Source organism: Pelecanus crispus, chromosome 19 (assembly GCF_030463565.1).
Source record: "Pelecanus crispus isolate bPelCri1 chromosome 19, bPelCri1.pri, whole genome shotgun sequence".
NCBI lineage: Eukaryota > Metazoa > Chordata > Aves > Pelecaniformes > Pelecanidae > Pelecanus > Pelecanus crispus.
Window position 1 is genome coordinate 5,346,132 of NC_134661.1, and position 116,746 is coordinate 5,462,877.

The 116,746-nt window shown below is 50.1% G+C and overlaps 4 protein-coding genes across 8 annotated transcripts in view; all 4 read right to left on the reverse strand.

The window, feature by feature from the left end:
* Positions 1 to 5,529, reverse strand: part of TLCD5 (TLC domain containing 5) — an 8,247-nt gene extending 2,718 nt beyond the window's left edge. Inside the window, exons 1-3 of one of the 4 annotated variants that reach the window (XM_075723324.1) lie at positions 5,068 to 5,529; positions 4,573 to 4,645; positions 1,323 to 4,215 (exon numbers count right to left, since the gene is read on the reverse strand). In XM_075723324.1, coding sequence (XP_075579439.1) covers positions 4,107 to 4,215; positions 4,573 to 4,645; positions 5,068 to 5,266 — 381 coding nt within the window. In that variant the 5' untranslated portion in view covers positions 5,267 to 5,529 and the 3' untranslated portion in view covers positions 1,323 to 4,106. Of the gene's footprint in view, positions 1 to 1,322; positions 4,646 to 5,067 lie in introns of those variants that run through there. The other 3 variants (XR_012831760.1, XM_009492455.2, XM_075723323.1) reach the window with 3 other exon arrangements.
* A 5,532-nt stretch (positions 5,530 to 11,061) lies between these two features.
* On the reverse strand, positions 11,062 to 15,134 carry LOC104038121 (TLC domain-containing protein 5). 2 transcript variants are annotated; one of them, XM_075723233.1, is made up of 3 exons: positions 15,114 to 15,134; positions 13,895 to 14,094; positions 11,062 to 13,257 (listed from the first exon to the last, which is right to left on the reverse strand). In XM_075723233.1, exons 2-3 carry the CDS (start codon positions 14,088 to 14,090, stop codon positions 12,731 to 12,733), a joined length of 723 nt encoding a protein of 240 aa, XP_075579348.1. In that variant the 5' UTR covers positions 14,091 to 14,094; positions 15,114 to 15,134; the 3' UTR covers positions 11,062 to 12,730. The 2 variants fall into 2 exon arrangements, with proteins under 2 accessions (XP_075579348.1, XP_075579349.1); XM_075723234.1 differs by having other exon boundaries at positions 13,895 to 14,091; positions 15,114 to 15,120.
* Positions 15,135 to 23,029: 7,895 nt separating this feature from the next.
* Positions 23,030 to 65,316, reverse strand: POU2F3 (POU class 2 homeobox 3). Its single transcript, XM_075723312.1, has 14 exons — positions 65,031 to 65,316; positions 60,613 to 60,666; positions 59,766 to 59,834; positions 48,611 to 48,645; positions 34,823 to 34,927; positions 33,135 to 33,237; positions 29,783 to 29,865; positions 29,440 to 29,622; positions 28,915 to 29,056; positions 27,884 to 28,020; positions 26,433 to 26,594; positions 24,760 to 24,826; positions 24,042 to 24,174; positions 23,030 to 23,069 (listed from the first exon to the last, which is right to left on the reverse strand). The coding sequence occupies exons 1-14, from the start codon at positions 65,314 to 65,316 to the stop codon at positions 23,030 to 23,032; spliced, it is 1,599 nt and encodes a 532-aa protein (XP_075579427.1).
* Positions 65,317 to 72,654: 7,338 nt separating this feature from the next.
* Positions 72,655 to 83,023, reverse strand: OAF (out at first homolog). Its single transcript, XM_075723371.1, has 4 exons — positions 82,793 to 83,023; positions 74,190 to 74,324; positions 73,445 to 73,625; positions 72,655 to 72,929 (listed from the first exon to the last, which is right to left on the reverse strand). Exons 1-4 carry the CDS (start codon positions 83,021 to 83,023, stop codon positions 72,655 to 72,657), a joined length of 822 nt encoding a protein of 273 aa, XP_075579486.1.
* Between the last annotated feature and the right edge of the window lie 33,723 nt (positions 83,024 to 116,746).

A 116,746-nucleotide genomic window follows, 5' to 3' on the forward strand; every position in this document is an offset into this window, starting at 1 on the left:
CACAGCTCCCAGCAGCTGCGGAGCCCTGCGGTTTTCTCTGGCTCTGAATGAAGACTGCTCCCCAGTACATAAGCAGTAACACCACAGCAGGCACGCGGAGAGATAGTCTAGCAGCACTCAGACCCCAGATTAAATCTGCACCTTTGCACAGTGCTGGCTTTGGCTCATCCCCACAGCTGCCAGTACCCCCCCACAAGGCAACATCACATAATGCTAAAACACACTCTCTTCCTCTCAGACTTTGCAATGAAGCAATTCCTAGGCAACAGCGTGTAGTTTATGAATGAGAAGAACTCATGGTGCATGGTGCGGAAACACAGGAGAACCTTCTCCTTTAGCATACAGGGCACGGAAAACAAAGGAGACATTTTTGCTCCATTTGTTGCCCGAGGATAGGCGCGTGAAAGGCCTGGGAACAAACGCTACGGAAGAAGAAATGTGCCCTGTTCAGCCAGTCAATAACCTGAAAGCACCTATTAGGATGCACCAAACTACTAAGTACTCCTCACGACAACCTTGCAAAGAGTGGTTTCTCTGCCTGTTAACGTGTCTAAGAAGCAATAACAGTGAAAGCTGTACAAGTTGTTGGCTCAGTCCCTAAAAAGCACCCACCGATCATCACTTTGTTCATTTACACTGGCAATGCAGACTCATCCAGCAATACACAATACAACCTGAGAACGGCATCCAAAGACAGAAAACAAATTCCTCATACAATTAAATAATCTTTATTTTATAAAACATAATACAAAGCATCTACACCATTCACTGGTGGAACATTAGTTGCTATTACACAGTAATTCAAACACAAGTTATTATTTCACACTAGTTGTGCAGTTTCCTTTTCCAGTTTGCTCTAGCCACTATGGACTAGCCTGAGGACAGGTCCCACCATGTGCTCCTCAGCTTAAAAATAATAATTCTTCTGGGTCTGTGATTCTACACTGGAGCCCACTAGACAGACTACGAGGCCTTGCTCAGAGACATCGCTGCTAGCTCTATCTCATAAAGCCACTCCTAATTGCTCTTTTGTTTCCTGGTGCCCTTGTTTAAGTTCTAAAGCCTCGACATTGATCACAGTGCTCTACTTCTTCCAAGCAGGTTTCCCCCCAGTTCAAAGAAGGGGACCACCCAGCCATTAAGTGCATTATCTTTCAAAACATCTTCACACAAGGTGTTTCATAGATACCTGCAGTCACTGACATCCTTATGCACTTGGGCAGCTATGGACTGTACAGCCCCCACAGAAGGGCTGTAACCATGCATTAAGCTGCACATACGACTGACCTCAGCCCAGGTCAGAGTCCAAAGCATCAGGACTGCTCAGGAAACTCTTCTTAGTGGGCAAGTCAACAGCTGCACTGCGAAATGAACAGGTTGTGTTCACCTCCGTTTCTTCAGGACTCGCTGCTGAAAGCCCTTATTCCCTGGTCAGGCTGGCTGCTGAAACTCTTTTGGCTCCAGATCTACTGCAGTCCTTACTAGGGAAAACCCACCAGACATCCTTTCTTCAACTAGGGAGTCCACCTAAACAAGAATCATCACAGCTGATCTTTACGTGCATGTCTAGCTTACTCCTTTTGACTCCTACCCATAAGCACCACTGCAAAACACCTTGGACTCCTGCTTTTGTGAGGCAAGCCAGATCCTGGGAAGTGCCATGTTCAGGTGACAAAGTACCGATGATGGGTCATAGTGAGAAGTGCTTCACTCAAAGCAACAGCATTTTGCCTTTATACAGCACAGCTTGACACAGACCACCAAGCATTCATCAAAGGTGGCTAACCTAGTGTTAACAAATGAAAACACCCCATGAGGTAGGTAATACTGTACCCACTTAATAAAGCGGGTAAGCTGAGGCAAAAAGGCTCCTTGACATGCCTGACAGCAGCAGCAGAGCTGGGAAAGAACCAGCAAGCCCCAAATAGCCCTTCTTGTCTCCCTTCAAGGCTCAACAGCCCTGTCACTGCGCTGTGCTAAATCAGTAAAGTTTCCTTTTCAGGACCAGCTCACCCATCACTTGTCCCTGCTAATCTGAAGTGCTTTGGGCTCTTCAGGTCTTTGGCTGCAACAGGCAAGGCTCACAGCAGAACCGGCACCTGAGCTGCACTGGATGCCTGGTGCTGAGGCTCAGAATAAATGATCATAATAATGACAGCAATAACAAAGGAACAGCACTTGAGAACATACAGTGAAATAAACACCAGAAGCTGCCAAGTGGGGGACAGTTTTTCCCTGCAAATGGGACCAGATAAGTAACACTTATTTTTTCTCCCAGTCAGGTTCACTTTTTTTGCTTAAAAAAGGCCAGATTCTGTGCCTCTCACTGCTTTAATCATTAGGCTATAAAATAAGTCTCTCTTACCCTAGAAATGCTCACTTTGATAAAGCGAGCCAGATCCAGTCAGGGAGACAGAAGTGAATTCAAAGCCCAGGGGTCAAGGCATCAGTTCAGATGAAGAGCCAAGGTCAGGTCTCCAGCTTGAACAGGGCAGAGGACAGGTTTGAAGCTGGGTCGCTCTTCCACCTTAGCCACCGATTTTTTAAGATGCACATTGGCCACCCTTCAACCAGAAATCCTAATTTGGATCCGAGGAAACGCTCTTGTCAAAACTGGTATCTTTGGTCCTGGGGAAAAACATCAATGCTAGTTTCAAGTGTTTTTCAAGCACTTTTCCACAGAGCTTCGACATTCACCTACAGTACCCCACTGTCCCCAAACACTGCGGCAGACTCTGGGTTCAGATACACTGATCCAAATCTGGGATGATACTTTCAAGGGCAACAGAAATACACGGCCTTCACTACAAATCAGGTTCTAGCCCCTGTTCCCTTTAGATTGCCAAAAACAGCAAGTCCAGATTGTTTGCAGATTGCTGCAGTAAGACGCTCTGCATTTACTGTTCTTACTTTTAGAAGTTATTTACAGCTTGGAGAAGGTATTTGTCTGACAATATCAAGGCATGCCGTTTGGTCTCAGGCTGGCTCCACACTATGCCTGTATTTGGGTCAATAAGCACAGCAGAGGGAATTTTGGCAGTCTGCAGACAAATCAGGGTTTAGTTCATCAGCCAGAAAAACCACATACTGGCAAGTCCTGATGGGGCTTTTCGTAACAGAGAGCGTTGGTCACTCAAGGAGCTAAAAGCAGTACTTGGAGGGGGTGGGAGGAGTTGTAACAGTCAGGGATGAAGAAGAGGGAAACAGTCAGAAAAGCATTTCACATCGGGGGCTGTGTCTTTTTGGGTGTATTCACAGAGCACCTAGTCCTGCAAGGCGCCAGTGCTGATTAGAGTTTCTGGACACTACTGAAAAATAAGTTATCAATATGTTATTAAATAAGTTATTAAAAGGAATTAGAAAGGGTAGGAAACAACAACCTACCTAAAACACTGTTCTTTCTAGAGTCACGCTCTAGCTCAACCACCAAAATCGTTTCTCCCAAAGGAAACAGAGGGATAATGAACAAAGTGCAGATAACAACCATCATTTTGCATTTATATAGCACCTCTCAAGTAAAGATCTGAAAGTGCGTAACACAGATGGATCAGCTCCATCACCCCCAATTCACAGATGGGGAAATTAGGCACAGAGTTAGTTACATGACTTGCCCAAGGTCACATAACGAGTTGGTGGAAGAGCCAGGAATCCCAACTCTGACGAAACACTAGAACATGCTTCTTCCTAACAGTATTAAGAGTCACTCTAGCTGTCTAGACTGTACAGGACACTGAACATGAACATCTAGCATTATTTTCTCCTCTCTCCCAAGATTCTACCAGTGCTGAAGGAGTTAGCTATTACCATTACTATTTACACCTGCACTGCTGGACTAGTTATGTTTAGTCTGTAAAATTAGCCCTTCTTTCACTCGTATCATTTAGTGTATGCTTACGTACACGCTGAGCCAGCCTCTGCCAGGCCAAACACTGCAGATCCAATGAATCCATGGCAAAGCTCCATGGATTTCAATGGAGTTATGCCAGGGATAAATTTGGCTCCAGAATTGCTAACGTGTGTTGGCTCCTCTCCCGACAGTGGCATTTCAGGCACGATCCCCTTCTTGCCAGACTTTGAACTCGAGGAAGTCTTTACTCAGCATCCAGTCAGTGGTTTTTCAGATGTCCATTAGTTTTCAAGTATAACTCATCGCTCCTCCGACTCCTCCAAGCGTGGTACTTCTTCATGCTCTTCCTTCTAGCGAAGCGACAGATGCTGACCATGAAAACCCAGGAGACAGCATACATGATGACGCCCCCCAGCTTAATGTACCATCTGGGTTTGGGAGAAGCAAGCTCACAGTACATCAGCCAGGCCCCCACTCCAATCCGCACCCCAGTGAAGAGGACCACGAAGAAGAAATCTACCACATCACCTGTGAAACTGTGGTAACACCCCATCTCCTTCAGGAACCAGCGGGCCTGCAGCAGTGGGTTAGTGATCTCACTACCAAAGATGACAGCATTGACCTCCGCAGCGGACTCCCCGAGTGCCAATGACGCTGTGATGCCCAAGATGCTCACCAGATGGTGGGCCAGCATCAGGGCACCCTCTGTCTGGAAGTACACACACCAACAAAGGTCAAAGAGGAAGTAGCCCAAGCTAAGGCACAGCACATGTACCTGAAGAGTTGTGTTTGGTGATCCTGAAACACAAAGACACCAGACAGAGCTTTAAAGCATGGAGGCAACAAGCAGGCAGGATACAAGACAAGGAAGGGGTATTCACCTTCAGTGCTGGCAGGCTGGTATTAGCTTGTACTGATCACAGCTCAGCTGGAGAAGTCAGACACATCACAATACTACAGTTGTTAGTCCAACAGCTGCACACACGTAATGGCCGCACAACGCGATCACGCACTCTGCCAGACTGCAGCTGGGGAGGGCCATTACACTAGCAAAATACAGTACCAGCCTCTCCACTTCTCTAATACTTTCCATCACAAAGCAGCTCAGATATCATTACAATCATCATTCCTCAAGTGGGCTGGATACTGAGGTGGTAGGAGAACCCCACTTTGTGCCATCACCCATTGGGGGACTCGGGACCACAACTTTGATTACTTACCGGGGTGACTCAAAGGCCAGGGACCATCAATAAAGCCAATGTAAGCAGAGAGACAAGTAGCAAGGATGCCATGGGTCAGCGTGACCAGCCTGCAGCTCCATTCATAACTCCGGTGCTTGTAGCGATGGCAGAACCAAGCGTAGAGAGAGAGCCAGGCAAGCAGACTGCAGGCTACCCGCAGAGGCAGGGAGAACAGCATCCTGTCACAGGAGCGGAAAGACAAAACGCATCAGAAGGTCTAGCCTTCGGCAGTGTTAGCACAACCCAGCGCAGCACTTCACCCGTAGCCATCCCAGCACTGAGTGTACGGTGCTGTTTTCTGATGGCGTTGCTTGCTCCCGACAAATATTTTCTGCAGAGGAACTGCAGTTCCTCTGGGGAAAGGCCTACATCAAAGAAGCGTATCCTTGAGAATTAGGGCAGATTCACCAGGTGGCTGCCAGCACACAGACCCCCACCAGCGTTACCTCAGCTGTGGGAAGACGCACTGAAAGCAATGACCTTGTAAGGCAGCGAGTTCCTAGCCTGGCTGAACAGAAAACATACCAAGACTTGGTAACGCACCTCGGAAGACTTCCCCAACCAGCCTACAATGCAGGATCTGCTGGGATATGTTAGTGCTCATCTGCACTGCCTAAGGGACAGGCTGAGGAGCACCACATCCAGCAATAAGGCTTTGATCCAGAGCTACGCCTGCCCCTTCATTTTAGTTCCCTGCCCATGTACCTGCATTTGACTGGTCTGCTTGCATTGCCCCACCTGACCTACTCATCCTGTCATGCTGTTTGCTAGCTTGCTTCCTCTTCTCCTGAAACAAAAAAAAAACCAAGAAAACCCAGAAAACACACAGTCTCTTGCTAGGTCCACTGATAATCTTCTCAGTGCAGTGACAGCAACTGCAAATGGATCAAGAGAAACACAAAAGCATTGCCATCTCCTCCTGCTACTGAATTTTAACTTTCTAGCACTAACTCATTTCCAGGACAGTTTAGGAAAAAACGGCTGTAAAATCCCCTTGTCCTCCCCAGGAAAACTTCCAGTGGAACAACATAGAGTTCAAGCTTCTTCATAAGGACGTGAGGACAAAGCTCAGATTAGAACAAAGCATCCCCCAGCAAACGGTGATCAGCTAAAGCGGCCCACCACCTTCGGGAGCAGCCAAGCACTCGCTCAGCCAGCCCCTTCCCTACCCCTGGCTGCACTCCACGAGTGCCCCCAACCCTGCCCCACGCCTCCCCTGGGCAAGGCGCTGGACGCTCCCTCCTCTGCAGTTTGAGAGGAGTGAGACAAGGTGAAAACCTCTTAGCTCTCCTAACTGCAGGCTTCATTTCATCTTTTCTGGCACCAAGACCTCCAAATCTTTTTGATACACAAGGATTAGAAGCTATGCCCATAAGGACTTTTTTCAACTGTATTTCTTTTAGACAGCTTCCCTCACTCACTGTGCAATACAGAATCTCTCAAACAAGCAAAAGACATACTGCCAGAACAAAATTACAGTGCATAAACATCTCTGAAGGACACTGCTCTTGTTGCTAAAAGCCCCCCAAATACATAACACTCCAATATCTACATCTCTTTCATATTTATAATACCTTTCTATGAAATACAAGATGCGTCTCGTTACTCCTAAGCATCCAGAGAAGCGCATCAAAAGAAGTTGAGTCACGCTCTGGGATACCTGGATTCACACCCAGGGCTGGGAAACACCGAAAGGACTACGCGTGATGAGGAGTCAGAGTTGCAGTGCCCAACCTTCCTGTTTGGCCTGTTGCAAGAATTACCAAGAATGACTTAGGAGGCTGGGTAAACAAAACCATTATGGTATAATGGGCCTTCAGAACATGGGGAAATGCAGTAAGGATGTGATTAACTGCTCTGACCAGGTGTTTCCATTGACATCCCTCGTACTTGAGGTCTGGATGCATTTAGAGTCGGGGCAGATAAGGCAGGAAGAATTCCGATGGGACAAAAGGGACTGGCCAGCTGGAGAAGCCTGGTAGAAGGAAGAGGAATGACCTTTTAAACATTTTGAGGTGTTTTCCACACCTACTCAGGAAGATGATGTTTCTCCATTCCCCGGAAGGAAAGATAGGGGCTACCTCCCAATTGCATGTCAAAGTTCAACATCTGTCATTAACATATACATATATATTGCACCTGTGAATTACACCTGACCCCAGGCACTGGCAAGGGAAATATCCTTTAAAAGAAAATCAGTAATTATAACCGTTTGTACCAGCAGTAGCAATGGGGCCACGAACAAAAGCAGAGTCTACAATAATTGCATGCGCCCAAAATCCCAGCCCAGAACAGCCCTGCCCTCCCTGAACGAGCTTCAGAGCCAGGCGGGCACCCCCGGCAGAGCACCGTTATTTCTTGCCGTCCCGTTCTGTGCAAATGGCAAGAGGGAGGAGCCCAGCGAGCCGCAACCCCGCGCCCCGAGGCACGGACACAGCCCCCCGCGGCCGGCAGCCTGCCTTCCCCTCCGGCACGCAGCCGCCCCCTCCCCGGCTCCCCCCGGCCCCGCTCCGCTCCCCGCCCGCCGCCGCCCCCGGGGGAAGGCGCCGCAGCCCGCAAGGCGCAGGGGCAGGCGCAGGGCCCGGCCCTTCCCCTCGGCGCTTCCTTCCCTTCCCCTCGGCCCTTCCCTTCCCCTCGGCCCGGCCCCGCGCACCCACCTGCAGGGACGCGGCTGCTGGGGCCGGCCCGGCGCCGCGGCTCCGCCGCCCGGGAAGAGGAAGCGGCGGCGGCGGCCGAGGGGCACCTGCTGGCGGGGAGGAGGGACGGCAGGGGCGGTGGGGGAGGGAAGGGAAGGGAAGGGAAGGGAAGGGAAGGGAAGGGAAGGGAAGGGAAGGGAAGGGCGGAAGGAGCGGGACAGCGGAGCGGGCGCCGCCGCCGCCGCCTGGGCCGCGGGAGGGAAGGGAAGGGGCCCGGGCAGCCCCGCACCGCAGCCCCGGGCAGCCCCGCACCGCCCGGCCCCGCAGCCCCGGGCAGCCCCGCACCGCCCGGCCCCGGGCAGCCCCGGGCAGCCCCGCACCGCCCCGCACCGCCCCGTCCCGCAGCCCCGGGCAGCCCCGCACCGCCCGGCCCCGCAGCCCCGCACCGCCCGGCCCCGCAGCCCCGGGCAGCCCCGCACCGCCCGGCCCTGCAGCCCCGGGCAGCCCCGCACCGCCCGGCCCCGCAGCCCCGGGCAGCCCCGCACCGCCCCGTCCCGCAGCCCCGGGCAGCCCCGCACCGCCGGCCCCGCCGCGCATCCCTCCCAAAGCCCGCCCGGAGGCCGGTGCCCCTCGGGCTGGCCCCAAGCGCTCCAGCGCGCAGGTGTGCGGGGCTCTCGGTCTGCGGGGGGCCCTGGGCTCGGTGCCCAGCACGGCGGTGCTCGCCGGGCAAGAGGCAGGTCCCGCTCCCGCCGGGCACGCACACCGCAGCGCTTCAGCCCGTGGGCACAGCAAAGCCATCCCGCGCACCCACAGCCAGCCTCGACCGTCTCGGGCGCCCAGGGCCGAAAGGCATGGCCGCCCGGCTGCGGGCAGAGGTGGGCTCGGGCACGCACACCGCACCGCTTCAGCCCGTGGGCACAGCAAAGCCATCCCGCGCGCCCACGGCCTCTTCGACCGTCTCGGGCGCCCAGGGCCGAAAGGCATGGCCGCTGTGAACCGGCTCTGCCGCAGAACCTGCAAAGCTCTGCCGGTGTGGCACCGGCTTCAAGGTACCGTACCCCGCGGGGTTCATCGCCCCGGCACGGCACAGAGCGCGCAGCTTCGGCAGGGGAAAGCACACAGCCCTGCCCGAAACGTACCCTCTCATCCAGCGCTTAACGCAGCACCTACAAAACCTAGCAATTTCTTCTCACTACAAGCATTCGGGGCTAAACCGCATCTTCCCTCTCTCCTCCCTTCATTTAATCCACAGAGTGGCAAAAACCAGGGCTTATGCAGGACTCCTGAAGGAGCTTACAAAAACATTCCTCCAACGCACGCACTTACTTCTTTTATGAGTTGCAATCAAAACAGTCTCTCACACCCAGAAATAGGTGGGTTGGGTTTTTTTTTTTTCCTTCATCCCGTCAGGTTTTACCTTTTGACATATATATGTCAGGAGTGGCTTGCCCTGCCTCTTAAAGCACTTGTTACAAGCCTGTTTTCAACTGGGTATCTATCTTACTTTTCCAGTTCAGGCCAGGCACAGGTTCCTATTGCTACAAGATGCTCATCCTTCAGCTATTTCTCACTAGCATTAATAGTGCATTTGCTTCTCTGACAAATCTTAGGTCTCGTGTCGCTTTTTTCCACCTTGGCTGGACCAGGCACCAGGCCTCCTCCCATAGCCTCAATAACAACTGAGATGGAGCTGTTCTAACATTTAGCTCAGGACCCAGAACAGTTTTGACAGACAGAAAGCTATAGGGCTGATGTTGACACGTAGCACAGAATCTGAGTCGCCAGGAAGAACAACGGAGATGATCACAGAAGAGCACTCCAAAAGGCAAGGCCCTAGCAAGGCAGGGACCATTTAATGCCCGAGGTAGCATATAGAGGAGGAGTTGTGGGATTTTTTGTTCTAGATCATGCAGCGTGCAAAATTTGCATCTGGTGAGATGCAAGGTGGCAAGTGAAATCATCTCCCAGTGGACTGTACCAGAAGTTAGGTGCAGCTTATACACTAATTTTCTTGATTGCTTTGTGCAGAGTCAGCCATTTAAATAGGCAGGCTGAGTTGCGCTGGCTCATTTTGCCTGCAGACGAATAGCATTCAGCAAAACAGCTCAGGACTGGAACCTCTGCTAACAGTCATTTGCACACTGCTACCCCTTTTAGTAGAGCTACACCCTCCCTCAGCAGTACATTCTTTCTTCTTGTCGTCTTTCTGTACCTGTTTTAACAAGAGCTTACAACACTGAAGGGTCACAGAACATATTAGCTTGCCAACACCGGGAAACTTCTTGTCCAGAAATAAACTGGAAATACCCAAGTGCTGGAACCACAGAGTCCAACAGCCTTCCTCAGTGATAGGCCAAGACTGATGCTCACTTTTTGTGACAGTAAAAGCCCTCAAGGATATTTGAGAGATAAAAATCAGGCACATGCATTAAAAATTACATTATTTGAAATGTTAGCAAATATGAAATCCAATGGGATACCGAGGGTGCAGCCAGATGCTTCGCTAGCATCTCATTAGAGGGTTTAACACTAAAACTATCCTTAGATGAGACACGGTGCATGACCACCTGAGGGCACGCACTTTGCTTCAAATTCACAGGGTAACTACCATCAGTTCTGTTTTGCATGCAAGCAAGCTAGGTGCACTGGGTTACTGTCCCTCAGCTGAAGGAAGAGTTTTCTTGTTGGAAACCAAGCCCAGGCCCACCTCCGCTCCAGACAGCAGTCCCGGCCCAGCAGTAACAGGTTCTCAGCTGGAAACAGCCACTCAGCAGTGGCTTACGACATCTCATAACACCAGCAGCGTTCTCATGCTTTCAATTGCTTCTCCAAAGAGAGCGTAGACAAACCACCTTGCAACCCAAGCCTTCCAAATTGGTCATTCCGAGGATGAAATGCAGCAACAGAGAGGCATTGATTGGTGCTGCAGAGAAAAAAGGCAACCTTGGATGTAGGCCACGACCGGAACTTAAGTTACCCTGTGACCTTGCGTCCATCAAGAGCAAACACCTCAGTTTAATGGCCCGTTCTTAAGCTCCTGCGATACTGAGGGTGACTCATTGGCAAGGCTCATTGGTTACGGGTACATTAGTCACAGATCTGAGCTTCAGCTGACCCTCATCTATCCTTCACACCTCAAGCCTGAGCTCCAGAGCACATGGCTTGGTCTGTGCTTGTTTCCCCACCAGCTCACTCCTTCCTGAACTGCACAAGCCAGAGCTTTGCCAGTGACTACTAGCCTTAGCATGCTTAGGATACCCTCAAGCCTGTTTTCCTCAGCATTAACTTCAGTTGCTTCCTTATGACCCGGAACAAAAGAACATTACAGCAATTGTTTCTTTAAAAAGAGAACATAACTTTATTAGAAGTCTCATCACTCATAGGTGTTTTCAGAAGAGCACAGTGACTCTGGCAAGAGTTCATATCTCATGAGGCCAGGCACCCAGAGCCTTGCTGGCAAGGTATCAGGAGTGCAGTGCTCCTGTTTTTCTAAACATATTAGCCTGCTAACTTGCCTGGATTCACAGCTGCAATGCATTCAGAGGGCGTGTCAAAAGTTAGGTTATTTCACAGCATTTTTTAATCTCTTCATACACCTTATTCTAACCCCCAGCCAAGGCAGATATCTGCACTGAACGGCGCCGAACTTAGTGAGGTAAGAGGCACGGAGGAGCTAGTAAGGCTGCATCCCCACAGCAGCCCTATTCCCACTGCTCCCCTCCTTCACCTCTGCAGCCAGGGTGACACCTCACTTGAGCAAGAGCCACACAGGCTGTGCCAGGGGCTCTTTAGCTCCATGAAGAAGCTCTTCTAAACAAGGCCTTGAAAGCACGAAGGAAAGGCAACCAGCCTTGCTAAGCCTAAGGGCAACAAAAGGCCATTTGTTACTCGGCTGTAAGCAAGGCTTTTCTGGGAGAGTAAATCTGAACTGCAGCCTTAAACAGAAGGAAATTCACATTAAAACCCCAGGGGAAAAGTCAGAACACAATTCTGAGAGGTAAAGAAAACAAGAGAACTGGTCCACACTCAAGAGACCTGCTGGTACGGTGTGGATGTTACACTGAGATCTACCTAAACATTACTGCCACCCCAGAAAATATAGTCACTTATTAGACTCGTTAGCCATGCATTCGGCTTAAAGTGGCTTGTAAATGAGCCAACCCCAGAAGAAAGAGCATCCAGAGAAGGCTCTTCTCTATCATCCCTCACCCACAAAATGCCTGATTTTTTAAAGCAATCCAAGGCTAAGGGAACACCTGCTTATGGAGTTTATTGGCACAAGTCTAATTCTTGACTCTTGTTTGCAAGGGCCTGACTCAATCCCAGTGAAGTCACACCGCTGTAAGATCAGTATCTGCTTGAATGCAAGCATTTTAAAAAAAAAAAAAAAAAAAAAAGAGAGAAATATGTCATTAAAAACAATGAGGTAAAAACATTGCCTCACCTCAAGTACCATCACTTCACACACTCAAAGGACAACTCCACTGTACCCCTGTGAGCACTTGAATGTTGTTCAGAGGCTTTCATCCAAGTACTTAGTCAAGCATGTTGTCCATCTCCAGGATTAAAGGAGAGTGAGGCTCAGTAAATCTTTGCTAGGTCACACCTCTACCCGGTCCCACTGGCAGAAAGATAGGGGTTTTCAGATTTGATTTTCTGACTCTACACCGTAAAATAATTCTACCTCCAAAATGGCTACAGAACATACAGACTGTGCCATTACTGGTTGCAGACTGCATAGGTCTGGCATTGCCACCCTCCTTGAGACTGTACCACTGCTGGAGAAGTTAGGGAATCAGAGTTCAGTAGACATGCCAGGTTCCTCAGATTTCCACTCAAACCCCTCTTCTGCCAGCTTTCCCATGTTCCTAGCACCAATTCATCTCCTCCAGCCATAGCAGACCAGCGCCAGAAAGTCAATTCCACATCACTTTTAGGAGTTCTTTTCACAGGAATAGGCTTCAGTAGCCAGGAGCCTAGCCCAAGGGACTGTCATCCACAACCCGTCAATGCCCATTAGTTTTCACAGATGCATTCGTACTCCTCTGGCTTGTCCAGGAATGATACTTTTTCAATATTTTCCTCCTGACAAAGTGGCAGATTTCAACCATGAACCCCAAAGATACAATGTACATAGCCAGGCCTCCAGCCTTGAGGAGCCAGTTGGGATCAGGGGATGTCAGCATGGTGTACATGATCAAAGCTCCTCCCCCGATTCGCAGCACCAGGAAGAGGAACACAAACAAGAAATCCACCACCTCTCCCAGGAAAGTGTGGTAACACCCCATTTCCCGCAGAAACCAGCGGGTCTGAAGCAGTGGGTTGGTGATCTCGCTAACAAATACAACAGCGTTGACTTCTGTAGCAGACTTCCCGAGCCCCAGCACCATGATCATGCCACAGACGCTCAGCATGTGATGGAACAGCATCAGGTTCCCCTCTGTCTGGAAATATAGGCACCAGCCCAGGTCAAAGATAAAGTAACCCAAGGTCAGGGACAGCACGTGGATCTGAAGAGATGTGTTTGGTGAACCTGAAATGAAAGATGTACATAAGCCTAGGGTCTTATTTAAGATGTTGTTCTACAACACAGAGCAACACAGGTTGTGAGTATGCCTCTTTCCTCCTTAGTTTCCAGCCTTACCCTACGGGCCAAATGCCAGGCTGGAAGCTCGGATGTTCTGCAGACCCAGGCAGGCCATCCCATCCTGCCACACTTCTGTTTCTCTTTTTCACTCCACCCTTTTAGAAAGCAGGGATGGAAAGCCTGGCCCCCATTGGCAGAGCTATTTGAGATTTAATGATAGAAAACAGCAAACAAAACCCCACAGCCAAATGCCAGGAGCTGTTACACCCTTGAAGATGCAAACAGCACTTAGTCTATTCTCAACGCATTGCTACACCTAATGCTGCAATAAACTCAAGCTGCCGACCTGAAAACTTTCAATACATACATGGATAAAACAACAACAACAAAAAAAAAGAGATTAACAGTAAGAAGTGGTAAGGGCTGGAGAAGAAGCAAGGAAGTTAACAAAAGCCCACCCCAAACATGCCTCAAAAACATATATACGTAAGAGAAGAGGCAGCGAAAGCAATCAGCCCCCCACTCCACCTGTACGCAGAGGTGCACGACAAGGACATACGTCAGGGTAAGACCCCAAACACACCTGCATGGGTCAGCGTCCAGGGGCCATCCAAGAGCGCGACGTAGCCCGAGAGGCAGGTGACAAGCACCCCATGCAGCAGGGTGACCCAGCGACAGCTCCACTCGTAGGAACGGCGCTTGTTCCAGGAGCAGAAGCAGGCGTAGAGAAACAGCCAGGCAACAAGGCTGCAGGTCACCTCCAGAACGATGGAAACCATCCTGCTGAACGCAGAGCGAGGACGTGTTGAGCACAGCAGCCCCGCCAGCACGGGGTGCTCATCCAGAGCATCTGCCCCAGCGCAGCCCCAGCCCATTCGCGGAAACGCCGGGAAGGAAAATAAACCAAAACCAAAACAAAAAACCCCCCAACACACCAACCAAACCCAAAACACAGGCGAGCAAACCGAACCACACAAACAAAACAACCCCACCGAAAGATGCCTTGTGCCCGCCCCGTGAGCATGGTGCCCTCCCGAGCGCCTCTTCACACCATTTCCCCGCAAGCCCCCCCCTCCACTGCCAAGGCCCCACCGCGTGGGGGGGGAAACAAGCCCCCACAGCCCCCCCCAGGCACAGCGGCTCGGCCCTCCCCGACGCCTCCCGCCCCGCTCGCCCGCGGGGCCGCTGCAGGGGGGGGGGGGGGGGAGCAGAACCGGCGCCCCCCGGGGAGGGGGGGGTGGGTGGGGGGGCAGAACCGGCGCCACCCCGGGGAGGGAGGGGATGGGGGGGGGCAGAACCGGCGCCCCCCCGGGGAGGGAGGGGATGGGGGGGGGGGGCAGAACCGGCGCCCCCCCGGGGAGGGAGGGGGTGGGTGGGGGGGGGCAGAACCGGCGCCCCCCCGGGGAGGGAGGGGGTGGGTGGGGGGGGCAGAACCGGCGCCCCCCCGGGGAGGGAGGGGGTGGGTGGGGGGGGCAGAACCGGCGCCCCCCCGGGGAAGGGGGGGGGAGGCAGAACCGGCGCCCCCCCCGGGGAAGGGGGGGGGGGGGCAGAACCGGCGCCCCCCCGGGGAAGGGGGGGGGGGGGGGGCAGAACCGGCGCCCCCCCGGGGAAGGGGTGGGGGGGGGCAGAACCGGCGCCCCCCCGGGAAGGGGGGGGGGGGGCAGAACCGGCGCCCCCCCGGGAAGGGGGGGGGGAGGGGGGGGCAGAACCGGCGCCCCCCCGGGGAAGGGGGGAGGGAGGGGGGGGCAGAACCGGCGGCCCCGGGGTCGCCCCGCAGCCCGGCGCCCCCCGCCGCTCCTTACCCCGGGCTCGCCGCTGCCGCCGGCCCCTCCCCGCCGCTGCCGCCCGGCTGCGGGCTCCGGGACTGCCCGCCGAGGGAGGCGGCGCCGGCGCGCCCCGAGAGGCTTTTATCGTCCCCTCCCCGCCGCTCCGCTCCCCGCCGGGCAGCTCCGGCCGCGCAGGGTCTCCCCCCGCCCCCGCAGGGCGCTGCCCCGGCCCCGCGGGCGGAGCGGCAGCCGAGCGGCGCGGCGGCCCCGGGCGGGAGGGGCCCTGCTGCCGGGGCACGGCCGGGGAGCGGGGAGCGGGGAGCGGGGTGGGAGAAGCGAGGGCCCGCGTTTGGAGCGTGTCCGCCGCGCTGGTACCGCCAGCCAGCGCCGGCCCTGCCCGCTGCCGGAGCCCCGGGGGTCCCCGGGCTCAGCCTGGCTTCATCTCCCGACGGAGGAGAATACAGCGGAGAGCAAAGCTGGGTCAGGCGAGAGGGGAGATGCTTTCGTCCTTCTTCTTGTTCTTTTAAAAAAGTGTCCTGGGGTCCTCTTCCAAGTTTTGTACCCGGTTTTGAAAGCAGCGCCCAGGTGGGTGGGCTTACGGTGACCACCCTTGTGCCGTCCTGCAAGGAGGGGAGGCTGAGCAGGGGGCCGTGAGTTTGGGAGGGGAGGCTGAGCAGGGGGCCGTGATTTTGGGAGGGGAGGCTGAGCGGGGGGCCATGAGTTTGGGAGGGGAGGCTGAGGCGGGGGGCCATGAGTTTGGGAGGGGAGGCTGAGGCAGGGGGCCATGAGTTTGGGAGGGGAGGCTGAGGCGGGGGGCCATGAGTTTGGGAGGGGAGGCTGAGGCGGGGGGCCGTGAGTTTGGGAGGGGAGGCTGAGGCGGGGGGCCGTGAGTTTGGGAGGGGAGGCTGAGGCGGGGGGCCATGTGTTTGGGAGGGGAGGCTGAGGCGGGGGGCCATGAGTTTGGGAGGGGAGGCTGAGGCGGGGGGCCATGAGTTTGGGAGGGGAGGCTGAGCAGGGCGCCGTGAGTTTGGGAGGGGAGGCTGAGGCGGGGGGCCATGAGTTTGGGAGGGGAGGCTGAGGCGGGGGGCCATGAGTTTGGGAGGGGAGGCTGAGGCGGGGGGCCATGAGTTTGGGAGGGGAGGCTGAGGCGGGGGGCCATGAGTTTGGGAGGGGAGGCTGAGCAGGGGGCCGTGAGTTTGGGAGGGGAGGCTGAGCGGGGGGCCGTGAGTTTGGGAGGGGAGGCTGAGGCAGGGGGCCGTGAGTTTGGGAGGGGAGGCTGAGCAGGGGGCCGTGAGTTTGGGAGGGGAGGCTGAGGCAGGGGGCCGTGAGTTCGGGAGGGGAGGCTGAGGCAGGGGGCCGTGAGTTCGGGAGGGGAGGCTGAGGCAGGGGGCCATGAGTTCGGGAGGGGAGGCTGAGCAGGGGGCCATGAGTTTGGGCCTGCTTGGGTCCAGAGCCGGGGAGTGGCGCGGGATGCGCCGGGAGATGTGACCCAGCACACGCAGGACAGGGTGAGCGAGCGAGGAGCTGAGCTGGGGCTGAGCACCAGGGCCGGGCAGAGGCAGGTGTGAGTAACCAGGAAAGGGCTGCAATTCCTCCAAGGCCTGCCAGCGGATTCAGCGGTGGTACCATGTAATTTCTGTTTATTCAATTTGCTTTAAAAACTGTCTGAAGGAGGCTGTGCATCCCAAACCTTCCCTACAGCCAGAGCTCTGGGCTGGGTGTGAAACCAGTCACTCAGAGCATGAGAGCCCCCATCCATGGTCGCTTAGGTCTGTTGCGTGTGCTGCACTCCATAGGATGTTTCCCTGTGTTGTAAAAGCTCAGGTAACACATTAAAACATGCTTCTAGTTGGATTGTAGATTATAGGTTGCTCTTATATTTGAGCTAAACCTTGCTGATTTTTCTCTCTTTCGCCAGCATTTTGGCCCCCACTCTGAAGCAAGCCCACAGGCTGTGCAGGCGGGGACCCCCGCGCGGAGAAAGGGGTCCCACCGCAGCTCGGGCACGGGCCCTGCTGCGAGCTGTGAAGGGCAGCCTGAATTTGAGCTCAGCCAGAGGGCATGGTATTGGAGTGTTAGGATCTATGCTAATTCTACCCGGACTGTAAGTCCCAAGGCTGTGAGCATCAGGAATGATGAGGGCACTTGATGGGATCATTTGGACACTTAGAAATGCTCCAAGTCTCCCTTCAGGCCACAGGGAAAACCGGGAAGGGCGAGGAACAGAGCCCTGTTCTCCCAGCTTGCACTCACTCTCCTCACAGGTGGAAAGCAGAGGAAAGAAAAGGGAATGAACAATAAAAGAAATTAAATACCAACAGCAAATTGTTCATTTTCCCGCCCTCCCCAGTCTTGCTTGAACTTGGGCACTGCTAAACGTCATGGATGTGTCTGGTAGCCCACCTCCGACCTGGTCTGCACGCTCACTTAGAGCCCTGCAGTTGCTACAGCAGTGAAGTGGAAGTCACCCTTGATGTCAGTCATGAACAGGAGTGCATCTCCTTTATGCACTCCAGCATCTGGCAACGGAGAGGAAGGTCAGGAGTATTTGTCTGGTTTTATATTCTGAGGATGTCGGTTCAGGTGTCTCTGGCTGAGAAGAGCAGGAACTAGAGAGGTCTACCTACAGACAGACCGTAACTTCCAAAGGCATACCATGTCCTCCATTTGATTGTGGAGCCGAGTGGGATCTAGCTCATTCTCCAGAGAGCTTGTGAATGACCAGACCACAGATAAAAATCAAAGATGAATGGGGTTGCACCCCTTCTACTCACAAGTGATAGGGATGGGACCCGCAGAGGTGTTTTTAGACAGGGACTCAGCTGACAGCTGGCTGTCACTCACACCTGCGGTTCGCGTCACTGGCGCTTGTGTCCTAGCACCGGAGGAGCTCTTCTCAAGGGAAGGGGAGGGACAGAGAGCGTGGAGACTGTTCAGCACAAGGGCTGCTTTGCGTGCAGATAGGCTGTTCAGGGGGTTACCTGAGTTCTCATAGCTGCTGTGAGACACATCTGCTTGTGAGCAATTGTTCCCTGCTTTGTTTGTCTATGGCTGTGGGAGGTGACTCTTAGTCTTGGAAAGCTGGAATTTCCTGCTCTGTCAATTTTTAATCCCTTAGATGCTCCTGTGACACTGGAAGTTTTTCTAGAAGACAGGGGAATCATAGAATCATTTATCATAGAATCGTTTAGGTTGGAAAAGACCTTTAAGATCATTCAGTCCAACCATTGAATGAAGAATGAAGACCTTTCCCTTCCAACTAGCTTTTTGTGAAACAAACAAGCTGCTAGTGTTTGTTTTCCTATTCAGGACCAGTTTATCAATAAATCTGAGAGACTTGTTAGTGTGTTTATAAACTTTTCAGTGGAGATCAACTCTCATGATGTGTTTGCACAACACCTGGCACAGCTTGCCTTTGATCTCAGCTGCAATACTAATGTGCAGGTTCCGTTATTCAGCATTCAATACATTTGTAATTTCCCTCCCAGCTTTCAGAAATAATATTCCAAAATTTATATAGTGCTGCTTTTGCGGGAGCAAATTGCTTAGCGGAATTTCTGAAAATTAAATGGAATAGTCCTTGTCAGTTCAGAGCCAGATCTTGATGTATCTTCTCTATACTGTAAGAGTGTATACATGTACAGTAACTCATAAATATATTATTGTAAATAGTAAGCTGCCTTTCACAACTTCATTTTTGGTCTCTTTTGACAAAGAGGCTCGCAAACCTCTGGGAGCCTTTACCAAGTGTTGAAGTAGGCTGTCAACTGACTGAAATCAGTAGCCAAGTTACAGCTCAGCTACCAGGTGTAGGATTAATACAGGAATTACTGGGTAAAATTTGCAGGCTAAGGTTATAAAGGTGATCAGAGCGGTCACTTCTGAGCTTGTAAATAATTGCTTCTAACTTATGAAATAACTTGAGATTTTTCACAATAGAAACAAACTGGAATCTAGAGCTTTGCCGAGGGTCAGTGTAATAAATGTCTTCTATGATGGCTGGCAGCAGAATCAGCTGTAATTCACGAACTATGCTATTTAGCACAAGTTGTGGACTGGGAGAAGGGAAGGATTATCATCACCACGGCCTAATGGGGATTAAGTCATTTGTCCAAGGTCATGCAGGAAGTGAAATAAGATAGGGTGTCCCAAAGGCACAGACTGGTGGTTTAAATACATTCTTCCTATCTGATAATCTTTAAATATTCATAATAGCCAAAATTTAAAAAAAAAAAAAGAAAAAAGTAAAAGAGAGTGAGTGTCATTGTCTTAGCAGCATGCCATCCTGTGATGCACTTGTTTCCATTATGTAGAGTATTAATTTTAAGAAGGTCTGTATCTTAGGAGGGAGAGGCTGGAGCAAGATCCCTTCACCCTTCATGGCACTAGAACATCTTTTTCATACAGAACTGGCTTTGAATAAGGATTGTAAGATTACCGCTTAAAAAGCTGGAAGCTTCTTAAGGGGTCTTTATAATTACAGAGCAACAGCCAGCCACCCCTCTCTTTCATCCCTGGCCAAGGCTGTTGTTTGGTCAAAATCCAAATCCCGATGACTTTATTCATAGGGTGCAGCACACTCAGTGAACATGCAAATCACCTCTCAGGCTGGCATGAATAAAGATTATTTCATCCTTCATCCTCCTCTCATAGCATTGGCCAGCCCTCACAGGAGCTGGAGTGAGGTGTGCCAATGAAAGGCCTGAGAGGAAAGGCAGCTCCTTGAGGCAGGGGTTATGAGTTTGCCAGTTATCACCAACACCGCTCCCTTAGGGCTCACGGCATCTCTCCTCCCAGGGCACAAGCCCATAGCAACGCACCTGGCAGGGTTCAGCCGTGGCAGGTATGACTGAGTCGTCAACGCGCATTGGCTCATCTTAGTACGCCGTGGGGTTTATCCCTTCCCATCCCAGCCAGAGACAGGAGAGGAAAATGCTTCTCCCACACACTTCATCTGCACACAAGTGCAGGTCAATGATTGGTTTTCCGATTTTTTTTTTTTTTTTAAACTATGACAGACTTGAAATTTTCGTGTAAAAGTATACTTTTTTCCTAATCTTTTAGACCAGATAAGAGAGAAACACAACTCTGGAAAGGTTTTGTTCCAGCAAAACCAACAAAACACTGGCATGTTTTAGTTAAAAAGCAACCCAAATTTCTGCTGATTTGTTAATTCCTGTTTTTCCTACCCTCCACCATTTTAGTACAGATCCCTTATGCTCATCCACACCAGCCTCCCAGCCAGTTTAACTCAGCTGCTTACGTGAAATTAATGGAAATGAATCAGGCAAAATACTTAAATATAGTATCAACCCCAATTCTCTATCCAGTAACAAAGCTCTTGCATGCAAATAAAAACTGTTACCAGTCGCTGGCTGTGTATATGTGAGTGCATTCATTTCTAGAGATCTTCCGCTACTAGCGTTTGGCAGCGATCACGCAGGCTTTTCCAGCAGGACAGAGCCAGCGCGGGCCGGGAGCTGAGCAGGTATTGCTCGGCGTCTGCAGAGCTTGCCTTGGCTCGTTTTGAGCGCCCACCATTGCAAGCGATCGTGGAGGCAAATGGCCGGGGTGAGTTGGCGCAGGGAGGGCACGTTGGCACGATCCCTCCCTGCAGCTGACCCAGCGAACAGCTAGCTGAGTTTAAACACGGTTGTCGTAGCACAGTTGTTTTAAAATACTGTTGTAGTATCATTCTCTTGGCTGGAGGAAAATTTGTTTTTTCCTTAAGAACCCCGTGATTAAGGCACACCACAGAAAAAGTGATCATGTTTAATTCCCGTCACTCTAGCTGGAGAAGACCGTTCTCTTAGGGAAGTCCCTGTTCGAGCCAGTAATGGGAACCTTCAGAAATCTGCCAAGAAACGCCCCCCCATGCAGCTGTGCCAAACCTGTCAGAGCTTAGCTTTAGAATGATTATATTCAAATAATTCGTTTCACATCTCCAAATATAGTTGGAAAGCAATGGAGAGCAAGGCTTGAAATCAACCCTCCAAGCATGTAAGAAAATTTAATTAAGGGCAGAAAGAAGGGCCATAGCAATCAGGAGAGTTAGATTAATACTTCCCATCTACATTTCTTGCTTTCCCAGCATAAAATGTTTTTTAAATCACAACAGATTTTGTTGAAAAAAACCCGTTTCATTTAATTTTAATGTTTCCACTGAAAAACAGAGATGATGAAAGTGTTTTAGTTAGAGGTAAATGAGTGGTGGTGGGGAATCCAGGAAACAGAAATACAATTTCTCCCTTTTTTGTGCTAGAACATTTTGAAAAAACTTACTTTAGTATTTAAAAAAAAAGAAATAGTTTTCTTAATTTCCATTTTTCAAGAAACATTACGTTATATTTTCCAGTCCCCTTTCATTATTATCAGTGTCTGCTTCAATAACAAAACCTCACTCAAAGCAACAAATGCGGTTCTATATACAATGTGCATGTAGGGCTCAATACTTTGTGTGAAGGTAGCAGATAAACTCTTAAGGTCCACAGACTCCCTATAGCAATAATTCATCACACAGGACTGGAGGAGTAGGTTAAGAAACAACGGATTCTTTTTTTTTTTTTTTTTCCCCCAGAAGTGACAAAGGATAATTTTTACTTTAAAAAAAAAAAAAGCTCACATTTACCTAAAAAAAAAAAAAAGCCATCAGAATAAAAGACTACTACTCAAAAATGTCTATTTACAACCTGTGAACCAGATACTCTAGTTCCACTGAATTAATTACTTGTACCCATAGACAACCTGACCAGGAATTTGTATTACTCAAGTCTACTTTAACAAAATTAAATATCTACCTCTTTTCAAGTGGAGAGTTGCAATGTAACAGCAATTTCCCTGGTGATATGCTGTGAAAGTTGACATTTCCTGCACTTTGGCATCTCATGAAATTAAGAAACACTTGCACACACAAACCTCAAGGTTCACACCTGAGCAATACAACTTGTCCTCCCAAGAACAGAAGAGCACGCTGCAGAGAACAGGCAAGCTACATTACTTACAATTCAGGAAAGACCAGAACACATGCACGCCTCTACTCCAGAGAGGCTGTTTTCGTTTGGTATCACATAAAACCCAAAGGATGAATAAAAGAAAGAAGAGGAGGTCAAGACTAATCCTTGTCCCATCAAATCAACACAAACTGCTTTTGTGTTCAATAGAGTCGGAAGTTCACCCAAGGTTTTTGAACAGTGACGTCCTCCAGTGGGGCAGTGAGGCCAGCTGTGAACAATAACAAGACCTGGACACAAATTTTGCAAAAGACAACAATTTTTTTAAAAGGAAAAAATGAGAAGGCTCTAAAATACTTAATTAAAAAAAAAAAAAAAGAAAGAAAAAAGAAACAAAAAAAAGACACCTTTAGAAAGAGAGCAGAATGGCTCAAAGCAAAGCAAGTTTTGTAGTGGATAAAGCACAGTGCCATTGACCTTGGAAGTCTATTGAAAACCAAGGCTCACATCTAGACACAGGTCTCCGGTGAAATGAACTGGGTAACCTCGGCTCAGTTTGGGGGTTTATAGTATGTGTGCGTGATAGTAACAGCATGATAGACCCTTCTTATGGGAAGGTCTGAAATGAGTGAGGGGAAAAGAGGGTCCTGACATAGAAATCCTTCCAGATAGAGATTGCCAGGCAATCCAGTGTGAATGCAGAGATTTGCAAGCAGAGGGCAGTGTTTCATGCTAAGAGTGCTAAGCAAGGGCTCATTCTTGAAGTGAATGCCTGGAAGAGTATTACAATGTCACTGTTGGCATTGGGAATCCTTGGGGAAGGTCAGCTGCAGTTTGAGTCCCTGGAGAGTTCTGCTGCTATGGGTTCCCTTAAGCAAGACCTTCATTTGGCAGCATTTTGAAGGCACTGGAACACCAGATGTTGCCCCAAGCATTGTTCCTAGAGAAGTTGGTCCATAGCTAGAAGTCAGAGCTCCTTTTACACATGATGGAGGAGTCATCTCAGTGGAGGTAGGTAGGTTGATTCCATCGGTACCAAGATCTGTTTGCAACACAGGGAATAAGAGCTACAGTTGCCATGTTGTTAACAGTTTCCCCTTGAAATAAAAAGCGTTGTTATTCCCTTTGTAACCTTACTTTGACTTGGCAGCCAGCAAATGATCCTTTGCTCCTATAGGAAGCTCATAGCAAACCTCCTGTCTTTCCAAGCAACGTCTTCCATTGCGCTCGTGATTTCACATACTACCTGGCTGTTGGACTTCCTCCATGTAAGAGGAGGTCTGATTCACGGCACAGGATGATCCATGACTCAGAAAGCCCAGCAGCTATGGGTAACGCCCTCTGCTCTCCGCTGCCTTCCTACTAACACAGCATCCGCGATGTGATGCAGCAGAAACTACAAGTGCAGAAAGGCCTGAGCAGCACAGACTGTGGCAGAGGCATGTTCAGTGAAATAACCAGAAGGGCTCTGAGCCCATATGTGTGGCTTAATGCTTGTGTAGCATTTAAAGGCAAGGCAGAGGAAAATCTTTGTTCTTGTTTCATCTGCCACTGTGGGATAGTTACCTGCAGCAGAGCTCTCTGGGTGGCACTGCAGGAGAGAAAACTGGCTGTGGAGGGGGTTATCCAAGCAGAAACAGCAAAATAAGCCTTCCTCTGCTCTCTTCACACAAGGAATTAGTTTAGGACAGTCCTTATGGCCAGTGTTTCTATTCCGGTTTTTGGTTGGTTGTTTTTAGTTTCCACCCCCCACCCACCCCCGCCCTTTTTTTTAAGCAGCACAGTTTTTCAGGCAAAAATTGGTTTACTATTTGCCTTCAAGCAGAAAAAAACCACCATATCCCAAGAAGCTTCAGGTTAGATGTGAAGCTTCATGTAAGAACGTGCCACCACGTAGCTCCATGTTGCTGGAGTCTAAGGGCTTGCACATTCTTCTCTAAGGTTCTGTCGCTTTTGTCCCAAGCCCTCTGACGCCCTTGCCAAGGAGCAAGCTGTGGGCCCCCCGCTGCCTTACCCTGAAGAGTTGAAACCGGATGAGTTCATTGCAGCTTTGGAGTTGCTCTGGGCTGTGCCGGGGCTGCTGGCATGGAGTGCACTGCCAGGGGACGAGGGCCTGCTGGAGTTCCCTGGGGAACACGATGATGTTACTGTGTAGCAGAGAAAGCAGAATAAGGCTGGGATCTCCTTTTCCTGCCAAGGACAGCCCAAGCCCAAACACTTCCACCATATCTTGTACCCACCCTGTTTTCATCTGATTCACTCTCTGCCCTGCAGCAGCAAGGCAGAATCTGTGCCCCAGCCACAGAGAAGGTGGGGGGCTCTCCAGAACTGCTCTCTCCATAGCGCTTGGTTTCTATTACTGTGAATCACGCTTCTCAAAGGAGTTCTGACAACATTCTGCCAAAGAAATGCAGTAACCTACCCCCCCAAGCACTCCTCTTGTTTGGCTTCTAGGTGTGCCTGGCTCCCAAACCTCAACACCCCAGGAAAATTTGCCTAGGATTATCCTGGGAGTGTTATCATGCCCAGGAAGATTTCCATGTTTTTGTTCCAGCCAAGAGAAAGACTCTGCTGTTCTTATGTACACTAGTTACGGGGGGGGGATACTTTCCCTGGCCAAACCCAAGGGTCTTATTAAGTGGCCTGCGAGTGCAACCCAGAAACCAAGTAGTCAGAGAGCAAGGGCAGAGGAAGGAGGGAAGGAATGGCGAGGCAGGTTTCTCCAGGCTTACCAGTCCCAGGCATAGTGCTATGCACTGGATTGACAGAGAGGGGCCCCAAGGACCCTGAGGTAGAGACCTAGAGAGAAACAGAAGCAAACAGTAAGCAGTTGGCACTATGAGGGTACAGATCACAAAGTGCCACTCCTTTCACATTCCCTTTAGAGTGTGCTGGCTCCCAGGCAGGCTTCTTATCTACATCTGAGGCTCCCACAGATATTTCTGTTCCTACTGTAGGGTAGAAGCACCATTCCCATAACCAGGGCCATGGAGAGAAACCAGAATGAGTATTACATGTGCGTGACACTCTCTACACAGGTCTAAATTTATGGATCAGTTATGGAGAAGCCTGAAATTATCAAACACAAGCCAAACTTTCTGGATGTCCCAAGATCCAGTTGATAGGAGCCACTGCCCTTTGGATGTTTCAGACTGGATGCTCCTAGTCTGAAACTTCCCAGCTTGCTCTGGTCTTGGGCACAAATAATCCCTTTTCCTTTAGGGAGTTACTGATGGGTGAGAATTCTCAGGTGACAATTAGTCATTTGGTGGCTGCAATCAAAGCAAGCCTGGGGCATTTGTTGTTCAACCATGATACTTTAACTACAGGCGACATGCTGGTCAGAATGACTGATGAGCAAAGGCATACTTTGTACAATGCATTCAGAAGAAAACTATTCACCAAAGCTACGGCTTTAAAAATTCATGGCTTGCAAGCAGCATTTTGTGTTTGTGACTGTAGACCAAATGTGTTGTGCAACAAGTGACCAAACTTCTTGTGATGTTTTCCTGCCTTCTGATGGATAATTCCAAAACCCAGAAGATTTCAAGATAAAATACTGCTTGTGAATGTGTACTCTCCCTCCCACTCATGTGTGCTCCAGCACTAATAATGCCATAGGGAGGTTCCTGCCACTTTTATACGTGGAAGCAACTAAGCAATTATTAACTAGCAGAAATGCAATAGTAGCTTGTTATCCACAGTAGCCACTGACAGTAGATTACAAGGACATGCTTTCACCAACTTCTCACAACAGTTTCTCTTTTCCTCATCCTTCCTGGGAATAAAAATATACTTGCCAAAATGTGAATGTGCAACATGAGAGAAGGACAGTTAGCACTACTGCATTGCATTCTGCATTTCTGCACAGATGTAAAACAACAAACTGATATGTAAATGGTTACCATTAGGTTTCAGGGTTAACAACTAAATTTACATGAGTGGCTGTAATTCTTGTTCCATGGAATGCTGATTCCTTCTGTATTAACTTTGGAAAGCTTTTATTTACTAATCTCAGGGTGAAAAGTTTTGAGATAGCACCCCTATTTGGATAAATTATCCTACAATTAAACTGACCTGTACCTTCTAGGAAACTTGTATTTCTATTGTTTCCATTAATACAATGAAAATAAATGTTCTGTAAGTGCAGGCACGAGATTCCATTCAAGTTGGGGTGTTGAGTATATGCCCAATCCATGACTACCCCAGCTGCCTCTCTGCACACTCCTGCAGGTGTAATCCCGCACTGGACTGTGGAGCGGGCTTGCCAGCAACTCAGGGACTTGTGTGCACAAGGAAGTGTCCTGGCTTGTTTCCTTTTCCAGCAAACCCTGCTGCGACCCCCCAGCCTTTTCCCTTCTCGTCTGGGATGGCATGTAGAACTCCTTAATCCAAAGTCTCTCACCAGTCTGGAATTGTAGATAGGTGATTTGATGGGGGATGGCATCGGGCAGCTGATCCGTTTTTCCTTCTGGCGCCGGTTGCAGAACCAGACCCGAACCACCTCTTTTTCCATGGAGAGCTGCTCTGCTATCAAGGATATCTCCTCTGAACTGGGCTTGGGGTTCTGCTGAGAAAGGGCAGGAGGTTAAAGAAAGCCTCAAAAGAGCTGTAACTTACAGCATCAAGGATGATTCTGCTGCTGGAAAGGCAGAGGACGAGGGTACTGGTGTTGGCTGTAAACTGGGGAGGGGAGAAAATTTGCTTCTAAGACAAAAGGTAAATATTTGGGTGAGAGATTATGTTCTGTGAACCCGAAAGTGCCTCTGATTCAACATCAAGTCTCATGGAATCAGTGGGGGATGAGTCACAGTACCTGGCCCTGTTATTGCATGAAGCACCACGCTCTTTGATCTTAACAGCACCCTAAATCATTGCTTGGGGGGAAGCTAATGACTGGTGGTCTTCTTATCGCTACACAGGACACACAAGCTGTGAGTGCTGTTTGTACGCCTACCTGCGCCATCTCAGAAGAGCCATTGCTTCTCTTTCTTCCGCCATCCCTCATTTATAAAGGGAAATAATAGGGCCTAACCTTTCTTCTGAGTCACTTATTTTTCGGTGCACTTGACAGCATTTAGCTCTATGGGTTTTGATCTGAGTTGGAGACTTGAGAGTCAAAAACACCTAGCACAGAGATGCCAAGACAGTTTTCCCATTACAAAGAATGCCTCACACTAGCTAAAAAGGAGGTGCCCATAATGATCTGACAATGATTGTCTTTTTTTCTCATTAACAGTCGCAGGAGGAAATTTTTATATGATCAGATATGAGGGAGAAACCAAGAAAAAATGAGAGCTGGTCAAAAACAGTTTTGATGAAAAATTTTCAATTGACAAGTTAGTCCTACTGATTTAAAGCTCTGTTCGCTCTCTGTAGTGATTTTTCTTGAAAATCTTGGTGCTTAAAAATCAAAAGGCTCCACTTCTGAAATGATTCGGCAGCAATATCTGGAGCGACTATTTCTGTGGTCTCAGAAGCCCCTGCTTAAGGGGGCATCCATTTCTGTGCTGCACCGTGGCCACACAGTTCCCGTGACACATGCCCGCAGCTCGCAAAGAGAAGAGGTGGGTGCAGATCAGCTCTGGCTAGGGCACTGCTTAGTGGAAGATAATGGGAGGTGTGGTGATGAAATTGCAATTCCTTTAAAACAACATTTACCAAGGAAATCATTGGGTCCTATTTCTTTGGTTTTGACACTTTTCCTGTTAACCCCTTCAAGCATTTTCAAACCTACTATCAAAACAAACAAACAAACAAAGAGAACTCTTTTTTTGCGGATTCAGTGTTACTATAACCTAGCAAATGCCGAACTCAGAGAGAGTTCACAACACATTGGAAGATTTTTCCCCTCACATCTTGAAATCTTTTCTCCAGCGTGGAGCGAATGTTGGTCTCAATGCTGGTTCGCTTCTTTCTTTTCCGTCCAAACATCTCATTCACTGAGGGGTAGGAATTGGGAGTGCTCATGGACGAATCCAAAGGTGCAGATTCTGTGGAAAGAGGGAGGAGAAGAGAGATATTCAAGAAGATAATGAGTTCTTTTCATTCCTAGATCCTTTCTGGGAACTATGGCACCTCCTAAAATAAGTAAAACGTTCCTACATTGTGGATCCTTCTGATGATGATGATTAAAATTGCTCCAACAGTCCCAAATCCATCAGTGATCTTGTCCAAATCAGGAAAGAAATACGATGCTAAAATTCAGTCAACACACTCTTGATTTCCAGCCTCCTCTGATGGGCACCATGCATTTTCCAATTATTTAATTTCACACAGTTAAAGATGTTGACTTACACCACTGGGATCAGGCCTCACGTAGCTGAGACACCTCCTGACATAAATTGGTCAAACATGCAACTCCTGAAGGGCTGGGTGAAGCAGCACGCGGGACTAACGCCGCTCCTGCAGTGGTTTGCAGCCAGCAGAGGACACCAGCCCGATACTGCTGCTACCGGGGATTCCCCTTGCAGTGATCTCTTCCTTTTCTAATTACTGCTCACGGGATGATCTCTGAGCACTTTAGGAGGAGTCATTTCCTACTCTTTCCAGTTTACATGGGGAGGGACTGAACAGACTAGCCCAGCAATTTGCCCCAGACCATGCAATAGAGCAAGAGGTGATGCAGGAAGGGACTGCCCCAGACACCAGTTGCAATGTGAATCCCGTATTGCCAGAGTGAAAGGACAGATGTGGTTTGATACCTAGGCTGCTGCGCATCCCACTGTGTGATCCGCAGAGAAAAGCAGTCTGTTACCAGCCCAGCCACGGATCTGAGAGGTCTTAGCTCCAGCTCCGATTTTCCTGGCTTTTACTGGAGGTTCCTGGATGGATCCTCTCATGTGCTGGCCAAGACTGGTGGCATTTCTGCACGCAATGTCACCTACCTGCGTCACTCAGCCACTTCTCCAGCAGGGGTTTGAGCTTGCACATATTCTTAAAGCTCAGGTTGAGAGCCTCGAAGCGGGAAATGGTGGTCTGGCTGAAATCATTGCCATAGAGCTTCCCCATGGCAAGTCCAACATCACCCTGCCAGGGAAGATCCAAATCACAACATGAGCTCAGAAAAAACCCTCACAGCTTCCTGCTGTCAGAGCACCTCTCAGGCTGCTTCCAGAATAGGTGCAGCCTAGTTTCCATGACCTGGCTTCCAGAGAAAGTGACTTCCCACCGGAGTCTGTTCCACACCCCTGAGCCTTTGTGTATTGACAAAGGTGCAGATAATGAAGTCATGGTAATGAAGTATTAGGCAGAGTTTGTCTCTTCATGTGTTTGGAAGGAGATGCTCCAAAGAAAGCCAAACGGTATCTAACCCAGGCCTTCCTCCATCCACACCTCTGCCACAAACTCCCCTAGCCCAACATGTCCACATGACAAGTGACACCAACCTTCCCATTGACGGGGCTGCTCACCTGTGTGAACCCCAATTTGATTCGCCTTTGTTTGAAAGTCTTAGCAAACTTTTCTAGCTCCTCCAGGTCACTGGGTTCCTCAGATGCTCCTGATGGAGTTAGGTGCTTTGCCACTTGCAAATGCTGGGGTACGTCCAGGTGGGGTTCAACCGATGAGCCAGGGAGTCCAGAACGGCCCACAGCCTGTTAAAACAGCAAAAAAGATGCATAGCATCACAACAGAAAAGCACACAATTTTCTCTGCCATTTGTCCTTAATGAAGGAGCATTTTTTGTAGATGGGTGTTTCTCAGGGTGGGACTGTATGTTGGACTGAACGTTGAGGCAATTTTGAGCAAAGTTACCTGTGATGCCAGACTGGGTCCCGGTTGGGAGAGGAGAAGGCTGCCCTGTTGCTGAGGGAAGGAGAGGATGTTTGGCTGCAAAGCTGAGAAGAGAAAAAGAGATGCATCTGATCAGACCAGCTCCTTCATCAGCACCAAGGCAGCTGAACATCACTCTGCACAGGAAAGACTCATGAAGCTCTGAATGGAAAATGTCAGCTAGCTCTTGTTCAAAATATGAGAATTTCAGCCATTACAAATGTGGATGGCTTTAGGTTGGATTATGAGAAAGGAAAGGTTCTTTTCATGGCTTTTTAGCCTGAAAGGGATTATTACAATAATGATACAGGTAAAATATCTCACCCACTGATCCCTACGTGTAGCTTGTTAACCTAAGGCTGAACTAGGGCATAGACATTTTACATAGACATCTAACTTTGATTTTGGATGCCAAGCAGCAGAGAATTTGCTACATCCTTAGTGGTGATCTCTCCCCATGCTTAATCATTGCAGCTGTCAAAAAAATGTCCATCTTATTTCCAGTAGAAGCTTTTCTCACTCCAACTTTCAGCCACTTGATCTTGTTAAAAAAATCCCGATCCTACAGTTAATCTCATGAGCCTACCCACTCTGCTTTCTACTATACATTCCATTTGGAAGTGTCATTTTGAAGACATCTGACCCTTTCTTTTCTACCCTACTGTATTTCAAATAAATTGAATTTCTTTTGGAATATATAAACTGACACAAAATGATGAAAGGAAAAAAGAAGAGAAATCTATAAAACTAACAAAAACTAGTATTTATGGAGACTGTGTAATTGTTTAGTTGACAAACTGCCAAGTACAAGCCTATATCTCTTACAGGGAACATCCTAAAGGATTAAGTAGCGACCGAGGCAATGTAGTTCCCTAGAAATTTAGTTAGGTTCTTCAAGTCTGTTGTGGGTGAAGCCTATGGAATTTAGTGAGGATTTATAACCTTTCCTGAAACAGTCAATATATTCTATTGATTGTAACTGACAATTATAGGGAAAACTATAGAAATTTATGGACTTCTGCTAAAAAAAAAAAAAAAAAAAAAGGAAAAAAGATCATCTCCAGAATCAATCACTCCCCCCCTCTCTCTTTCCATCTTTCCTTTTTTAATTTAGATCTGAATGTGCAGGATCCCATTTATTTATTTAGATTGGTGTTTCAATAAGCCTTCTCTAATGCTGGAACAACTTTGAATTTCAAATGCAGGCTGGTAATGAGGTGCACATTTTTAACAGTGAAGGTAATTAATCACCGGAATGGCTTGCCTAGGGACATGGCGGATGCTCTGTCATTTGGAGTCTTTAAAATCATGATTGAACACCTTTGCAAAAGCTAAGCCCTAGCTCAAATGAAAATTATGGACTGGATTCAGGAATCACCGGTTTGACAGCTGATGAGACAGAGGCTGTGTTTTCATAAGATGAAGACTTCAGCAGCAATATTTTGGCTGACAGTATTCCCAGCATCTACCTGGCTGCTTGTTTCCACCTTTACAGCACAGAGCGCTCGCCCCCTTATTCAAGTGTGCCAGCATTAGCTGTTTGAAGAGCTGCACAATGAATCACGTTGGGGCATAATGAATCTGACCTGGGAATTTATCTGGCTTAAAACCAGCTTTAAAACACTAAATCCAAACCAAAATGCATGTCCTCTTGGAAAGGTTAAGCCCACAGTCACCTCCTTTTGGCCATGAAATCCATGAACTGAGGTACCCATCAGTCAGAACCCAGGAAACATTGAGGGTGTTCCCATGATGGCCCGAGGGACTTCAGGAATATTTCGCGCATGTCTTTGGTATGAAGAATGCTCCACCTGTACCTGTACCTAACAACTAATTCCACAAAACCAATCCGTGCCTTCACTTTCACTCCCCAGTGGCTGTGCAAGCACACAGCAAAGGACCATTAAAACTTGGCAATCATCTATTCAAATGGAAGTGTTCTTGTACAAAAAGCCGGCTATTGGCCAGAATATCCAGTCTTTATCAAGTCTGGAACCAAAAGGGGTCATGGCCAAACAAGTGGCCATCTGTTGGAGAGGTTATAGCTGCCAAGGGAAGTCACTTAACAGAAGAAACTCTAACTCTATAAAAGGAAGCAAGTTCTGTTTTCCAGTATAATGTGTTTCCTATTATACATTAATAAAAGCAGATGGTAAGCAATAGATTATCCTGATCCTGCCATTTCAAACAAACTAAATTCTAGATTATTGTTAAATACACATAAAGTAGTTCCTTTATACATCGCTCAGCATCATTTGGCAGAGAGAAGAACTTATATACTGTCTATGAGAAGCAGGTTTCCCACTTGCCTGCAATATAATAGCTTTCTTTAGGAGCATATGTACCATTGCATTCAAGCTGCAGAGATTTTAAGGTTTTAGTTCTGAATTTTCATTCATAAGGAAGGACCTCTGTGCTGGAATAAATCACGAATGCGAGCAAAGGACCCCAGTCCCTTTGCATCTGTCAGGTTATGGATCAAAGCCTATGTTTGTCTATCCACAAGCAGCATAAGACTTCATCAATGGCATGCCTGTATCCCCGTTGTTGGAGCAATGCCATAAAAAATGTCAGTGGTAAAAACAGCAACACAGGGTCTTTCTCAAGCACTGGGTTCAGTCCTCAGTCCTTTCATCCCTTTCACCAAGCTGATTACACTCTGTTTCACTAGTTAGACCTCCTGTCCTCTCCTGCCCCATGGCTTGGAGCGAGTTTTGGGAACAACCACTAGCAACTCCAAACCTCTCAGCTCTCATCCCCGGATTGCTCCTGGCTAGGTTAGATCTGTTTGTTCTAGTGCCAGCATCGTCCTTCCACCAGAGCAGCTCAACTCCTTCCCTGGATTTACTCTCCCTCTAAAGGTACCTCGAGAGATCAGCTCAACCTCTCATCAGTTTTCTGGAAGAAATTAAGAGTGCTAACCCAGTGAGGCTGGAAGCCCAGGCAGGCTACAACTGCTCCCCAAGGAGCAGGCTCCTTGCTGTTTTGCTGAAAGCCAACCAGATGCTGCCCTGAATTTCAGGGGTGGGATCCCTACCAGGTCTGCAAAGTCTGGCCCCAAGGTGGCACTCTTGGCGCACACAAGCCACAGATGCCAGGAGCACCTCCTGAACTGGACCTTTCCCGGAGCAGCTGCTGGGATCATCCCAGGGGTGGGAGCAAGCACGGGAAGAGTAGGGGAAAATGCATCTGGTAACACAGCAGGGCAACAGGCACCATCATGCTGGGAAAACGTAACAGACCAGATTAGAAGCAATAGCCATGAGGAAGGAGGCTTTTCCCTAGATATGTATCTGCTTATAACAATGACCCTTTCAGCTTTTATTGCTCTTACCTTGTTGCCCGGCCTGAGACTGAGACAGAAGAAACTGGGGAACTGACTGCATATGACCAGGAAGCAATACAAGTTGCTGCAGGGTGTGAAGAGAGCTCATGTCCTATGGGAAAAAGCAAAGGGAACAACAAAACTCAGAGATGTCTGCTTTTCACACAGCATCACCTCTCCTATAAAGCTTCCCTGCTCTTTTATACTGTCCTTGACCCCATTCACGCTTTCCACTTAACTGCCAACACACCGCATTTGTGTAATTCATGCACTGGAGAGCTACAGATACAGAGGTACTCCAGGATCTGAAGTTTCCAGCTGTATAAGAAGAATTCTGCGCACACACATGCAGAATTGTCCACTTCTATCTGAAAAAGTCAGTTCCTGAAAAATGACATTTTTGAGGCACTGGCAATCAAAACCTGGTTGTTAGAAGCAACAGTGAAACCTCTTGGATTTCAGTTTCTTCCAGATAGTGTATTTTCAGAGAGTGAACTTCCTAAAATTACACAGGAAAGTGCAGCTGACTGTCCCACCTCACGAACACCGAGAGCCTGCTTTCCACAGAAGGCTGATTTCCCAGCCAGCCGTGTGCCAACATGGGAAAGAAGCAACGCCCAACAGCACCTGATTCTCTGCACCAACAGCAAACGCATTGCAATGGACACAGTGACCAGATCCAAAAATGTTTCCTGTTCTTTGCTACGTAGCTGCCAGGAATTCCCCACCATGCATCCAGCAGAGCCGGCAATAGTACTGAGATATGAGGATTACATCCTAGCGCTCTTTCACATTACAGGTGTCCCAGTCCCAGGTCCTTTGTCGGTATTATGGGATAAGAGTTTCCATTTGCTTGGGATAGACACCAAAAAAAAAAAAAAAAAAAAAAAGCCCCAATAAGACCAACTCTCTTTAGAGGTACATTTTTAAAGGAACCCATTACTCAATAAGATGAGCTCTTTGAGCTTCTCAAGAACTGTTTTGAAGCTTTGGGGAAATTGAACAGTCCCTGAATTGTGTAAGGGATCTGAATACCTCACAAAAGAATGAGGGAAGAGATTACTGAGCAGCTGTGTGGCCTTCTGGCATCTAAATCCCACTCAAATTTAACAAGAGTTAAGTGCTAAACTCCAATTTTTTATACCTTAGGCAAAAAAAAAAAATCCCCTCAAGGAATTAATTTCTTCTCTGGTGTAAATCAATTTGAGGCAACATATTCAAGGATGGCTATACTGGTTAAGATCAAGAGTTAATCTAGCCTAGAATCCTATCTCCAACAATGGCATTAACCAGACGCTCATGAAAGAGGAAGACCAGGGCAAGCATATGTAATACTTCCCCTTGGTGTTGTCTCAGTCTCCAATTATTTTCAATTCAAGGGATTTCCTGAGCATCATGTGGTTTGCCTGCTTAGTAAACCCTCAAAGGATATCTCTTCCAAGTATGTGTCCAGTCTACCTTTGAACCCATGTAAAACTTTCTGCAGAAAAGAAAGAGGCTGAGGAGGAAGCTGAATTTTGCCAACACATACTCACTTTTCCAATTTTGTGTCCATCATACTCCCAAGTCTCCTTTTGCCATGGTCAAAAAAGGCATACATAATTTGGCAAGTGTCAAAAAACCAGCCTCTTCTCCAGAGGTTCTCTAATCAGTGCCATTTCAGACTTCTGGATTCCTGAAGCAGCAAAGTCACTTACCCCCGCGATTTGGCTTCCAGGCATCATTGATGATCCCTGCACAAGGTGACCTGACCTAGGGGGGATTGTAGATTGCAAGGAGTCACTGAGGTCTTCGGTTTTAATCTGAAAAAGAGCAAAGTAATCGTGGCATTAGGGAGCAGAGACAAGGGGATGCAGGAGGTCTGGGGCAGCTAGGAGTCTGAGAGGCTGGAAGGGGTCGGGAAGGGTCTCAGTTAGAAGTCAGAGCAAAGTTAGAAGTCAGGACTCACTGCTTCCATCCCTGTCTTTGCAGAAAGGCATGGTCGTTCCCCACTTCTGCTCTCCGGTTTCTAGCATGGACATAGTTTTCCTGCTCTGCCAAGCCAAGGGGAGGCTTGCAGTTTGCTCAATTAAAATGCATTAATTAAAACATTTTAGGAAGTAACCAAGTTCCAGTGACTTTGCAAGGTTTAAAGCATGTGAGTGCTTTCCTCGGACAAAACACTGAGGCGTTCTGTGGAGTTATAAGGAAGACACGAAGCAATTCTCCTTTATAGATCACGGCTCACAACCTGATGGCAGGGTTGGCTATAGACAGCTTCTCATTTTGTTCTGCAGGTAGCAAAGAATGGTACAAGGGGATGGGAAAAGAAAGGTCATGAAGTAAAAGACCTCAAAAAGCAGTGAAATCTTCCAGACTTGAAAATGCAGCACCCCAGGCACCAAACATATTTGCTCAGCTTCTACCAGAAAACAACAAGAAATTGTACTGGTCTGGCAAGGAAAAATCTACTTCCTTAGCTAGAACACGCTGTGGAAAAAGACCTGGAAAACTTCAGAGGTGTCAGCCCTTTGTCCAGTGGTCATTTTGACCTATTTTAATGTTCAAGAAAGATTCCCATCTACAAAAAAAGTCATGATTTCCAAGTCCACATTCTTAAGAGAAGAATTTACCCAGGGACCAGAACTGAATACTTGCATCTGGTTTATTCCATAGTCTCCATGCTAATTTCTAACATTGCTACTACATTAAAAAAAAGAGAAAAAGCCCTGTTACATCACTTTGTACGAGATGAAACCCTTTGGTAAGGCTGACTGGGACAGGAGAGAGGGGAACCTGGTTTGGGAGATTTTAGAAGTTTTTAGGTTAATTCCTGAAATCTGAGGAGCGTCTATGCGCAGATGCCACGCACAGGAGACAGAAAAATCATACAGAGCTCTTACAACACATTTGCTCTAAGAAAAGATCGAAGCAAACAATTTCCAAACCTAGGCTCAAGTTTTTTCTAAGAGTGAGAATGCCTGGAACAAGGCTCACATCATCAGTCCCATTCCTCATCTAACCCCTTCCAGTGCAAGAGGAGGCTCTGGTTTTCACAAACTGGAAAAACCAGGAGGACACCAGAAAGGACAGGTCTTGGAAACCTCATCCACGGGCTCAGCATTGCAGATTCACTTTTACTACTAGGGCTGAACCTCACTATCTCCCATGAAATTACAACTCAGCCCAACATCCCCCAGAAGACAAGTGGGGTCGCGTTTGCCGGGGTTTTGCAGTGCTGATGTGGACTTTAGGTCATACAACCTCCTACCAGCAGAGGGGGACAAGAAATTCAGCTTTTAAAAACAATGGCCCAAGCAAATATTTTTGGTTGAGGAAGGCTTTATTTCACTTTGACTAAAGCAAACAAATACACAAATCTCCACAGAAGCAAAGGAGAAAATGCGATCACAAGAGGCTCCCAGCTGCAGTGCAGGGAGCTGGCCCTGTAACATTAACCTCTGCATTTTGGAAGGTGCTATGCAGAGGGAACAGAATTACAACATCTCCTTTCATTACAGCTATAGCTCTGGACACTGCCGAAACTAGTTTTGCAATAGTACTAGCTCCTTGCAACAAGAGTTATACATGCTATGAATTCCAGTTCTTTCCTACCTTTCAGGTTGGCATGATCATCCCTCTTAGCCTGGCGAAAAAAATCAGATGGAAAGATCTTCTTGATCACTATCAATGCGGATAGTGTCTAAGTTACTAAATGTTAGACAAAAGGCTCAGAAGAATACACCGTTACCCCTGAGCCATCCAGCCACTGCAGGCAAATGGTTTCACGCACGTTTTTCTTTCTGAGGGCGCATTAAAAAAAGTCATCCGAGCCAAAAAGCAAAAATAAATTAAAAAAATAAATAAAGTCCCCCTGCTTGCAATTCATGTGTGTCTGCCTCACACAACGCAGTCATTCAAGTCTGAACAGTCCCAAAAAGAAAAGTTATCCGCGTCTTAGAGAACAAGGCACTTGATCCCGCCTAAGTTATGATCCCAATAGGAGTGGAGTGTTGAAGAAGCACAAGCCATTTCCAAACTGAAATCAATTTTTACAGCTGCCAAGCGGAATGATTTGGAAGCATTCCAGGGTGAAAGGGGTGTGTAGCTGCATCCCGGCATCGCACAATATGAGAACGGGAGGTGGGTTTGGCAAAGGACTGGTTCCCGATTTAAAAACAACAACATCTCCCACTGCTCCTTCCCCCGTCCCTGGAATTCTCTGGCTCCCTCCTGCGCAGTGGGCGGGAACCTGGGTGTTCTTGACAAATCCTTCTCCCCTGCACCTATTTTCATTGGGTTTAGACTTAAATTTACCTCTCCCTCCTCTTCCTCTCCCCAACAGGCCTGCAGCTGGCTAATTGTTCATTAGTGAGAGTTCGGGGTATATCCAAAACTTTTGGGATGGTTTATGCAAATCCTGCACCTTCATTTTTTCCCTGGCTAAACCGGCAGTATTGCCAACTGTACATTAAAAAAACCAAAACCCAAAACCCCAAAAAACCACACACATTGTGGGCGAGGCCACTCAATATCATGAGACTCCCTTAAAATAATGTAAATTTCAAATTAATAAAACAAGGGGAGGAGTTGCCTTCTCCTTTCCCAGTGCATCTGACTTGTATTTGCAGGCGTTTTCTACAAATATGAGAAAAGTTTTCATTAAGGAACCAAAAAATGATGAAATTATCACAGAATCACCTCATGTAGGTATTTGATGAGAACCCTGCTGAAACATCGCAAGTGAGCGACAGTGATTTACTTAAAACCAGGACCAGATCCCACTGTGGTTCCTCAGGACCTTGGTTTTACACGACAGTCAGGCCAGATGGGGAATGGGGAACAAGAAGTCATTGGGAGCAAACCTAAGTTTCTTCCCGTTGAATTTGATTGGGGGATGTAACACCATCTAAGGAAAAACAAACTCGTAAAACAGCGGGACCAAGTAATGCACTGCAAACACATTCTGCTCGCTGACAGTTAGGGAGGGGTGCAGAGCCTGGGCTGCCAGCTGCGAATCTACGGGCACCTTCTTCCCCCTGGGCTGGAGGGGAGTCTCCAGGCAGGGCTGGGAGCCGCTCTGAGCTCCTCCCGAGCAGGTAACGGCAGGTGGCGGCACCCGTACGGCATGTAGAGCTACCTAGGGCTTCTCCGGGATAGGAAAGGAATCACCCTTGCAAATCTCAAGTGGATGTTTTCACAGCCTTAAAATAGGGTCAGCTGCCCCCAAGCAATCAGAGTGAAAAACACAGGAAGGGTGACTGGATGGAAAGAGAGTCCTTTCCTTAGTTGGCTGGCACATCTGCTGGGCCTGGCCAAGGATGGATTGTTTCTTACCTATCTCTGGCCTAAAAACAAAAACAAAAAGCAAAACAAACTAAGAAACATATTGAGGGCGATGGAAAATGATCAAAGCTCTTCAGCTTGCTTGCGTAACCGATTTGTGGAAGGTGTTTCATAAACATTTCATAAGAAGGAGAATTATGAAGAAAACATCTCCCAACCTGCCTGCAATTACTGCACAAACTCTTCCTTACCAGTAGGAAGCAGGGGAGGAAAAAAAAAAAGTACATCTGTTTTGTAACTGATCTGTGAACTTTTGGCAAACATTCGGCTCATGAAAACATCCTGCAGACATATTGCAAAGCTGTAAAAAGCCAGCCTTACATGAGGAAGTTGGAAAGATTCACCTTAGCAGCTCTCATTTCTCTGCGTGGAAGGCCATACCCTTCCGACAGACCGACTGACCCACGCTTGATTCAATGGACTGACGGTCAGATGCCATTGGTCGGGCAGGACTCTGGCTGCAGCCTTCCTCGCCTAAGCCCAGCTTAGCGTCACTGCTCGCTGGTAATTGGCATTGGTCTTCCTCATCTATTACAGGCCAAAGCAGGCAGCCCGAACGCAGCCCCAAGACACCTCCTTTTGATGAGCGCTTCTGATGTAACGTAAGCACCGCTCCATCATCCCCTTTGCAAAGGTGGGACCCACCGACTGATTCAGCACCCAGAGCCTCGGATGCTTTCCCCAAATCTAGATAAGACATCCTCATACCCCTGCGAGAGCAAGGCCATTAAAGCCGTGTCAGCCTTCTCCAGTACCAGTTAGTAGGCAGGAACTGCGGTCGTTATTGTAAGATAGAAGACAATCATATTTGTTGTGTACTTTCTATTTAGACGGTAACCTCTTTGAAACAGATATTTATCTGCCTTCATATCTGGCTTATCTCGCAGTCAGCAACTCATAACTGTTTAAGCGTCTGACTTACTCATATCCCTCGCCCCACTGCAGAGTGGTAAGGCTATTGCACTGGCTAGAAAAGGGTCAGGTGCACACAGACTTTAGAGGGTCTGAACCAATTGCCCCTCACTGAAAACGAACAGCACGGTTCTTCCAGGGCTGAATCACTCCCAAAGCGCTATTCAATACAACAGGGGTGTCTGAAGCTGCCCCAAAGTGATTTGCCTGAAGTCAAGGGAGGAAGTTTTATGGTAGACACAGTTATCAAAACTGGATCCAAGGCTACTGCAGTTAACTAAGCCTTCCCACCTTCCAATGGCGTAAGTGTACGCTGTGAATTACCTGCGCACGTGGGCACCATAAAATAAAAAACACACTAATAATAAATTATAGCAATAATAATAATGGGCTTGCAATTACTATTTCCACATGTACTATCCTGCACGTACGGCAAGGCTTAACAGACACCCAGGAAGAAAGCAGAAAACCCTTATGTCAATGCAACGATATTCGCCCTATAACATTTGATATCCTTTCACACTGAAGGGAGGGATTTTTCAGAAGCTGTCAGCGTGACAAAAGGGGAGTTAATCCCACGCTGAATGCCTAACAGACTATATCCTAAAACTCAGTGATGACAGCACACTGAAAAATTAAAATGTAATCCCTAACCTCAACACACCTGCATCACAGCTATATGAGGCCTTTGAGTTTATTAATTGAGGCCTGATCTGATATGCTTTATCCTCTGAGCTTCAGCTCTGGATGTTAATAGTTATGCCTTAGCTGTAGTGAAAGTGGGGGTGGGAAATCAAAACTTTAAGAACCGAGCTACATGCTTCACAAAAGAAAACAAACAGAACCACGCTCAGTTTTGCATTCACGGGCTTTCTGATGCAGCATTTCCCTAGCAGTTTTGCTTTAAAACAGAGAACAGAAAAAAAAGAAAGAAGTCACCCCTCTCCTCTGTGCTGAATGATAAACCTCAAAATGATCACGTGTAGCACAGCAGGCTTCAAAAGCAGGCTCTGGGCAAGGGAGTGGAGAATCAAAACCAGAGGTGGGAAGAGCACCTGCCCTGGATGGCCACGCTCATATCGGTGCCTGCTCGGGTAGGCGCGTCCTGACGAAGGGCTGCTCTCCACATTAGAGACTGTGGCCTCTGCAAGAGCCTCAGGAGCACAGAAGCTAGCTAGTGCTTTTGTATGGTGATCTGCTTTCAGGGAGCACAGAACTGGCAAAAAGATACTGAAAAGCAACAGTTTACAGCATCTTGGGTCTTACTGTTGGTACTCAGGCATGTCGTACCTTCTCTGCCAAGGCCTGTGGACATGCCAAATTGGAGGTATTTAAAAAAAGGGGAGGGGAAGATGCCATTTTCTTGGTCAGAATGGCGAGAACCTCCAAACAAAACACGGAAAACAATTTTGCCACCATTAAGGCTGTGATTTCTCTCATGTCTCCATTCCAGGATTCTCCCTGCCCGTTCCTCCCTAGCCATCCTCAGCCCAGAGGTCCTGCTCTTCTGCCCCAACCTTCTCATACACTGCAGCACTGCTCCCTGCATCTCTCTCAACTTCACTTGCCCAACTTCCAAAGCTCTCCAGGACTCCACCTCAGCCTACACCTTTGTGCTTATCTTCTCTGCTCCCACCCTGGGCTGCATCCCTGCCCCTTTCCTTATCAATCCGATTTCATACACACCAGCCTTCACAACTTCTCCCATGCTCTCTTGCATGCTCACACAGGTTCCCTGGAGCCTAATCATGTTCCTGTTGAAGTCAGCAGCAAAGTTGCCTTATTGGGCTTTTCTGGGGCCAGAACTAGACCCTTAGCTGTTCTCCAGATTCTCTGTATGAAAAATTTCCCCTTTCCATGGACGTCTTGTCTAGGGGGAGCAGACTGTGACTGTTCTGTATTCTCTGTGCCCTCTGGCTGCTAACCAGTCACAAACCATCTAAATACCTGGCACTGTCCCTCTGCTGTACAGCACCGATGTCCCCGGATCAGTCACCCATGAGGAGGGCCGAGCAGTGTCCACCTAGCAAGTCGTGGCACAGGTAACCCTCAGTAGCAAAGCACTTTCCACCACATGCCGCATTTGAAAGGAATTAACTTGGGATCAGACGGCTCCCGTGACTGGGCCTGGCTCCATCCCAGCTCTGCAGGTTTCTCTGATTGGTTCACAGTAGTTTTGGCACCAGTTGCCGCGCCCCAGGGAACTGGGACACAAGAAGAGCAGCTAGAGGGATTGCATTAAATACGCACAAGTAATATAATTAAAAAAGAAAGGGAGAGTGAGAAAGAACAACTTCACTGGAGAGTATCAAATAGTTTTTCATTTCAGGTGGAGGGGATGAAGTCTAGTGACTGAGGGGGAGAGGGAGCTCAGAGCCAGTTCTCTGCTCCCAGCTCAGTGGCTCTGGGTAACTTCTATGTGTTGGGGAAGCAGAGCAAGAGGGTTTCCTGCTAGCATAAGCCCAACACCTGACTCCTGAGGGGCTGAGCAGCCCCGGTTCAGCCCACTGATTTCACATGGAGTGCCAGCAGATCAGCACCTCTGGGAAGAGAGAAAGTGCACTCTGATGTCAGGCTTCCAAAATTAGAGGCCTCGCTTGAAACCCCATCACCTTCACCTTTTTTATGCTATGACTTGCCCTTCTGCAAAATGGGTGTAGGGCCCCACCCTTGCTGGGTGGTGCAGGCTTTTGATTGAATTCTTGGAGCTCACCAGATGAAAGGCCTTCAAGAATTCAGAGTCCTTTCCTTATTACCAGTGAGCCATTCTCTAGTAGGCAGAAGAGTCATATCCATGCACAGTAGTTCGTGCAACTCACCGCTTAAAAAGGTGCCGGGCAACCTAAATAGTGGTTTGACAGTGACAACCATGCCTTGAGCTTAGTTTCTATTGTGGAAACAATTGTTATGTCCCTTTAGACAGGTCCATGAAACTAGGGCTTGTCCTCTGCGAGCCTAGAAAATATTTCCCAGAGGATGATAGGAACCCAGCTGGAGCGGAGAATTTGCATGAAGAGAAGACCTATCTGTCTCTCCCTCATCTCTAAGACAGCTTTGAAACAGCTGTAGAAGATATATTGCCAGTGGACCAAGGCAACAAGCGTAGGAAATACTTTATAAATACAGGCTACTCTTCAGAAGCCTGGAGCAGGAAAGCAAGAGTTTGTGAACGGACTACAGCTGGATCTTAAGGAACAGATACAATCCAGCCAACTCTGAAGTGATGCTGGGTTGTTGTCAACTGTTATTGACTAACATAAAACTAATTCAGTGGTTTCAGTCCACCACTTGAGAAAAAATTTTAAAAGGCCAAATCCTTCCTCCTACTTCCATCTCCCTTTCCCTCATAATCTTCCCCAGAGACTCACTGGCCTGTTTCAGAGTTCATTCCCAGCAATCTCATCTGAGGGCCTCTACAAGGCGCCAGAACAAAACTAGCTTGAAGAAGGGGTTCCTCTACATATCTGTCCTAAGCAAAACAGGGCCATATATAGAAACAGAGGACTTTCCCTCAAGCCAGGGCTTTCTCTGATGCTTTCTCAAAGGTCTGCATTTCAATTAAGGAACAGCACACATACAAATTTATGCAATCAGTCTATCCTTAGGACAGAGCAAGGAAACTTCAAAAGGGAAAGGCCAAGGTAGTGTTCAGCTTAGATCCAGTGTCAGTCAAGGCAGATACGGACAGCCAGGCTGATTTCCAGTTAGTGAAAGCTCAAGAGATGAAAAGCAGATGCAAGACTTAGGCTGATACCCTGGGGCAATGTGGAGAAGGAGAGTGAAATCTGAATTAATCCCCAGAGGGGAGAAGGAAGCAGGATGTGAAGCCCTTGAGAGGAGGGCAAAACAGGACTGGGATGGAAATCTGGAGGGCAGACTGAAACCTGAACTACCCACAGGGAAAAGCCAAGCAGGAACAGAAATGACATATAGGGAACACATGAGATTAGGGGGAGGTGGGAACACAAAGTGGAATGAAAAACTAGGAGAGAGATCCCTGGGGGGAGGGAAGCCTTGATTGAGCAAAATTAAATCTGCAGGGAGTTTTGCATCCCAGATATTAATAACAAACTACCTAGCAAGTTAGGCCCTTCTTTCCACCTTCAAAAGGATGGAGGGGAGGAAGAACTTGTCTGTGGTTGAGCACAAGACTATGAATCAGAGAATCAGAGTCCGTATCCCAGCTCTGCCAGGGAGCAGGTCCCTGGATTACAATACACCTCAATGTCCACAGGCAACTGTCCTATAAAGCATCCACTGATTTCAACTGCAATCACGGTGCTCAGCATCTTTGGGAAAAGCCAGGTAGTCAGTCTGTGTCTGCCTCATCTGTAAGACAGGGTTAAACACCTCCCTACCTTCCAGAGGCACTGGGATGCTAAATTCATTAGCAAAGTACCTTCAGACGTGTGGGTGGAAAGTACCAAACAAGGTCAGAGTGTTATTCATGGCACTGAAAAAGAGCCACTAGTCATTTTAGATCTCAGATGCAGTTTGACCACTTTAACTTCTCGTATCATGTGTTTACAGGACATCAGTTGTGAAGACCTGAGACAACTCACTCTATTACCTCAAAACAACTGTTGAAAACCCCACATAAACTTCAAAAATTAAAATTCCCTTGGACAATGATTCTGTCAGATATGAACACGGCAGGGAGATGAGTTAGATAACGAGGTCCTGAGAGAGGGGAACCTCTTTGGCACCTCTTGCAGAGAACAGGGCAGTAACACACAGGATCCTTCACTTGGTTTTCGAAGAGAGGAATTTTTCAACAGACCCAGTCCCTCACTGCTCTTTTGTGATATACTAGCAGACACACTCAATTGGCCAAAAAAGTCTACTCAGGTCCTACTGACTGGGAATCTTAAGCAGCTCCATTATTTAATGCTGACTGACCACTGGAGGAAAGGGATTTTGAAATATGCCCCTTACAGTCATGTGCAACAGTCACAATGGCAATGTGGATGACCCGATGTGCAAATGTAAGTGTTGAGCTAATGTGCATATGAAATACAAGGCCACTTCAACTGCATATCTTATTTCCTTATTTTGTTCTGGATGCTTCCCTTTGTACTCTGAAGATCTCTCCTGCCCCAGCAATACATCTCCAAGCTACATCCTTTTCCCAGGTAAATCCATCCCAAGATCCTATTTCTAGGAAGCTTGTTGGAAAGAGATACATATCCTTATTATATCCCCTGATTGGTGTAAACCAAAGAAAATAAAGTAAGAGAAGTAAAGAACCAACAGGAAAATTCAAGCTGGGTTGAGCCCTGGGCTGCTCGAGCACACTAGTGCCTGCTTGTCTGTCTTAAATATTGTAAAGTCTGATGGCAGGATCACCTTTTCATTGATACAAATATCAAACCTGTCATTATCATTGCACAAATGACAGCCTGTCTACAAGGGTTAGCCTTTTGCTGGAATGAAACTGCATGACGTATTTGGATACAGAGCACACGTAGATCCTGCTAAGCCTTTCCTGCACTGGTAACACATAACCTTTCTGCTTCATTTCAAGAGAGACATATTCTCTCCCAGCACTGGAGCGGCAGCTCAGTGCTTGAGACCATGAAAGGGTTTGGAGAGGACCTCTCATTCCCTCCTCTGGAAGGAGAGGAGATCGGAGCCTTCGTTCCTCCCTGGCACTCAGAGACTGCATTGTTGGAAGGACCAACAGATGACACGGTCCTACACATCACTTTCCTGATGGAAAAGAAATCAGTGATTCAGCATCTGTGTATTTTCCTCCTCCAGCTGCATATCAGCGCACAGCAACTACAACACTCACACCATGCACACAAGCCCTGTTGTCTCCCCAGACCTTCAGCCCTGGCTCTGTGTGTGTATTCCAGAAGGCAATATTATCTCAGGGATTAACTCCAGACACAGCGTGAATTACCTGGCTCTCTAGAACAGCTCTCTTCAGAGCCATCTACAAAAACAAACAAGGCACTATTTCCTTAAAGGCTGAGCGCTGTGTATACCAGCGGGGAAATAAACCAAACAAGACCTGGTAAGACCGCAGCAACATCACCCGGTGAGGATCACCACATTACAGTGAGGAAAAGCTCCGATTTCCACACTTTCAGTCAGATCTTTTGCTGGTCCAACTCAATGCCCTTTCGTGGCAAGACTCTGAAGCCACATTTGCAGAGTTACTCAGTTCTGTCCCTGACACGCTCTGGACACGATCCCAAACCATCAAGAAGCAGATGTCCTTATCCAGGTTGCCAGCACTGAAGGTGAAAGTTTATTACCATCTCTGTGCATTTGCCTTGATATAAACAGGAAACAACCAGCATTAGACTCACTAAATAAAAAGCCAAACCAGATAGGCAAGGCAGAAGGTGCTTCTTTTTCCATACACACCCTTTCCCCTCTCATTCACATACAAATTACTGTTGCATCCAGGTGGGAGGAGAGTTTGAAGAGGGGAGGGGGGAAGAAATGTTTGCCAAATAGGTTGAGGGATCAGAAGGCAGCTTTCTCATAAAGCGCAGGGCTGACCCACAAACTGCAAGAAAACCTCAAACTCCACAAGAGTTTCCCTCCTCCCCATTTTCAGGGTGAGAGCAGCCACAGCAGGGAATCGGTAGGCAAGTAAGGGGTCTAACCAGGTCACTCCACCCTTCTCTTCCCGCCTGGAGCATAACATGGGAGGGAAACAGACCTGAAATGTAGGCCATCTACAAAGACTGGGGGAGAGGCTTAAATGATGTGAGATTTATGATCTTCAAAGTGATTAGCGCCCAGCACTCCAAATAAAGTCAAAGAGAGCTCAGTAGCTCTTGCATTCAGTTTGGAGTTGGGTTTCAAACCATACTTCTCTGGCTTCAGTTTGAAAACTTGAATTGCAAGGTAACAAAAAAAAAAAAAAAAAAAAAAAAGCCACCCAAAACCAACCTCAAACCCCAAACCAAAATTAAAAAACCCACCAACCTCCACCCCTAATGAAAGAGCTCAGCACCTGATTTTACATTAAAACACTTTGATATTTCCATATCTCCCTTCTTCCTTTTTCTCGTCATTTGAAATCTATTTGCTGAATTGAAGATGAATTCACCAATAGCTGAGGTCAACCCGAAATGTGAATGTATAACCCATGTGCATTTGGGCTCACGCTCATTTAAAATAACAACAATAACAATAATGGCTCAGGTCTACACCAGGCCTTGAGAGGGCCAAGAGAGGGAGACAAAGAGCAGTTTGCAGGCGCTGATGTCCACTCACATGGACTGCCCACAACCTCATCCCTGACACCACTGCAAACCCCCTTCTGCAGACACTACCTACGTTCTGGGGAATCACACCAGATTAAAAAAAAACCAAACCAACATTAACATTATCTTGTTCACAGGCTTTTGCTTTTTAAACCTTTTAAACTTTTTAAGTCCCCAGTCAGGTTTGCTACTCAGTTACACAAACATGTGCTGGCACAAATGAAAGGGATTTTGCGGTACCCCTTTGGTGGAAGGAGAAAAACAAAAGTGGGAAGCGAATGCTACAAAAGACTGTCATAAAACCACAATCTCTTTTTGGGAGGGGAATGTTTCTATGAAGACGACTCTGGCCCAAATCCTACTGACTGCGAGCCTGTCGGCCCCTACAACTTTACCAGCATCTGCTCATTCAGTGGCATGCAGCGGACTAGGACCTTAAAGATAATGGGTCAAATCAGCAGTGGCTGTAAATCAGCACTGCTTCACCACAGTCAATAACGTTTCCTTGATTAACCTCAGCCCAGCTTCCAGTTCTAACATCTTTGTGGTGTTGCCATAGGAAAAGTTTGCAACATGTAACGATCTTGTACTTTCATAGCTTATTTCTATCTTGAGGGAATTTTCTTTTATCACTAGTTATAAGCAGATTGGATTCTTCTCTTGGCATGTAGAAAGCCTGTGCTTTGGGCTCTGCAATCCACAGAGCTGGAGACACAAGACTTTTTGTTTTCAGCTGGGTATTCCAAAAACCTGGAAGATGGCTGAACATGTTAAGACACCTTTGATAGGAAGTTACGACCCACCCAAAACCAGAGCAGCCAAACCAAACAAACAAACAGCAGCTCGCTGACATCTGTCAGACAAGAGCCACCAAGGCAAGCTTGAAGGACAGAAAAGTCACATCAGGAAGCTTCAGCTGCCCACCTGCTGCTAGGAGGAAGCCTTTGCAGAGGATCACAACCCTTGAGCTCAGGGAATGCACAGTTGGAAGGAGGGAGGTTGCTGTACTGTTAAGAGTGCCAACATCTGCTTCAAATGCTAGTGACTGCCCGTGGAGTTACAGCCCCTTTTGCTTTCCTCGCTCCAGCTCCCTGGTCAACCCTGGAGTCCTGCAGCAGATCAGTGGGTTAGCTCTCTAGACCTCCTCTTTTTCTTTACAAGGTCTGAGTCCAGCTCCACTGATGGCCACGGGAGTCCTTAGCTCTGGACTCAGAGAGCATTTTCTCACGTGTCTGCACAGAGTCAAGATCTGTACTCTCCAGAGGGCTGTAATCTTCCTGCCCTTGCAATTCTGATGTGAGATTCAGGGATTTCTTAGAGCCACATATGAAAATCTCCAGGCACTCAGTGAGACAGGGGTTGCTTTTAGCTGCATGAAGCAGGAGGATAACAGCAAACACAACGGTCCCTCACATGTTCATTCGCAATTAAGGCGTGCTTGCCCTGCAAGAAGCACTTGCTTTTATCTGCTGTCCCTTTCACCACTGTCTTGCAAAGAGGAATCTGCAGTTGTAGGCAGGCCTGGTCTTGACCTACACACTCCAAGACCTCAAACCACCTCATCTTCAGTCCTTGCTGATATTCCTGTGAGTCAGCCCCGTGCTTTTAGACTTGCATACCACAGTGCTTTCAGTGCCAGTGTCACAAGCAGTAGAAATGCATGGGGCTTTGGGGCGGGATTTGCACATTTGCCAGTGTAAATAAGGTCCCTTTTGTTTCTAAATGACAACGGAAAAAAATTAAAAAGCCAGAAAAAGCCTCAAGCAAATGGTGATTTAAAGAAACTCTGTAATTAACTAAACTTCTATGAAATAGGAAGGCCTGGAAACCAGAAGTTTAATCTGTCATTCTATCCCACAAGGAGAATGGGGAAGAACTTATGTGGTCTGTTTAATGGTAGCCTTCTGACCTAACAGTTTTTATCTCTTAGCAGTAGGTACCTGGGACTCAGCAAGATGAGCAATTAAAAAACAGTAATTCAAGAAAGCAGGAGAATACCTGGCAACCCAGGGAGCATCTTACCTGCCTGTTAAAGTCCAGCCCATTCTGTTCACTTCCTACAATGAAACAAACGGAAAAATATCTCAGTATTAATGACAGTCAGCATTGATGTAAACTTTCCAAAACTTAGAACACACATAACCAAAGTCACACTGCTAGCCCAGCTCAGTTTACTGTAAGAGCAAAGAGAGGAGGAGGAAGGCGGGCTCAACGCAACTGCAGCAATGGCAGCACGAAGGCAGCTTTTGCAACATTTGGTGGTATCAGCCTTTGCTGAGGAAAGACAGAAGTGCTTCTGTCTGGGAGCTACCTGGCCAAACAGCAAGGGTGGGGGAAAGCTCACTGACTGCAAGGGAGATTCCAGCAGAGGTGAGCTGGAGGATGTTACAAATCTCCAGGGAAATCCAGGGCTAAGGCACTGTATGTAAAGTAAGAACTAACTGTGGGAGAGGCTAGCAAACAGGTGGCCAAGGCTGTTAACCAGGGATCTTCAGGAACCCATGTGGCACTGAGTAATTATGGGATATCTAAAGGAACAGAGGGTGCCGTGGGGTTGTGCTCAAGAGGCGTCTCCTTGATTCCAAAAGAGATTGGCAGGCACAGGGGGAAAAAAAAATCAGACAGGTTTCAGCCTGAAGGTACCACACAGGCCCTCACTCATTCCCCTTTGATGATAAACATCCCCCCCCCCCCATCACACCTGCCAAATTCATCAAGAACATCACAGAGGAAAGGTTGTACGCTCCACAGATATGAATGCTTTAAGGGATTCCACGAAGCCTCTTTAGTTGCAAAGGCAACCCCAAGAAACCCCTTGCAATCCATCCCCTAAGTCATTCTCTTCCAGTCCAACTGAGTTTGTGATAAATAGTCTTAAATTGTTCACATCCCATCGGCACAAGCCCCCAGGGCCACCTCCTCCTCCTGTTTTTTCCAGTATAACGTTCCCCATAAAGCCTAGCCTGTGCCCTGTGATCTGATCAAGCTTCAACACATCATGTTTTTCGGTAGTTCATGTCTCTCCTGCAAAAAGTTGGAAAGCGGTTAAGAGAGGCTGTGCAGGCAGGACTGCAAATCCAACTCTCCCATTGACTTGCTTTCTTCAACCGAACAAGCCTCTACCCTAATGTAGCACACTTCTCAGCTTGCACCGTACATGCAATATTCCCAGGTGAATCAGCATGGTTCTTTGAGATCCTCACGGGGAGCGTGCTTGGTACAATTATTCATAGATGGCAAAATATTTGAGAGTCAACGATAATAATTTCATGGCACCCTGTTCTCCGCTATCTAGAAACACTCTGGAGATTTAATCTGCAACATGTTAGCAGCATTGACTGTGGAAACTGAGCTGCCTTTGTTGCTCTGGTTAGGCTGAGCTGTAGGTTTTTGCTACCAAACAATACCAGAGCACTATTTCACAGCAGAACAAGCTGTTGCCCCTGCCCTGCTCTGAAATCTCCTCTATCTTCTCACAGTCTGCAACTCAACCTAGATCCAGCTCTGTACCTTCTCCCCCAGCCTGTCTGCATTTCTGCTGTGCTAGAGCCTGCCCTTGCTGCTTCCTGACCTGCTTCTCAAAGCTTTTTCCCTTCCCAGTCTCAGGTCTTTATCTTCTTCCATGTAATTCCCTACTCTACTACAACCTCCAACTTGCCACGCGCTTCTGCGCCTTTCGCTGTAACCATCTGCTCCCTGACCACCTCTCTCCAGCTGCTCCCGCCCAAGGAATTTGTTCATTCATTGCGTTCCAGCTCTACGCCCCAAGAGCCAACAACTGCACATATAACGATGGGAATGCTGATAGTGTTAATAGATGATCACAATCAGTATCCACACACCTGAGCACGACTGTGTGAGGATCTTCAAGGCCTGCAGTTTCTACCTTTGAAACCCACGGGGGTTGATGCAATCTAAAGGCAGTAGCTAAAGGGAAGAAAGGCAAGGAGGAGAGAAGGAGGAAATAAAGTTCCCCATCGCTAAAATAGAACAGGAAGGAAAAGGTAATCTTCTGGTTTCTCGGATACAAGAGTTTCGCTCACGTTCAAATGCAGCACGTTGATGAGACAAGATTCAAAGACCTTGAGGGAAATCCCTAGGTCCCAGTGATGATGGCTCTGAGTCACTATCATACACCCCAAAACTCAGAACGTGAGATGCACCAGCTGGAACGGAGTTTCACTCCGCATCGCTACCACCAGGCCCAAGTTCTCCAGCACATTCTTTCCTCCTCTTCCAAGCTTCCCATCTCTCACTTTTTCCTCCCTGCACAAGCACACGCAGCTAACAGAGTTCTACCTTTCTTTTTCCCTTCTCCTACAAGGCCAGACACAGCTTCCTCCAAGTCCTACCCTGTGTTCTCTTGCACATCCCTCCGCAGATCAACAGGGTTTTTTTGGGAGCACCTCAGCCAAGTATTTTATGGCAGTGGAGCATGCTGCAAATATGCATGGAGATTGACACTAACTCAGTCGTAGCTTGGGCGTCTAAGCCTGAGATAACTGCCCCAGGCTGTCTTGGTAGACAGCAAGGAGAAATAGGCACCTCCAGAGGCCATTCATCTGACCTATCTTAGACGCCTATCTTGAGATGAATGGCCCTCTGGAGATGACTATTCCTCTTTATTGACTACAAAGGGACCCAGGGGCAACTAGTTCAGACTCAGATGTCCAATAGTGAGATATTTAAAACTGGGCGAGGTGATTTCTACTCCCAGTGGTTATGTAAATAGGAGCTGGATACACAAATCTCTTCAACTTTTCAGCAGGACCAGCGAGTGTTTGTGCACAGATTTATTTGCAAACAAATCTCATCTTTTTCTATTTCAGTAAAAGCTTGTGTCTGAGTAAAGTTCAAATGATTACAGCTGCAAGCTAAAGTTTGGGTCCGATAGGGATAACAACTCTCCTCTTTCAGTTAAATCAGTAACTTTCCTACAAATATTTAAAAAATAGACTCAGTTTCCTCCCAGTTTCTATCAACATCAGGACTCACACTGAAGTAGTCATTTCTCTCCTTAAAGGAACGGGCTGCTCAAACAATGAGGATCTGCACTTAAGATTTAATCTTTTCTAGCTCCAGGAGATAAAAAGAAAGAAAAGTGTAAGTGGCAGCAGATTCTCGGCTGCTGTAAACTGCCAGAACTCCACTAATTTTAATGGAGCTTCGCACCAGCCAACAACTTGCCTCTTGCTACACCAGCCAGACACAATGGGTTCCAAAGTCTCCAGCGTCTGCTAGACGCAGTCCTCCCCTCCTTAAATTGCATCAAACTGGGGAAGCCCTGGGATTTAAATGGAGAAAGATTGCTTTGAGCCTCTTGCACTATGGTTCCCAGGAGCTTCCCCATCAAACAAGCCTTCATTCCCCTCTTTATGGGTGTTTCGGACAGGGGGGAAAAAGGCAGCGATAAGCTCAGCTGGCTCCCTGCAGCACAGCAGACAAGGACCATGCTACTCTCCTTGGTTCACCTGGCAGCTGTTTTGCATAGCACTGGCATCAGATCTGGTGCGAGTTTGCCTGGGGAGGTTTCTCTGGGGATGGGAGCAGCAGAACAGTTCTGGATGCTTTCCCCCCACCCGCTGCTGTTCCCCCCGCCTGGAACGTGCCGTTTGCTCTGAAAACCAAAGACAAGTGCTCTATCAGAACCGACACAATTCCCACTGGAAGCCGCCGAGCCAGTCCGGCACTTGAGGATAAAAGCGCCGTAACGGGAGAAAAGTAAAAATCAAGATTTTAGTGCACCTTCACAAGGCAAACACATGCAGCAATATGCAGATACCACCTCCAGGGAGTGACAGCCACCTGTGGCTTTTCGCCCAACGACAAAAACAGGGCTGCAACCAGAAGGCTAACCTTATCCCCCTTCCCACCCAACTGCACACTTAATTCGCCTCACAATTTGATCTCAGCTGCACAGAAGGGACAGGGAATTAGAAGGTGATTTCAATCTTTAACAGGTGTTGGGGAATTCCCACAGGGAATCAGTTTTCTGCTGCGTGCATTTGGGAGGGAAATTCAGAACAGCTGAACGGCGATGGAGGAACAGTGCCAGGCAGACACCAGGCAGGGGATTCAGCTGCCTGGGCTTAGATGTCTAACTTTTAGGTGTCTAATTCTGAGCCAATTGCTCTAGGCTCCCTTTACAGCCACGGAGAGGAAGCAGGCGCTTCCAGAGGGCAATTCATCTCGCCCCCGAGATAGATGGCAGAGAGATGAATCACCTTCTGGAGATACCTATTTTCATCATTGACTGTACAAGGAGCCCGGGGTGAGTAGGTCAGACTTCAGCCTCCAAGTATTGAATATCTAAAATTAAGATTAATCTCACCTATCCTGGAGATTTTAGCACTCCAGTTGATAAAGCACAATGCCATTAGAGATTGACAAAGTAGGCCAGATGCAGAATGCCTTTCAATGTACATTTTCTAGAAGCTGAGAAATAAACTTGTTCACATTAACTGAGACAAGAATCAAGTCTCTCACCTCAAACAACATGTGAAGTTAAAAGATTACTCAACAGCAGGTAAAGAAAAGGTGGCAACAATCACTAGAACTATAAACAACACTTGACCCACATGCTGTAAATGAAGCAAAATGCTCACCTGCACTGAGAAGGATGTGGTTCTATCAGGCAAAAAAGATATTCAGCATCAGATACACTCCTCAGGATTTCAATTCACTTCAGAGACTCAAGCAAATACCAAGTCATAGCCCTCATGCTACTGTTCCCAGCAGTCAGACCAGCGACTTCTCCAGAACTAGCAGGAAAAGCGCCGGGTGGTAGGACCCCACTTAAATCACCTTCTCTCCATTTTAATGGCTGCCCCTGATTCCCTCCAGCTGTGTCCAGTGGCACTGGGGAACAGAAACTGAAGCTGAGCAGACAGCAGTCAGTTCCCTGCATCCTTATGTGCCCTGCTGGGATGCTCGCTGTTCCCAAGGCTTGTCTTAAGAAGTGCTTTTTAAAGGGAGCAGGGGAAAGTGTGAACAGGATGAGGAGTTATCAAGGCAGCCAGATAGGGCTGCAGTTTTCACGTTAACCGTTTGCTCTAAAGACACAAACAGACCAAACCGGGGCATTGGAGCATCTCCATGGGAAAGTTCAGGCTGGTTAGCAAGGAAAGTGAATCTGTGCTGACTCAGTCAGACAGCTACAGACTCCAGGGGAAGCTTTCACTGAAGACTCAAGTGTTTCATTTGGGTGGAAACCCCTGGGTTATAAAAACACCTTTCCTTTGTCAGCAATGCCTCAAAGAAATCACATCTTCCAGTCCCACTGCAGCTCGGAGTGCAATATGCCCTTCGTGTGGGGCAGGGAGCAGGGGGAGAAAGCAGGACAGCAAGTGTGGGAGACTCGGGCAGTTTCCAGAAGTAAACCCGAGGGCAGCAGTTGTTCCCACGGAAAACATTTCACCTGCAGGTGCTGGGAGAGGGCAAGTCTCTTCTCTTAGACTAGAGGCAAGAGGCAGATCAGACCAGCTCTTCCTTTGCCCCTCTAATTCAAGTCAAACCAGCCTTTTGTTCCCCTTTCCCCTCCCCATCCTTTTTTATCCTCTTCCATAATGGGATGTTTAAGAAAAAAAATAAAATAACCCAACCTCAAACCCTAATCACCTTCATTTGAATTTCAAATAGCCCCCTCCTGGCCTCCCCCACGCCCCAACTGACTCGGAGCTGGGAATATGGAAATTTCTCCTGCTTGCCTTAAATGTGGCTGTGCTATGAAAATCATCAGCCTTATGCAAATCCTGAGGAGGCCCAATTGCCATAGCAACCAGCTGTTTCCAGCCTGACTGCTGCTTTCATTTATTCGGGACTTGTCCTGGGGCTGTGCATAGCTGCAGGGGGAAAAGACAGGAGAAATCCTGGAGGCTTTGAGGAAAGTTTCACCAGGGAGAGCTAGCCTTGGAGAGCAGCGGCATAGCCAAGGACTAGGCTCAGCATGGGGCCAGGGAAGGCCAAATTTCCTCAAAAGACTTTGGCCTGGCAATCTGTTTCCATACCGATCTGAAGAGGTAACAACAAAAGGCAAAAGAGGAAAGCTCAGACTGTGCATCTCTTAGCTTGCCTGAGTGCAACAAGGAGTGCCCCTGTGCACCAAGCAGCACAGCCTGAGCACCCACCAACTCATCTCACACAAGCCATTGCACTGCTCAGCCTGACATCCCTCGCTTGTGCACATTGCCTTTTGCTCCAGTTAGAAGCTGACGCAGAGGTCAGAGCCTCCATACCCTGCTCCAGCATGAGCCATCAGGTTTAAAAAGAGACCCTACCCAGACACCTACGGTTGGAATACAATAAACATCAGTGTCTCCAGAGCCCAGCAGAGATCAGGGCTCCATTCTGCTGAGAGCAGTACCCATCCCTGGGGAGAGCAGCACCTGCATCAGAGAGCTTACACCCTGGCAAAAAGGTGGGAGAAAAGATCGGGACCCTCACTTTGGAGCTGAGGAATAGAAATAGACTTAATTAAGTTTGTACAGGGAGCGTGTGGCAGAGAAGCAAACTGAGACAAGGTCTCTGTTTTCCTATCCACCCTGGTATGGATTTAATGCAAAATGCGCTGACACAGAAGCCAGGGTACTGGGAGGATCTTTTGCTTCGGTGGGAAATTTTGGTGTCCAGTTTCAGAGCTGCCCTTGCTTTCTCTCCTCCGCTGCCAGGGGACCTTAGGTGTATTGCAGCAGCAGTGGAGGAAGGTGTCTCATGCTAGCATCCTTCCACAGGCACAAGCTGGCTGACGTTGAGGGTGCAGGGGGAGAAGAATGAAATTCAAAGGAGAGTCCCCCTCAAAAGGGACACTTTGCAAGACCATAGGAGCAGATGCGTCACAGCTCCTTACCATTTTCATTTTCTTGGGGTTTAAAGGAAAGGGTCTTTCTTACCCGCAGAGAGAAGATATCTGTTTTATTGCTTCCTGATGCACCCAGATATGTTACCCACGCTGTGAGGGTTAGATAACCCTGCTGCCATTGCCACCAGAGTCAGAAGCAGGCCAAGAGCCCAGCTTTCTGGCTCCGTGTGCCCTCCCCATGAAACTGCACTCCTCTACCTGGCTGCTGCTCTTCCAGATCCCAGACCCAACACAGCTGGCAAAGCTGCCGGGTCAGCCAACCACCACTGTCCCAGGCAGCGATACCGGCAGCTCCCGAGGCAGCGATAATGCTGTAGGGCTGTCCTATATTGCACCCACACGTACACACCCCAGCTCCTCTCCCCGTGCGCTGGGATGCCCATCGCGCACCCCGCCCTGGGCTCCTGGCAGGCTGGCCAGTTCCCCGTGTTACAGGGTGGGGAGGGAAGATGTTCGGAGCGCCTGCAGCTATTCAGTTACTGATGGTTGTGTTTGAAGAGCTTCCCTATCGCCCTTTTGTTAAAGCTTTGGCTTCCCCCCCATAGCCTCAACAGATGAAATCAAAGGGAAGTAGCTTTGCTTGGTGTAACCTGTTTTGATCAAGCAGATAAACGGGGAACAAGTGTCTGACACAAACAAACAGACAGACAGAGGCAAGTCCCACCTCAGCATTTTGTTGCATCAGATACAGAGGGCTTAGATAAACCACAAGAAGGGGGAGATCTCTGCCTCTCGGCTTGAAGACCAGGGGCGACACTCTGCAGTGCCAAGCCCCCACAGTTCCCATTAAAAAAAAAAAAAATCAACCCAGAACTTGCTGGCATGGCTTTCATCAGTTTAAAAAGATGAAAAGAGCTTACAGCCAAGCATAAAACTCATGCTTGTCATTACCCCCCATGGAGTCAGCGGGACTGCCTGCGAGCCCAGCTGCAGCACGCCAAGCATTAAACCACACGGGCATCACGCAGGAAAGGGTAAAGAGGACCCTCAGACTGGAGAGATGGCCTGGTGCTCGGGCTGGGGCTGACCTACGCAGCTCCTGGGCGATGGAGCAAAGCGCTCCAGCCCATAGTCCTCCCAGGAGACACTCGTGCCTATTCCCCTCTTCCCCCTCACACGTGTACTATGATAAAAAGGCAGACGTAAAGTAAGGGAAGGCTTAAGATTCACAGGACTGGATAAGGTAGGTGATATTCCTTAGAATTTTTTTTTTAAATCATCATCGCTTTTTTTAAAATGGCAAAATTTCACTACAACCAGTAGACATGGGGGGGTGGAATCACACAAACATGGGTTTTTGGAGAACATCTTACTAAAAGCTTTGAAGCTTTTTCCATGAAATTGGTGTGGATGAAAAAGGAAAAAAAAAAGCTTAGCTTTTCTAACCTCCTATGAAAGATGAACAATTTTGACAATTTTCTCAAAAAAGAAAAAGCCCCACGATTATTTCAAACACTTTCAAAGTAAAACAATGCCCCAAATTACCCTTTTTTCCCCTCTAAGCCCAGAACTGGCGGAGATATGAAAGGATGAGATTATGCTTCTGCTACTGACACTTCCCATCAGATCTTCAGGCATCAGTTTTAGATCAAGGGCTTGGTTTACAAAAGCATTTTGGCACCCAACTCCCTCCAGTATTTTTTTTTTTTTTTTAAATTCTTCTTGGAACCAGTCTGCATCTTTTGGTGATGAAAGACCTTTGTAAATCTGCACCTAGAAGGATTTCCATTCTTTCTAAGCTATAATATTGTTAGTTTGGTAACTACTCTCTCCTTTGGGGGTAACAAGATTCCTGGGGAGGTGTGTGGATTGGTCCAATTCATTAGTAAATAGGTCTTCAATTAATGAGTCATTGGAAAACAGATTTTTTTCCCACATGAAGCTAGTAAACAAAACACTAAACTATTAGGTGTTGCAGTAAATATTCCTCTAACAATATGTATAAGGGAAAATAAAAACTTCCAGGGAAGTTCAGTACAAAGAGCTTTGTTGTTTATAAACAGAATGGTCGGAAAGAGGAAAAAAAAACCCAAACCCGACAAAGATGTGTAGAGGTTTTAGGTGAAGCATCGAGGCAGCCCCTCCGTGGGCTTGGCTGGTTGTGACTGCCAGTGGGGCTGATGTGCCCGGTTACACCAGCTGAAGTGCAATCCAACATATACAGCTGAACGGTAGCCTGCGATCCTGCTCTGGCCACCCTCTCCTCAGAGTCCTGCAGGGGACTGCTCACCCCGCAGGAGGGGTTGTGGCTATTTGCTAGAGTCCCGCAGGAAACTCCGAACTCTCTGCAGTCTCTCTCATCACCGCTAAGTCTCATGTGGTGATCTCTGAAGATCCTGAACAGATCAAACAGTCATGGGGACCGTATTAGAAAAAAGAATAATTTAAAGAGGTTCCTGTTTAAATTAACAGGTATCAGTCTGCAGGGAAGTGTCACTCTTGCAAATGAAGGAGATTTACTTGTTCTGATTTCCCTGCTTGATTTGAAGTCTCCTAGAGCAGAAGCAGAGTTAATGCTGCTACAAACATTTTTGCTATTTTAAAACAAATTGACTTCACCTCTCTGCTTTCTTTTCTCAATTACCACTAGAAAGAGGTGCTACAGCTAACACTAATGGCTGTCTGGGAAGCTTAAGCTGAAAAACTGCATTTTATCCAATCAACTGTGGTGCCAGCTTCTCCCCTGTTTAACACTATTGACTACAACATCAGCAGCGTGAGTTTCCCACTACGCTTAGTAACAGCCAATACCAAACCCAAATACCGACTCTCGTAATAATACAGCCTTCCCTAATCTTGATCCAACTGCGCTATCCATCAGCTCTGTGTGCCAAGATGCACGAAACATTTCAGGAGACTCTGGTTCCCAATTTAAGGCCTGTAACAGCTACCAGGGTTTTTTGAAAGAGCTTGGGAAGTTGGGGACATGTTTGTTGCTAGGCGGCTTGGAAACATTTATCTCAAAAAACCAACTTGGGGTCATCTGAAAGCCCTGAGCAGAAGCTGACCCGACCAAAGTCAATCAGAGTTCACAGACATGAATAGAACCAGATTTTATCTCTACCTTAGATTATGTCAAATAACCCAGCTTAATAGCTAAGAGCACAGAGGATTTCTAGTCCTCAATGTACGGTGTAAATAAAGGGGCAGTTTTAGTCCCATTAAAACATGCCTCGGTTTCTCTGGCTTTACCAAGATCTCATTTTTTCTAAGTCCTCTCAAATGACAAAAGTAAGAGAGGAATAGTAAAATAATTCCATGTAAAGTTTTAATGTAATAATTACATCTTCCCCCCCCCAGCTTAGGGCTCTTCATTACTCAACGAACAATGATTCTTTTACATTGTCTCTACAAGTTTTAGTTTTACAAGGTGTTTATTTCTAAGTCTATAGATGAGCCTCACTGTTTCCAATAATCTTAATGTCTTATACCTAAATAAATATTAGGTGCTAAAAATATTTCTTATTGCTGTCTATTTGCCTAAAAAGGAATCTGACCAAGAGCCTTTGTGAAGTTACAGCCTCGAGGTCTTGCATTCAAAGCCCACTGCAGGCAGTGGCAGTCAGAAGTGATGACAGAAAATACAAAACTGATTTTTTTGGTGTATATCACACCTTGTGGCAGTGCAGGAGGTGGTAGGTAACCTGGCAGAAATCGGTGCTAACACCAGTGCTATCATTTTCAAAGGATCACGCTGTTCTTCAGCTTTCCACATTCAAGGAACATTGGGGCTTCTAGCCACGGAGCGGCAAGAGTCTGAGCAGCTGTGAGGTGGGAGTAGAGGAGATGAGAAACCCAATCATGCTTCAAGATGAAGAGTGATAAATTTTTGCTGGAACTACCTAGCTGGGTTTGATTATTCCCGAAGTGCCTCCCATTTTTCTACATATACATAGCCAAAAAAAGGCTTAGTCCCTGGGAGTTTTGTCTAAGAAAACGTTCCTGACACAAACCCTGTGTAAAACGAAGAGCTGTTTGTGCTAAACTGAGCAGACCAAGACTATTTCAATGGCATTATTCCTTTGGCAAGATGTGAGCGTATTTCCATGCTAAAACCGCAGAGGACATTACCGAGACACGCACTGATTCGCTGCTGTTACAGAAGGATCTTGCATGCTGATCAAGATACGAACGCAACCCTAGCCCAGAGCGCATTCTTGATCAACTCCCAGGCTGGTTGGGAGAGCGCAATGTAGCAGCAACAGGAGTCAACCAAAGCACGGACAGAAACTTCCAGCACCCATGCCCCCTCCTTTTCTTTCCTTTCTCTTCCCTCCTCGCGCTCCCTTGCCTGCCCCCCACGTCTCGGACCCTCCTTACCTGGCTCCACCTGGTCAGGTTCGTGCCGAGTATCCGTGGAATCTGCCGCATCACCGCTCATCTTGATCTCTAGAAAAGGAGGTACAACTGATTTTAATAACAGGTCACAGTCCCAGGCAACAGGCACATGTGGCTTCCACTAAACAGCACAAATGAATGTGTAATTATAATAAACCATCAGACTTTCAAATTTCTGATTCCTCAACATACAGTCACTAGAATATTCATCAGCTCCGAGGATGCACTTTCCCTCCTGTTGCTCTTTGCAACCCCCTTATTGCTCTCCCCCCTCCCCAATTTGCGGCTGTGTTCTCACCTTTTGCATCATTCCTCTCCCACGCAGAGGACGAGGGGGTGTTTAACCACTGGGAGCCCTCCCAGCCTGTCCCCCGAGCTTTATGCAGGCTTCCCAAACCCGCTGGTGTGGCTCTCAGTTTGACACCATCCTCCACCACACCTGTGGAGGCAGGGGATCCCTCCCAGCTTTCCCCTCCTCTCCGGCATCCTTTCCTTGTCCCTCCAGGCGGCTCAGCCAGGCCAGCGCTTGGTGCTGCACAAAGTACACGCAGGCAGGACAAGAAGCTCTTGGAGAGGGCAGCGAAGTCTCTCTTCTCCTCTCACTCCCTTGTGAGCTCAGCCTGTTGCTCTCAATATATCTGAGCCCCATTTGCAAACTATTTACCCTGCTTTCTCCCCCATGCACACGCCCACACCCCTCAGGAACCGTGCAGCAGCTGCCTTGCTCCAAAGCCCTGTCCCTGACCCAGGAGCGAGAAGAGTGCTTTGCCATCAAACTCCCGCATATCTCCCCCCCATCCTTATCAATGTCAATAAATTTGTCATTTACCCTTGAAGTGATGGCTGCCACCACACCCGGGGCCACGTTCTCCTTCAGGGACAGCTGAAAGACAAGGGGGGAAGTCAACTTTACACTGGATTGCTCATCTCCTCCTTAAAAGAGGCAAAGTACACACCAGCGAAAGAAGGAAGAATATCTATTCAAATTTAGATGGACACCCCCTCACAGTCTTCTACCCTTTGCATGGGAATTTTAACTCTTTCCAGGCCAGTTGGGGAAAAAAGATAACCATTTTTTATAAAGAACCAACTGATTTGCATGTGCTTCCTGCAGCCAATCCCGGCCACAGAAGTCATGCGATTTGCATGGGGTAATAACAACAGCGGTGGAAGCTGGGCCAGTGTTTGCTGTGGTTTTGCTGCGGTAGAAAAGGCAGGTGGAAGCCTTCTTAAAGGCATCACGCAAACGTTTTCCTCTTTCCCAAGTATGCCTTGTGTTATTTCCAAACGGCCAAAAGGGCGAGAAGAACCCTATAGGTTTTTATACCCATTTCCCTCTATTACTCACGCTAAAGCAAGACAGGCCTTTGTTTGTTTGTTCATTCGGGTTTTCTTTTCCCCTGTTCAAACTTCCAGTGTGCAAGTGGCAAACTACCTGCTTTTCGGCCAAAATTTAATAGCTTTGTTCAGGTTAAAGTTTGAAACTTTTTCTTCAGCAAATGAATAAAGGAAGAAAACAAAGGACAAGATTTTTATACCAAAGACAGAGGGCAGAAACATTCACATAGTTCAGAAGCTTCCTTTTTTTAAATTGCCTTAAAGTGTGAGGGGGAAAAAGAGAGAGAAGAGAGTTGTGGGATTTTTTTTTTTTTTCCCCCTTCAAATAAACCCGCTGCAATTAAGACATGAACATTTAGTGGGGCTTCTAAGCATTTCTACTGCAGGAAGAGTAATTATCATCAGCTATAAACATCTTCTTGTCTTGTAATACTGCCAAGGGACCCTAACTTAGGCAATCTACAAAGCACAAAGTTTTGCTTGCTGCCAAAAAAGTATCTTAAAAAAAAAAGCCAAGTTCTCATAAAATAGAGTAAGAAAAAAGTCTTAAATCATGCAGAAGTTTGGTGCTTGCTCTAGTAAGAAAGCCTGCAGGTTTGCAAAAAAAAGTAACACATATTTCATTGTGAGCACACAAATAATGAATGAATGCATGTTAGTGAAAGAAAATTATCTAATCCCCAAGGAGCCCCTTATGGGCACAGAGCAAGAGACAGGGCAGTTCAGGCAGAGCTGAAGAAAGGAAGACACAAAAGCAGACCATAAGAAGCTCTCTCCCTCCTACGGGAGTGAGCCCTCAGCCCCTCTGCCATTTATAACCTGGGGTGGGCGGGGAGGAAAGGAGGAATTGCAGCTGTAGCTTGATTAAATACCACATGCTATCCATCAGTCAAATGCCCTCCTCCTGGAGTCAGGTGATAACAAGATACCCTGTGATTCTCTCATACATAGAGCAGAGGAATTTTATTTTCACACAGATTCGAATTCCCATCATAAATGTACACTATTTATTACATTTTTATTACATAAATGTAATAAAACTTTAAATATCTTGTGGGGGGAGAAAGAAAACCAACCCAGGAGGAAAAAAAACCCTTTTGATCAACACCTTCTGATGTAAGTGGTTTGGAGCTGGACAGCAGTGCGGCACCAGTCATCCTCCGAGGGGCCCTTGAGAACAAGGAGCAGACATACAGAGGAATTACTTCCTAATATGATACAAGTGTAGCCAAGATAAAGGCAACACCTTTTTATTGACACCCAAGGGTCTTCCACTAGAAACCAGGATGGAGTGATGCATCTGGATTTGAATCCCTCGGCATCTGACAAAATATTTCAAGACAAAAAAGGCTGTGAGACTTTGAGTCCAACTAAATGCAAGCCCCACCATACAGCTTTGCTAGTTTGGCAATATACGGAGAATAAGCAGGCTAGTAAAAAAAAAAAACTCTGGGAAAACTAATGCAACTTAGGACTGCCTAACTCCTAACCACAGACCTATTAGGAGCCGCCACTGCGGCCTGGGCCATATTAAAAATGTGCTGCTCTACCTCAGCTAGCAAACATACCTGGAGTAGGGGTAGTCTGGTTTGTTCACTCAGACCAAAGAAACTATACCAGTGCAGACACTTCTCTGGGGATATATCTGCATCTATATTTTTGCTGAAACAAATGGTGTCAGCAAATAAAGCTTTCCCAAGCTCTTATTCCTAGTAGTTGTTCAGACATGGGCACCAGGGTAAACCAGCCTGATGACTTTAAAAGGGAAAACGAAAGCTGGTGCTGGTAGTGGGGGGAACTCAGCTTAGCTGAGACCATTACCTGGAGCTTATTGAACTTTCTGCACTTTAGGTGCCCAAGCCCCTCTGGAGGCTCCAGGAAGGTGAAATATCCAAATGCCTGGGGAGGAGGCGGTGGTACACGCCAGGGAACACGCTGCTGCAGGGAAACCGTCTTGCCAGGGAGGCGGGCGTGCGGAGCCCGAGCAGCCCACCTTCGCTTTGCACGCTGCGTCTTCTCTGCACGGCCGCGGAAGAAGCAGAGCACACCTCTGCAAGCAGCTTACTGCAAGGCTTTAGTGTTCGGGGACCCCAAGACTGAACACCCAGAGCTGCCTTTGCGCGACGGTGAAGAAACACCCTCCCACCAGCGCTGGGCTCTGGCACGTGGAAGTGGTTGGGCCCAGGCTGGTCTCTCTCCCTGCAAAAAGACTGCGTAAAGGCCCTTCCGACAGACCGCAGGGTGGGATGAGTTGGTAGAATGGAAGTTCAGCGCGCACCCAGCTCTGTGCAGCTCCGGGCCAAATCCACCCTGGGAGTGATGCCACTGGCTTTGACAGAGGGCACAGTATCGATTTTGGGAATCTTCTCACGAAGAAAGAGTCGCCCACAAGCAAAGCAGATGGGTGGATAGGAGCCTGCGGGGGATGCGTCCCCGAGAGACACCACACACAAGCACACCCATCACAGGTGCTCAGACTAGTCAGGCTCACACGCCGAGCCAAGACCACGAGCCTCCCGCCTGCCGCAGCCTCTCCTCGCGGCCGGCTGTGCAGCGCCGGGGGCTGCCCAGCTGCCCTCCCCGTGGCTGGCGCAGGGAGCCAGCCTGCTCAGCGGGGCGCCGGCCGGCCACGCAGGGGCTCTGGCATCCCAGAGCCACGGAGAGGTTGCAACGCAGCCACGAAGCGGAGGCTTTGGCCACCTCTGCCAGCCTGCTGACACTGTGCTAGGTGTCACAGCATCTGCCTTGCCCTGCGGGCCTGCCTGTGAGCCCACGTGCAGGCAGGGCCTGTTGAGGGGGCTACAAACACTGGGCATGGACCCCTCGGTCTCTCCTGCACAGCAGGACCGTCAAACGCTTGAGCTTCGCCGCAGCGTGCCAGGAGGTACGCAAAGGGAACGAGCCTGGGACAGACTGATGGCAGCATCTGCCCCCTCCCCTCCAAACCTGGAGACAACACGCAGCATCTCCTGCTGCACGAAGCACCGGACACAGGTCACTAGCAGGACACGTGGCTCCTGTACCCCCAACGCCCTGCTGCCTGCGCCTGTCGCAGAAGGGGCTGTCAGCATCTGGCCTTCACTGCTGCTGCCGCTCTGCTCCTGCCCCAGCGTCGCCCTCGGCTCCAGCATGCCCAGGGGTGCAGTCCTTCCCCTCAAGCATGGGGGCTTGAGCTGAGGGCAGAACATAAACTGACTCTATCGGGGCGAGCCCGAGCTCAGCACAGCTCCAAAGGATTTGGCAGTGATTGCTCTTGTTCCCCAGCTAATTGCCAAGGGGAGGTCTGCTCAGAGAAGATGTGAGACTACCTAAGCTGTACCTCTGGGTCAGACCCCATGGAAGGAGTCTCTCTCTCTCTCTAAGTATCCCTGTTCATTCATTCCTCTCTCAGCCCAGCCTCCCACAGCTCCCTCCTCATTCATTTCTCCCTCCTTTTCCCTCTTTGTCATTAACTTTTCTCCTTCCAACCTGTGTCCCATTTCATTCTCACACACACCCCCCTCCATCCTTGCCACATCCCTCTGTGAATGTATCCCCTCACTCCTCCCAGCTTTATCCCAATGACCGGACCCACAGGTCAGGCACTAAACGCTCATTTTCCAGGTACCCAAGAGAACTCTGCGCTCTGCTCCCCGACCCGCGTTAGCGCTGGCAGCATGAGCGGTGCACCCACATTGTGGGCATGGCTTGGCAGCCCCCTAAATAGGATCAGGGCAGCATCCATCCCCAGGTAGGAATGTGGGCACTTAACCAGGCACTGGCTGTGATAGCCAACTCCAACGGCAGAAAAGAGGAGGGAAAGGAGGGAGGAAAGGTCACAGGAATCAGAGCAATCCCATTTCCTGCCCAAGTCCACGGTCTCAGCTACGTGGTGAGCTCCAGCCCGATCCTTCCTCAAGTGCTCTTTACCTGTGTGCACAGATTCCAGGTTCACCATCCTGCTGGTGGAGGGAAATCCGCGGTGCGCCCAGCCTCCTGCCGTCAGCCCCAGGTTGCCAGGGGCTGCCAGTTTGCCCTCCCTCCTCTGCCACCCGCTGCCTCTCAAACCAGGCGTGGGTCCGCTCCCGAAGGGACCTAGAGCTCCATTGCCTGTTGCCATGCAGGGCCAGGTGAGCATGCGGCACCGCGCCACGCCTCGCCCCACCTCCGGCTCCCTCCGGTGCCCTGACACCCAGCAGCCTGGCGCCCGGCCCATGCAAAAGCACCCATTTGCATATTAGTAACTCGGGAATGGATGAGTCCCTGCAGCGCTGCCAGGGCGTGGGGTGGGGTGGGAAGGAGGGAGGAAGGAAGGCGGTTTGCCCGCCCTCAGCTGCACCGATACACCCTGCAGCACCTGCCTGCTGGGCTGCAGCTGGGGGGCTTTGCAGGGGCTCCGCTGTCAGCCCCAGATCCGAGTTGTCCCATCGTGGACAGGCTTTTGGCTCTGCCTCTCGCAATGCGCGTGTAAGAGGCCAAGGCTTCAAGCCAGGGTGGGCAGCAGCCGCCAGCACCCAGAAGGGAAGGCGCCCGAGCTGTGGGAACAGCCCCTCCAGCAAGCAGCCCTTTAACTTCATTTCTGGCCACTCCGCTAAACCCTGGGATCTGCTCCGAGTGAGCCGTGAAAGCAGCCTGTGCGGTTGAGTCTTTGCATCCCCTAGGTCTGGGCTGAACCTGGATGATGCCATATGAAACCATCAGCACAAAGAGGAAAGTTAAGACCAGAAAGGTAACCTGACTTGGCTAAAGGCACAGGGTTAGGATCAGCACATGGAGACTCCCCTTTCCTGACTTGTGCTCTGTGCGGTACGTCAGTCCCCCGAGAAGAGGAGAGAAGTGGCAGACAGTCTCTTCCTCCTCCTCCATGTTGTTTAAAGCTGCAGTATTTAACTGACTTCCAGGGAAGCCAGGGAAAAAATTCTTTTAATGTTGGCTTCTTCAGTAGGAAGCTGCCAGAGGCTAGATCCTCAGCCTACGCTCTGTGCTGTGGTGGGGACCAACAGTCACCCTGACGGACCCCGGCACTGCGGGCGCTCCCGTCCCTGCCGTGCGCTACCTCGCTGACCCCTACCACGGCCCGGGGTAGCAGGACGCCTGCGTTAAACGCCCGCGCTCCAGCGCTGCTCGAACCCCTCCTGAAAGCGTTAACACGCTCAATTGGTAGCTGCCAGGTACAAGCTATCACACATTCATCTCTCCCTGGCTAATTCACGTTCCAGGGCTCTCGGCTTTCCCACATACTGCTCTCCCTCCCTGGAAAGACAGGTTTCTCTGAAGAGATGGGTGGGCGGGCAGGCAGGCTCTCCAGCCTCACCTCCAACCCAGGCCGACGTTACGGGGCTGAAGTGCCTGCCCTTGGCTTGCGCGGTCGGAGAGGACATCCTCAGGAGAGGGCAACGCGCTGGGAGGAGGGGGTGGGCGTGTTAAAGGAGACTCTAACAAGGAAAAAGAGGGGCAAGGTGGGGGGGAGATGGATGGGGGAAAGCAGGAAGGAGGGGAAGTTCCCGCGTCAGACTAACGTTTGCAGGACAGGGCGCAAGGGGAGATTTCTGCGGGCTGCGTTCAGCGCTGCTCCAGGAAGCAGAAAGGTGACACGGGGCGGTTTGCGCAGGCAGCTCGTTTCGAGCTGCTGGAGGGGCTGGACTCCTGCCACCGATCCCCTGGCCGTGGCAGAGCCCCAGCCATTCAGGCCCTGATCCTCGGGGTGTTCCTGGGCAGCTGCTGGTCTGTTTTCTAGTGTTTTTGGCATGACCCCCCACGTCGGGGTTTTCCCCATCCTGAAGACTGATGCGATCAGGTGTCTCCACTGTGTCAAACACGGATTTGCTGGTGGCTTCCGGCCACTTGAAGGGCCTCTGGGGCGCAGCAGAAAGGCCCTGGAAAGGCTGGGGACCACGAGAGCTCCCCGCGGTACACCGGTAGGGGCTTTCACTTGACCACGGTCTTGTCCCTCTGCTTCCCGGCGCTTCTCCCTTGCTCCAGAGCCGAGCAGCCTGCCCCGGCGCCCCAGGGAGGCAGGTCCTCGCCGGTGGCAGCTCCAGCCGGACAGGAATCCCGGGCATCCCCCGGCCGGGGATGCTGGCCCGGCCATGGGCAAGGGCGCAGTGCCCTCTCCTGGCCCTACAGGCGCTGCCAAATGCAGCCGGGAATGCTCCAGCCACCAGCCCCGCTCTGCCGCTGGCGGGATCTGCTTTTTCTGACTGTTACTTTGTGGTCAATGGAACAGCAGGAAAAAATTATTATTTAGGTGCTTTTCTCCCCAAAGAGCTGTGGGAGCAAAGCCCTTCACCTGGGTACCCTTGGCTTCAGTGACGCGTTCTGCAGGCAAGAGAGAATACACACTCCTGATTAAGCCACCCAAAACACCTCCGCTACCCAGAGACAGAAAAAATAGGGGAGGGATCACAGCATCATCACTCCTTTCTGCTGTGGGAATGAGACCACCTTCTCCAGGCAAAGGCAGATTTGCTTCATCTCTGTCCTGAGATGATCACTCCTAGATGCCAGCAGATACGCTGCCTTTTTTTTTTTCCCCGTGGCCATCAGTGAATGATCCATCCGCTCTCATCCTCACCGTATGCATGCGTTCCTCCACTCCTGCCACCAATGTTTATTCCCCTCTTGGAGGAAGATAAGCTCTGCAGCTAGTGCTTGATTTATGGAGTACGGCCTTTGGACGGGCCCTGAAAGCGCCAACTGCGGCAAGGCGTTACAAAATCCCCCGCCGCTTTCTCCTGGCAGCGAGGATTTATGCGGGTGCTGCCGGCTGGCCGCACCTTCCCCCTGTGCCAGGAAGGTCTCCTGCCTCCACCTGAACAGCTGCTTTCCGAGGGTGTTATTTACGTGCATCAAGAAGGCGGCTTTTTTTCTTTCCTCTGGGAAGGCGAACGCGCTGCAGCGCCGTCCCCGTCTGGCAGGGCTGGGGCGAGGGTGAGGTCTGGCAGGGAGTGGGGCAGGCAGGGGGGCAGGCAATGGGGCAGGCAGGGGACAGGCAGGGGGCAGGCGGGGGGCTGGCAGGGGGACAGGCAGGGGGGCTGGCAGGGGGACAGGCAGGGGGACAGGCAATGGGACAGGCAGGGGGGCAGGCAGGGGACAGGCAGGGGGGCAAGCAGGGGGACAGGCAGGGGGCAAGCAGGGGAACAGGCAATGGGGCAGACAGGGGGGCAGGCAGGGGGACAGGCAGGGGACAGACAGGGGGGCAGGCAGGGGGGCAGGCAGGGGGGCTGGCAGGGGGCTGGCAGGGGGACAGGCAGGGGGCAGGCAATGGGACAGGCAGGGGGGCAGGCAGGGGACAGGCAGTGGGGCAGGCAGGGGGACAGGCAGGGGGCAAGCAAGGGGACAGGCAATGGGGCAGGCAGTGGGGCAGGCAGGGGGGCAGGCAATGGGACAGGCAGGGGGGCAGACAGGGGGGCAGGCAATGGGACAGGCAGGGAGGCAGGCAATGGGGCAGGCAGGGGGACAGGCAGGGGACAGACAGGGGGGCAGGCAGGGGGGCAGGCAGGGGGGCTGGCAGGGGGCTGGCAGGGGGACAGGCAGGGGGCAGGCAATGGGACAGGCAGGGGGGCAGGCAGGGGACAGGCAGTGGGGCAGGCAGGGGGACAGGCAGGGGGCAAGCAAGGGGACAGGCAATGGGGCAGGCAGTGGGGCAGGCAGGGGGGCAGGCAATGGGACAGGCAGGGGGGCAGACAGGGGGGCAGGCAATGGGACAGGCAGGGAGGCAGGCAATGGGGCAGGCAGGGGGACAGGCAGGGGACAGACAGGGGGGCAGGCAGGGGGGCAGGCAGGGGGGCTGGCAGGGGGCTGGCAGGGGGACAGGCAGGGGGCAGGCAATGGGACAGGCAGGGGGGCAGGCAGGGGACAGGCAGTGGGGCAGGCAGGGGGACAGGCAGGGGGCAAGCAAGGGGACAGGCAATGGGGCAGGCAGTGGGGCAGGCAGGGGGGCAGGCAATGGGACAGGCAGGGGGGCAGACAGGGGGGCAGGCAATGGGACAGGCAGGGAGGCAGGCAATGGGGCAGGCAGGGGGACAGGCAGGGGGACAGGCAGGGGACAGACAGGGGGGCAGGCAGGGAGGCAGGCAGGGGGGCTGGCAGGGGGCTGGCAGGGGGACAGGCAGGGGGCAGGCAATGGGACAGGCAGGGGGGCAGGCAGGGGACAGGCAGTGGGGCAGGCAGGGGGACAGGCAGGGGGCAAGCAGGGGGACAGGCAGGGGGGCAGGCAGGGGGGCAGACAGGGGGGCAGGCAATGGGACAGGCAGGGAGGCAGGCAGGGGACAGGCAGTGGGGCAAGCAGGGGGACAGGCAGGGGGGCAGGCAATGGGACAGGCAGGGGGGCAGGCAGGGGGGCAGGCAGGGGGGCAAGCAATGGGGCAGGCAGGGGGACAGGCAGGGGGCAGGCAATGGGGCAGGCAGGGGGGCTGGCAGCGCGCGCACCCCGGTCCCCCCGCCGCCAGCCTCCCCCCGGCCGCCCTGCGCCTCCGCCGCGCTCCGCCAGCACCCACTTGTGGAGGCCGGGAAAGCTGCAGGGCAAGCGCCGGGCCGGCCCGGGAGGGAGCCCCGGAAGGGAGCCCCGGGAGGGAGCCCCGGCCCCGGGAGGGAGCCCCGGGAGGGAGCCCCGGAAGGGAGCCCCGGGAGGGAGCCCCGGCCCCGGGAGGGAGCCCCGGGAGGGAGCCCCGGCCCCGGCCCCGGGCAGCGCCAGGGTCCCGCCGCGCACGGCGCAGCCAGCCGCCCCCCGGCCCGCGATTCCCCAGCCCCCCGGCACTGCCGGCCGAACTTTCGGACCCCTGCGGGGCCCCGGTAGCCCCGGGGCAGGCCGGCGGCATTGCTTCGGGAAAGCGGAGGCACCGCCTCCCTCCCACGCCTCGGCGGGCGCAGCACACCCGGGTGCTCGCCTCCCCTCAAAGCCCAGCACCGCCGGAGCGCACGCAAACCCCGAAATGAGTATTGAGTCAAGCTCAGCGTTTACTGCCCATCGTCTTCTAGAATTCACGGCCTTCACTTGTCTGGCAGCCCCGGAGCTCCCAGCGCTGGCCCTGCTGCACACAGAGCTCAAAACACCCTCCAACCCACACTGCTGAACACGGGTCCAGCTCCTAACAGGCTTCTCCGTCACCCCACAGAGCCGAGGCGATGGTTTGGTACTGCCGTGCACCGTACTGCTTTCCCAAGGTGGCCTGGGAATACCTCAGCTCCGTGCTGCCAAAAGAACTGGGGAAGGGCTGAGGTGTCTCTGTGACCCCGGCACCCCTGAGCCTCACCGCTGCAACATAAGCGCGTTCAAGCTCGCCGGGATATGACCCAATTCTCCCAGAGCGAGCTCACGTCCCCTCCCAGCAGCCCTGCACAGCAGGTAGCAGTGGAAGCGGGCTACCCAGGGCTCCCAGCAGAAAGGCACGCAGCCATCCCGCAATCCTCTGCCGCTCTGCTCGCAGCCCACCTCACCCCGCAGCTGCATTGAACTCCAGCAAGCAGGGACAAAGGCCCATGGTGTGCTGCTGCAGCAGGAGCCCAGGCAGCAGAGAACACAGCCCTGTAAATGCTGACCATGGAAGCGAAAAAGAAGCGATTCCAGCTTCCCCAGAAATCACAGTAAGGGGGTAAGCTGCCTCAGTGGCTCAAGGAGAGAAGGGCTGAGGTTGCAAAGTCCTTGTCCCATCTCCGCATTCACCACACTAGGGGGAATCAGCACTCCACATTTCTGCCTCGAGCAGCCACCGAGATAAGAGCTCTGAGCTGGCCAAAACTCTGCCGCCCTCATCTCCCCTCAGCTATAGCTGCAGAGGAATACACAAAGAATACTTTACTCAGGCTGCTGGACCCAGACAAACCTTCAGCCACATGGTGCAGCTGCACATCGGCGTAATATCCCGACGGGACCCCACCATCACTCGGAGAGAAGAGCAGGCACCAGCCTGCCTAACCCAGGACCCGCTTCTACTGCCAGTCTTTTACGTCACCAGAGCTTGGGCTCGAATCTTCCACAGTTGCTCGAGATGAGTGAAAGCTGTCTCCCTACCGAGGGGCTGGTGGATGGTACACTTGAGCTGCAGGACCACGCTGCTAAGTGCTGTGGTCACGCTCAACAGCGGGATGTTCCCCCCCATCCATGGGTCTTCTTCCTAGGTGCAGGCTTGAGACTTACCCATAAGGTAACTCTTAACCAAGAACCCAAACAACTGGATCACACACAGATTACAATGCACAGAGAATCTTTGAGGCCACAGATGCTTTAAAAAAAATCAGTTTATTTTACCTTACAAATGATAAATAATTTGTTTTTAAAAAAATCATTTCAAGTGTGTTTTACTTCATGTTGCAATATTAAAATACCTTTCCCTTCTCCCCCCTTAAGTGATCAATACAAAAATAATTGTGACCAAATTTTTTTTTGTCAAAAATTCCTGTATTTTAGGCAAAAAGGCACATTGTGAAGGCTTTTCACCAGGAGGTACAGGGTTCACAATGACCCCAACAGCCTCTCTCCCCTCCCTGCTTGTTCTAACTTGAGTGGAAGAGGACACAGGAACCAGGCAGCATGCCTTCAGCGCTTTTTCTCTGATGCCCTCCAGGTACACACCAGGGCCAAGGTCAGCTTCAGTGTCAGCCCTGTTTTACATACAGGGGAAACCAAGGCACAGCAAAGCAGTACAATTATCTAAGAGCTTCTAGTGAATTACTGGACGTAGATGTAGAATGTTGTCTTCTTCAAAACGACAGTGCGAACCCACCTGGGATCATCCTCCCCCCTTGCAACCACAGTGTTATGATGGTAGTCACAAGTCTCTAGGTATTTCTTTCTTAGTGGGAGAGTCACAGAACCAACACAAAAAGTTGGGCCTTCACTAGTCTAAACAGGGATTAATTAGAGCCCTAATTACCAGCCCTTGAGGGGCAAAAGTCATTGCTGGGATATATCCCCCCATTATATCTTCTAGCCACAGAAGGATATAACAGCCAGTTGGACGCTGGAAAAAGACAGGCTCTTGCTTCGGGTAGGCTTCGTACCTTCCTTGTTCAGGGTATGTGGTCCCATAAATCAGCTGTTTTCCCTCTGGGAAATGCTGTTGTGCCACCAGGAGGTGAAGTCAGTGAAAAGGCTTCTTCAGCGGCAGAGATGTTTGACAGCCCAGGTCATCAGGACCATTTCTCTCCCTGCCCTGCCCACTCATCAGGATGCTCGAGGCTGAAAACTGATCAGGGCTGGTCCCCTTCACATCTGCTAACTCCAGAGCAGGGCAAAACACACCCGTCCCAGTGCTTCACCCCAGAAACCTGCGTCTCCTGCTTCTTCCAGGAAGCCGGATCTCCCGGCAGCTGGCAGGAGAGCATCAACACGCAGTGAGCTGAGCCTGCTTATCACAGTATGAGGCAGCGTCAGGTGGGGAGGGAGTCACAGGGGGCCAGAAGGAAAGGCACACACACAGAGCTCTCCTGGCACAAGGCACTGCTGTGAACCATATTCCTTCTTTGGATCAGCCAGCTCCAGGAGGCCCTTAGCATCATAAATGGTGGCAGGAGGCAGATGAGCTGCCCCTTGGAAAGGTCTGGCTTGGCTCTGCTAGGTCTCCTCATCCCAGAGACATAGCTGCTTCTGCGGCACATAGTAATCGAAGGTGTAGCCCTTCTGGCAGCTGCGGATGCCACATTTGTAAGAAGAAACCTTGCCCCCAGCATCGCGACTCTTGCAATACTTCAGCATGCATGGGTACCACTCGATGCTCAGCGAGTAGCTGCAAATGCAGGGTTTCCAGCGGTCTGCACACAGCTTGCAGCGCTGCAGGTCAGGGAGATCCGATGTCTGTGGCAGGACCTCGAACATGGAGCCATCCACCCCTGCGGGAGAAAGCAAGGAGACATTGCTCAGAGTGCTGCCGAAAGGCAAAGCCAAAGGAGAGAGCCACCAAAGTGAGCGCTGCGCTCTCTGCACAGTCTCCAGGACAGACAAGGAGAACGAGGTTAGACAGAATGCATTTCCAGGGGCTGTTTGGACACAAGTCTGAATAGGGACCACGGGAGAATAAAGGGCCCTGGGGAAAGCAAGCCAAAAGATACACAAAGCGTGTAAAGAATGAATTTCTTTTGGGTGATGGACCAAGTGAAATGTTACCTTGAAAATACCTGCCTAATTAGGTTCACTAGGAGAGCACCACCAAAAGAAGTGGGATACGCTAACAAATAGACTAGTGCAATGTGACATGCAAGCGAGACACATGCCTTACCCACTGGAAAGACAGTGAAAGAGAAGCCAACATGATCTGTGCTGATCACCAGAAACCTGGCAGGAGAGATCACAGCAGAGTGCCAACTTGCTGACAGAAGCAGTTCCAACAAAATTGAAGGAAACTTACCTTTCTCCAGCCAAAATTTGACATCATCTTCTCGGGTGTAAATTGCTTCTTTGGCCTCTGCACAGACGTTGTGGATGTGAGAGCTCAGCTGGGCCCCTTTGCTGAAGTTGACAGCTACATCCATGCTGAGATGCTCCAGGCCCCGTACCTCCTCAGCCTGCCGCACTGTCCTGGGATTTTTCTGCAGAGGATGAAATAATGAAAACTTGAATCCTGGCTGCAACAAATTATTCCTTACAGCGTGTCATGATTTCATGCCAACATAAGAAGATGTGCAAATGGATGTTCCTCTGTAAATGCACCTGCATCCTACCTGGATGGAAGGCACTTAAACTTCTTGTTGGGACTGAAACTCGTGATAGTTTATCACTGCTCTGATTTGCCTCTGACTGTTTATCACTGCTTTGTTGCCATAGATGGTCCCAAATCAGTACTTACTTCAATGGGCAATGCGGGACAGGCGTTTTCATGGTGATTGCTCTAGCCATCCACTTACCCTTTGATACAGACTAGGCTGAACTCAATCACGCCTCATTCTAGTTTATTAGTAGGACAGGATCAATGCTATTGATGAACTTAGTTTAATACTGAGTCCCTCAAGCAGGAGGGGTGGTCAAAGGTGGGTCTAATAGCTGAACAATCGGGCAGCTGCCTGGGAGGAGTTTCCAGGCAGGAGAGCTCTAAGAAACCCTGGATGGCTGGGGGCTGGAGCTTGCACTGAGGCCAACTGCAGGGTGCCTCTTACCTGCCGCAGCTTTGCCATAGACTCACTGGGGATGATCTCGTTGCGGTGAAGCCGTGTGACGAAGCAGAGCGCTTGGAACTGGCTCTGGCCCCTCTCCAGCTCCCCTAGAATTAAGGCACGGAAGATCTTCACCTCCTGACAAAGAGATAAATAAACAGAGAGTCACAGATCTTTGCCATCAGTGGGGTGAATCAAGAAGTCAGGGTCAAAGAGAAAGGCTCCAGCCAAAAGAACAAAGTCAAAGGTCTCATACTTCTGCTACCTGAGCACAGGGGTGTAGTCCCAGATTCAATCCCACCCAAAAGCCTGCAGCATAATAACTGGTGTCTGTAAAGTAGTAAGGGTTTTCGCAATCCCACTGTGGCAAGGACAAATTGCTGCCAGCTCACATCCCACATCCACGGCTCCCTCGAACAACAGCTGGAGGTTTCTGTCCTTTACCAAGAAGGCAGGCCAGCCTCCAAGGACTCTCGTTTTGTTTTGTTAAACAAATATCACATAGCCATTATCTCCATGCATTACTTAGGGCAAGTAGTCCTAAATTTCCTCTGCTGCCTTCTCTCACTTGCTTCCGAGCAACTGGTATCCTGAAGAACAAATTATTCATTTCTGAACCTGACAGCACGTAGAACAGAAATGAAAGTCAAATTGTTAAAGCCAGAAGGCACCTGTTATGATCAGCTGCAGGTGACCTTCTTTTCTGCCCGGGTCAACAATTTTGGCATTTTATATAGAGAGCTTCTGACACGGGTTGTAGTCCATTTCCAAAGCCAGCTTGGAAACCAGTCATAGTTACCATCACGTAGACCCATAAAATACCTTCTTCAATAGCAAAACCTCCCTGTATCCTGTTCTGGCATAAATCAACACTGATTTCTATGCAGGTATCAGTTCATCTGGCTTCTGGCTTCAGGGGCATTTGTACACACTGTGGGGGTCTGCCATCCCCTGTCTCGGTGTCAGACCATACTACTACAAGGGCTCAGCAGATGGATCAGAACGGTGCCTCCTTCTCAGTATGTAGAGCAATTATTGCCTTTTGGCACCCACCCACAGCCATCACTCTTAACAACGTCCTCCACAGAGAACTGGACAGATATGGGTGGCTAGGGACCAGCAAGTCGAAGCTATGCCAAGCTGCTAAGATCATCCCTCTCCTCCTGGCCTCCTGAGCTATTCCTGTTGTATGGCTCATAAGCTCAGCTTCTTCCAAACCTCTTTCTGCCCCGAGAAGAAGGGAGCCTTTCTCTTTTCTACAAGCAGTGTCTATGCTGAGTTTTTCTGCAGGCTAGCTCATACATCCCACCATTTATTTCCTGACTTCTCTTCCATGTCCAGAAGAGAAAAGGGTATGCAATTCAGCGCACATCTGGACAGCTGAAACAACAGCTGCAATCCGGGATGCGTTTCCCTCCCCAGGATAGGAGAAAGGATTTTGCTGGGTGCATTTGTTGACTGAAAACTCACCACAAGAGCAGGACATGAAGGAGGTTTGGGAAGAAAGAGATACCAAAAATGCTTGTGAAATTACTACGGAATCATTAATTTTGACAGCTTTAATGGGGAAAATTTCCACTGAGACACTGGCACCACTGGAACGACCCATGTTCCCATCTGCATTTAGTCCAGCTGCGTTCCAGCTGAGCTCTTCTGCTGTGAGCTCCCATACCGTGCAAGGCCCAAGGACGAGTAGACTAAAACTAGTAGCTGACCCTGGCACATTCTTCAGCTGCAGATTTAATTTTGGTTCGCTTTGTACAATCAGCATTCAGTCTGGAAAAAGCAAACAGCAATAGCCATGTTTTGCACTCAGGCCAAAAACCTCTACAGGCAAGAGATTAAAAACGGTGCAGTATTTCCCAGGTCGGAGGCAATTTTTGTAAAATGAGAACATGCTGAGCAACTGATTAATCCTTCTGATCTGCCTATTTAAGAATCAGCCTTCAGACACCCAACTCTCCTTCCTTCTCATGGCTGATACATACGAGGGATTCACAGCTCTCACTGCTCCTAGCAAACGGTCCAGAGCTCCCGACGGATCCCACACTGCTGCAGGTCCCCCGCCCTGCCTCCAAAGCCCAGAGCCCAGCCGCCCCCCCCCAGAGTCCAGGCAGAGATCAGCTCCCTCCCAAGTGGGCTCAGGTCCCAAAGCATCACTTCCACAGCATACAAAGGGTTCCTGGATTCAATGACCCTGTTCAGTGATAAATTCGGACAAAGGTTTTAAGTATTTTTTAAGTGTTTCTGAGTTCCAAGCACAAAGGAGAGGAAGGACCAAATCTGTGTCAGGACAATGCACCAGCGAAGCAAATAAACAGCTCTCGGGCATCGAGACAAGCAGCTGCTCCACCCTCCAACCCAAGGCACACAACAGGAGCAAGCTCGGGGTGCACAGGGTCACCAGCCACTGCTGTATTGCCCTCAAAGCACCTCACTGCACTGCCTCCAGCTCCAGCCTTGCTCCCATCCCGCCAGCAAGCAAGTGACCCAGGGCTGCTGCTCAGATAATCTAAGTATTTATCTGCCTATCTCCGTATGCTTACTGATTTATAGGTGGACGAGTCCATGTGACCTCTGGTAAAGAACCCTGCAAAAATCATCATTGAAAGAGCTCATTGGTAGGGGATAGAAGGAGGGTGTCGTGGTTTCTCAAAGAAAGAGAAAGGTGGGGAAAGGTGGTCTTGCAGTGGGGGAGGTACAGCTGCAGGAGGAGCTGCAAGGGGGAAGAAGACAGTAAAGATCAGCGGGGCGGTGTCCCACCGCACGACCCATCCTTTCGTCCGCCCCCAGATTCCCGTTCCTCGGAAGGACATGGCTGATCTCCCTCATGCCTCCCCACTCCTGCCCGCAGGCACGCACCCAGCCAGCCCTTTGCTCCCCACCTGCCTGGCGCAGCCCCTTCCAGCTGGACTAGAAAGGCTCTGTGCCGGTCTACCTGGGCAGTATATTAAACAGCAAAGCCAGATCTTTAAGTCGGCCGTTCCACCAGCCCTGCTGATGCTGCTGCCTGCGAGAGCAACTGCCCTGAGCTGCCACGCTCAACACCTGCAACCCCTCACACGTTGGGGTCCCCCAGAGAGGCGTCATTTCTTCTCCTCCGCCCTGCGTCTCCAGCGCTTGTGGCCCACAGCCCTCTCCCAGCTCTGTCTCGCTCCACGGCATGTAAAGGAAGCAACGCTGGCACGAAGAGGGCTCTGGTGCTGCCTGAACTCCAGGTGTCAAGGATTTCCAGCACATCTGTCGATACCCAGGGAGGTGCACTGGGAAAGACAGGAATGGTCCCAGTTTGCCAGCACTGAAATAGCTAGTGAGCCAACGATCAGCTTTAATCAAGCTGTTTTGTTCAAGGAGCTGGCTCCTATAGCATGTGTTGTTCTGAAGAGAGAAATCCCACCTTTACCTGGATCCAAGGAAACCCAAAGCAACCCTTGCTGTGGATTTCAGACCAAGGCTAAAACTGTGCCATACACTGGCCCGTTTTCTGGGAGACACGCACCCTGCAGTGACCACTCTCTCCTGAGCAAGAAGTCAGTCTCGTCTTTTCCCCAGCCCTGCTTCACCTCTCTGTCTCAAAGCCTTGCTTGGCTTTCCCTACCTTCCTGGCTCTCCCTGCCCTGGCTATGCAATCTCAGATTGAGCAAGAACCGAAGCCTGTCACATCAAAAATATGTCATGCTTCTCACATGGAAAGAGCCACTCAAGTTTCTCCTACTCAGAGAGAGCCTTTCCCTCCCCAGCCACCTCACCTCTTTCCCACCAGCAGGAGTAGGGAGAATCAGTGCCAAGGCAGGTACCCGGCCAAGGCAACAAAAAGCACCTTTAATTCTGGGTTTCTGCAAAATTTCCCAGCAGGGAACAAGTCCCAGCAGAACATTGCCTTGGCAATGCGGGGACTCTCCAGATGAACTCATCACGGGGGCGTTGAGAATCCTTGGCCCTGACCCTCACTCGTGTGGCGTGTACAGTTACACCTATTGTTTAGGTTTGGATGACAAACATTTGGTGAAACAGAGAACAACCAGTTCTGCTCTAACCATGGCACTGGAGGTAACCGCAGCCTTGGCTTTCACAGCAAGGGGAGAGTGGCTCCTCTTTCCTAAAGGCAGAAAGGAAATCAGTGCACCCAGCTCCCAGCAGCCCAGGTTGCCTGCACGTGTCAAAGGGACTTCCAGCAAAGACTAGCCTGCAAGGAAGAGCAGGGAAATCATCGAACTTCTTCCCTCCTCACACCGTCCTCAGCCAGCTCCTTCAGGGACTGTCATCTGGGGTGCGAGAACTATTCAACCCCCATTTCTAAGTTTTATCCAGTAGAGACTTACAAGCCTGTGTGGTCTCAGATCTGATCCCAGCGTCTCAACTTCGCACTGAGTGGAGCAAACCAGTTCCCAGGCTAATAAATTATTTCAATGCCTTCCTCCCCACAACCCATTTAGCTTTCCTGCCAAATTTCTCTCCCCCAAGGACATCAGTGCTGCTGTGGGACCCACTTTTGCCTTTGCTGTCGCATGCCTGCTCAGAGCCGGGGGTACACGCAAAGGGGACGCGCTGCTCGGGGCGCTGGGTGACAGCGGCACTCCTGGGCCCAATTCCTTACCCTGCCAGCAGCCTTTGCTGTGGTCAGGGCCCTGCCTGCGCTGCCCCGGGAAACAGCTACAGTTAGCCAGAAAGTCATCATGCTTGTACAGCACAGAGAATGTGTTATTGCATCCACACTGGGGGTCCAGCCAGCTGAGTTACCCTGACTGGGTGGGGATTATGGTTTTTAACCCCTCTTCTACTGGAAATGGCTAAAATAAAGACACTTTGGTGCACTGCCTCTCATAGTCAGGTATCTACAAAGGTGAATTAAGGATGTGCTGGGAGAGGGGGGGAAAAAAAAAAGCACATTTTCAGGAGCAATAAGGTTTGACCCCGATTCTTACAAGCACTGAGCAGCCAGAAATCCCCACAATGCTCCGAGATGCTTGGAAAAACATCCTCTAGTTAGGCACCCTCATGCTCAGCACCCACAACCTGAGGGATGCCTTAAAGTCAACTGCCAGAAGCCACTTTTGAAACTGGATCCTACCTAACAAGTGATCTCCCCAAAGCAGTGGAGCGAGCAAAGGGCAGCTCTGAGGAGTGCAGCCCCCAGCCCCGTGCTCAGCTCAGCAGGCCGTCGCACTGCCCTTGCGTGCAGTACAGCTGCCATCAGCCCACACTGAAGCCATCACTGCAAGAGAGAGCATTTTTAGGTACCTCAGTACAGCGCAGGGTAACAGCCACCACTATATTTTAATGAGCCCACCCCATCCCTCCTGCCCTCCCAGAGGGTGCTGAATGAGCTTCCTTTTATATTTTTGGTATCTCTATGGAGAAGAGACTGCTTTCCAAATTACACAGCTGCCATCTTCAGACAGATGCTTTCCTGTATCACCTGGTCATTGAGCACCTAGCACGATGGATACCACCCCAGAATATCACGTAACATCAGCTTTATTAACAAGGAAATTAAAAGGACTGGCAGCGCAAGCGTTAAAATACCATTACTCATACTTTCTCCCTTGTGTTTCCAACAGAACGTTTCCAGCAATCAAAAGGAAATAGAAACTTTTCTATATCTTTGCGCTGACCTTAGAATAAAACCACCCACTTTGTTCTCAGGCCACTGTTTAACAACTGGCAAGATCATGCTATTCAAATTAGACACAACATTTAAGGTTGCTGTTCCCCCCTCGCTCTTTTTTGCGATACATTTTGTGCCTGACAGTACTACACAGGAAAAGAAGAAGTGTTTTCATCGCATTCTTTCAAACTGCAAGAAAAGAAATGGTCTTCGCTACCGTACTGCCCAGAAAACATCAAGTCCCAGTTTGGTCTCCCACTGACCAGTTTGTGCTGCACTAGAGAATGAGGAAAAAAACAGGTGTGCTCTGAGGACAAGAGTCCCTCAGGTTCAGCTCTGAAGGGGAGACAGGGGTGGAAGAGAAATTAAAATCCCACCTCTCTGGAAGACCCAACCACTGTTCAAGTCCCACTCAGCTTCCACCAACATCAGAGCAGAGCAATGAACCGTGATCTCATTATAACTCCTTTCTTCCCCAGCCCCTGGTCTAGCAGCAACTCCTTGTCAGTGAAGAACAAAAAAAACCCTGCCTTTGGACTAACCCCCTGCAGTTTAAGCCAGAGAAGTGGAAAAACCATTTGTGCAAAAACCCAGCATCCTGGCCACAGCATGACCGCACAATCTAGCTTGGGAAAGCCAGATCAACAACCCCAGCTGCTTTTACCAAGGCTAAGAGCCTCAAGACCTTCTCTCTGGGGAGGAGAAGTTGTGTAATGTTAGAGAGATGAGCACCAGAGCAGAACAGGGAAATGCCTGTGTGCAGCCAGGACAGCAGGTCAGAAGGGGAAGCCAGGCCAGGCAGCTGCCTGCTCACATCATTACTCACTGCACTGCAAATTCAGCTCCTCGGTCCTTTATGTCCTTATGGCTTTTTTCACCTATTTTCTAGCAAAGCCATAAAACAGAAAGAGCCAGTACCCAACTGTTCTAAAACTGAAGATTAAGAACGGGCTTCTGCAAGTCTGATGCTTGCAAAGCCTTCCAGGGATCATCTCCTGTGCATTTCCAGCAGGAGCTGAGGGCACACATGGAGCTAAGGATTTAACATACTGAAGTCAAAGATACCTTCAGAGAACCTGACCCCAGAAGCAGCTTGACTATAGCAAGGGTAAGAGCAAGAAAAGAGCAAACATACTCTGTTGGGCTTGTAGATGAGATTTGAGAGCAAGCTCCCTCAAGAATAGCTGAAGCAAGCGAAGAATGCTGAAATGATCGACAGCTCAGGACACCAGAAATCCCCAAGTCACATCCCAGGCTCCCAAAGGGCCTACCTAGAGGATCTTTAATGAGCCTGGATTTCCCTTGGCCAGGAATACGCTGTGATATGCAAGTTTGCAAACTGCAGGCTTAAGAGCCCTCCCTCCCTCCTTGGACTTCCTTGGTGTGCTGTGTCTTCCTGGATTTTTTTTTTTTTATAGGACTGCTTCCCTGTATGTGTGCTGGCATCACGTCCAAAATCACCATGGCTTCTGCTAGCATCTCAGAAAGAGGTGGGCTTGACCCTGCACCCTCCAGATGGAAGAGGGCCATCCAAGAGGCTTGCGAGGAGACTGGGACCAAAGAGCATAGCTGAAAGGAGAGGAGGCAACAGAACGACCCTTGGCAGAAAGTTCCATGGTTCACAACAGGCTGGAGTGCAACACCTTCCTATCTCATGGGTTTGAGCTTCCTCCGGCCACAAACCGAAGTCCACCCGAGCAAACAGTCTGAACGGAGGGTTGGAACGAGATAACATTGTCGTGCCACCCGGACAGCCGTGCCACCCATGGCAGCAAACAGCTTTTCCCTGTGCAAAAGAAAGTTCACTGCATCCAGCCGGGTTTGGCATGCTCCGAAGAATGCCACACTGGCCCAGAGGCTACCATCTCCTGCTGAGAAGCACGGGATCTTGGACTTCAGCTCAGCAGTACCACCTCCCTGCAGAAGGCCCACCTCACACACACCGGGCTGGGAGGAAAGGCTCCCCTTACGGGAGGGCCGTTGTCGGTCCCACAGACAGCTGTCGGTCAAATGCCTCCCACACCACAAACTCATGCACGTGCTCCCAAAGACAGCAGGACTGCACCTACGGAGCTAACTGTACCCCACGTGCACCGTGGAGGGAGACGTCCTAGAGGTACGGCAGAGCACAGACACCCCCATCCAGGAAGCCGAGCTCTCCCCACCGCACCCAGGCTCTCCTGCGCTGGCCCCGCTCCATGCCCCGCTGCTGCGGAGCCTGCCGTGCAAATCAACGCTACTCGCAACCCGGCAAGATAGAACAGAGCTGCCAGGTGGGCTGGGAGCGAGAAAGGCTTTGCCACCCATCCCGCTGGGATCTTTCCCGGCTCTCAAATCTCATCTACAAACCCAACAGAGTATGTTTGCTCTTTTCTTGCTCTTACCCTTGCTATAGTCAAGCTGCTTCTGGGGTCAGGTTCTCTGAAGGTATCTTTGACTTCAGTATGTTAAATCCTTAGCGCCTGTTTTCACCACAGAGGCAGCCCGGGTTACAGGTGTACCCCCGCTGGGGACCGCGGCCGGGAGCGATGCGCCTGGGAACTGCTCGGCGGAGACCACGAACAAAGACCCCGGCGGCGCTTGGGGGTGGATGAGGCCTTTCCCTCCACACGCAGCGGGACCACCGCTCTGCTCGGCGGCAGCTCCGGCTCCCGGACCCTCGGCCGGGCTCTGCCCAGGCTCCGAGTCGGTGCCGGCTGCGGGAGGACCCTCGTGTGCCGATGTCGCCGCGCTCTCGCTCGGCCCATCTGCTGCCCGCCAAGGGCTCTGGCTCCTCCGGCTCGGCCGGAGCCACGGCGAGAGCCCGGCCCCGCGGGGCACCCACCGCTGCCGTCCCCGGGGCTGGGGGCCAGGGGCGGGGGCCAGCGCTCCAGCGCGCACACCCCCCCCCCCTCCTCCTCCTCCCCCCCCTCGGGCGGCCGCACCCCGGGCCCCCCTCTCCGCGGGGCGGGCGCAGCAGCGGCAGCGCCCGGCGCCGGGGCGGCAGCCCGAGCCCTACCTGTCTGAAGTCGGCCGTGAGGGTGACCAGGGCGCCGTCGGCCGTGCGCAGCTCCAGGCTGATGCAGTCGGAGCCGCTGTCGGCCTGCAGGCTCTCCTCCGTCACCTGCCCGCCGGGCAGCCGCACCCGCACCCGCAGCTCTGCCCGCGCCGCGGGGCCGGGCGCGCCGGGCAGCGGGGCCAGCGCCAGCCAGAGCAGCGCGGGCAGCGCCGGCAGCCGGCGGCCGCGCATCCCCCCGCGGGCTCAGGGCAGGCCCGGCATGGAGCGGCGTGGCAAGGCGGCCCCCCGCCGCGCCCCCGGCCCCGCTGGGCTGGCTCGGCGCGCCGGCCGCTCGCCCTTTTCGTGCGAGCCCTCGGCGGGCTCTTCCCTCGCCCCCCCCGCCCGTCACTTCCTCCGCCGGGCCCAGGGACCGGCCCCGCGCCGGCAGCGCGCCGCCCCGCCGTTAAAGGGCCAGCGCCGGGCCGCCGCGGGGCCGGGAGAGCCGGCGCTGCCCGGGGCGGCGTCCCCTGCGCGCAGCCCGCTCCTCCCGCAGCCGCGCCGCCCCCCGCCAGGCCGCGGCTGCCCCGCGCTGGCTCCGCGCGCCTTTGCCTTTGGGGTCTGTCCCTCCTGGGGGCGCGCAGCCACCTGCGAACTGCGGCTGCAAAGGAGGAGGGCAGCGTTGGCAGCGCAGCGCAGCTCTCCCGCCTGCACGGAGCCCTCTGCCCGTGTGGTCGCTGCCAACTGAGCATTTGCACGATTGCACAGGCTCTCGCAGCGCCGTTACAGCCCTGTTGCGAGGCTCGCTGCGGTACCCCTGCCCCCGAGGATGTACCGCGGGCCGCTGCCGATTTTCCTTCACGGGCATGTGGCCCTGGGTCCCTTCAGACTCGGCGGTTCAGCCAAAAAGCTCCCAACCTGCCCTTCACCCACCCAGTTCTGCAATCGCTTCCAGATGGGCAGATGCTCATGAAGGGCCCCTTTGATTTCAAAAGGTCTCTCTGCAAACACAAAGGTCACTGTGGCAGCCGGATCAGGGCCTCAGAGAAAGAGCTTTGCAAGGAGAAGCACGGGAATAAACAACCATTTAAATCCACACTTCCAGGCAAAGAGAGCGCTCTCGTCCAAGTAACGCTTTTTCTGGGACTTGACACAAGTTTTAACCCTAAATTTTCACAGCCTCCCTCAAACAAACAGTCTCCTTGAAATACTTTTCAGGACAATAGCAGTGCTAAAAATAAGAGCAGAGGAGAAGAGTTAAAGTTAAGAGGTGCAAACAGGGGAGAAAAGAAATGGCTCGGCTCAGGTACAAAAAGAGAGGCAGGGCCCACAAGGTAGGAACCTACAGGAAGACCGTTCCTCATGACAAAAGCTGCAAAGGCCCCACTCACAGTGCATTTATTCAGAGGAGATTGTGCAAAAAGACAGGAGGACCCCAGCAGGGGCTCAAGGAAAAGTGCCACGATGCGAGTGGGCACAAACAACCCTTGGAAGACCTCCAGTCCAAAGGGCCGTACTCACTTCTCAGCCCAAACCTGCAATCCACTTCCCTGTTGCACTAGGCTTACTTCACATCCATCAGCTTGCAACTGAGCCCCAAGCACCAGCGCACAGCGCAGTCCCGTATCTGTGCTGGAGGATAAGGGGAGGCAAGGCTGCGCTCCCTGCAGCTCTACATATTTGCGGAAACACACTTTCCTAGCTGCAGGGTTCAGCAGTGTACCTGGATCGCGGGGTGCAAGAGGTAATTCAGGACTGTCCTTCACTGTTGCCGGGCTAGCAAAGCTGGCTTGGAGGTATCATTTTTCTCCTGGCACCTCCTAGAGCAAAGGAAATCAGAAAGCAGGCTGTCTCAGAGAGCTCTTCCGAAGGCTCAGCACCTTGCAGGAATGCTGTAGTCCTGCAGATTGCAATCTGAGCGGGCACAACTAAACCTTGAATCTGACCTGGGAACGGTAGATTTGATCCCAGTCCCAAAATGAATGGACACACAGACAAGAAACACTGGAGGGTGGGGAGGGGATTCAAAACACTAGCAGGCAACAGAATTAAAGAGCAAGTAGCTCTTTAACAGCAGATGACGGGAAAGTAACCAGGTGCTGAGATTTGAAAGACTGAAAGCTGACGAGCGAAAGGGACAGACACTGCTGGTCAGCGTCCCAGCAAGAGGCACTCCAACAGGTCGGTGGCGGGTGGAGAATTACTGGCCATTAAGGGTAGCCGGAGAAGAGCAAGTACAGCTCAAAGACTTTGGGACAGATCCGAATGGCCAAACCAATTCTTTACTGGTGTCAATCAGCCTCTTCTACCTTTGCTGTTTCCTAATATGGGACAGCTCTTCATACATGTAATCTCTCTTCTGAACTGCAGGAAAGGTGAAACGTGCCTTACAGTTCAGTGTTCCCATTGCAGGATCAGTTGCTGAGTCGCATTTAGCGTTACTGAATGTTAACGGTCTGGGCCAAGAGTTTCTGGTATGTGCGCACGCTGCAGTCTTTTTACTGGGAGGAAACTTCCATTAAAATACCTCAGCCATGTTTGAGAACAAGGTTAAGGAAAAAAAAAAATGCTGCTAAAAGAAAACACTTTCCGCTGTGCTTTGTTGTGAAGTTCCAGCAGGGCAGTGCGTGGGAGCGGGGGATTACAATCTGACATGGGGTTTGCCTTGGTGCCTTAGATGCATCCTTTGTCATCCCTGGGGAAAACCACTAATGTTTGGCCATGCTACAAATCTTCATTCCCCCTTCCTCACCTCAAAACTTCATTTACAGAAGCTCAGTGTCACATCGGCACCTTGGAAAACCAGGAAAGGATCAGTGCCCACTAAGATCTGACTCAAAGACAGCACTTGCTGTGAAAGCTTAGAACCTTATCAGGCACGGGAAAAAGAGAAGTAGAGTGTCAGAAGTCCTATAGCACACCACACAAGGCTTTGTGGGTAAACTGCTTGCAGGAGCCCTGCCTTCCCCACATGCAAATCTACCAGGCACACAAAAATGTTTGCAGCCACCCTGTCTTCACCACTTCGCCTACCACCCACTTGCTGTTGCGTGCATGCTGTCAAGCTGGATGATGCATCGATACCTGCACCATCTTCTCCCTTCATCCATTCCAAGAATACACCTGCCTTCTCCCTCACCCCACAGATGCACACCAAATAAATATCCTTGCCCCTCTTAGTCCAAAATCAGATTGCTGCAACTATCTCTTATGCAGTCTAGGATGCTTCCCACCCAACCCCCTTAGCACAGGAGCATTTAAGACCAAAGAGAATGAAGGCCCTTTCCCCTTGCTGTTTCACCCCAATGTGAGTAATCAGTCAATACTCTAGAGGCCATTAGCATCTGAAGGTTACCCTCCCATGGAGGAGAGAGCAATAATTACTGCTACTTTCTCATCAACTTACAGTAAGGCTCTGTGGCCAGTTTTCTTACTATGAACATGAAACCGAAGTATTTAAAACACCACAACAGCACTACCACCAATACATCAAAGAGTGAGGATGTTTGTTGTCAATGAGCTGCTTATTCTCAGAAACAATCTCGGTAATTCATCGGGGAGCTGGGCTGTGCAAGGCTGGGCAGTGGGGAAGAACAGCTTGCTGAGAACTGCTCTGCTGCCAGCAACTCTTTTGCATCCCTCGCCTTTGGAGGGGCAAGAGGCACCCCTCCCAGGTTCCCCTCAGACTGCTGAATCAACAACCACAGTGGTTCCCAAAAAGCTCTAAGTCCTACAAATTCTCTTTGCTGCTTCAAAAAGGCCTCGTGTGCCATTTCAAGTTGCCTTTGCCTCTAGCATCACACACTCCGTTGAACAGAAATTCAGTGCAGAAGCCACGAAGCAGCTAGGAAGACCTGGCTGTCAGGGAAGACACATCCAGGCAGGGTACCCTTGGAAGGTCTGTTCCATACCTAACTGCTGGGGCCCTAAGAGCAACAACAAGCCTTCAGTGTCCAGCCTCAGCCCTCCCTCCACACCCCCTCTGCCCTGGCTCCACTACTGCTTTTAAGCAAAGACCCTGGCCCCCAGCCCTTACCTGAGCTCCACTGCAGGTAGGACCTTTTCAGCTTGACTTGTCATCTCAGCGTGACCCTGGACCCGGCTTCCCATCTCACACTTGCCTGGTGCTCACTGGACTGTTGGCTGAACCGGTTCTCCCTGCTAAACCTGCTCTGCTCACCCTGCCCAGGACCATGCCCGCACTGACAAAGATGCAGCCTTGTCCCACTCCACTCATCTTCTCTAGTGGGGCAGCCCCTCTCTGGGTGCTCTGACACAACCAGCTCAGGGGAGGGCTGGGGGGCCAGTGAGAAGAGAGTGTGTGGGCTGAGGCTCGTTGGGGCAATTAGTGCCTGCTGGTGTGCTCAGGGCCCTGGCACCAAGTCTTTTCCAAGCCAGAGCTCAAACACAGCACTGATGTCAAGCCATATTTCTTTCAAGGTGATTTATTGGGCTGTGTCTAATGAACTGTACACAACACCCTTGCCCCTGCTTGGTTAAGGCATGGAGGAGGTGGACGGAGCAAGCATCAAAGCTGGTGCATACACCTGTTTCATCAATGCAAGAGGTTTAAGACTAGATTACACTCACAACAGACCAGGATTGCCCACAAACTGCCATGGGGAGAAGCAAGATCCTGACCCTGCTGAAGCTGGGAAGCAAGATGTGCTTTTGGATGGAGGTAGAATGAACAGGGGCTTGAGAGAAGGTTTCCTCATGCTCCTGGGGCAATGCATTTCTCCAGGAGCTTCTCACAGCATGCTCACAGCTCTGCAGGTCCTTTCTGGAGCTCTTTCAGCAGGGAAAACACTGCAAAGCTAGTTATCTCAGAAGCTGTAAAGCTGAGCAGAACCCCAGGAAACATCCTGTCACCACAGCCTCAGGCTTTGTGCTCTGATCAGACTGCTAATCCAGCTAGCAGATCCCAAGAGCCATCCTCTCTTCCAGCCTTCGCTGGGCAGCTTGCCTGTGGTTTACCAAGGCTTTCCATCCCCTGCCCTGGCCTCATCAGGTTTATTTCCCTTCCCTTGCTAGACTGAGGAGAGCTCTGTGTGCACATACCAAGAGCCAGGCAGACTTCTCCTTGCAGCACTCTGGCTAACTGGTTGCACAGACAGAGTCCAGGGCAGTAATGAAAAGGCAAGGAGAAGGAAAACCAGACTTTTGGTTGTGCTCTGAAAACCCACTCAGCAGTTGTCCAGAACAGCCTGAGAGATCCAAGTCTTGAAAATGAAAATCGACCAAGAACAAGCTTTTGCTGCCTGTTCAGTCCCCGAGTTTCTCATCTTATTTACACTAGTGTTAATCTCAAATAAAGTTGGTGTAACTGAGGTCAGGGATCAGACCCAAATGTTCTGCCTTGATCTCTTTAATCTTCCATCCTTCATTTTCATGCCAAAGTACTTTTAAAGCTACATGAAAGAATCATCAGTGCTTTTTGAAGGATTCAGTCAGGGCAACTATTTTGGGGATCTGAACACATAAAAACCAGCTTTTTACTATTGTTCACAGCACTGCAGAACTAACAGAGCTCTGGGAGAGTTAATTGGATTTTTTTTTTTTTTTTTTTTTTTTACTCTCCCAGCCCCCCAACTTGTTCACTAAATCCCAGCTATTATCAGGAATATTACTACAGAGGACCTATGGCTTGATCTGAAGCCCTGGGAAAGGATTTGTGTTGTGATGTTCAGTAGGGATCTTACTGTTACAGAAGGGAATCAGGCTTCAAGTCATTTTTCATTAATTAAAAACTATTCAGCATCCCTTTTGCGTGTTCCTGCTGCCCCTCCTGAATGCCTTCCTTTTCTCGGCAATTACATAAAACAAGCTTCTGAATGGTGTTTAAAACCAGCTTTATTGTCTTAAAACAATGCCTAGCATCTTTTATCTCTGACCTGTTTACCACCCTATTCTCTGTCCTGGGCAATTAAAAGGTTGAGGAGTACAGCAGCCTGGGTGTAATTAAATGAACAGGCCCCAGTGGCAGAGCACTGGGAGGTTAACTGTGTGCTCAACCTCTAGAGCCGATGCAGACTCTCTTCCAGCGATGCTGATGTCCTGATTAGATGCACATTAATTGAGATACCATGCTCATTTATGCAGAGGCTGGATGCAGCTGCAGGGAGGATGAGAAAGGCAGAGGAAGGGGGAAGGAGAGGAGTCGGAGTGGTTCTTGGCATGTGCAGGAGGGGTTCTGCCCCTTTTCTCCTGGGTAAATTCGTGGGAAGAGACTCAAGAGCATGAGCCTGCTCCTGCTGTGGTCCGTGTGACCTGGTTCACAGCCAGGGTGGGACAGGGAAATGCCACAGAGATAATACCCTTGAAGCCACACCACACAAACCAGATGAGGATCCCTCACAAGGGACCTGAGGCCCTAAGAGAGAAATCCTGAACCGTGGGAGCCGGTGGGGACCATCCACTGACAGTAGCCAAGATCTGGGCTGCCCTTCCTTAAAATGGCCATGAGAGCTGGAAGGATCACGTAGAAAAGCCTGGTCTGTCTGAAGGAGAGACTTCAGAGTTCAGGCTGCTGGTGTAGATTTGGGAGCTACTATGAAATACTTGGAAAATATTCCTTGTGGCCAACACTGCCCTATGGCTCCTTACGTGAGTAATAGCTGCTTTTGTGAAGCAGGCTCACGACTAAGCGCTGGCTGTGGATGCCTTCTGCCGAGGATGCCTCTTGGTGTGGCCCAAAATACATCACACTGGAATAGGAGAGTAGGATTTAGTAGTTTTTGCAGGTCAGCCCTTCTCTTACGCTGAAAATTTGGGCAGGCTTCCCTTTTGGTCCAGCTTCTGTCCTCTGCTGGAGGCAGAATAGACTTTGTACCTGAAGAGCTGAATTCACCTCCCTTTTGCGTTTAACTGGTCTAAATGGCAGGGCAGGCTTGGTTGTCCCTTACTTTCTCCTGCTGCAGCCTTTTTCTGTCCCAGGCACACAACTCCGCTCCTTCCCTTAACATCTGGATTCAACTATCAAACAACAGGCCTTCTGTAACACATTCCTCGCCTCCCTCACTGCTTCATGCCTCACAGGGTTCGTCCTGTTCACAGGGGGAATAAACACAAAGACGGGGAGGTCAGAGAGAGACAAAGGCAGGGCAGGACGAAGGCATCAGTAGGTGAAAAACTTTTTTCTTTTCCTTTCCTGAACCCAGCTCTTGGCCTGTTTGACACGGGCTCCCAAGTGCTGCACAAATACAGGAATCCCATTCAAACCCACTGCAAAAGTCTTCTGAAACTGCCCCCTGAAAGCTGCCCTGCAGTAATCACAGTGAGCAGAAGGGAAACCTTCCTGCCATTTCCAGGCGTGGGGAGGAAGTGCAACCCTCTGCACTGCTGACAGGCTGTTCTTTGGTTGGCAGATATCTCACATAGCCAAGCACCAGGCACCCTAACGCTCCAGCTGTATGAGTGGCACGTCTCATAAGCTTTTAATATCTCTGGACACACACTAAGCTCCAGTGTCATGTTGTGTTTTGGGAAAGAAGAGTTTCAGAAGGTTGGTTTTGTCTGCATGAGACCTCTGAGTGCAGCCACCCCTGCCAAACTGAGTGCTGATGGCTGAAAATCTTAATAGAAGTTAAAGCCCATCAGCTCGGGTCTTCAGTGGGTTTAGAGATAAAACTGGGTGAGGTCTGGGAGCAGCGGTCCACTTGGCCCACTGTCCTGCCCTCTGACAGAGCCCCGAATCACATGTTTCCAGGCAAGCAACCAAATATCCTGCTGTGAACATCTGAAATAACAGCCCTCAGGGACATCTACTGACCCGTCTCAACCAGAGGTTGGCTTTCGCCCTGAAGCACGTGGATTTAGATCCCTTCTAGCTGTTTTCTTACGCTGATGTGATCAGAGCTGGGCAGGACATATGAAGCCAGGTCCTCTGTGGCTGTTAGCTGGAAGAGCGGCTTTTCGGAGCACTGCTGCTTTCCTCTTGCTGTGGTCTTGGCCGGAGTGTCAAGGAACAGGCTCCCGCACTGGAATTTCATGTCCTGCAAGACCTCAGCTCAAAATGAGGAGTGAGTGGGCATGACCTCGCCATGGACAGGTCATAGGTGCCTGCTCCCTTTGCACCATTATGGTCTTGGGGACACCAGCAAGAAGGAAACGCTGAGGAGGGAGATGCTACTATGCCTGGGATTGCAAGCTCTGAGCTCTCCTTAAGATATTTGAGTATTTTCTTGGAAAAAGGAAAGTGGAGAAGGAAATGCTACTGCTCCCTCGACACCCAGCTGCTTCATGCTTAGGGCACTTGCTTGGACAGGGAAAACCCAGTTCGGAGCCTACGTCACCCAACTGGACACTGATCCCAGAGTCTTGCCTCCTGGGAGACTACAGTCCTGGCCCCCTGCCATGCCGGGAGAGTGTGCTCAGCTTCCCTATGATGGTGTGATATTTAGCGTACAGAAAATAAAGTAATAAAAGTGGTATCTCACTAACTGGACTCCCACTGGGTATTGTGAGGAATCCAGTTAGTGAGATGATCTCCACTACATTCCTGCTGGTGCTGACTTGGAAGAGGTTAATTTAAATTAGCACAGTTTATGCTGGAATGATCCCAGTAGAAATTAGGGGGGAAAAAACCAGGTGGTGTTTCTTGCTTCATCTATCTAATTGGGAGCCTGACCAAAGTCTAGATAAGGCAACCTCAGTGTTAAGCAATATCCTTGAAAACAAAAAGGATGTGAATCTCCTATGCAAGACAAGCCTAGTAAAAGAGATATTATAAATCTAAGTGAAGCCCTCAAATTCTAAAAGGATATAAATCTAATTAAAGTGATATAAATCTAACTGAAGAAATACACTGTAAATCCAGCCAAAATGATATCCATCTAAGGAAAGCAATGCAAATGCACTAGAAACACCATAAATAAAATCAAAGCAATATATAAGATGTAACGGAAGCAATCTGAAACCTAAATCAAGCGATATAAATATAACAGAATGATATAAAACTAATTAAAGTGATTTATAAAATGGACATTTCGAAAAAGAATCACGGCCCACAGAAGATGAGAATAGCTGAAGAGAGGGACCAGGATAGGTTTATGGCCAATAAAAACACCTGCAGCTACAAAGAATAAAACAAGGTTAATTATGTGCTGTGCTTCAGGGCAATCTCTACTTGCAGAAGGGGTCAGAAAAGCTGCTGCTCTTTGAGCATGACACTGAGTCACAGTCGCTTCTGACCCACGTTACGTGAATAGCAAGAAAGCAAAATGGGGACGTTTGCATGGGGTAAATGTAATGTAGTGAAGACAATGACAGCGCTGCTCAGGGGAACCCAGAGTCTTCCAGCCCAAGGTCCTGGGAGCTTTGGGGGATACTCAGTTAAGCAGGAGTTCGTGGGAATGAGCGCAATCCGCTGCACGGCTGAACGCCCTCGTCCGACTCTATTGGACCTGACGCAGCAATGCGGGCTGGGAGAGTCAGACCCATGTCGAGGGGAGGGTCGGCTTTCAAAGCAGTTAAGAGAGATGGGAATCAATTTGAGCCTGAAGCAAAAGCTTAGGCACATTTTAGCCATACCTTGCGGGGCGTGGTGATGCTGGGTGCGCAGCGCCAGCAGCGGTGGGGCCATCACCCCGGAGCCGCCAGTGTAGCGGGCAGGACGAGCTGCAGGCGTTAGCGGCTTCCCCCTCTCCCCCAGCCCCCCGAGGGGTCCCGCTCCCCTGCAGACAAGGGGACACGAACAGAGGCAGCCAGCACAGGCCTGTCTGCAATTTCTTCCCCAGGGAAGCTCATTTCCATTTCAAACTTTACTGTATACAGCAAAGCAACAAAAAGAAAATGGAAGTATTTGGGGATTTTTTCCACTTCAGTTATGAGCAGTGAGCATCCCTTCCCCCTTTGCCTCCCATGTTTAAAGGCAAAACTGTCCCAGATCTTCTGTGTTTGCAGAGGGAGACAGCGGTTAGTATTTTTCTCTTGAACTGGAAAAATCTCATTCGTAGTTTCCATTTTCATCCACTTTCACATGAAATAAATGCCTAAGGATCTTCTGGTTTTCACTTAAGTGATTTAATAATTGGCTTAATACGACCACAATACAAATAATTAATACATCTGTTGCTTGTCTTTGGGGGGGGGGGGGGGGAATCCATTTCAGAAAACAGTCAGATCTGCTCAAAATTCTGCCTTCCTTTAGCTAAAAGAAAGCTCGCTCTTTTCATTCTGAATAATAAAACATCCTCAGTTCAGCTTTACAATCCTATTCCAAAGCAAAGTGCCGTATGTTTTATACTTACGATTTCAACATTTTCTTGTGCTTGAAAGTCATTTGGCATTTGAGCAGCTGCAGTGGTCTGAATTTCATTTTTCCAGAGTAAAGTATCTATTTTGTGGAAAATTACTGAAAAGCAGCAACCCCCTCCCAAAACCCCCAACCCCAACAATCTAGGTTAGAAATCAGCCTGGAGGGAAATGCAAATATTTTTCTTGCAGATTTAGCTGGAAAGGTTTCCTATGCTTTCCTGGAACATTAATGCAAAATTAGGCAGTTTCTTGGACTGACGGGCCAGCTGAATCAAATAGCTTTAAAAAAACCCCCCAAGTTAACCAAAATGTCTATTCACTTCATCTACGGACAGATGCTTTGCATTCTGTGTCACCTAACCTTATGTGGTCTTAAAGCACATTGGAAATAGTCTTGTAAACTATTATATTCTATTCTTCTCATCAAAGCCATGGGGGGGTCTAACCATGGGGACCAGCTTGAAACTGGGTTAAACAGCTGGGATGACTGAGGAGAGTGAGTGAATAAGCCACCCTTACCAGAGCTGTTTGTACCACACCTCTGTTTTAAGGTGCCTCTAGCAAAACCTCACAGACCTTGTCACCTGGAATCGAGGAGGTGGGTAGACATTCAGCATCACCAAAATTCAAGCCTGGTTTAGCCCAAGCTGGGAGGAATGAGATGTGACGCTTTGAATTACCAAATGAGCTGGAAATTGGAAAATAGGTCTGGTGACTAATGGCTAGAAGTTACACACCAATCCAGAATGAACTCCCGAGAGCCCTGGTTCCCACAGGGCCACATCAATGCCTCCTGCTTTCCTTTGGCTGTCGGGAGCCCTTCCAATTACTTGAAAACAGCCATAACCCTCAGCTACGGTCTATCATGAGGGCGTAAATCACTCAGGTCGCTAGAGTTATCCTTCTGGCCTAGATTTGTATAATTTTACACTGAGAAGGATTTTGCCTCTGCAACTAGTCCTACGCTGAAATCGGATGTGAGGGACAGTGCTAGTCCATGCTGTGGGTATGGGTGCCAGGATCTGGCTCTGGGGATTTCACGCAGTGCAAATGCAAGCTGGATCCGGCCCTGGGGCTTAGTGGAGGTTCATGACCAGGCTGTTTCTCATCCTGTTATTTTGCCAAGGTCGTTGCTGTCAGTACTGAATACAGACGCTGAAATTACTGTGGTGATACAATCAGCAAACAAAAGCCCCAAAACCACAAAATGCTCACTCTGTACTGTCACTAAAACTTTTCTGGTGGCTACAGGAAGACGAGTGCTGTCCAGACCAGCCTGAAACATGGTGAGGGTACCTCAATGCATCATGCGTGCAGACATGAAAAGCCTATGATAACCTAGCACGCTTTGAAAAATGATGGGGACTGATTTAGGGTAGGGAACATCGCTGGTTATTATAACAGGGTAGAAGATGGGGTTGCGATGACGTTTGAAGGACAAACAAGATTTTACTCATGGTCCAGTACTTCTGGGGTTGAGGCTCTGTCTTTGTGCTGCCTGTTGACAGCACCTGGCCAGTGACATCCTGGGACTTACCTGAGAAGCCAAGTCTTGCTGCAATAAATGCAGTAAGTGATGAAATTATTATCCAACCTGGAGAGAGACGGATTTAACCAGATAAGGTTAAAGCAGAGAAACATAGTCATCAGTCAAGAAATGAAACCAAAACTTGAAAGCCAGGCTTGATGAATCTAGAGTGGTCTAGTTACAAGGTCCAAGCCAGGAATCTATTCCTGTGAAGGACCTGGGGTAGTGGCTAGCTCTGGGAGCCAGAGCAGCACAGCTTATATAGGCACCTCTTGAACTCAGAGGTGAGGAACACAGTCAAAAAAAAGGAACAGAAGACCTTGGCCGCAGAAGGACTCTGGCAGTGATATCTACCACCTTTAAAAGGGTGGGGACCTCCTTTGGGTGATGACATCTGCCTGCACAGCCTGTGCTGCTCGTGGTGAAGAGGCTCTGCAGCCACCCTGCTTCCAGCCCAGCGCAGCAAAGGACAGCGCTGCCGTGCTCCCTCCTGGAGCCACACCATACACCTCTCAGTCTGGGGACAACACAACGGTTGAGTCTAAGGCAGAGCAACACAGAGGCTGCTCTACCTTACGTGGGGGCTGCTCCATGTCTGCTTGGGAGGGCAGAGAAAGATGAACGTTACCTTTCCTTCCTCCCCGGGGAAGGCTGCAAGCTCCTGTGCGGCAGGGCTGTGGTGATGGGCCTGCCAGTGCCCAGGAGGGGTGTCACCTCCCCCCAGCTTTCTGAAGCAAAGCCAGCAGCAGTCACCCCACGCTGTGGGCTTCAGTGGAGAAGAGGGAGGGGTAGAGCTGGTTCAGGTCCAGGTCGTGGTGCTAGCTTCACCAATTGATCGCAGCTCTTGACTAACGCCTGTTGTAAATCTTCGCTGGGTGCTGCCAACAAGCCATCAAACCAGAGATGATGGAAAGAAATCCCCCCATGCCAGTTCCTGCCATCCCTCCTGCAGCTCCCAAACCCTGCTGCTGCTTTGGCTCCAGCTCCCGGGTGCCGTTATCCTGACGCGTGGCTCCTGGAAACAGTCCACCCTCCCTCGTCTCCATCTTCCTAGCTCAAGGTCCTCCTGCCTGATGTCCCCACAGGCAGTGAGATGGAGGAAGGCCAAGGGACAATCTGTTCCTCATTGAGGTCATCCTGCAGCTTGCTGCTGATGTGGCATTTGGGGGATGGAGCACAAAAAAAAAAAAAAATAAAAACAACAAACCCCACTCCCTTCCTTGCCTGGCCTCAGTTGCAGCGCTGCTGGGGGACTGATAAAGCATGAGAAGCACAAGGCCAGCAAAGGAAACCTAACTCTTCCAGGTAACCCTTTACACCCCCACCATCCTGCTCCCAGACTGGTAGGTAAAAACCACGGCACCTCACCAGCTGGTTGCAGTACTAGGACTTTAGAGGAGATTTTTTCATCTCCCTAGGAGGTCTTTCTAAGGTCCTTTTCTGTTTTCGTCTCTCCCCCAGTTATTTCAGAGAAGGGGCTTCCCCCACCCCTGGCTCCCAGAGCCCCCCCATGCTGGGATGCTCTCCTTCCCTACAGCCCAGCCAAGCTGCTGTGTCATTTTAATGACCCAGCTCTTAAGTGCAGATGCCGAGCTCAGACAGTTTCTTGGATTCTGGTGAAAAATCACAGCTGTCTGAGTTTCCTGTTGCTTTGCCTCCCCCCGTTCGCCCTCCCATTAAGGAGGTGAGGAAAGCAGGAACGCATAAGGTGAGAGGTCTTCAGAACTAGGAAAATTTTTCTTCCTTCCAGCGCATAAAAGGCAAGATACTTCTACCTTCCCTTTCTGTGGCATGTGGGAGAAATCAACAGCATCTTTTAAGAAGCTGTCTGTTCCCAAATTCCAGAGCTCCCAACCCTCCCCCATGAAAGAACTGGGCTCTGAATTTGAAATACCCCAAAGTCCGAAGAGGTTTGGCTCAAGCTGTTACTCTGAAGTTTGGGGTGTGTCTTTCAGTCATGCTGCGGAGTAAAACCAGAGCCCAGCCTATTAGATAGTCCTTCCTGGAAGCAGAGAAGCGTGAAAGTAAACAGAAAGAGGGCACGAGAGCTGGACTAAGGCAGAGCTACTGCTGGGAAGACTGCGAAGGCCCCTTTCTTTGCCCAACGCGCTGTGACATGAAGCTCAGCGCTTGGCTAAGGACAAAACAAGATGGTCCTGCTTGCAGCTGCCCTGCCAGCCACTTCCAGGCTGGGCAGCCCACGAGTAACCGAGCTTGCCAGGCCTGAGAGAATACATCATGCTGTTTGTGGGGTGCTGCTGCAAGGAAGTCTGCAGCCCAGAATTAATTGAGCGGCTTTTAGTGCTGCAGGAGAAATCACATTATATTCCCTTCACAGTTCTTGGGGCAGGATTGCAAGAGAACAAGAATCCCCGACTGCGATGGAGCCACAAAAGGGTCAGGGCACTCTTGTCTATATTAGCAAGAAAAGAGATACCTTTTCCTTGAGATAAGAGGCACTAACCAGAGCAGGAGGGAGGCAGAGCCTGGCACTTTGTGCTCTGCCTGTTCGGAGCAGAGACTCACAAAGCCCGTGCTGTACCCTGACGGGGTACACGGAGGGGCCCCACTCCCGGCAAGCATACTCAGAAAACGCATTTGCAACAGGGGGCTGGATTAGTGGGGAAAGCTGCACCCCCGGTGATGCCAAGGAGGTTTGTGGCACCACTGGCAGCAAAGCCTGGGCTGTGAAAAAGCAATCTCCCCTTCCTTCTCAGTGGCGCTCCTGCTAGCTGCCCCAGGGACAAGCTGGGGGGGTTCTGTCCCAGACAGTCAGCGCTGGAGGTTTCCCTGATCCTCACCAAAAACCATTCCCATGGGAAGAGGCCAGCCCAGCTGTACCACGAGATGAGGAATGACCCCTGTTCCCCAGCTCCAGGAAACAGCCCCACTGGTTTATGATTCACGGTTACAGGAGTGTGGAGGCTGGTACGTGCATGTAGCCTCTTGCGTGCTAATCACAGCTGAAGATGGGGGAGGTGGGAAGCGTAGGGGGATGAATTCCTGTTCCCTGGTACGAAGCGATCCAGACAGCCCGCTGAGTCAGCACAGGGTCAGCAGGATGAGACCAGACAGGCTTTGATTCCCCCAGCAACTGGCTTTCAGCTGGTGCCTTCCCACCACCCAGCTCAGCATAGGAACCACATGTGCAAGGGGAGCTAGCTTATCCCTTTGCCTCTCTTTCTCCCCGTAACCTTAGCCGGAGCCCTTCCCCACAATCATGTGGCAAATATGGCTCCGTTTCAAGGGACAAAGTGCAGGAGTTTCTCATTAACAGAGAATGAAAACTGCCTGCTGTGATCCAGCTGCAGTAACTCTGTCAGAGGAGAGAGAAAAAGCGCTGTGGGGGAAGGAGGAGGTAGAAAGGGAAATCCAACAAGCACAACCACCTCGCAAAGCCTGAGCTGAGAACGCTGAGCCTTGCGGTGCTGCCCCTGCACTCCTTTCCCCATGCACCCTGCTGAACCCCCGCTGACCCCAGTGTATCATGCTGGAGAGGACCTTGTTCTGCTCCCTGAGCCTCTTGAGGGATCACAGCTGCAATGACCTTGACTTCAGTGTAACGCCCAGCAAAACCGCTCTGGACACACCACACAACATCTGTCTGGGGCTTCCCTGTCTTTCCCAGACACCTGCAGCCCATCACAGGATGTCAGGAGCGGGGAGCAGGAAGAGCACTGCCTTCCCAGGGTATTTAGGAGCAGGGAACTGACAGAGAGGAGAGCAGGAGAAAGGGAAGTGGTTGCTGCAGTGTTTACGTCTTCCCCTGTTCTCCCTCAAAAAGAAGAAATTGAGATTTTATTTCCCTGAGGCAGATCCCAAAGAAACTACCCAGCATTCAAAGGAAAAGGCCTCTTTTTTCCCCCCACCTACAGACTTGGCTGCAAACCCAGCCTCTCACTCTACAAGAGGAAAAAACCCCATATTGTTAGTGAGAGCCCACTACTGCCAAACAGACGGACCCACGTGGGCCAGGGCTGGGAGTAGGAGTGAGACAAGGAGGGAATAAAGTGGCCCTTTATCTGGTGCCCAGCTTTCCTGGGCTGGGGGTGATGCATAGCTAGCATAACTGGAAAGGTCAAGTTTCGTAAGAGCCTGAAGAGGGGGATCTTCCTTCTGAGGGAACTAGGGGAGGAATAAGGAGGCGCGTCTGATGAGCAAACAGCCAGATAGTTGGCACTGAGGTGGGGACAGGGGCAGCAGGGTAGCACTGAGGGGTATTCAGTCCAGCTTGACACCAGTGGGGTCATTGACTTGCACGTGGCTTTTTCCTACTGCAGGGGAAAGGAGGCATTATGGTAGGATGTGCTATGTGCACCGCATAACCTGGCGAGAGGATGGGAGAGAGACCCCGCCAACCTCCAGCAGTGGCAGATTCCCAAGCCATGGAGATGAAGGAGCAGACAGGGCAGAGATGGAGGTGGGGAACTGCGTGGCTGTGGGAGAGATGGGGTGATGGCACAGGGCAGAAGGGAAAATGCTGAGTCTGGATAAAGAGGGAGCACTGTTTTCCTTCCACTACATTGGCTCAGCACCAGAGAAATCCAGTCCCAGGGGAACTGTGGCATTTGTGATTGTTTATGGTGAAGTGAAACAAGCTGCTTTCCTTTCACCCCCAACACACGCATTTGCTCGCTGGCACTTTATGCAGCAAGCTAACCTAAACTGAGCAAGGACCTGCCAGCATTGCTGCAGCTTCCCCTATGCTCCCCTCCCCAAGGGAAGTTACCGACAGTAGAATCATCCTTGTGTTGTCCTCCCAGCAAACACCTCTGCTTTTTCCCAGAAAGGTATGGTGGTGTTGGCCAGGGTGGCATACTGTTCCCTTCCCACCTCCTGTAGAACCTCTTGTTGAGGGTGAAGGGCAGGTTGCAAGAGACAAAGCCCTGATCCTATTGCCATGGAGATGTTAATTCAAGCTGAGTTCAAAGGAAATTGTTCCAGCTAAAGCTAACAGCCTAGCAGGAAAGCCCTGCTGTCAGTTGAAAGAGGCCAGCTTCTCGTAAAAGGGGAAAGGAGGTGGGGTCAGAAAGAGGGGCCCCTGTTCAAAACACAGGCTCCAAATAGATGCAGTCCTATTCTCTGCCTTTGAGCAAAGCTTCTCCCCACCGCCGAAGCCACCAGCTGTGAAGCAAGACAGCAGAAGATGCCAGGCAGTCTTCTCGTGCCTGGACCCTGAGAGAACGGCGGCAGGGAGGCAGGGGACGGAGGAGCTAGGAGAGCAGCCTCTGCCACCCAGGGCAGATGTGGCGGGCAGGCACTCGGGCAATCGCAGCTCTGCAGCTGGCTGCTGGGCTCTCCCTGGTCGGATTGCCCTGCTATGGTATATGCTGACAACAAGAGCAAGCGCAGATCACAAGCAAGGCTGGCTGCCTCCTGCCACGCGCCAGCAAACACTGGAGGCGGGCGGGAGAGGGAACCCTTGACACTGGTGGCAGAGCTCCTGCCTTACTGCCACGCAAGCATTAAATGCACCATGTGATAACCAACACCTTCTTCATGAGGCCACAAGGGACTGCTCAGGGGCAGGACGGCTCTTGCTTAGCTTGTCGCTGAAGTCATTCCGGTTTTCATATAGCCAATGCAGTTTCAGGTTTTAGGGGAAGTATTACATTTGGTGTAATGATTAATCCTGGCAGGTGAGACTTGTCGGCTGGTATAAAACCTTGTGCTCATGCTTGCTGTTTAGGGAGCGCTTTGTCTCCGAGTGCTGGGGGCGAATATTCACCCCTCTGAGGATGGGTGGGACTGACCTGGTCATTATTTGGCGTAAGGGCCCATATAGAGCATCTGGAGAGAAGGCGGGTGTGCTCTCCCACACAAACACATCCTTAAACTGACACCGGGGAAGCGACTTGTGGGGGTGCGAGAAAGGCAGAGGCCACAGTCCGGGGTGGACAGGAGAGAGTGCAGAGCTGCAAGGTCAACGAAGAGCTCTGAAAGAGATGATGAAGCAACCAGCTGCCAACCCCCTCCCCTGCCCTGCAGGAGCACTTTGAACATCTCCTACCCTGAGTCAGAGCAGGAGTGGGCCTGCTTATTGCAAGATTTGGAGAATTATGAGCAGCCCAGCTTAGTATTAGAGGCATTAACTGTGGTTTTTAAAAAAAAAAAAAAAAAAAAAGAAAGAACAAAAACCCCAAACTCAGAACAGACTCTTCCAACTGAGCTAGAGTATCTTCCCATCTGCTCCTCCGGTGCCAAGAGGAGAAGCAGGCACCGGAGTTGAACTGCTCCCTGCCAGCCAGAGCAGTAAGAGGAAGAGAGGAAGCTTTTATCTGTTCCAGGCAGCCCTGGAGAAACTCCTGGCTGGCACAGGCAGGCCCTGAGGGAGTCCTCTGCAGTCCCTGGCTACTGCTGGGCCCTGAGGTGCCTGCAGGGCTTGCAGGAAACTCCCGGCAGCACAGTTCCCTTCCCATTCCCCCATCTCCCTTTTCCCTCCTTCCCTTCTCCATTGCCTTCCTTGCTGCTTCTCTGCAGCCCCTTCCTTCTCTTGCAAGCTCACCCTGCTGCTGGGCTCAGGACTACTGCCAGGGAAGTGGCAGGGAGCAGTAAGAAAGCGCTGACAGCCAGTTAGTCCTGTGGGTTTCACATCCCGCTGGTTTAGCAAGACTTGGGCCCTCTCCCACCTCTTCCTTTTCTTTCATCTTCCCCTCCTTCCAGGCTGTAGCTCGAGGCTGCAGCTGCTGCAAAAACAGGAGAAATTTGCTAATGGACAGCAGAGAGATTTCCCACAAATCAGAACAAGAAATGTTTTCTCTCTCTTTTTTGTAACTTTTTCTCTCCTCCTCTCATCATCCCCTTTTCCGGCCACCTCTCCCCCTCTCTGACTCCTTTCCTTGCCAGCTGGCTCCTCTCCTCCCATGGCACTGCTGAGAACACGAGGGGCTCGCTCCTGAAGCAACGCTGACTTTTGGCCTGTTCAGCAGCGTGCCTGAGCAAGAGGAGAGAAAGTAAGGAAAAGGGGAAGGACGGACTCAGGTTACTGCGAGCTATTAGGGCAGAGAGAGAGCACACGCATGCAATGAAGCAGAGGAGGAGACTTGAATATGCTAGGGTCGGAAACAACAGCAGCGATACTTGGCACTTCTCTAGCCTCCTTCATCTTCGCACCGTAATCTCAGACACAGGGTCACAGCATGCCTACGGCCGCCCAGCCCAGCAGCGGGAGAGCCAGGAGGAGGACCCAGAAACCAGATTCTGGTCTGAGCTGCCTCTTCGCTGTGGAGTTAGGAAACCTGCAGACACTGAAGGGCATTGCTGCCGCTGGCGAGCCCGACCGCCCCCACCCTGCCTGCTCACCCTGCCAGGGACGAGGCGGCCAGGGCACCGCGGGAGAAACGGGCTGCACGGCGAACCCGCCTCAGCTGGGCACCTGGGCAACTGAACCGCAGGGTGAAGCACCTCCGTGGCCACTGCTCCCGGCACAGGCGAACACGTAAGCTGATCAGCAGCAGGACTTCTCAGAAGCCCTGTCTCCTCCTCCAGGAACGGGAAAGGATCTGCTGGAGTAGCATTAGGAGAAACCGTATCACACATTCCCTTCCTTGAAATAGCTCAAGCTTCATCCTAAAGCAAGCTAGAGGTCCGTCCGTCCCCCCGCCCCCAAGGCTCTATCTACAAGTTGAGTTATTTTAGAACAGAAAAACAACTAGTCCCTCCTAGGTGGCCACAATTAATTTCATTTTCCATTTATATGTAGCCCTAACACTTCTCTCCTGCAAAATTTGCTCTGACATCCTGCTGAGGAGTGAGGTAGCATTTCTGTAGTCATCTACAATATTATCCTTCCCAACCCCATCCCCTTTTTAATTGTAGGTATTGAATTAGGGGCTCTGGTCCTGTGATAATGCTGTGATGACACAGGCTTGTTAAAAACCCTGATGAAGGATCTGCGATTTCCTCCACTTTTCTAGACCCAGAGGGAAGAAGGTATTTCCCTACATCCCCCCCACCAGAAAGTGAGCTCTCAATTTTGCTTCTACCAGGAACTTGGCTCTTTCCCTTTGCCTTCACTTGCCCCACATTTAGGCCTTTTTCCCACTGATGATTAAGTCCTTCTGAGGCAATGTTTAGACCCACCTTAATCTCTACCCCATGCTGATCGCAGAGCATCACCATTACCTTCCTTCCTTGCTCTTTTTGTTCTGCACCCAAAGAACTTAGGGCTGGTTATTTTAACGCCCATTGCGAGGTTAGTCATCTCAGCTTTTGACAGCTCTCATTGATTCCTCCACACGCCGACCTCTAAGCTGATGCTTTCTCTGCTGATCTGGCCTGTTTCTTCATCCCTTGCAGGCATTCTGATTACTGTTAGCATCCTTTTGAGGTGGTTATTCATCTAGCTAGAACTGGAAACCTCCCTTGGAAGGTGTCCCCACCCCCCACCTCTCGAACATTTTGAACTTTGTTTTTTTAACTTAGAAAAATCACAAGCCTCCTCTGAGCTCCCAAGTCCAATTTTCATTCCTGTGGATTTCTCTTAGCCAACAAGGATTTGCCTATTTGAAATCAAGAACCTTATTTGCAGGCTTTGTTTGTCTTTCCATTTCATTTTAATTGAATCAGCAGTTAATCTCTGAATGCAAGGTTACTTTCTCAGTACAGTGCCCTCATCGCTTATCAAAACCCAGTCCAGGGCAATACCCTTCCTCACCGTTTCAGAAACGCTGGTGAAGAAATTAACCCGCTATCACATCCCAGAATATATTCTCTACTGTTATTAGTGATGTTGTTTTTTCACGCTAAGAGACTTTCACTACCTGAGTAAGAACACACTTTCTCAGTCTGTATCAGGCGAGTAATTATGCAGGACTCTGTCCATGTCCCAGTCTGACCCTGGAAATCTACAGCACAGCCCCCTCGCAATGCCAGGACCGGCCCATCTTTCTTTCCCCACTGATCTTGAGTCTAATAGATTGCTTTTATGGCATGTCAAGACTTGAGGATTCTCACTATAAAGCTCCGTATTGCCCCTTCTACCATATATACCTTCCAGGAATCGTAATTATTTCAGATCTCATCTCAGAGCAAGGTTTCCAGCTAGCCTGCTGTTTCTGCACCTCATCAGACAGATGTTGTATTGCATGGTGCAATACATCCTCTGCCTGGAAATCAGGGCACACTGCAAATGGTGATGAAATGCAGTTTGCTGGACTAGGGATCCACTGAAACCGGGATTCAGCACAGAATGGACAAGGCTTTACCTTCTCTCACTTCTAATTCCTCCAGCTCCAAAAAGCAGAGTTAAAAACCAAGGGTCTATGCTTATATCTTAATTGCTGTTAAATCCTCCTCTCAGTCACCGTAACAGCAACTACTAGATAAATAGGTGCAAAGAGCTAATGCAGGAACAGGGCAATAGTACAAAGCATGCTATGCACCGGTACCTTGCTCTAATGCGTGGCAGGAGTCATGAAGCAGTACAGAAATTTGCTTCGGTGTCATTACGTCACTGCAAGAAGCAAACCAAAGCAATCAGTGCAGAACGCCAAGGGGATTTTCTTTTCTCTTTAATCTGTATTTAAGTTCCTCTCAAAATCTTCCCTTTCACCTCCTGATGTTTCTGCCCCCTCCCTGATCTTTAAAGCATTGCCTCAGCCTGCTAAGGTGGGCATCAGGCCAGGCGCTGAATGATACTGTTTGCTTAGTTTAGCACTGGCTCCTGTCAGAGGAGCCCTGCTGGCTGAACACACCGTTTGTGGCCATATGTAGTGTTATTTACATGGGGAAGGGAAGAAAAAAAAAAATCTCTTTGTGAAATATGAGTTGAGAGAAGAGAGACAGAGGCAGAGCAGGGTGGGAATGTCCCCATCTGAGAAAGCCTTCCAAGCCCAGACTGCGGGAGGAATTAGCACAGTGCTCACGGAGAGAAACACTGCTCTTAAAGCAAGCTGTGAGGATCTGCAACAAAGCCTCGTAATGGGAGAAGAAATTGGACAGACTTCTGGAGTCGCTGCACGGAAGCTCTGCTACCAGCTGGGAGACTAATTTAGTTTCTGGTTTTTTTCCCCTTCTCCCCATCCTCCCTCTTTCTCTCTTTGAATAGGAGAGCAACGCGGCCAGGGGCTCAGCTCCAGCCAGATTGTACAGGCTCAGACAGGGCAGGCTGGGTCATTCAGTGCAGGAGTAAACATCATGGAAAGCTGAAAGGGCTTTCTTAGGCTGTGCTCGAGCTAAAATGCTGCAGAAGAGCACAGGAAGCACTTGAAATCCCCAACAGGTCCTGGCCTGCCTGCATCCAGCTGCATTACCTGTTGTGAAGTAGAGCAGCCCGAGGACTGCTCTAAATCCCACAGCAGCCATGGCAGGTAATGAAAGCAGAGACAGGCAGGGGCTGGAGCTGGCAAGTGCTCTGTCATCCTCCTGCTGCTTAGCACAGCAGTACTCTGCTCTTTGACGGGTGCCCAGCAGCAGCATTGCAATTTTGTCATCCCCAGCACAACCAATCTCTTTCCAACACAGCCCGAGTCAGTACCCTGACACGCTTGATGAGAGATGCTGTGCCAGTGGAGGTGCCATCTTTTGGAATAAGATGTAAACCCGACTGTCTGACGGCCTGGACTATAAAAGTTCCCTTGGCAGCTTCTGCCAGTGTTATCTTCCTCCCTCAGCCAAATTCCAGGTTAGAAACTGAACCAAGCAGTAGTGATGAGCTGCCAGTATCTTAATGAGCAGTTCCCACAGACACCTTCCTACCTCTGCCTGTGATGAAACTCCGCAAAGCAGGTGCACATGTGTGCTCCCAGAAAGGGAGCTGTATTTACTTCTCACTTGTTCAAACAGCAGCAGTTACAAAAATCCTCTCTCGCAACCATCACTCAAGCAGGAAAGTGGCTTATTTGGCAAGGAAATTGTCATCAAGAGCAGTTTGCTGGAGATGTTTACACTGTGTTTCTGAGGGTATAATGAGTGTGCTGATAAGATAGCGCGGGAACTAGCTGACTTGAATGAGGGGGGAATGTGTTGATGGGGAAGCTGCTAGCTGTATTCTGCAACGTGTTTGGGAAATGCCCTGCTGGCACCCTACAGAGGCAACGGCATTTACTCTTGAGCACTTCTTTCAGGCCGCGTAGGGAGAAGGTCTTTCTAGGACAGAAAAGCAGGAGTGGGAGAGCTGGGATTTCCAGGATCATGTTTTTCTCCCCGAGGAAGTAATCTGTGCTGTCTTCCCTGCTATAAACCCAACTATCCCTTCCCAGCATCTGGGGCATTCCGGCAGGGAGGAAGCGGTACTGTCAAACCCCCAAGGAGCCCTGGGTACCTGCTGAAAATCAATCATGAAGGCACTCGCCCTGCTAGGGACCCTGCAGGACAGGCACGGAGCAGGCGAGCAGCGCAAGGAGAGGCTGGCTCCACAGAAGCAGATTATCATTGCCGCTTCTGCGCTTCAGGGCCTGGCATAGCACCTCTCTTGCTCTCCCAGGCTGGCTGCGTTTCAATGGCAGTGGATTTACCTTTCTAGCAGAGCACAGAAAAGCCAGGAAAACTATGCCTAGTAAAACTCCAGTCCTGTCCTCTGCCCCTGATCTCAGTACAAGCATGGGGAAGACCCTTCCTCCTCCCTCCCACCAGCACCTCCAGGGACACCAGGGATGGACATGTCCCTCCAGGACGTGGCCCTGGGCAGGTCCAAGCATCCACCCTACTGCCAAAGATGTGGGGCTTGAGATAATATCCCCCTAGCCCTGCCCAGCCCCAGGTACTTGCTCCAACCTCTGCCAGGAATGGAGCTCTGCCAGGACAGGCAGGTGGAAGAGGACTAGCCTGGCCTGTCCTGGAGGGATTTTCCAGGATGCCCACATTTTTGGAGGCCCCTTTCCACGTGGGGCTCCCGACACCTGTGTGCGGGCCACGGAGGACACCTAGTGGCTGGCAAGCCGTGCGGGGTGCCCTCGCCCCGCAGCACCCTGCCTGCTGGGAATGGGGCTGGCAGCCTGCCCTACAGATGCTGGCCCCATTGCCCACCCAGGGTGGGAGCAGCAGGGCCGAGGGCTGCTGGGAGCTCATCTCTTCCACTGCTCTCCCTGAACTCCCCTCTGCATCTTTAGCGCTCGCACACAAGCCCCATGCCCAGGGAAATCATGCAGTCCCATAGCATGGCAGGGGAAAGTTGGGGCTCGCATCCTCCTAGCCCATGTCCTCGCACAAGCAGGCTGCGTGGGAGATTATTTGAACGCTACATGGTGTGGGCATGTGGGTGCAGAAGGTCAGCGAGGAGGGGTAAGCACCTCCTGTGTCCTCCCAAGCTGGACTTCCACGTCTCCCCAGTATGGTGCAGGGCACAGGGACGGGTGGGATAAGGGGAGCTGTGATGGGCCAGAGGGTGCTGGGGGAGGCTTGCAGATGTGGCATAGGGGAGGGGGATGTGGGTGGCCAGTAGGGCTGCACTGGCTAGCCTGGGGTCTCCCCCCACCATTGGGATGCTCAGAGAGGCCTGCTCCATAAAAAAAGTCACTAAAAGTGCGCTGGGAGGGACCTCCCCACTCACTGTTTCATTTTCCTTTGCTGGATGGGAAGATGTGAAAGCCCAGGAAAAGCTAAGCACTAAAGGCATCCAAGCGAGGGACGTGGGAACCTTCCAGCAATATCCAACAGACCTTCATCCATCAGAAACACCCTTTTACAAATCAGCTGCTCTTCAACCGAGTGGCGAGTGGCACGCACTCTCCTCAGCGAGAGCAAAGGCGTCCTTCGTGTGTGTCCACACGTACACACTGCCTCTCTCCCCTTCCTGCTGCCGTGGGGCCAGGATCTCGGGAGAGGTACAAGCAAGTGGGTGAGGCAAGCCCCCTGCTGCCCCCTCCCTCTCCTGTAGCGGCAGAGGTGGCCCTGGGTGGCAACGTGTCCCCCTGAAATGGGGAACTCGCCCCAAAAGGCTCTCCCAGCCAGCCCTGAGGGCAGGATCGTTGCTGCCAGGGCACACGGAGACGGGCAGGGAGCACGAGGCAAGGGCAAGCGCGCCCTTCCCTGTACCAGAAGAGAGCTGCAGCTCCCCGAGGCCTGCAGCTTTCTCACCCAATGCTTCTCCACCCCCTTGGCTTTCCTTCCTGGGTGCCAGCCAGCCCCATGACGCTACGTTAGGCTGCGTTTGGACTTGATGGAGCCTCAAACTTAAATGCAATTAATGTAATAAAGGCCAGCAGCTAGTGCATGCGTGGAGCCAACCAGAGCAGCAGAGACGGCTCCCTGAGTTGCCCAAGCTCCAGGTGTTCCCTGCCCGTGCACAACAAGCAACATCCCTTCTCCACTCCCTGGCATTCCTGCGGCCTGCGGAGCTGCAGTGCCAGCACACGGCTCATAGCTGCCTGGGAATCTCCCCCATTATTTTACCCTCTTTCACAACTATACCACCACCGAGGAGGCCAAATCTTGCCTCTCTGCCAGCAGGCTCGCTGCTGGAGAAGCAGGCTCTGCCAGGAGGTAGCGAGGTGGGGAGGCAAGAGTGCATGAGCTTTTGGGCCTTCTGGGTGCTGGACACTTTCCAAAGCTCACATGCAGCTGCAAAAGAGTTCTCCAACCTGACCGGCCATCCCATTCTGTGGGGCCGGCAGGCAGTCGTAGTGACAGTGCTGGTTGACACACAGGGAGCGTGGCAGATGCCTGGCCTGAGGCGGTGCCCCTTGCTGCTGCTGCCAGTGTCAAATCTGCTACCCTGGACACCTTATTATGGGCGCTTAACTCACCACGGACAGCTGCTACCGCAGTGACAGAGCTGCCACCAAGTCCGGAGGAGAGCTCCACGTGCCAGCCACACAGAAAGCCCTGCCCTGGGGAGGTAGATGAGAGGACGGGATGGCCAGGCAGGCACCCGTGGGCAAGGATGCAGCGGGTGGCTATGCCTGTGCCACCAAGAAGCCCATTCCCTCCCCTGACTTTGAGCTAGGTCCTACTGCAGGGGTTTCTTTTGCTGGAGAACCCTTCAGAGGTTTTGCCGGGTGGAGGTGGAGAGGGGAATGGCTTTTTCTGCCACCAGGCCACATAGGAGTGAAGCAAAGAGAGCCCAATGCGTTGGCAGGAAGATGGGGGCTGGTTACAGGGAGGCTGTGAGGGGGATTCAGGGTGCAGGGGACCCTCTGGGTTGCCCAGAGCAGCAAGGATGCATCTGGAGAGAGGCAGGAGCTAGGACAGAGAGCTGGGATAACAGGATGAGAGATGAAGTCTGAACTCCTGCCATTTAACAAGTGGGGCTTGGAAGAAGGTATAAACAGGTGCTGAAGGACAGTGAGCTCAGTGCCAGTGATGTAAGAGCTACTGCGATCTGCCTGTCCCCAGATCCTTTCCAAGGCAAACATCAGACATTTTCCATCAGACGCTGCTCTCCTTGGATGCCAGATTCCACTCCCATTTGTGCAAGCCAGGGCTGGTGTCCACATGCTCCCATTGAATTGCAGAGCCCTTCCCAAGCCCCAAACACTGAGCAGCCCCTGACAGGGACAGGAGCCGATAAAGGACCTAGGAAGACAAGCTGTGTCAAGGACTGCCTGCCCCCTGCTCCCATCCCCATCTGAATGCCAGCAACCAAAATATGGGTTTTGCACTGTTGCCTGGAAAAAAGCAGCCTTCCTAGCCTTCCCTGCAGCTTGCTGATCCTGTTGTTTTCACCTGGAGAAGGGGATAGCATGACACAGTTGTTTCCCAGGCAGTTGCCACCACCCTAAAACCAGAGGGTGGGATTCGGCCGCAGAGGGATAATGCTGACCAAGGACAAGCAAGTCCAGGCAAGGCATGCAGCAGAGCGCCGCTCCTGATGAGTAAGAGTGGCGGATGCTAACCCTTCTCGAGGTCTGGTCCTAACCCTTGCCCTGCCTCAGCTTCTACCACATTAGCCTGTATTTATGGCAGCAAGGGAGGCTCAGGCCCCAAGTTCACGCTCTTATCTAGGTTCTGTATTTCTCTCCCAGAATTGTTCTGATTTTTTTTCCCCTCCTCCTGCTCCCTTCTTTTCCCAGTGTTTTCCCTCTTCTTTGTCTCTCCCCCTTCACCTCAGTCTCATTTTTCTTTTGCTGTCCCATTTTTTTTTTTCTGTATTTATAGAGGAAGGGAAGAGGGGAGTAAATCAAGAGACACACGCGTGCACACACACACACTGGATATTTGTCTTGCTCAGTCACAGAGTGAATAAGCGTCCTTGTTTCAACATGTTTTCCCATTTAACTTCCCAGGGGCTTTTCAGAATAAGAATTCCTCTGAACAACCAGACGCAAGAGCTTAGCTCACAGTCATTTGCTGTGCGTGGTGGCCTCATTCCTCAGGCTTCCCCCCATCCTGCACTCCCATTTCCAGGAACCCAACAATGACAGAGACTGGGGCCCACCCACCACCTCCCCTAAAGCCTCCCCAGCAGGCAAGGAAGCCCAGCGAGGTCAGGCTGCAGCTCCCCAAGTGCTGAGCTGTCCCCATGGCATGATGGAGCAGCAGCCCTCGCATGGGCAAAACCTCCACGGAGGTTTCTGCACAGGGCAGAAGCCACAGGCAGCCGAGATCTTGCCTGCTGGGGTTCTTCAACATCCATGGGACTGCTCAGACCAGCCCTGCTGCCCTGGGTGGGTGATGGCTCCCCATCTCTCTGAGTAACTTCCCTGCAGGGGGACCCATCTCAGGAGGCTGAGCCTTCCGCAGAGAGCGCCGTCTTGAGACACCGAGGCTCTTGCAAGAGCCTAAGAAAGATTTGGGCATGACTGCACTTGTACTTGGTGAGGAAGATGCTGACCTGATCCCACAAGCCCGTGAGCTTGCCATCACCCCCAGCCCCTCACCAGCACCTGGACTGTGAACAAGCACAGCATAAGGGGAGGAAGCATCTCTCCCCTCTTCTGCCCCACCTGCAGCATGCTCTCGGGGCAGAGGTTGCCCTGTCCTGCTCTCCCTCCCTCCTTCCCACTGTGCTAGGCTGCTCGATGGTCATGCGGGCCTGGACACCTCAGGAGGGACAGAGCCACAGTTTCTGTCTCCAGGTCAGGGCAAGGAGTGCTCCTCCATGCATGGCTCCCCATGCTACCCTTACTAGAAACACCACTGCCTGGAGGGATGCTTGGCTTGATATTGCCAAATACAGAGGATTTCAGAGTAGTTCATGTGTTAGGGAGACTCTATTAATAGCTCTCTGTCCTTTTTCTTCTTTCCCTGCCTGTCCTTGTTCTGCTGCTCTTTATCTATCCATGTTTCCCCTCTTTCTCTCCACCTGCCTCCTCCAGGCTCGGCACCGTATCACACCTCGTCCTATCAGCTTCACTTGTTTTCACTCCCAGACCTCACCAGGGAGCTGGGACTTTGATCTCACGAAGGCAGAGACTCTGCACTGAGAGGGAAGCTGGGGAACTGCTGCCAACCTGGGAGAGCACAGATGCTTGGAGAGGGGGAACAGGGAACCACGGGATTGCAGAGAAGGGGATGACCTTTAGAAAGAGACTAAGGAGGAGCAAGTAGTGATGTTCCTTATAACCACCTTTTATCACCCATCACCAAATGCAGAGCTTCTTCCAGCTCCATTAGCACAGAGCCTCTGGCCATCAAGCCTGCCTATAGCTCATGATGTGGACTTGTCAAGTCTCTCCCATCACAAATAAAACTCTTACCAGTGGTACTGTCAACCCTTTCCCAGCCTGGGCTCCATCCCACAGCACCTCTCTCCCAGTCTAGGACCCCAGATATAGCTGTATGACAAGCTTAATCAGCACAACTCTTCAGAGAGAGAAAACCCGGCCCTCTGCTCAGGGAGGAAAGGACCATACAGGAGCCCTGCCCCAGATATGCCCTAGCAGCCTTCCCCATCTGCTGACACACTGTGCCAGAAATCTCCTCAGTGGCTCAGCTACTGGAACTGTATCTCATGGATGAGTAAAATAGGCTCTAGAGGGGAAACAAGTTTTTAAGCAATGAGACAGGGACAAAAAGGTCTCTGGGGATTTTCAGCCTCTGCCTTTAGCTTGCTGGAAAACTAACGTTTTTCAACTTTGGCAGGCCTTAGTTTCCTGAGGCATGAGATAGAGATGGCATTCCCCTGCCTTGCCCTTGGTACAGGGCATTTTTTGCTGAGATACAAACCCATAGAGAACCAGACCTAACCTGCTGCTGGGGACAATAGCAAATTACGATAGAAGTTACAATTTCCAAGCATCAGAGAAAAAAGAGCATCCTCACAGAAGAGTACGCAGAGATCCTGGAGGCTACAGACCCATGCTAGCACCTATACCCCAGGACCAAATATTTTTCTGGAAGGAGTACAGATCTATTGCAGCTATTCAGATACCAATAAGTACAGTTCTGCCAGCTGCAAATCAGGGAATGTTTTGTTACTTCTACAGCCCTCAAAACCATAAGATTGTACAACTGTCAATTTTACATGAATAATATCTATCTCTTCTAGTATGCTTTGTTCCCAAAGATCCCAGAGCAATTCAGAAGTTTATCAACACGTTGGAGCAGAACAGAATCACAATCTCCCAAGTTCACATGTGGAACCATCCACAAAATCACATCTGCATGGTTACCGAGGCTGACTTGAAAACTGCCAGTGACCACACTCCAAAGAAGTCAAAAGAGAATATGTCATCCTGCAGCAGAAGGTAAAAAAGCTCCAATGGTCCTTGCCAATCCAACTAGGGAATATTCCTGATCCCAAACTTGGGGATCGTGTTTAGGGCTGAGCAGACACCAGAGAGGTGCAACCAGCTCCACCCAACTTCCCCATCTCAGGTCGTGCCAATCTCCAGTGCATGAAAAGGAGGTGGAAAAGAAAACAAAACCTGAAAACCCATGACACAGAAACCAAGTTAATCATCAAAGGGGTAGGGGAATATCCTTCCTGGCCTCTACAGGCAACCAGCAGAAGCCTTGAAACACAGGCTTAATTAATTAATTAAAAACAATATGAACATGGTGCAACAAGTCTTGTAAGCACATTGAAGGCATGCAGTATCATCCATACACTGTTATGCAACGTGTTAATGACTGTAGCAAGCTCATCTTGAACCCAGTTCGGAACCTGGTGCCCAAGACACTGTTTCAAAGGCCATCCCTGAACTCTGCTCCTGTGATGTCTAGAAATCATCTTCTAATTTCTAGCCTATATTTTTCATGAACAAGTTTACCCTAGTTGATCTTACAGTAGCACTGTCCTTTAATTCAAATAGATTTCCCTCTTTAGCTGGTATTCCCTTTCCTGTCCTCCATGTGAATTTAATGCCGAGTAGTCATTTTCCCCTTCAACCTTTTCAAAGATGAAGACTCAGCATAACCACTAGAAAGGGGTCCTCCCCCAGGCAGCACATATCCTCTAGTTAATGCCCTCGTCCTGTCACACCCTCTCACTCCTTCAGTGAATCACCCTCCTCCTGCACGCTCACTGAGTATCGTTGTTACACAATGGGCATTTATGTTCTGCCTGTAACTTGTTCCAATAATTAAGATTCTCCATGGTCCGGCTCATAGCCTGCAGGCCTGATTTAAGCCCTGGGAAGCTTGTGTTTGGCCCGCCATGGAACCCTGGCGGAGCTATTCAGATGCTCACACTACTCTAAAGATCCGAGTCCTTGTATCCGAAGCCAGATCCTGACCATCTTTCACTGAGCTCTCAGTTAAGCATACCCCCTAACATGAAAATGCATTCCCCAAATAACTGGACCCTCCTGGTTCAGTTTTCCTTCCCTTCATCACCTACTCTGAGACACACAGCTGATTATCACATGGAGACGGCGAGCCCAAATTGTCACAAATACCCAAACTTAAGTTTATGTCATATAAATCGAGTCTATCTCATATAAATCACAGCTCTGAGAGTATCTGTAGATCTGCTTTAAGCACACCTGCAGCATCGTTGCTTTTTCCCCATGCGCTCTATACCAGGGTAGCTCTACTGATCTACATGGATGCATTGCTGACTGAATCTGATACATGTGAAAGCAACACGAAGCCTTGAACTCGTTCTGCCTGCTCTGCTGTTACGCTAGGAGCTAGTTAATGCATGGTCATTGCTCAATGGTGTCTACATGCTCGATGGATTGATTTCCTGTGCTTTCTTGTAGCAGGAATAGTGTACATGCATTTCAGCATAACGTTTTCTGAGCTGTGGACTTGTTTTATATAAAGGTGTAATAAATGAGAAAGGACTGAAAATATGTAGGATGTGAAAGGGAGTGTGGATTAGTGGGTAGAGCACAGAGTAGGCAATTAGCAGACAGGTTCCCTGCTCCTAGTTTGGTTGGAGTTGTCGTGAGAACTGGGGCCAGTGAATCATGGGCTGGTTGATCTAATTCTCTATGACTCTCCATGACTTCATCGGTCATTGGTGTTTGAAACTCTGCTCCGGAGCCTGTCTAAAGGAGTGCCCTGGGGTTGGCTTAACTGTTTCTATTCTATTTAATTTGAAATGGACCCAATCTTTTCCACTTTTTCCATCCTGGGGAAATTTTTTTTTTTTTTTTTTTTTCAGTACCTACCCATGAAGATTTTTGTGCAGCCCATTCCACAGTGGAAGCACTTCAGTACAAGCAATAAACTACCCAAGCTTACTTGTGTATATGCAATGAAAAAAATGACGTTCAAAACAAGAACAAAAGCATCATGAAATTTTTTTTTAAAAAAGCAAGGATTTAGAGGGGTCACAATCATGAAAAATAAGAGAATGAGCAGGCAAAAAGCCTGCATAGCTATTTCAGAAAAAAGGTTTCATTTTTGCTGAAAAAATTCAGTCAGTTCCACAGCACATGCCTCAGTTTCCCTAATTGCTACATGGGGTGAGCAACCCAGACCTATTTTGCAAAGGTGTTGTCAAGTTTAATTTGTGAACCTTTGAAAAACACTTCGAGATTTTCAGATGAAAGACACTGCAGATGCCAAACGTGGGTGTATGCTCTGAGTCAGAGCCATAGACATGGGCATATTGTGTGATCAGCTTGACGCAGTGCACTAGATAGGAGACAGTTGTCCTCTGTAGGAAATGTAGGGATAGCTGGTGCAAAAATCACAGATGATGCTTACACAAGTGTGAACTCATGCTATAGAAATCAGGAGCCACCCTCTAGGAGGTGCAAAGATAAAGCCTGCAATAAAGAGACGTCCAGTCTGTACTTTACTTCGGCTTCTAAATTGCCTGAAATACATGTGTATGCACAAGTCTTCTAAATATGCTTGGGAACTGAAGCACAAATTGTCCAACGAACTACCCTTTAACTAACAAACTGCCCTTTAACTCCAGTAGTCCTCCTGTGATTCCCAGGCAGAATTAGCCAGCATTAGCAGTGGTTATGAGCACCAATAAGACCATGCACACCTCAAGTTTCAGGCAGGTGTGAACAGTAGATTTCCCAGAAGAAGCCAGAAATAACAAGAAAGAGGTGGGCCCCATCTGCAAGCAAGTTTTTGGCATGAAAAAGACATGATGAGGTGTGATGAGGTGCAGAGAGATGATGGGGGAAAGAGTGGGCTTGGCCTTTGGCTATGGAGCAAAGCTGCAGTCCCAGGACACGTGGCAGCAGAGGTGATGCATTTAGCTCTTGCTGGTCACACGTGGGCCTGCCACGGTTTCACAGGTATTTGCAAGCAGGACATGCCCAAGGCGCTAACGCCAGGCATGTGGAATGCTGCGAGAGTGAGCTGAGGTTGAAAGGGGACCAGTGAAAGTGGCATTACGCAGAAGTGACTGGCAACAGCAGGACGTGTTCCTTATGCACACATAAGTGACATCCTTTCTTTCTTTCTGCAGACTTCGAGGGAGGTTCAGCCCAGACTACTGGCAAACAGGTGGTTCTTCAAGAAATCCAGCTTGCGTTTGGCTCCATTAGTCTGTATGTGTGCATATGCACATGCACATGACCTCCCTCTTTCTGTCTGACACAGAGCATTTAAGCTGAGGATTCTCCAAAATTAAGCAGCAAGGAAAGATGCCACCCAAGCTATTCAAAAGCCAAAGCAAAACCTGCAGGTTTATGGAACATATCGACTGTCATGAGGGCTGACAACAGCCCATCTGAGTCTGACTGGAGCAGGATTGGATGATAGACATTACAACGTCTTGCATCTCAAGCATGGCCATACTTCACCAGTACTGCAACAAATAGAGGAGCGAAAACCATGGCTGGCATCAGGGTAGGTCAGGCAAAGCACAACCGTAACCTGACTTACTGGAGGGTGCCAGTCTTCTACGTGCCTCTACATGGACAGAAGAATCAATAATAAACCTCCTCCTGAGCCCAGTTACTTCCAAGTCTGCCTGGAATAACTGGATTAAACTCATTTACTCTGGATTTGCATCAATAAAACCAAGATGAAAAAATTCAGTCCTTAATCTTCTGACTGCCTTACCTACTTAACAAAGTGTCAGGAAAACAAGAGAAACCAAGGCCGCCTTCTTCCAAGTCAGACATCTTCATATAGATGGTTTTTTGTTTCTTAAGTGTTAATACTAGCTTGGAAAAGCTCTGTTAAGTCTTTTCAGTACACGTGAGAACAGGCGCCTCCACCCTCCAGTATTTTTAATTACTTGGAGATCTACAGGACTGTTGATGTTATAAAGATCAACTCAGCCCAGGAAGCCAAGGGAAAGAAATACATATGTCAGCCAATCTCTTTCTTTTATGAAAGTTGTTTTTAAAAAATAGCATTATCCTTTCCTATGCCAGAGAATGACTTCTGACTCATGAAGGACCATGGTCCTATTAATAAAAAATCTGTTCATTAGAAATTACTGCAAAAGACGCGGCCTTTCCCAACAACTATTATCCAAAAAAATACTGTATACTGAATCATTTCTCATATATAGAGCGAGCCATAATGACATATACGCAGTAAGAGGGGCTGGATCTATAAGCCAGGGATCCCAACTGCATTTCAGTTGAAAAGAAAAGGTTTCTCTCTCCTTTTCTCTCATTTTGCACAGACAAAGCCCTTAGAAACTATATGTGTAAGACAGGCGCTTCCTGGCTATCTCATTCTCATATCAGATCCAAAGTGTATGCTGTTCCTGGTTTGGGCTGCACCTCTATTTCCTCCACACCTAAAAAAGAGCTGAAAAATGCAGACCTGGATTTTCCTCCACTACTTAGGACACTTCCAGCTGGGGTTTTGCTGTGGATTTCTAATGCGAAATTATTACAGGCTAAAAATCACATTCTCCAGGAACACCACCGTTGCATTCTGTGAAAATTAAGTTAAGCACAAATCTTAGCCATGGTTAATTTACACCCTGTGCATTA

What these genes read in the sequence shown, in the direction of transcription:
- LOC104038121 (XM_075723233.1), bottom strand. Translation starts at nt 14,090, where the DNA reads ATGGTTTCCATCGTTCTGGAGGTGACCTGCAGCCTTGTTGCCTGGCTG. An exon ending in CTGGACGCTGACCCATGCAG is followed by an intron (nt 13,258 to 13,894) that starts GTGTGTTTGGGG and finishes CTTTCATTTCAG; the next exon opens with GTTCACCAAACACATCTCTT.
- POU2F3 (XM_075723312.1), bottom strand. Translation starts at nt 65,316, where the DNA reads ATGGGCCGGGCGCCAGGCTGCTGGGTGTCAGGGCACCGGAGGGAGCCG. An exon ending in GTCTCAGGCCGGGCAACAAG is followed by an intron (nt 29,866 to 33,134) that starts GTAAGAGCAATA and finishes TTCTCTTCTCAG; the next exon opens with CTTTGCAGCCAAACATCCTC. An exon ending in CTATCTACAATTCCAGACTG is followed by an intron (nt 24,827 to 26,432) that starts GTGAGAGACTTT and finishes GTTTCTCTCTAG; the next exon opens with GTCTCTACCTCAGGGTCCTT.
- OAF (XM_075723371.1), bottom strand. Translation starts at nt 83,023, where the DNA reads ATGCGCGGCCGCCGGCTGCCGGCGCTGCCCGCGCTGCTCTGGCTGGCG. An exon ending in CTATGGCAAAGCTGCGGCAG is followed by an intron (nt 73,626 to 74,189) that starts GTAAGAGGCACC and finishes CATCCTCTGCAG; the next exon opens with AAAAATCCCAGGACAGTGCG. An exon ending in CAAATTTTGGCTGGAGAAAG is followed by an intron (nt 72,930 to 73,444) that starts GTAAGTTTCCTT and finishes TTTCTCCCGCAG; the next exon opens with GGGTGGATGGCTCCATGTTC.